This window comes from Ailuropoda melanoleuca, chromosome 7 (assembly GCF_002007445.2).
Source record: "Ailuropoda melanoleuca isolate Jingjing chromosome 7, ASM200744v2, whole genome shotgun sequence".
Taxonomy (NCBI): domain Eukaryota; kingdom Metazoa; phylum Chordata; class Mammalia; order Carnivora; family Ursidae; genus Ailuropoda; species Ailuropoda melanoleuca.
This window is the reverse complement of record NC_048224.1, coordinates 113218235-113322270: the sequence shown is the minus strand read 5'-3', so window position 1 is coordinate 113322270 and position 104036 is coordinate 113218235. Positions and strand designations below refer to the sequence as shown.

The 104036-nt window shown below is 37.4% G+C and overlaps 1 protein-coding gene and 1 long non-coding RNA gene across 2 annotated transcripts; one reads left to right on the top strand and one right to left on the bottom strand.

Moving 5' to 3' along the window:
• Positions 1 to 26349: 26349 nt before the first annotated feature.
• On the bottom strand, positions 26350 to 92502 carry NDFIP2 (Nedd4 family interacting protein 2). Its single transcript, XM_002919980.4, has 8 exons — positions 92167 to 92502; positions 58582 to 58747; positions 52359 to 52492; positions 45779 to 45872; positions 36093 to 36217; positions 34904 to 34970; positions 32126 to 32231; positions 26350 to 29652 (listed from the first exon to the last, which is right to left on the bottom strand). Exons 1-7 carry the CDS (start codon positions 92485 to 92487, stop codon positions 32128 to 32130), a joined length of 1011 nt encoding a protein of 336 aa, XP_002920026.1. The 5' UTR covers positions 92488 to 92502; the 3' UTR covers positions 26350 to 29652; positions 32126 to 32127.
• LOC109489747 lies at positions 92503 to 99088 on the top strand. Its single transcript, XR_002142845.2, has 3 exons — positions 92503 to 92843; positions 95751 to 95847; positions 97689 to 99088. It is a non-coding gene; the product is annotated as an uncharacterized LOC109489747 (long non-coding RNA).
• The last annotated feature ends 4948 nt before the right edge of the window (positions 99089 to 104036 follow it).

Sequence of the window (104036 nt, the reverse complement as noted above, 5' to 3'; positions counted from 1 at the left end):
AAAAAAAATAAGTGTCTTCTTATAACCTGGATAGATTTAAAATTAGAATGTTCAGCCATCTGGTCGACATGGCCTATAAGAAAGAAGGGTGGCCCTCAGGAAAATCTTTTATATCCTTGTCAATCTATAATTCTATTATCTGACCAGGTCTTCATTCTGCACAAAAATGAAATGATGGCTACAATGTAGTCTTCCTGCACCAACCAGACCACAACCTTTGTATGTGCGAAAACAATATCTGTTTTGTTCATGTCTCTTCTCAGCACTTAACTTTAGTGCCTAGCAGCTAGTGCTCAATAAATATTAGCCAAGCAAACAAGTTAATAAGTAAATCAGCCTTGCACCATGAAAAAGATGATCTATTATATTCTGCATTTTAGACTTAAGAGAATATGGAGTAGAAGAAGAACAGAAGAATGCTGCTATCGTGGACCTCTATTTAAGCCTCTGAAAGAACTTAGGTATTCTAAAGAAAAGCCTAAAGAAAGGCATCAACACAGTGCCTGACACATTATAGGCTCTGTGGCAAATGGATTTTCCAAAGATGGCCATGTTTGACAAGATCCATCCCACACGTTCTTCTTACCAAGTAAGACTGACACGCCTCCACTGGGGTCTGTTTCCTTTTCTTGAATCTAGGCATACCTTGTGACCGTCCCAAAAGTTGCAAAAATTGTGCTCTGTAACTTCTGAGGTTGTCATACAAGGAAATATACGGCTCCTGCCCACTTCCTCTCTCTCTCGTAGGATGCCTACCCTCGAAGCCCAGCCACCATACTGGGAGGAAGCCCAGGCCACCTGAAGAAGCCAGGCGTGGTAACAGCCCAACATCAAGCACTAGACATGTGAATGAATGAGGCTTCAGATGATTCCAGTCCCCAGCCTTCGAGTCATCTGCCTGTGGTCCAAGTCAGCATGAAGGCCTATTTCCTGTGCTAAGCCTGAATTTCTGATCCAGCAAAATTGTAAACGGTAATAAATGATTAGTATTGTTTTAAAACACTAAGTCTGAGGTAATTTACTACACAGCAATAGATAATTAATACAAGCACTTACTTACTAAATGTTAGCTTAATTGGTTTGATATGAATATCCCCGGTTCAGCCTGCACCAATTTCCTCAATACCTACTCCTATATGTCTGGCACAGTGTTAGACCCTAGGAACATACACAGTTAATGGCCCCTCCCTTCCACTAGCTTCCTGTAAGGGGATTAAACACAAAGTAAAAAGTTCATTTCAGAGTAATATGATCTATCTTATTTATTATACTAGTAGGTCCTTTCCAGCGGAAACTGGTGTCCTAAATCAGGAAGCAACTCCCCTGTGCCCACAGGTGCCTATTTACTTGAACTGCTTGGCATGTAGTCTCCAGGCTTTTCTAGTGAGGTGGGGGGGAGGGACAGGACATGTGGGTAAGAAGAAAGCAGAGGTTACATTTTCAGGGCTCTGAGGCTCCCGAGAAGAAAGGGAGAGACCAAATGGAGGCTGGTATCTGTTACACAGCCCAGGCCGGATTCTGAGTCCCTCTGAGGGAGGAGGAAACAGAAGTGGACAGACTTAGGTAACTGGAAGATCTTTCAAGACCCTCAGCACAGGCAGGGCTGTTTCAGGGGCCCAGGGGTAAATGCACAGTCTACAAGACTTTAGGTATCATGTTATCACGTTGATGATTTGTCTTAAATTAATACAAAGTCTAGGGTGGTGATTTTTTTAATTGTGGTAAGACATAACATAAAATTTAGCATTTTAGGGGCACCTGGATGGCTCTTTTGGTTAAGCATCTGACTCTTGATCTCAGCTCAGGTCTTATCTCTGGGTCTTGAGTTCAAGCCCCACGTTGGGCTTCAGGCAGGGTGTGAAATGTACTTTAAAAAAAAAAATTTTTTTGTTTTTACCATTTCAGCCATTTTTAAATGTACAGCTCAATGGCATTAAGTACATTCACAATTATGTGCATTGATCGCCACCATCCATCTCCAGAATGGCAACTGTACCCATTACACAGTAACTGCCCATTCCCACTGCGTCAGCAGCCCCCCCACCCCCTACCCCCCCCCAACTCTGTACCTGCTATTCTACTTTCTGCATCTACAAACGGGACTAGGTGTTGGTTTTTCACACTCGGAAGCTTCCAGGTGAAATCTGAAACTGGCCTGGTACAGGAACGGGAAGGAGCGATCGAAGAAAGAGGCAGACCCTTGTGGACTGCTAGGCGGCAGTTTCCAATAAGCGAGGGAGTTTGCTTAGAAGTCTTGCCTTCAGCTGCGGGAAGACCAGCCCGGCTCCGCACCCGCCTACCAGAATCTTAAAGGTTTATAGAGGCCTTAATGGGGTTCAGCTTGCACCCCATCTAGATGTGCTCTCAAGGCTGCACCCTCGAAAACCGCCCCCACTGTGGGACTGTGGGCCAAAGGTACATTCCAAGGACAGGGGCGGAGTGGGCAACATCTAATTGCCCAATCCAGCTAGGGGGCAACCAGCGGTCACGTCCTCTCCGTGACCTCCTCCTGGGGCAACACTGCGGCCTCACCGCTGCTCCCACCCCTCCCCACCCGCTCTTCCCGCTCTTCCGATCTTACGCGCCCCTCCCACCCGGGAAACGTTCTGAGCGGTGGGCAAGGGGCTGTCTGTCTGGGGGTGGCTCCTTTGGTGGCTATTTGGCTGCACTGGAGGCAGATACCCCAGTAACAATTTAGGACATGCAAGAGGAGACACAGACCAAGATCATGATTCTTAAAGTAAGTAATCATTTTTTCCATGGAGGGTCCCCTGATCTGAACTTTGATTTATAAAGTCCCCTAGGCGGGGGGTTGGATCCCTCAGGACATTTACTTGTGTCCTCGTGTAATGTATGTGTGAACACGGGATATTCTGTTTGGATAATGGCATAGGTTCCTCCAAGCGAGGCAGAATGTAATCATGTCCAAGTTCATCTTACTGTGGAGGACCGTTTTTCTCATTAGAGACGTTTCAGTGTTCAGTAAAGACCGGTTTTGTCTACGATCATTTAAGGCTAGTTGGGTGAATTTAAGGGCTTCTGTGTGTGGTATAATGTCCTACACGAAGGGCACAAAGACAGTGGGCAAATGCTCAGACCAGTGGCAAACTGAACGTGCCCGTCTGGCCTTGAGAAGAGGGAGGTTGGCGATTTTTGTCACCAGGGACGCGCCAGGGTGCAGCGGCTCAATCAGCCAGGGTCAAATATCTACTCGCTACAATCACTGGGTCCCCCCTGGGGCACCGCGATAAATACCTGGATGGTACAAGCAGTCCACGCTGACCCAGTCACTATCCTTCAACGTGACAGAATGACTACACAGTTTTAGTGGTGTTCATCCCAAATTTCTGGTACAATTAGGTTGGTTCTGTTTTGAGTGATATTTCTGTTCCCAGCATAGGGGTGCCTGGGTGCTCAAATGTCCAGGGTGAGCCCCAAGAACTCAAATCTGAGTATAGCCACCCATGGCTCTGATGGCGGTATTTTTCAGACCCTTCCAATCAGCCATTCACTAGGCTGCCTGTATAGCTTGATTGACAGGAAAAGGATACCCATGCCCAGTGTTATTGATAGTGGGTGCCGCAGGCCAGTTTCCTGGATCAATATCGCAAATATATCCCAAAGTGGGATTGCACTAGATGTTTGCTCACTCGGATCATTTTTCAGAGGTTCCCTCAATTCCCCTCCATCTCCAACCTTTGTTCAAGGTCTCCCAGCAAAACCCCATCCTGGGATCCATGCTGCAGGGTCAGTCCTTGCTGTAGGTGGCTGGGCTGCTGGGACGGATCTCACAACCACAAAGATTGGCCGAAGTATCAATGTCATACATCTCCAGCATCAGCTGGGCCCATAACACTATTAATTCTTTCATTGTCCTAGAACTCCATTGCCCACCGTTTCAGTGGCTACTTTAAACCTTCACCACACCCTTCAGGCCCCCAAACCTTCCTGAGCTCTCTCCTCTCACTTCACCTCTTATATCCAGGCTCCCCAGCCTCCATCATTCACATGGCACTTTCATGACTCCTGCCCTAAACATTTACTCTGGGACTATCACGGAATGTTTTTCTTTAAGTCATTAAAATGTTTAATCTATGTATGCGCAGTAACATCCAGAAGGTCTCAGCTGTGCTGTATGAGATCTTTTTTTCTATAACACAACTATTAAAAATGTTCACCCACATATCACTTAAGATGATTACCATATGGAAGTATACTGTAATTGCGGACACTGTGCTCTGTAAATGAGACGATTAAAGGCACCTGCTCGATCTCGCCAAGCTCTCTGGCAACCATGCCCCGGAGATTCCACCACCTGGAATCCGAACTCTATCACCGTTGTCCCACTAGGAAACTCGATCCAGCAGGAATCTCCTCTCTCCCCTATCTTGACCTCTTCCAGCTCTTTGGGCTCCCCCGCCTTCATCGCCGGCCCGGCTGGAGTCTCTAGGCTCTTCCATTACACGCCACCTCGGACTCTGTGCTCAGCAACGCTCACCTGCTTGTGCTTTCACATGTATTATCTTCTCTCCCCTTCTTACCATTGCTCGGGATCTTTTCTCCATCTAGAATTCTTTTTCTCTACCTCCAATCTCCATTAAAAAAAAAAAAGAGCTTATGGACCTTAGAGAGAGGAGATTTTATTTCTCTTTATGATCTCCATTTTTAAATGGACACCGCATATGTAATTTTGCTCAGTTTTACCACAATCCCTCATTCCCAGCTACTGCTCTTTTATAAAACTCTATTATAAATTTGTTTGTATTATTTCCATTCTGGCATCAAAATGCCTTGTCGATTTATAAAATTGGCAATAACACTATTAAGTCCAAAAGCTAGATTCTGAGCAAAAGGTAAAAGAAATGTGTAAAAAATGTCTTTTGCCACAATATAAAGACACTCTCGGCAGATATAACTTATATATTTGTAGGTAACACAAATTAAGTATTTAAATCATATCTTGCTGCTAAATGAAGTTCTAGCTTCATCAAAAGATGGAAAACAATATAAATATTCAGAAAGCTTGTTATACTTAATGTAATCTTTTGATTATTGATTAAATAATTATAGAATTACTGCATCTAATATGATACTTTTAATTTGCTCAAATTGTATGGCCAGTGTAATCTGTCCTAGAAGACTTCAAAAGTTCTTGTTCGAGACCATCTTTGCCAAAAAAAAAAGTTAAATCAAAACTCAAAGCTGATTTTTAAAATAATTTGACAATGTTTATAAGGAAAGATACTCCTTTATAAAAACCTAAGCGTCTTAAATGTCTTATGAAATCCTTTCCTAAGTTTTCTTTTTCCTAAGTCACAAAGAACAGGAAATTCAGTCTACCACCTCAGCACATCTAATAGAATGCCAGCAACTTTCTATTACGACTGTAAAGCCCCAGAAATTATAGGGTCTTTCTTTCCTCTCCTAGGCTCTAGATTCCACTGCATCGTAGAGCGTGGTTGTTGAAATCAGGCACATTTCAAATACTGTTCTTTCAGAACGTGCCTATACAAATATTAATTTTAGTGTTGTTCATAGTTATTCTTGAAAACTGCTAAGCTAGTAGTTTGTTAGGAAATAACATTTTACGCTTTAAGATTCTCAATCTAATAATACCTTCTATTTTTTCTTTTTTCTTACATCATTTGTTTATCTTTGGCTTCTCTTACATCATTTCATCTGCACCATAATCCTATGAGGTAAGTAGGGTTGTGTGGCAAATGCCCCTTTCCTCTTGTTCCACTTTTTTCTGAGAGAGTGTTGCCTTAGCCTGCGTTTTGGGAGGCCGTATGCTTCAGGGGAACCTGGATAGTTCCCCATCTTGTTAGCCGCAGCTGCGATAATTATATTGCTCTCGCTAGCGATTGGTTTAAGAATGGCAGAGATGTAAAGGAAGTCTCTAAGGGGCCTCTGGAGAGATTTTAAAACACACCTGGGGGGGAATCTTTCTCTTTTCCTGCGTCTGAATGTTGTAGTCACAGAGGAAGAAAGTGAGCCTATGAGAGGTTGTTGGGCCTGAGACCCATGTGTTAGGGGGAGTGAATGGAAAGGAGTAAACAGAAGGGAAGAATACTTATGACCAGTGGACAATATATATAAAATACATATATATAAAACATACATGAAAGTGTACAGTAATAACAGGCTGACAGAGATCCTTAATGACTCAACCAAAACTACAAAGCAATGACACACCCTAACAAAAGAGAAACTAATGCCAAAAAAAAAAAAAGAAGAGCTGAAGTGTAACCACGTACATTACCATGGATGAATCTCAGATGGATATAAGCCATGGACAAAAGAATCCACATAGGTTGGTCGCATTTACATAATATTCAAAACCATGCAAAATTAAAAAACAGCTCTTTGTCATGAAGATGAAGAAAAGCTATAAAGAAAAGCAAGAGAATGGTAAATACAAGTTCAGGAGCAGTTCCCTTGTGGTGCAGGTAGAAGGCCAGGATCAAGGAGCATCCCCAAGGCCGTCAAGAGCACTAGGATTACCCTGTCCTCAAGCCGGGAGTTGGGAGATGTGTGTTCATGTGTTCATGTTATGTTGCTCTTTATGCATTGCAGCTTAGAGGGACTCCTGCACAGCATTCAATAGGTAATTTTTAAAAAAACTACCAAGAAAAGGGAATATTGTCAAGTAACCAGTTAGGACACTTGCCAATACTGGAATATTTTTATTTAGAGAACAGAGTTACTTTGACTCTATGAGAAGGGTAAGGGCTCCTTCTTTAATCTGAGGTTGTGGGATCAGATCCTGGGTCAAGGCAATGCAGAGTTTTTTTTGTCTGGACGTGTGAGGTGAATAGGCTTCTGTGTGAGGTTCTGTGTTTGCGTAGAAGTCAGACTGTGTTTATGGTTGTAGCTGCAGGTGTCAGAGGCTAAAATTCCTTCGACCATCATTGTATTTGTCTCCCCTGTTGTCTTTGGGTTTCCCTAGACACTCCTTCTTACATAGGACCTGAGGCTTACAGTCTTTCTGTTGTAATCCCTGGTTACCATACAGGAGCACAGTTGATGTGGCAGTAACGTGTGGGGAGAGGGGAAGTGTCCTTCTAGTCTTGTGATTGGGTCTCAATCTGCTAGTAAGCCTGTGTGACTGGGATGTAATCTTCACAGGTGCTTCTCAACTTCTTTCCTGCCTAGTGAAACAGGAAGGCTGGGGAGGCAGGAGGTGGGTATTTTTCTTCTCCCACATGAAAGCCTAGAGGAAGGTACGTCCAGTTGTGTGTTTCCTTGCCCCTGAGTCAGATGGGCTCTGGTAAATAATTTCTCTAGAATGCTCCAGGCACATTTCAAAATGACCCCACCACTCCCTGCCATTAGATACACAGGATTTTTCTCTGATCTTCACCCTAAGAACTTGGCGGGGACACTGGGAGGTAAAACTAGCAAAAGCAGGGCAGACCCCCTACGACGGAGCCCCCTGGAGATTTTAACTCTCTAGCTCACCTACAGTGAGCCTGCAGCAACTCATCGATGAGTTGAAGCTTTTCTGCCCTGGTCCTGCCTTCTGCTCCCATTAAACTACGATTTTCTCTTCACCTGCGTCTTCAGTGCCTGAGGCAACATCTTACCCGGTGACCTCCATCAGCTGAGTTCCAGTTTGTTCAGCTTTTTCTTGTTGTGAGGACAAGAGGGACATGTAAGTTCTTTCCATGTCTGATGGGAAATGGGCAGCTCACAATTCACTCTGCAGACTTTTGAGTGTTATAAATAAAACTTCATAAGTAAGACATTTACAGTTTCTTCCCTTCTACCTAAAGAGTACACTTACAGTCGAAGGGAGGCAACATCAAAAGTAATGGGACCACCTGGGATGAGAGGTTTCCTCCAAAGGGCAAGGCATTGGGCCTCTGGTCCCAGATGGGTCACTCCGTGGGACAGAGCAGGGAACCAAAGAGCAGACCTGTGCAAAAGGATGTGCTGGGCCGTACGTGCTCTCCAATACTCGGTATTACTTTTTTAAATAGCATTTTACAGAATTGACAGAAGTAAGCCATAAAAGAGTACTTAATTTTACTTTCAAGCAGCCCTAATACTTTCATATAAGGAAGCACTTTAACAGATAGAAATATTCTCTAGAACAGGTTTAAAATGCTGTCAAGAACAGTTTCTCTAAAACACAAAGACAGGTTTGGGAAATCCTCTTATCCAACAATGTACACTTTAAGGCAAGAAATATTTTTAGAGACAGATTTTTCCTAATGATAAAGTGTTGCATCCGCTCTGAGCGCCATAACAATTATAATACTGTACGTCCAGTGACCTAGCTTCAAAATGTATACAAACAAAAAATTGGCAGAATTACTGCAGCCAAGCCACAATGGGGACACAGGCTGTTTAAATTTTTGAGAGAAATACAGAACCACGTATCAGACAATGCACAAACGACTCATTCAAATTAGTTCCACAACTTCAACATGAGATCACACTCTATTTGTTTCCATAACACCATATCTTGGGAAGCTGAGTTGTCAGTGATTGCTGTGATAAAAAAAATAAAAAAATAAGCAAGCATGACTTGAAAACATCAGTTTGGAACAGGAAACAAGGATGGTGGTGTCTAATCTGATTCCAAGGTTCGAGAAGTTCTGTAGTACCCAGCAGGTGCATACATGCCATTGGTAGGTGATTGTGGTAATCTAAGAATTAAATTAGATGAAAACACAAAATTATTTTTTCTCTTTTAAAAAAAACCTCCAGGGACCAGAGCTAAGTTTTACCAGGGTGGCTCAACCACCTTTGTGAGCTGATTTCAGAAAGAACATTTTGTATAGTGTGTATGCGTGTTTTACATGTTTAAAGGAAGATGTATATTCAGCCCGGGAAAGAGAGGCCAGCGTCCCAGGCAAGACCTTCTGAGTTCACCCAGGACATTGTAGTAGGGCCTTGCCTAAATAGTTTCCAGTAAATTTATAAGTAGGTAGGAGTTAAGACTCTTTTCGTTTTATAGACCAGAAACCGATCTAGTTAACTTAGGCAAAACTGATGGATTTTAGAAAAACTGATGAGATCCACGATTTGCTGAAAACCAAACTTTCAGGACTCACTTGGGGATGCTCTGGAAACCCACCACATGAGTTTACAGTGTCTCAGTTACCGTAAACTCCTTGCCCCTATTTTTAAGTTCTGAATGTTCTGGAACAGAAAATCTGATTGGGCCAGCCCAGTCAGTTGTGCACCTTTGGACAAATTAGCTATGTCCACGGGAGTTAGAAACACAATAGCTAGCATAGCACCTCCACGATCAAAGGGGAAAGCTCTTCCCAAGGAACCAGATGCAGAATCAGCTTAATAGGGACCCAGTATTGGGGATACACATTTTTTCCGTGAAGGGAGAAAAAGCACCGTTCTAACCTATTGGCTCCTCTGAATCAAAGTCCTCATTTAAACTTAGTTTTATGTTACAATATTTTTTTTTCTCCACAAAGGAAACTACTGTAACAGCACTGACATTTATGTCATAAGAACGCAATGGAAACTGAGTGGGATCCCCTTCCAAAGGCATTAAATCTTGACGGAATGAATTTGTAAAGTGAAATCTCCCTCCAAGGGTTGATATTTAACCTTTTATATGTGAGTATTTTAAGATCCTTCATTTTATTTGGATGTGTAAGGTTCTGATATAAATTTTTGACTGGGTCTTTATACTAATGACCATGCATTAAATCTCACAGCCTGCAAGTTCAGGTAGGCAAAAAATACTGATTTTTCTATAACTCAACTTATTTTCTTTCTCGAGCCCTCATTTCAAAGATGACATAAAATGAATGCTCGTCAAGCAGAATTTCCTTGACCAATTCAGAATGCTTTTCCCTGGGGCGCCTGGGTGGCACAGCGGTTAAGCGTCTGCCTTCGGCTCAGGGCGTGATCCCAGTGTTATGGGGTCGAGCCCCACATCAGGCTCCTCCGCTATGAGCCTGCTTCTTCCTCTCCCACTCCCCCTGCTTGTGTTCCCTCTCTCGCTGGCTGTCTCTATCTCTGTCGAATAAATAAATAAAANTGAATGCTCGTCAAGCAGAATTTCCTTGACCAATTCAGAATGCTTTTCCCATCCCCTTTCTATTTCTCCACGATTGCGTCAAAGATACAGAAAGATCTATAATGTCCAGGCATAGGCAGCAGGGGCCAGAGGGCCTCTGGGCCCTGTCGTCCTCTGCCCAAGCTGGCACTTCCTGCTGCTCCTCATGCTCACTGGTCTCTACTGTGGGGCATCTGTAGTCCACAGTCCCGTGGCCGTAGTCCCTTCTGGCCCATGGTCTACACCCCTTGGCAGTTCCTCTGCATCACTTTTGTCCTAACTGTGGGGTCACAGAGGTACAATCGCCACGCTGCCTGTTTCTGCACCATCTTAGGGATGGGAAGGCTGTAGATGCTCTCCTTGCCACTTGCCTAGACGTCATGACCCGCACCACAACGTAGGAGAAATCTGGAACCCCACCCCTCTCCTAGTTCCCACCAAGGAAACAAAGCAGAGTTGCAACGCACTCCTGGATCCTCAAGCATGTGCGTGGAGTCCCCCCTTCACTCATATCATCCCCTAGTCGTGGCTCTCCTCGTCTGCTCTCTTCTTCCCCCAGACGGCGATAACTTCGTCTAGTCTTGGTAGGTGGGCTACCTGGGTCTGTGGAAGAGCCTTCTATGCCTCTTGTCTGGGGCATGTATTATAATTTTCTTACAACACATTATACTTTTCTTACAACTCAAAAAACTTATTCTTTTCAACTGCTATTTCTGCCATGAATGTCAAAGGTGTATTTGGGAACATGAAACTGAACATTGAGGTTTTTTTAGTCAAGCCCCTTACTTGTCAGGTCCTTGCATTGCTGTTCTATGAACCATACACTGAGAAGTGTTAGCATTACCTCCCCTGCTGCCTGACTGACGAGCACATGGTAGGGGTCACAGGAGAGACCCAGAAAAGAAGCATAGATTAATATTTTACGCTATTATCTCATTGCACTAAAATATTTTACAATTATTTTTGACACTTCATTTAAAAATAAGTAAGACATTAAAAATGTAAGACATTTGGGGCACCTGGGTGGCTCAGTTGATTAAGCATCTCACTCTTGGTTTCGGCTCACATCATGATCTCAGAGTCATGAGATCGGGCCCCACATTGGTCTCCATACTGGGTGTGGAACCTGCTTGGGATTCTCTCTCTCTCCTCTCCCTCTGCCCTCCCCACCTCCAAAAAAAAAAAAAAAAAAGAAGAAAAAGAAAAGTAAGACATTTTCTTCTAACTTACCATGAATAAGTGAAATAGAACTTATCATTTATGAATGATGTATCAATAAACAGCAATCCTATTCATGAAAACCCTGATCCATTTTTTAGTTTAATTTTTACATGTATTGGGGGTGCTTTTTTAAAGATAATGACATTAAATTAAAATGTTTCTTAAATGTATTTCCAGTGGATTAACTATACCCAAGGAAAACCCAAAGTCCCAATTTGACCGGTCCAACTTGTCCTGCCTGTATGGATATACAGAATGGCAGGGATACCGTGAGCATTGGCCATGACCTTGGCTCTTTCCACTGAAGGAGCAGTTGCAGTCTGCTCTGGGAGCTGAACATTCTGACTTGTGTGGGACCAGCCCCACGCGGGCCGCCTGCCTCCAGCGCTTCGCTGAAGTCTGATCCGTCCCTCCACACCATTTCTTTGCCTACCAGGCTCCCTTCCTTTATTCTGGTTTCCCAAGCCAGGTGACCTAAGTCAGCCCAGCACGTTAGTCCCTCCTATAAAAACCTGAGGGGATAGACTAACATTTATAACTTGTCAACTCATCTCTGCTTATGTCCCTGCCAAATTTGGGGATGTATTTCACTTTTGTTCTAAGTGCCAACTAATGGTTGAGCCATCCTCGGGCCTCCCTTACTCGTTAGTCTCCTCCTCACATTCGGTCTGTCAAGACATTTTGCTGGAACCACAACACAGAAGACAGCACAGAAATATGACCCAACCTACTGTGACAGTCATCGTGAACATTAGAGTCCCTGGAGCTGACCAAGAGCCATGAGTGCTCATCCTCTTGGCCACTATTGAAAGCACTGACGTCATATTCCATAGAGTCTATAGGCCATGATTTACCATTGCTGGACAGTGATCGTATTCGTTATTTTACTATTATATTATTCACTAATATAATATTTTTAGATGATCATTATTTTATGTATTAGTTCATTACATCTAAGGGTGTCATGAACATCTTTATAAAGTATTTTTTCTTTGCTGAAGTCTTTCTGTGTGAGAAATTCCCATAAATGAGATTATTAAAACTATCACAAACATTAATTATATGATTGTGTTATAATAGACATCAGGGTAAAACATTGTGAAGAAAAAAGAGAACACAGTTTGCCTGAAAAATAGTTAACAACTGCATAGGGTCAAGACCTGGAAAAAATGAGCCAGAATGAAAACTGTATCAAGATAATGAGATTAGAAGTGATTTTTCTTTTCAAAAATTTACAGTGTTAACTTTTGCTGGAATTTTTTAAAAAACACCACTGAAATCTGATTTTAGGACACATGAGTTTTTTATTGAACAAGTATTTATTCTTATTCTTTAAAGGGTACATGAAAAAAGAAGGTGGTTTCTTCAAAGCATTATAGTTTTTCAAGGACACAATCAAACTCGTATTGTTTGCTGGCATTTCAGTGTTTGAAACAAGCATGCACATTTGAGGGCTTGTAATAATGGCTGACCTACTAATTAAACATAACTGAATAAAAATGTTTTCGTATCTTAGTCATCATTCATTCAGGTTTAAATTTAATTCATATTTTGTATGTACTTTCCAGAGGAAAGACAGAATAAACAATAAGAAGGAAATAATACTGAGGGTTAATTTGTTTGGACAGGTAAATAAAATATTTTCTCTATCTGTAAAATTGTCTTAAAAGATGGCTAATAGCATTAATGCATTCTAGTTGCTTACTTTATTTTTTTTTAAAGATTTTATTTGAGAGAGAGAGAGAGAGCATGAGTTGGGGGTGGGGGAGGGAGAGGAGACTCCCCACGGAGCAGGGAGCCCAATGCAGAGCTCCATCCCAGGACCCTGGGATCATGACAGATGGTTACCCCACTGAGACACCCAGGTGCCCCTCTAGTTGCTTACTTTAAGTTAAAATATAAAAGATTCCAATCCTCTCTTCCTCTTGTTTCCAGCTATCATTATATGTCACTTTATCCTTCAACAATGAGGTAGGTTCTAGCATTGAATAAGAAGCTTTTGTTTTATGTCTAAAAACTCCCACATAGGCTAAAGCAGATACTTTTTTTTTATCAAAGTGCCTAACACGTCACCCCTTTTTAAATCCTCTTTTTTTTTTTTCCAGCTTTAGTGCGATGTCATTGACAAATAACGTCGTATTAGCTGTCGGTGTACAACAGAGGAGCTGACGTCATCTCACTCTGAAATCACAGCACAAAAATGCTGTAGACTACTGTTGCAAATGTTGCTTGTTTGTCTTTCCCCACCTTTGGCTGCTAAGTGCACTCTGTGTGATGTGTGTGATTCCTGCCTTGGTAAGGCTCAGCCGGGGAAATTCAAGGAAAGGGAGGTTACAAGAAAAAAAGCGTAGAGTCCCCTACCAACTTGCGTTTGCCAATCTGGAAGGGAGTTTTGCAAATAGGGCACGCATTCAAAGTTTATATGGTAAATTCAGGGAGGCTGAAGCTGAGGAGAGCAAGACTGAAGGTTTTATAGAGAGAGCATTCTGGATGGGCAGAAGCATTGGGCAGAACCCAAAGTTTACATAAACCATTTCTCTGATACTCATCTAGCCACTCAATAAGCATTCAGTTATTTCTCACCCTTAAGTCAACCCGTCTGATCTTTTTTTCCCCTTCTTCTCAGGCATTAAAAGAAGACAAACTTGGTTATACAATTAAACAGGTCATTCATTCCTCATACCCTTTTTATAGATATGTGAGGGCTAGAGACTGCCAGACCTGGGAAATGGGAGTGGTGCAAAATGAATTATTTAAAGAATTAGCAGTATTTTTCTTCACTTAAGAATGTCATCTTTTCCATTTTTTGAAAAATGTTCCAAATCTGGGGAATAATCAGCAACAATATATACAAGAGATGGAAATTTTTAAGATTTTTTAAAGCATTTTTTATCTTTACTAACTTGGGCAACTAAATAGACAATCTACTTACTTAGGAAAACAGAAACACTTCTCCAGTAAAAGCCAAACCATATTCCTACCTCCAAGAATATTCCTAACTTTATTTTCCACATATTTCCAGAAAAAGTTTCCAGTACATAGATTTCATTGTGTATCTTGATGCTTTAGTCTTATAATTCAAGACCACTGCTTTATGTTTCTCTAGATAATCTTGTTCCTTTCATTCCATTCTCCTTTCAAGCTCTCATCCCAAGGGCTCTAGCTTGCATATGTGCAGCCAGCCTCAAGCTCAGGGCTTCCTGGTGAGAAGGTTTTACCTGCTTCTGTCCATTAGCATTCTTGAAAACTCATTGAAATAAACAATCGAGGACTGCAGTCACTTGGATTTCTCTTCAATCTAAGTGACTCGTAAACTTAAATACTTACTTTAACAGTCACATGAGCATTTCTTGACATTTTCCCCCTGGTTTAGATTTTAGTTAAGTGTACAATTGAAATCCTTGTTGTGATGAATGATTTTCAAATGAAACCTGGCCAGTTTGTGTCATGTTATGAGACTCCAGATCGTACTGAAAGCTCTGCTGTGGCTGACTTTCTCCAGTAGGAGAAGAGAGTTGCTGCTTCATTGCTTCCACGCAGAAGAGAAGTCCAGGTCCCTGCTCGGCCCACACTGACACCCAAGGAGGGGCCTCCCCCTCCTTACTGCTGAGGAGGGAAGGTTCCAGCTGCGCACATGGCCACGCTGAGGTGTTCTTGCTGCGACTAGACGAAAAGTCCAGCCTCCCACTAGGCTTCCTCTGACCCCCAGCTGCCAGCTCCTTCCTTGGCCTTCTCAGCGCAGCGGAGGGTGGAGTGCCCTGTTTCAGCCTGCTGAGTGTGGAAGTCTAGACTCCCCGCTTTGTGGGTCGAGGTTGGATGAGAGCTCGGTTTTTTTCATGGTGTCGGCTGCCGCAGAGTGGCTGTTTTCCAAAAGCTTCCTGTCTTTTAGGTTGTCCCTTTCCTGGTCCTGTGGGTAGAGAGACCAGAGTCCTGCTGGGGCCTTTTTAAGTCTGCACCCATTAGTATTTCCAGGTTGCTGACGTCTTCAGCTCTGTGTCTGGGATATACGAGGCAAAAGAAAACTCTGGGAACTCACCCCAGTGTGGTTTCCGAGGTCCTGAGGTCCCTAGAAGAAAGGTCTCGCCGCCTTTTTTCTTAGGTCTGTTTTATGTAATGTTTGGTGGTTTTAGTCGTACTCAATGGGAGGAAGAGATGAAGTATGTCTACTCCCTCTTCCTAAAAACAGGGGTCCTCAGATAAAGTCCTTTCACCAGGGGCGCCTGGGAGGCTCAGTCGATTAAGCGTCTGCCTTCGGCTCAGGTGATGGTCCCAGGGTCCTGGGATGGACCCGCACTGGGCACCCTGCTCAGCAGGGGAGCCAGCTTCTCCCTCTCCCTCTCCTCTGCCCCTGCTCGTGTGCTCTCTTGCTCTGTCTCTCAAATAAATCAATAAAATCTTAAAAAAAAAAAAAAAATCCTTTCACCAGTCTTACTTTACCTAGAACAAAATCTGGAAAAGCTGTACCATTGACAGGACCACAGTTTTTACTCAAACTCTATTTAAGTTTAAGCCTGAAAATTTAGCTTTCAAATCAGTTCTGACCAAATATATGAAAGTTCATTCTAGGTTGGGGGATCCTCCACCTTGGTCATATTTCCAGAGTGGTGCAGTGTACTAAAGATGCCAATAATTGTCTTCCCATTTCTGTGCAAGAATCTGCTTTAGCTGAAAGCAAGGATGACCCTGCCCTTCCCCAGTGCCAGATGGTGCTATGGGCGCGTACCGCAGAAGGACGGAGTCCAGGGTGCCTGGGAGAGAGGCACATGAAGTTTTCTCACCTAGGAGTTTGAGGTTGGGACACAGAGAGACTTCATAAACTAGCTTCTGTGAAGTTCCAGGTCAGGTCAAGTCAAAGGCCAAGGCAGACATTTAGAGATGACTGTTACGCACTAGGCACAAGAAGATAACAATAAGGCAGACACAGAGGGAGAAGGAGACAAGAAGCCAAAGGGTCCCAGAAAAGACTTGTGTGACTGTGATTCTGACTTGGCTCCTGCTCGCTATTCAGTGCCTGGTTCCGGGTCCTCTGCATTTCCTGCCCTCAGTTTCCTGAGTCCCCATATCCCTCTATCCTAATAGCTTTCTTGAGTAGGTTTCTGAGCTTGGCAACTCGCGGGTTCGCATGTGGAGTTTGGGTGAGCTGGTGCCTTGGGTCCGGCTGCTGCAACTGTCCGTATGGAGCATGTTTCCTACCACAGCTCCGGAGAGTCACTCCGCAGCCTAATTATCAGCACAACACAGGTTCCCTTCCTGTGCATTTGCCTTCTTGTCTACGGCCATGCCACCCAGAAGGCCCCCAGTCTCGTCTACATGTTTGCCTTCTTTCCTTCCACTCTTCGTCCTAGCTTTCCTTCCGTGTTCCTTTGCTCACTTTCTCTTCTGTTCTTCAACATAATTACTGAAATTTCAGAAATAGGACACAGTTGGTGGGAACACAAAGCACAAAAGGAGCTGCAGCTGGCCAAGAGTGGCCAACAGGCCATCAAAGAAGACAGGTTAAAGCCAGAAATAACCAAAGCGCATGGGGAAAAAAAAATAGAGCATTTTCTAAAAGAAGGTCCATCAGCTAAGGAAGTTCAAACGAGATAGATACTAACTCAGATTTCCTTTTGCTACATCACGTGACTGCCCACAAGAAGGACGGTTAGAACATGTTTGGCATCTGTAACAAACTGAAAATGGGCACTGTGGCAGATATGGACTATTGGGAACCCTAAATCCAAGTGACTGTGCAAAAATCAGACAACCCAGAAAATAGTTAACTTAGTGGAGGGGACAATAGCTTATTTTTAAGAGGATAAATCTACTATTTTCTGAGCTTTCTATATACAATCCTGGTGATGTCTGTTCAATCTCGCAAAAGCAAAATCCTCTTTTTTTGCACTGAATATGTCTGATACTATAGCTTACATATTCATTCACCTACTGAAGTACATCTTGGTTACTTTCAAGTTTCAGCAATTAGGACTGAAGCTGCTATAAACACCCGTGTGCAGGTTACTGTGTGGACATAAGTTTCGAGCTCCTTTAGGTAAATACCAAGGAGTGCCATTGCTGGATATTGGAGTAAGAGGATGTTTAGCTTTGTAAGAAACTGCCACACTGTCTTCCAAGGTGACTGTACCATTTTGCATTCTAACCAGCAATGAATGAGAATTTCTGTTCCTCCACAGCCTTATCAGAATTTGATATTGTCAGTGTTCCAGATTTTGACCATACTAATAGGTTTGTAGAGGTCTTTCATTGTGGTTTTAATTTGAATTTCCCTGATGACATAGGATGTGGAATACCTTTTCATATGCTTATTTGCCATCTGTATATCTTCCCTGGTAAGATGTCAAGGTCTTTGGCCCTTTATTTATTTAGCCCATTTTTTTATTCAGGTTGTTTGCTTTCTTATTGTTGAATTTTAAGAGTTCTTTATATATTTTGGATTATAGTCCTTTATCAGATATGTCTCTTGCAAATATGTTATCCCACGCTATGACTTGTCTTCTCATTCTCTGGTCTTTCACAGAGAAGAAGTTTTTAGTTTCCACAAAGTTCAGCTCATCAATTATTTCTTTTTTTTTTAATAATAATTTGTTATTATGTTATTTTAGTCACCATAAGGTATATCCTTAGTTTTTGATGTAGTGTTCCATGATTCATTATTTGTTTGTAACACCCAGTGCACCATGCAATATGTGCCCTCCTTAATACCCATCACCGGCCTATCCCAGTCCCCCACCCCCACCCCTCTGAAGCCTTCAGTTTGTTTCCCAGAGTCCATAGTCTCTCATAGCTCATCAAGTACTTCTTTCATGGATTTGGTGTTGTATCTTAAAAGAGTCATTACAATACCCAAGGTCATCCAGGTTTTCTGCTGCATTACCTTCTAAGATTTTTACAGTTCTGCATTTTACAATTAGGTCTATCATCCATTTTGTGTTAATTTTTGTTAAGGGTGTAAGGTCTGTGTCTAGATTCTTTTCTTTCTTTTTTTCTTTTTTTGCATGTGGTTGGCTGGTGGTTCCAACACCACTTGTTGAAAGGACTACCTTGGCTCCATTGTATTTCCAGTGCTCCTTTGTCAGAGATTAGTTGGCAGTATTTATTTAGGTCTATTCCTGGGCTATCTGTTCTGTTCTGTTGATCTATTTGTTTCTTCTTTCACCAAAACCACCCTGATTTGATTTCTGTAGCTTTGTAGTAAGTCATGAAGTCAGGTCATGTCAGTTCTCCAACTTTGTTCTTCTCCTTCAATATTGTGTTGGTTATTCTGGCTCTTTTGCCTCCCCATATAAACTTTAGAATCAGATTGTTGACATCCACAAAATAACTTGCTGGAATTTTAATTGGGATTGCATTGAATCTATAGATCAAATTGGGAAGAACTGACATCTAGACAATATTGAGTCTTCCTATCCATGAATATAGACTGTCTCTCCATTTATTTAGTTCTTTAGTTTTATTCATCAGTTTTGTAATTTTCTTCATAGATCTTGTATGTATTTTGTTCAATTTAATACCTATTTCATTTTGGGGAGGTGCTAATGTAAATGATATTGTGTTTTTAATTTCAAATTTCACTTGTTCATTGCTGATATAAGGGAAAGCAATTGATTTTTTTATATTAACCTTGTATCTTTTAACCTTGCTGTAATTGCTTATTAGTTCCAGGAATTTCTTTGTTCATCTCAACTGTGAAAAAAAAGAGTTTTATTTCTTCCTTCCCAATTGATATACCTTTTATTTCCTTTTCTTTCATGATTACATTAGCATGGACTTTGTTGAAAAGAGGTGGTGAAAGGGGAAATCCTTGCTTTGTACCTGGTCTTAGTGGGAAAATTTGGAGTTCCTCACCATTAAGGATGATGCTAACTCTAGGCTTTTGGAGACAGTCTTTATCAGGTTGAGGAAGTTCCCCTCTATTTCTAGTTTACTGAGGAATGAATGATGAATTTTGTCAAATGTTTTGTCTGCATCTATTTATATGTGATTCTTTGTTTTTAGTTTGTTGATGTAATGAATTACATTAAGTGATTTTTGAATGTTGAACCACCTTGGCATAACTGGTGATAAATCCACTTTTTATGCTCCATTGGATTTGACTTGCTAATATTTTATTGAGGATTTTTGTGTCTATGGTCACAGAAGATACTGGTCTATGGTTTTCTTTTCTTGTAATGTCTTTGGTATTAGGGTAATGCTGGCCTCATAAAATGAGTTAGGAAGCATTCCTTCTGCTTCTATTTTCTGAAAGAAATTGTAGAGAATTGGTGTAATTTCTTCCTTAAATGTTTGGTAGAATTCACTAGTGAACCCACCTGGCTTGGTGCTTTCTGTTTTGGTAAGTTATTGATTATTGAATTATTTAATAGACATAGGCCTATTCATATCATGTATTCCTTGTGTGTGTTTTTGCATATTGTATTTTTCAAGGAATTGGTCCATTCTATGTAGGTTATCAAATTTGGGGCTAAAGATCTATTCATTTATTAATTTATTATCTTTTTAATGTCCTTGGGATTTGTAATGATGCCTCTCCTTTCTGATATTAGTAATTTGTGTCCTCTTTTTTTTCTTAGCCTGGCTATAGGCTTATCAATTTTATTAATCTTTTCAAAGAACTAGCTTTTGGTTTCATTGATTCTCTCAGTTGATATTCTTTTTCCAATATCACTGATTTCTACTGTAACTCTTATTATTTCTTCTATTTACTTTGGGCTTAATTCACTCTTCTTTTTTAGTTTCATAAGGTGGAAACTTAAATTATTGATTTTAGGTCTTTCTTCTTTTCTATTATGTGTATTGTTATAAATTTCCCTCTAAGCACTGCTTTCACTACAAATTTTGATAAGTGGTGTTTTCATTTTCATTTAGTTCTAAATATTTTAAAATTTCTCTTGAGATTTCTTATCTGACCCATGTCTTTAGAAGTATGTTGTTTAAATCTTCACAAATTTTGGGACTTTCCAGTTATCTTTCTGTTAATGATACCTATTTAGTTCCATTGTGATCTGAGAGCAGACATGATGTGATTTCTGTTCTTTCACATTTGTTAAGGTATACCTTGTGGCCCAGAATGTGGTCTATCTTGGTGAATGGTCCATGTGAGCTTGAGAATAATGTGTATTTTGTTGTTGTTGGATGAAGTGGTCTATAGATGTCAGTTATATCCAGTTGATCAGTGGTGTTGAGTTCGGTATGTCCTTACAGATTTTGTCTGCTGGATCTGTCCAAAAATCCTCCTCTAAAAGACTTCACAAGGAGGGCACTTCTTATGGTAAGCACTGGGTGTTATATGTAAGTGATGAGTCACTAAATTCTACTCCAGAAACCAATATTACACTATATGTTAACTAACTAGAATTTAAATAAAAATTTGAAAAATAAAATAGGCAGCAAATAAATATATGGCTTCAAATATAAGAATTTGGATAGTCTTGCATTTGAGTCTTGTATATTAAAGATGGCTAATGAGATATCTAGTCAACAGCTAGTCTAGTGGGATGTATATTGTGAGTTTCTGATGATCCCAGTAAAGCATTTCTCGTTCCCACCTGGGTTATATATGTAAGCTATAAAACAGAAGAGTGGCACATGGAGAATTAAAATATCAACTCTGTTGCTGATAAAACTAGATTGGAGGGCACAGTTTAGTTAAACGAACTCCAGAATTGGGCAGATGTACCCTACCCAGGTCATGTTAGACTTCCTTCCCTGGGCAGGGGCAGAGCAGAGCTTGCCCCTAAGAACAGAGCACAACTGGAACTCCTGTGAGCTGCTAGCTCCCCAGAAGAAGAAGAGAAGCAGAGCAGAACATACCGAAGTATTTACATTTCACATTTACCCATCAAATAAATTACTCCCCCGAGGAAGAGCCAATAAAGAGGGAGGTCAGGAGTTACACTAATTACATTTCATCCAAATGGAAGAAACATCAAAAGTGGTGGAGGAATGTCCCTCCATCTTCCAACAGTACATTAAACTAAAAAAAAAAAAATCAACTCTAGTTCACAAATTGTAAAATATTAGCTTATTTGAAACATTTTCCTAGAATTTGAGGACCCAGAGATTTGCCAAATATAAACAAATGGCTGAAGTTAAATCACAGAATGGAGTTCACATTACAAGTAATTTCTCCTTCAGAATTTTTATATTTGGCCTTTACTCTTGACTTCAGACAATGATAAACTAGGTTTATGTTAGCAAAGAAATGGCAAATGGGGGAGGAGGGGAAAAGGGGAGAAAGGGCAGGAAGTAAGGGGGGGTAGGAACAAAGAGGAGAGAGGGGAAGATGTAATCACTGTTAACAAGTAGGTGTAAACAGTCCCAGACTTTTTTCTCTACATCTTTTCTGTGTTCTGCTACACGGAGTTGAGAGAGCAATCAATTTCAGAATCTGGAACCTTAAGCCTTATTTCTATAAGACTTCATTACATATTCTTTCTTTAACTCTTCTCTGAGAAAATTTTTTTTTGAGGAAAAAATTTGGAGTGAGAAAATATGTATTTCCAACTAACACTAAGGGGAAGGGCAAAGCAATGCTCAAAGCTGTTAAGTAATAGTTGCAGACACATTATCGGGGAAGCGTCTGTGCACACTTTCCTGGTGTGGACAGCCAGTGACTCTCAGAGTCATTTATCGTGTACTAGACCGGAGGGCAGAGCTCAGGGCAGGTGAGAGACAGTGAGTGTTTTGGAGCGTATTAAGCAGCAGGCCTTCTACCTAGAAACCACCTTGGTTCCAAAGCATCAGACTTTGTTTCATTTCTGAAAATACAAACCAGTATCATACATTTGGTAGCCGGATCGCTGCAGAAGCGAGTGAGTGCCCTTTTGCACCTGGGCCCTTCTCATTTATTGTTTTACCAAAAGCAGTAATTTGAAAGTGGCATCTGCTTCCCCTGGCAAAGTTTAGTATGGGTAGCATCGAATGATCTTGGGGATAGTGGTTGAATTGTGGCTGCTGATATCTTCACTAAGGCCATTTCTGGAAGCAGTCGTTGGGAAGTTAGTCACTCCATGGGACGCCCAGTTGGAGAAAAAGAGAATGAAGTCATGAGTGAAGCAGGTGTGAACCCACTGCTTACATGCAGCCACTGCCCTGTGTTGACTGACAGTCAGCAAACCAAGTGCAAGGAGCCTGGATGGTCAGTGGCTCCTGTGGGCCGATAAGTCTTGTGACTCCTTTTTCATGTTGGTGGCTGCTGATGACCTGAGCAGCTCTTCTGGGGAAATGGATGGTCATACCTGTATCAGTTTGAATTGTTCTTAAATATCAGTGACAAAAACCTGACTAACAATAACTAAGCGCTTATTTTTCTTACTGAGCGAGTTAGAAGGTAGGCAGGTCCAAGACTCATGCAGTGCTCCATGATGTCAGCAAAATCAAGGCTCCTCCTTCCTTCCTGCTCTCGTACTTAGTCTACCAACTGTTGCCTCAATGGCACAAGACAGTTGCTTCAGCTATGGATGTCACACTTGAGTTCAAGAAAGGAAGACTTGGGGAAGAGAGAAGGAGGGGTTGTAAATGTCTGTTGGTTTAGCCAGAGAACGGAGACTGCCACATCCTGGAACATAATTTTGGTCCTGAAACAAGGGAAATTAATTTTAAACCTAGAATCATTTTGGTCTTCCCTAAGCATACCCTACCTGGATATTCTTGTCAACCCTTACCCCTTTTCTTCTCATAACCTGGTTCCAGAGAACTTCTTGCCAAAAATAGACCTATCAGAAGATCAGAGAGGAGGGCACCTACATACTGCAAATACCAGATCCTGCAATAGCCCAGCTCCCACAGGCCCAGAAGCCACAAGCCATCCCTCACCTGGAGATGGAAGAACCAAGAAAATAAGCTTTGGTTTCTCAGAAAAAACAAAGTGTATTTCAGGAAGAAGCAGTCATCTCCTCTGAGCGCTGCCTCCTGAAATACAGAGAAAAAGGCACATTGTCTCAGACATTGTACCTGGGATCAGCTCACCTTTATATGAAACCAGAAGTTCTGCGGACATCACAGGAGACAGGTCCATCCTAGTAAAAAAAAAAATATGTGGAAAAAGTCTGTAAGAGTATATAATAAATAGGTAACGGTGGTTACTTCTGGAAAGGGAGAAGAAGATGGAAGATACGTGAAAAAGGGCTATCACAATGTATTCTACATACTTTTTGTTCCGTGTGTTTAGAGAAGAGGGTGTCGGCACATTTGTTAACTTCTGAGGTCAGCAGTATGTGCAGTGGCAAAGTGAGTGGTTCCCGATGACACGCGGAAAAGCTCGGGCTTGATTTTCCAAGTGCCAGGCACCTGGAAGCTGTGGAGTTACACCAGGCGCGGAGCCTGGCCTCAAGCAGAAGTGACGAGGCATGAAAGCTCATGACTGTGCCACACAGTAGAACGTGGCTGGATAATATCAAGAGCCTCGGGTGAAGTGCCATGAGAATTGGAAAAACGAGAGGGATCGAGAACAGCAGAGCCTCATGCAAGAGATGGCAAAATACATACCTGCACACCTCTTTTCTCTAGATCTAGTTCCGGTGTCACCTCTGTAGTGAGGGGTGCCCTGGTTTTCCTTTAGAGAGCAACTGTTCAGATCCATGACTTTTGTCCCTACCTCACAGTAGCACATTTTTCTGTGTATAACTCCCTCCATTTGACTCTGTGATAAAGGGCAGAAAGCATTTTACGTATCCTGATGCGCACACAGCCTGGCCCTAGTGGCCGTCCCATCCATCCTTCCAATTTACTGATCTGTACTGGGTGCTGTGGAGGCGTACAGAGTAGAGTAAGATTCAACAACTACAGCTGACGGCAGTAACACCGAAGTCAGTAATGATCACGCAGAGTCAGATGTGCCTTGACGGAAAGAATCCACAGGGCGATGAAAACCAAGAGGACCGCGTCAGACTGAGAGGATGAGAGAGAATGGACCTTCCCAGAAGAGATGGTATTTCAGCTCTTTTTGAAGAAGGGGCAAAAATGAATAGGGCAGATGCATGTCCTGTGAAGGCAACAGCACCATCTCTTCAGCAAAAATTTTTAATTGACCCCAATTATGATCAGGGTAGAGTCTAGGAGACCTAATTCCCATCTAAGTATTTCCCTTCCAAGGTAATAGACATTTTTGAAAATAAATCCAAGATTAAGAACCCATGGTTGTAAAAGAAAGCGGATGAGTCCTCGAATTCCTAGGAACAGAAACAACCTGCCCGCAAACTATTTCACTTCTCAACCAGGATTTCAGGGCATTGGCTCCCTGAGTAACAACGGTACGGCACCAATTACAGGTTTCTCCCGCTCTCCGAAAGCAGAGCGGCCTATGAAACCTTTCGTAAGCCAATGCATAAAGTGAAGAAGCAATTACCATTGGTCTCTATGAAAGCGATTATTGTTAAATTTATTACCATTTATTTCTGAACATTCCTAGACCCCCAAAATCATCTCTCTTAGGCTTTTCTGACACCTTAGGACACATCTTGCTAACAAATACACAAGCCAAATCAGGTTAAGACACATGCTCAAAGACACAGCTCAGAGCTCTGGTGGCTTGATGCTGAGATACTTAAGGGCAGGTCAGGGGAAAAAGCTTGGGGTGCGCACTGCCCCCATAACAGCTTGCTGCAAAACGAATGCTGAATGCTTTTGTTTTTTACCTTTCTTCATTAAAGCAAAAATCTTCTTTGGATTTCTTTCAGTTAGGGAAAACAAGAACCAATGTAGGTTTTTCATAAAAGTGAAGTGGCCCACTGTGAACTTTCAAAAAGTGGGGGATACCTGTAAAAAGTAACATCATCCCAATTCAACAGTGACGCTCTGAGGGCCTGGTTTGAGGGCCTCCACACTTTGGCCTGGAAAGATCTGTGTGAGCTACCATGCTCCCCACTGACTGGAGTGCTTTATTGCTTGTCAAACAGGTACTCCCTTCCCCTTTGCATGATTGTGTCCCTTAAAATCAGTTGTCACTAAGAAACTTTTGCTTTGATTCCACTTGCTGCAGAGAAAATATAAGAAACCAACATTAGGTCAGCACGATGCTATTATAATCACCCTTTTCGGCAGGTGCAAGGCCCACATCAGGCAAGGGCTTATTTCATATCCTTGAGGCATCTACCTGCTGGTGTCGGCACACTGAGCAAGGATAATTCTCACCAAATCTCCGGGTACATATTGTGCTTCCCAACAAACGGGTGAGGAAACGGAGGCTTTGGTTAAGCAAGGTGCCTGTGCTTGCATGGAAGTTGGTATTTGAATTCAGGGTTAGTTAATCTGGCTCCAAAACCCAGTCTTTCTGTTACATAAAGCTGCTTCTCTTAATAATCCAGAGGCTCCTCAAGGATAAAGGGAGGTGCTAGTGGAAAGAAGTTACAATTCTTGAGGCAGGAAAAATCAACTATGTGAAAATTAATCCAATTCTGCTCACTTTACAGTGAGCAGAACGCTTCTATTCGGTCCCAACACTCCCACACCACCCTGTGATACAGCCGTGCCCAGCCAGGTTATGCGCCAGGTTATGCGTATAAAGTCCTGAAAACCAGAAAGGCTCTCATTCAGAGACATCCTAAAGAACTCAAGAAATGCTCATTAACTCTTTAAGATCTGTTTTATGTGCCTTTCCCTCTCTGGGCAAGAAGTCTGATACATTGAGCCTAACATTGTAACTGTGCATCACCTGTGGACACACAATGATGAAAAAGGCATCAGCAGATTTCCACTAGACCAAAATCCCAGAACCTCAAACCAAGGGAAGGCAATGTGCTGCCATAGGGCAGGGGTATTGCATTGAGTCCTCTGGTAATGGAGGCTAGAATGTTAATTTCCCCCAAATTTCCAGTTGATTATAATGCACCACTTTGAATAACAATCCCAGCTCTAAAGAGAGGTCTTAAGAATCATTCAGTCAAGAGTTCATCCCTGGAGGGGGTGCCTGGGTGGCTCAGCCAGTTAAGCATCTAACATTCAAATTACTGTGACGAGTTTAATATTGTTTCACACCCTAACCTAATTCCATGCCAGTTGTTCTCATCTAAGGTCTACCATATAAACATTTTGTGAGGCTAAGATGACGATATGTTGTGAATCTTAAACTGATTTTCAAAAGGATGCACAGGTTCACATTTCCACATCTACAGAACTTTATTAATAAGCAAAACACATGTCAGCACGTTTTATATATGGGCAAGGACATTCCTATAATAATAATTGGCACATTATCATCTAACAGTTGAACTTTATCAAAAATGAGATTTTTAAAAATAATACACTAACATTTCATATGACTATTTGAAGAATAAACAATTAAAATAACATTGAACAGCAGTTTTAAAATATAAAAGCTCTTTGTTTACTATTTACCATAAGCTGGAATCATTCCAATACAACTTCTATTTAAAAAAAGAAAAAAAGGTAACTGCGTATTCTACAGGCCAGACAAATGGGTTGGCGAGGAAAGGCTGTGACAGTAATTAGCTCCTGACCTAATACTCCAGTTCCTCCTCTCAAAGGGCAGTGGGTTTAGGCAGTCACTTCTCAGTAAAAGGTACAGTTACATATAGGGGTGATCATGTAATTTATTCTCCAAATTAGGACACTTTTGAGAGAGGAGGCACTATTTAAGCTGAGAAAACAGAAATAGGACTGTTTCTGAGCAAACTCAGGACGTCTGTCACTCCAGTTAAATACAGTATCAGATGCACTCTCGTTACTATTGTGCTTTGGGGGACTATAGACCAGTTGAAAAGAAAAATTTTAAATTAAGAAACCCTGATTTTTTCCCCAGGTAGACTTTTTGGATTTCACTTTTCCTGTTGTGGATGGTTTTGCTGGAAATATTAGTGATTATTGTCTTTAACAGGTTAAAATTTCTAAACCACCTCAAAGGCATGGGAGATACCTCACAGACTCAAAAGGCTAGAGATTAGTATTTTTTCAATTAAAAAGAGATTTTTATTTTAGCTGAGTATAAGACTTGTCTTTTAATTTTAAATTTCTAATTTCAATCCTGAGCACACTATACAGAAAAATGTATTTTTACCTTAAATTCAGTTGATTTCATAAATACATAAAAATGATTATCCTAGCCCTAACTAGCTTATTCAAATATAACAGAAATAATTTAATATTTGCATTAACTTCCAAAACCCAGTTCACATTCATTCTAAAATTATTTAGACAACAAAGATTCTGATTTTCAAACTTTAAGACAGAGTGCAAAGGTGGTTAAGCATCCCCAAAACACAACAGCAGCTGTTCTATCCACGCTCCTAAGAAATGAAGGAAGTATGTAGAATTTGATAGATCTGGAAGAGAATGTTAAGATTTTAAAAATAATGTTCTATGCCACTGACTGGATGATGAGATTTAAGGCTACCACTGAATTGTACGAATTATAGGGGATCAGGTAACATGCACACTCGAAACTTACAGATTTGAGGGAGGGAAAAAATCAAAACAAACAGTGAAGTTTTTGATGTTGGATCAAAAGTGACACATCCATATTCAGAAACCAAGGATAAATACCACAAAAACTAAAATACTACATTTTAATACAGTGATGTGATAGCTCATCTAGGAATCTACAATTACCACGTATGACAGCTTAATTTCATTTAAAAATTACCACAAAAAACAAAGTACAGGTCGACAGAAACTTAATATGAGATAAAGAAGAGATCTGGCATGAGATTCCATTTTTTATAAGAACATTCTAATTTAATTTTAACTTCCAAATCAGGCAACTAGGTTAAATAATTTGTTTTCTTTACCCCATGCTAGTTTGACTTCATGGGGTATAACACAGGTACTTCAAGCAACAATAAAAATTCTATGTAGGGAAGGAGAATGAATGAGAGAAAACAAAAAATAGGAGGCTCAATTAGCAAAACAAAACTGCATGTTTTATTTATCAAAGACAATGAAATAAATCAGAAAATACAGAGAAATACAAAAGAAGTTATAAAGCATAATTTATTTTTTTCAGAAATGGAAAAATGTCCCTGAATAGTTTTAGATGTATCTTTTAGTAGTAGTCAGTGTCTAATAATAAACAAGCAACCAATTTTATATGTTCTCTATAGCTGTATTAAATGATTTTTAAGTTTAAAAGATGGTATAATTCCCATCATTTTTAATATTGGCATTCAAAAACAAAAATATAACTGAAAAGCAAACAGATGAGACATAAAATGACTTGCAAAATGTAGTAGCTTATGAATGGAGATTCCAGTTGTAATGATGGTCACACACACACGCACACACACCACACCACACCCCCACATTCCACAGACACATTTCTGTAACTTGAAAACACATTATTTTGCATATCTCAATTCAAGATATGATTTTTATAGGTCAATCCTACAATCATAAAGGCAAGAAGCTATTAGTACAAGTTTTGATTTGTTTCATTTAACAAACTAAACATCTAAAGAAAAAAATTATTACAATGATAATTGAAAGATACTTTTATTGGCTTCTTAAAAGACAAATGCAAATGAGAATATCTTATTCAGAAAATTAATTTTCAAAAGTGTCTTAAATGAAATAAATACAATACCTAATACAATCTCTTCCTGCAAGACTCTCTAAGATGGCAATGCTAAAAACCAAGCTTCTCTACTGAGAATCCCGAAACCTGGCATGTTCCTTAAAAAGAAAACAACAAAAAGATGTTCTAATAAAGGACATGTGGAATACCCACATCTCCTTAAAATCTACCCTAAAACAAACTATCTTTAACACCCAAATTTTCTCTATATATTAAGTTCACTTAATTTTAAATTAATTGAAAAGATATCCAGACACAGTTTCTAAGAAAACAATGCAGAAAGTAATTTATGCGTGGTTATTTACAGAGTTTGCTAAATAATAATGTAAATATCATGTTCAAAAATCTGACAAAGCTTTTCTATAATCAGCACTGCAGGTTTCAAAAAACTATATATAACAAAGGATGTTTCATGTGTAGCGTTACTAGATGAATCTAGGAGCCAGAAACTAAAGCATTTGACATGGTTAATAATTTCATTTTTATTATACTAAATGTCAGGTCAGAAGTCAATGGCATTTACATGCTGGAAGACTGTTTCTCACTCACCTCTTTCAATTATATCAAACACTGATTAACCAAATATGACTGGACTTTACTGCTACAGCTTTATGGTTTCTTTCAAGTATATGCAAATCTTTTACATGGGCACGTATGCAAATGTGCAAAACAAACGAAATATAAATATTTAAGAGAATGAACAGAAATGGCTTTTAAGCATAAACCATCCTGCCATTCAATTTTGAAGATCTATCTTTTCTTCACTAATTTGTCTTCTGCTTTTAGTAGTCTTCTATCCTATTAAAGTTGTAGGTTTACAGATGATCTGGAAATTTCACATTGGTATAAGAAAAGAATGTCTGGTCGATGCAGTCTAGGGACAAAGAAAGAATTAGTCTTAAAATAATATATTAAGTTGCAACTGTCTATATGAGAGGACAATAAAAACCCATTTTATAGCACTATTACATCAAGTATATAATGTTCTTCTGGTAAAGATGATATAAAAAAGCATATATCAGAATATATTTCAAAGTTTAAGCTTCTACAGAAAACCATCTAGAAAATATTCATAGAAAATATTTACATTAAATTTTAGGCTCTTGAAAATGCAAACAAGATAATTATACCAAATACAGAATATCATTCGAATTAGTAAAATTACTTTGCCTTTTATCTCACATACTGATACACTCTGTTACTGCCCGCAAAGACATTTTAGCGGTTAAAAGAGAAAATGTGACACCTTCTAGGTAGAGCTAAAAGAACATTTAAAAGGATACTTTAATATTTTCTAGAAATACAACTGTAGTCACTGTACTCTTCAGTAGAAATAAGTAAATTATATTAGATTATGTAAAACTCCTATGTTATAAAGTTTAAGCAATCAAATCACAAACCATACTATTTATTTATAAAAAGAATAGTTATAGTAACTTTGAAACATTTTGTACTTATAGATACATCTAGAAGTGTTTTAGCAGACACTTTGCTTATGCAGTTCAAATACTTTAAAAGTTCAAATCATTTATAGACATGAAGTATATGGCACTTGCTTTAAAAACAGTATAGAGGGAGGAGGTATTTGTAAGTCATATATCCAGTAAGGAGTTACTACCCAAAACAGTTAAAGAACGCATACAACTCAATAACTAAAAAAACCCCAAACAATCCAATTAAAAACTGAACAGAGGATCTGAACAGTTTTCCAAAAACATACAGATGGCCATCACGCACATGAAAAGACTTGGTTCAACATCCCTAAACATGAGGGAAATGCATACGAAAAACACAATGAGATTATCACCTCACACCTGTCAGAATGGCTGTAAGTACAAGTGTTAGTGAGGACATGAAGAAAAGGGAAACCTTGTGAACTGTTGCTGGGAAAGGAAACTGAGGCAACCACTCTGGAAAACCGTATGGAGGTTCCTCAAAAAACTAAAAACAGAACTACCCTATGATCCAGCAATTCCACTTCTAGCTATCTATCTGAAGAAAGTGAAAACACTAATTCAAGAAGATAAATGCACCCCTGTTAACTGCAGCATTATTTACGATAGTCAACATATGGAAAACAACCTAAGTGCCCATCAAGAGATGAATAGATAAAGATGTGTGTGTGTGTGTGTGTGTATGCATGTGTTCCATATATATATATCTCCCATATAATACAGCTATATATATGGATATATATATATATGTGATGGAATACTACTCAGACATAAAAAAGGATCTTGCCGTTTGTGACAACATGGATGGACCTTGAGGGTATTATGCTAAGTGAAGTAAGTCAGAGAAAGACAAATTTTGCAAGATTTCACTTACAAGTGCAACGAAAAAAAAATAACATAAAACAACACCTATTCTCATAGATACTAAGAACAGGTGGCTATCAAAGGGGAAGGAGTTTAGGGATGGAGGGGCAAAATGGGTGAAGAGGATCGAGAGGTATAAATTTCTAGTTACAAAACAAGTAAGTCATGGGACGTAAATTACAGCACAGGGAATACAGTCAATAATATTGTGTTTGTATTAACTTTGTATGGTGACAGATGGTAACTAGACTTATTGTGGTGAGCAGTTCACAAAATATACAAATGTCATATCACTGTGTTGTACACATGAAACTAATATAATATTGTGTGTTAACTGTATTTCAATAACAAAAAGAGTCTATTATAGAAAATAGAAATATGAGGTCTCCTCATGTGAAGAAACTACTAGCTAGCTGTATACAGCCTCCAGAAACTCACTGGATAACTAGCAAGGCAACCTCTGCTCATTTCTTTATTCCCACTTATTCATGTTGAAGCCTTCATTGTTGATACAAACTGACAGACATTAAGGAAACTACCAGAGCTCCTATTTTCTTCACACAACTTTTATTCTTTGGTCTAGTTTGTTAAGATCACTGCATGGAAAATTTCTTTTCAACCACAAATTTGGTTTTGTTTTTTTTTTAGCACATGTCTGTGGATTTCACATCGTTTTAAACAAAATGCCCATCCCTTCTGTGTAAGTGCTTTGTCGTATTTTGTTTTTCAAGCCTTTAAATTGTGTGCTAATTACTTACATCCTGTGGTTAATCTTTTAAAAAGAAGTTTAAAAAGTCTGACTTAGTTTTTTTATTCATTATATATTTAAAAAATTAAAATTTATGAACTTCAATTTTTAAAAATCTTAAAAAGTTCACAACTTACTAAATCTTAAATTAGTTGACTGTTAACAGTATAACAATATATTAAATAAGCTAAGTTTAAGTAAGCAACATGAGTACACAAAATATGCATCTGGTGAATATGAATACATGAAGGGAATAGAGTTAATATATTAATATTTCTTACCTCTATAATAAGAAGAAATATCTTGTTCTATGAGCAGCTGCCATACTTTCAGACATGTTTCTGACTTTTAGATAATTAACAAATCCTCTGAAGAAAAGAAGCAGGCCTGAAACAGTTAAAATAATACAGATCCATTATCTTCTTATACAGAAAGGACATCAATTTAAAATAGACAATTATAAACAAGATCCTCTTGGCTTAAGGAATTTAATCTGTAAAATTCCATTCATTCCATAATATATTTTACACTATAATAATAATACCATCATGAAGAAACATAATAAAAGTTTACTGCCTCCCCAAATTCTTTCAATTTAAGTCCAGATATATCTAAATTAAAGTAAAATTTAAAATAAAGCAAATCCAGCCATGAAAAATGCAGAATTACATAAAAATATACCTTTATTCCATGATTTCTTTAAATAGCAAAGTTACCTAATGCATTTAAGCTGATTCAACTCAGAGAAATCCCATTTTTGTATGAAACTTTTCAATTAATACAACTACTAAACAAACTAAGACATATTTACTGATATAAAGTATTCAAGAAAAAATATATGCAAGTAATTTGCTAACAATTGTGGGATAAAACCAATAAGCCTGTCTAGCAGTATTCAAGTGCCTGTCATCTGTGAAATCTGTATTTGAAGAGATGTTATGTAAATAATTTTAATTATTAGTTCTTATTTTCAAGTATTAATAAAAGACTAATTTATAATACAAATTTAGATAAGAATCAGGAAAGAACTGGGAAGCAACCACTCTAGTGATTTCTTAAATGATTTGGGACAGATCTTATATCTCTCTCAGTATTCTCTGTAACAGGACTTTTAAATAACAATCATTTACGTAACAGGTATCCTTAGTAATTAATAAAACAACACCTGTGAAATGCTTCAAAGTTTCAGATGAAAAATATTAGCTAAATATAAAAAGCATTAGCATTATTAGTAAATTCTCTTTGATAAACTTATTAAGCATAAAATTCTAAGGGAAACATTAACTTCAGTAAATTTTTAACTAGTAAATGGGTTGAGACAAAAGAAAAACAGAAGATACACATGCATGTAACCTTCCTCATCGAGTGGAGGAGTCTGTCGATTCAAAATGCAAAGTCCCAAACTAAATTTGTACCCCAACTGCAAGACAGTAACCGAAACACTAAAAAAAGAAGCACGGTTATAATAAAGAGAAAAGATAGAAGGTATACAAATAATGACTTCAGCAAGTGGTATGAATTTCAGCTAAATCTGAGCCCATCTGCTTCCCATATCCTAACCCCTTCCATTTGTGACTCCACCCTGAATTCCACCCTCATGTCCTTCCAGATGCTGTTCAAAGATAACGGTATTGTGATCCAAATGTAAAAGTATTATTAAAAAATGTAAACCAAAATTATTTGTGAAATCCCTACTTTTGTCTATGAAAACTGCTGTTTCTAAGACTATTTTGTCCTGCTCAGGCATTTTCTAAAATAAGCCAGTTCATATCTAGAAACCAATCATTCAGCAGCTACTGTTTCTCAGTGTTCTACAATGTACTCAACATTCTTGAGTGTATGTGAGAGCAACATTTTTATCATGGATTAAATTTTCACAATTCCCTAAATGCTAGATTGTGGTTCTGATGTGGAAATGGGGTGGTCCTCTGCATTCCATTGGGCACTATAGTTGTCTTCCTAACATTCGATCCTTAATAATATATTTAGAAGCAAATATACTCATTTAATATGCTTAAATACCTAAAAGACTTTATGTATTTTTTCACTTTTAAGTAAGAAACTCAGTAACGAGCACAGAATTCAGGCAGTCAGAACACAATTAACAATATAAAAAACTGCCTAAATCCTTGTAAGAGTCTGGCTCCCTAACAAAATCACAACACTAGAATAATTTCACTATAATTGTTAAGAGAAAGAATACAGGATCTTTAGTGACCTTAACTGACCACTAAGAATTTGTTTCCCAAAAGATCCTGAAGATCCAATACCAGGACTGAACAAAAACTCAATGAGAACACTGCCACCTACTGAAATGCTATTATTTTCTGGTACAATTATGTTACAGAGAAATGCGGGCTTTAAACTAAGCAGAGAGGATATTATTCTTCATGACAGTAAATAAATCTGAAATGTGGATTAAAGGCATTATGTGATTTTGAGATTAATTTATCATACATCTAAGGAGAAAATCACCAGGGAACAAAAATTGGAAATCCATAAAATTCACCGATACTAATAAAAAGACATGCCCTGTAAAAAGAAAACTCAGGAGAAGTACTGTGATTGTTGGGCATGAAGCCTTTCCTTATGACTGCCTGATTAATGATTAATGCAGAGTACATTTCAAAAGTATAAAGAACGTTTCAATGTTCCAAAAATAAGAAAATGCATAGAACGTCCAACTATCCTACTCTCAACATATCCTAGGATCGTTAAGAGAATTATGCGTGTATATTTTCCAAAGTAAATGCTAAAGACAATTTTTTTTAATCATTTTAGGATTTTCAAGTTTTGCGATATTCAATCATCACCCAACCACTGATTTTTTTTTAAATTGACAGGCTCTGGATTTTCAATCAGAAATCTAGAGTGCAATGTATAATTAATTATCCAAATAGCTGAGATGATATTAAGTATTTGGATATGAGAATTTTACAGTAGAAAAATTATTTCCACATAAGTTTCAACACAATGTATTTACAGCTTACAATTTGGGGAAATATCAAAGTTAAATTAAATGCAAATTAAAAACTGAAATGCATTAGAAATAAACTTACCAAGTACAAGAAATATCCACCAAAGCCAATACTGTCCATTGAAATATCCAGTAAAATAATCAGAAAACTATGGAGTAAACATAAATATATTAACCATATTTATGTACCTAAATTTGAAAATCATAGATTAGCCTCAGTTCAGAACAATTTACCTCAAATAATCTGTGGCACTTAAAACAACACAAAGAGAAAAAAAATGCTTAATGACATAATTATTTGAGGAAACAACTCTTTAAAATCTTGTATACGATAGCTAGCAAATTTATACAAAATATTTTAGAAACAAAAATCAGTTTCAAAATTGTAAGAAAGGTAAATTCTATATATCTGAATCCAACTTTCTCATTAAAGAGTTCACATGTCAGTTCTTTTTTCATAATCTCTCAAAGCCACAACTACCATCCCAAACACACTACAGCAACCCGCTGCTTTAGATATTAACACCAAAAGCCACATTAGTTTAATCTTATCAGATGGGGATGTTTGGCTGACCTCTAAAAAGAAGAGCTTTTGACCTTCTGTACACCCCCTACTGTTAATCACTGCCAAGAATACTAGGCACATAAAGACCCCCAACTCATTAGAGTCTTTTTATTTTCAGACTAGATGCTCCAGTATTCAGTTCCCAACAGTGAGCTGAGAACAGCTAAATGAACCTTGAAGTGGCATTTCAACAGTTCCTATTAGTGACCACGGTAGACAGTTTTATACTCTCTGTGAAGTGACAGTATGAACAGGCAGATGGAAGGCAGAATTTGAGGATACTGAACACAGGTATCTTTTCCTTGATTAGCCTCTGGATGTCATGATTTATTATTTAAAAAAAAAATTTTAAAGTCATAATTTTCTTCAGTTACTTCAGATAATTCTTCTCTATTACCCTTTAGCACCTAAACAATGTTCCAAATAGTTATTTTTTGAAAGTGTTAAAATAACATAGTCTAAAACTACCAAAAATTACTTTATTTACTGTTTCCATTCATTGGCCTCCAAACTGAATCTGATTTAACTAAAAATGATTTTGTCAAACAGAGATTTGCCCGCAAATCTGAAATTAAAAGTATCTCCAACTTCATAAGTCTCAAATAATTGATTCATATATGTAAAATGAACATTTATGAACGACATAAGAAATTCCATATATTTTAATTTTAGAGATAAAAGTGATAGAGGCTATTAAAACACTCACCCTAACAATAAGAATCCATTTGATCAATGAAAGTCCAAATCCACAGATGGCACCATACCTTCCAGCTATGGTATTGGTGATACAGAAGGATAAACAAAATCCAAGCCAGTTGAAAATAAATGCCACTAAAAGCAAGAGAAATAGTTCTTTCAATGACCACACTTTGGAACAAATTAACAGAGACATATTAACAATACTTCATTGCACAATGGAAATAACAATTCTCTTTCTTTTGACTTTACCAATTAAGTCTTCTGATTAAAGACTATAGTTTACCTTTTGCAAATATATTAGTTATTAACTATACATTAACAAACAGGTTGGTTTCTTGTCAGTTTGGTTAAAAGGAATCAATTCCTTAAAACCAATAGGTGAAACTGCATTTTTAAACTACCTAAAAAACCAAGTCACAAGGTAGCTCCCATGTGATCCCACCCAAGAATTCCAGCCTCAGCAATCAACTAACCAAACTGGGTATTTTTTAAAAGCAATATTAAAGATGAACCTAATAAATTATAAAATATTTCCAGAGAAGGTATTTTTCATTGCCTCTTCCCCCTACCTAACAAAACCTGCTTTTCCCCCTTTTCAGGAACCCACCCACCTACAGAGTATTTTAAGGAAGGCTGAACCCCATACTTAACCCCAAAAGGTGGGTCCTGAGTAGTCTGGGAAAATCACAGGAGGCTAAAACTACCTGCCATTTTTTTTTTTTTTTTTTTGAAATAGGACTTCTGAAAAGCACTTTGGTTCTTAAAAACACATCAAGGAGACAGCAGATGGAATATAATTGTTAAATAACAGTGGCTCTGAGTTGATCATTGTTGAAACTGAGTGATAAATACATAGAGGTTATAACAGTCTTGCCTAGTTTGAGAATTTCTGCAATAAATGTTAAAACACACATACACACACACCAAACTCCTTATCCACCGGATGTCTAGTTTGGATATAACATTTGGAACTGCTGCAGGGATTTTGCTATCAGCCTGAGGATTAAAGCATAACTCCACATGGGCTAGGAAGTGAAGAAAATCAAAGAAAAGCAGAGCCCCAGAACTGATACTTGCTGTGGCTGAGGTTGGCTTGTCTATCTGCTTGTCTACGGATTTTCTGTTTTGTGAGATAATCTCCTAACTATTTAAAACACCCGAGTAAGGGGTTTCTATTACTTGTAGCAGAAACCATTCTCTCACAGGTCCTTGAGATATAATCAGAGTGCCCTGTGTTCAAGATTTTAACATTATCAAAATAATAATAATAACGATAATAAAACTGAAGATCTATTTGAGCACAACTTTGGTCCTGTTCAGTGCCCATCCTCTTCCCCTCAATATCTCTAACCAACCCTCAGGGAAAACAAAGTAAATTGCCTAGAGAAATGCTGATTTTTCAGAATTCTGAAGACAAAGAGGAAACATTTTAGGGTAAGTTTAAATGAAACAGCTATTTCTTCAAAGCAATTCCCCTACTCTTATAATTTCTTTCTTCCTAATGCCTTCCAGGCACAGCTTTCCTGATCATTTATGGTAAGCTATGTTATATGGTACAACAGTTAGGAGAATGAATTTTGAAATAAGAGATTTGTGTTTGAGTCACAGTGACATATATCACTCATTAGACGCACTGCTGACTTCTGTGAGCCACAGTTCTCTGATCTGCAGGACCTACTTCACAAGGCTGGTAAGGGTGATAAGTGAGATAATGAAGTTAAGGATCTTAGCACAGTACAGAAACTGGCACAGGGTGCCTGCTGAGAAATGTTAGCCATTATTACTAGTCATACAAAATTATATTTTTACAGAGTAGGTTGTATCTTTTCCACACGAAAAAAATTCAGGAGACACTACTGGAAATAAAACTTGCTTACACTCCACATTTTCTTTTTTGTAAACCTAGATACTGAGCAGTATTGGGCTATCCTCTAGATCTGTGCTGTGTGATGCCACCAGCCACACTGCCTTTTCCACTTGCTCCAGGAACCCACCCTACTCTACAAAGGGGGCTATTTAAATTTCAATTAATTAAAACTAAATGAAATTTAAAATTTAGTCCCTCAGTTGCACTAGCCACATTTCAAGTGCTCAATGGTCACATTTAACTTGTAGCTATCATTCTGGACAATGGAGAGAGAGAATATTTCCGTGGTCATAGCATATACTATTAGATACAGGTGCTCCACATCTAATTGGTTAATATTTGTGTTATCTGTGGAGAAAAACATGCAAACAAAAAAAATTCAATCAAAAAACAATCCGCTATTTAAAATAAGTAATGTACATTAACGAACAGCAGTTCAGATTCCCAAACCGCTGTGCCATATTTGTGCTGAGAGAGTTACTCTCTTCCTCCTCAGCAGGCAGGTGGGATCTGGGGCAGAGGACAGACGGCCACCAGCCCTGAGCACCTTATTCCTGTACCCCAGTGTGTTATAAACATTCTATCATTTCGTAAGCACGTCATGAAGTTAAAACATAAGAAGCGCTAATGGAGAAAATATAAAATGGCAAAGTATTCCAGAAGTGCATTTTTACCTCTGAGTGTGTGTATGTTTAGTTTCGGGGAAAATTAATTCAAACACTGTTTTCCTCAAAACAGTTTACCGATATCTACTATACATATAATTATACTCACATCAGAAATAAAATACAAAAGAACAAAAAAGTACCTACTGAATCATCATGTTTTCTTTTTGCTCTCTGCCAGCAGTATGGATTCCTAGAAGCTGTGCTCATGCAATATAATGTGTTATGGACTAAACTGTGTCTCCTCAAAATTCACAGACTGAAGCTCTAACCCCCAGCGTGACTGTATTTACAGAGACAGGGCCTTTAGGAAGATAATTAAAGTTATAAAGGTAGAGCCCTAATCCACTAGGATTGGTGTCCTTATAGAAAGAGAAGAGACACCAGAGAGCTCTCTCCACCCACATGTACAAAAGAGACCATGTGAGGACATGGCAAGAAGACAGCTGACCACAAGCCAGGAAGAACCCGCACCAGAAACCAAATTTTCAAGCACTGTGATCTTGGACTTCTAGTCTCCAGAACTGTGAGAAAATAAATTTCCACTGTTTAAGCCATCCAGTTGGTGGTATTTTGTCATGGCAGCTCTAAGAGACTAATATATACCTTTATCCATCTGTAACTGGTTTAAACACTGGGAAAACAGTGAAGCTGGTGACTACTTAAGCATAGATAGATCCACTTTTTATGCCCCTTGGCCTAGATGATAGCAAATAAAGCTGAATGGGTCTTTAAAATACAGAAAGGGCTGTAGCACTCAATTCTAAATGTATGTAAAGTGTGTGTACATTTGTAAAATCATAAAAGGAACAACATGAAGAAGAGGCAGGCAAATATATACATGCCCAGAAAAAAAGACGAGAGCACTTTTCTCTGAGCTCTACTTCATTCATGCCATGCTTCCCTGGACACCTGACAAAACAGGAAGCTTAAAAGGTGTAGGGTACCTATTACCCACACAGCAAGGACCAACATGGAATCCAAAGAAACAAAAGGCTTATATAACCTATATTCCTTAGAAAAGTAAGATTTGGATAGCAAGCAGCAGGAAGCAGGGCAATTAACTCAGAAAAGTTGGTTAAAAGAATGCATAGTGTTCCTCCAATACATTTTCCACATTCACCTTCCCAGTGTGCTTCTTTATAAGACAGTGAGGCAGACAGGTTAATGACATTTGAAAGAAGGCTACCAATAACTTTAAATCACAGGCTCAGGTAAGGATGTGGAAGGAGAACATTACTACTACCCTCACCTAACAGCACTCTAGAATTTATGACACTTCACATATTTTAACTTAATTCATCCTCACATTAGCCTTTTAAGAAGGGCAAGGTCAGAATTAATTCCACCTACAGAAGGACAAATTGAGACTTAGAACAATAAAGTGCCACATAAAGTCACAAAGAGGTATGGGTAAGACAGGAGCATCCCAGTCTTTCACCTCTCATATCCAGTGATCTTTTCATTATAACACCCATCTACATAAAGAGGGAGCAGGATAACCTAGAAAGCAGTATTGTACAACACTACAGTTTACCCTTTAATTAATGAGACTTTACTTTTAAATTTCCAAAAGCCACAAGATACCTATTAATTACAAAGCAGAAAACTTTATAGTGAAAAAAGCTGGCAGACACCACCTTAACCTGATGAGAGTTGACAACACCAGCATTAAGACATAACTAGACCACTGCTTCCTGATATGATGCACTGAGAAGGGCATTTCCATGGTATTCTTACCAAAAAAAAAAAAAAAAAAAGAGGAAAGAAAAAATGCATAACCTGAATCTAATCATGAGGAAACATTAGCTAAATCCAAACTGAGAGACATTCTACAAAACAACTGGCCCATATTCTTCAAAAGAATCAAGTCATAAGAAACAAAGAAAGACTAACAAACTGTTCTTCGATTAAGAACAGACTAAGGCCAGACTAAAGCAAAATGGCAACGAAATGTAATATATAATCCTGGACCATAAAAAGGACATCAGGGGGGCAAATTTGAATAAGGTCTGTAAACTAGCTAGTACTATTTCATAATGTTAATTTCCTAATGTTGATCATTGGACTGATGTTACATAAAATGATAACACCTGAGAAAGGCAGACGAAAGTTACATGGCAAGTGTATTCTTTTTGCAAATTTTTCCTAAGTTTTAAATTACTTAAAGATGAAAAGTTTTAAAAGTTTTAAATTTTTAGGGGCGCCTGGGTGGCGCAGTCATTAAGCGTCTGCCTTCGGCTCAGGGCGTGATCCCAGCGTTCTGGGATCGAGCCCCACATCAGGCTCCTCCGCTGGGAGCCTGCTTCTTCCTCTCCCACTCCCCCTGCTTGTGTTCCCTTTCGCTGTCTGTCTCTCTCTGTGTCATTAAATAAATAAAATCTTAAAAAAAAATATTTGAGGGGCGCCTGGGTGGCACAGCGGTTAAGCGTCTGCCTTCGGCTCAGGGCGTGATCCCGGCATTGTGGGATCGAGCCCCACATCGGGCTCCTCTGCTAGGAGCCTGCTTCTTCCTCTTCCACTCCCCCCGCTTGTGTTCCCTCTGTCGCTGGCTATCTCTGTCAAATAAATAAATAAAATCTTTTAAAAATAAATAAATAAAAATAAAAGTTTTAAATTTTTAAAAATCTGATACTTGTTTTGAAAATAAACAAATGAAAATCATAAATGATAACAATGCACACTTATTTCTACAATCACAGAATAATTCTCAATACATATATATGTACCAGGTTTCAAAGACATCAAGCTCCTAGACAAGGAATCGATCTCACTAAACTTAATTCTGAACTGCATACAGGTAAATTTCTCTCTTATCCTCAAGCAATTCTCCTCATTTAAACAATTTGCCGTTAAGATAGACATGATGCTAACAATTTATTAGTTTTAAGACATTTCAGCTAAATTATAAGCAATGAGATGACCAAAACGAATTTTTTCTTGTAACCAAAATAAGTTTAATATTTCACAAATACTCCAAGTTTCTTAAGGTATAGTTATAATTCTTTTTTTTCTTTTTTAAGATTTTTATTTATTTGAGATAGAGCAAGCAAGCGAGAGTGCACAAGCAGGGGGAGGGGGAGAGGGAGAAACAGACTCCCTGCTGAGCAGGGAGCCTGATGTTGGGTTTGATCCCAGGACCCTGGGATCATGAGCTGAGCCAAAGGCAGATGCTTAACTGACTGAACCACCCAGGTGCCCTCTAGTTAAATTCTTAAGTGTTCCCTTTCTGGATTCACTTACCATATACAACATCACCTAAAAGCTATATAATTATAAACACAGCTTTATCTGGGCGGAACAAGTCATCAATGTATTGTTTCTCAATATGTGTGATGCCCAGACAACCTGTTTAAGATCTGTAACTTTTATGACCTATCCATGGTAGGTGCTCAAAACTGGTTATTGGTGAATACTGATGCTCAGTATCATCAGTCCTTGGGGAAATGCAAATTAAACCACAATGAGATACTACCACACATCCATTAGAACAGCTAAAATTTTAAAAATTATCAATACCACATGCTAATGAGGATCAGAGCAACAGAAACTCACCGCTGGTGGGAATGCAGAGAAGAACAGCCACTTTGGTAAGACAGTCTGGCAATTTCTTACAATTCAGAATTCACATTTCAAAACAATATTCTAATTCCTTTTAAAATTACAACAATTTAATATGTTTTTAATTATGCTTCCCTCAAGTCTAAAATGGGAATAATGTGGGCACCTGGGAGGCTCAGTCGGTTAAACACCCGACTTGTGATTTCGGCTCAGGTCATAATCTTTGGAGTTGTGGGATCTAGCCCCACATCAAGCTTCAAGCTCTGTGCTCAGGAGGGAGTCTGCTTGAGATTCTCTCTGTCCCTCTCCCTCTGCCCCCTCCCCCACTTACACTGTCTCAAATAAATCAATACATCTTTAAAAAATAAAAAATAAAATGGGAATAATATGGGTGATTAATTTTTACTATAGAATGCATAAGTGAAGATTCACACATGGTTACAAAAGGCTAAGCCTTAGGAAAAAAGTTCTCTAAAGAGAGTCCATTACATTTTTTAAGCATTATAGTTCAAGGTCATTTCCACAGACTATCAATTATCCAGTGGACTAAATCTTAATTTCTACCTTTTAACTAATAAATAATTGACTTCCATTCCATTCTCTTAAAAGTAAGATCAGATACAAGCAGATTGGCATGTATGAAGCATTCTGCTGTGACACTTCAAGGGATTATGAGAAGCAAACATTATCAAGGGATACAATATATTTCTTTCTTTACATTTTTTGAACATGAATATGCAATTATTTTACCAAATTTATGTGTAAACTTTTTTAGAATTACATGTGGTAAGAGACTGAAATGTGGATGCTATAAGAGAGAAGAATTAAACCATCAAAAAGTTCTAATTTAAAATATTTTTATTGATATTCACTGTAGTTTTATTCATACAACTTATATTACCTGAAATGTTTAAGTTATAAACCATGTTGAAGAAAATCTGACAAGAGGTGTTGGTGAGGATGTGGAGAAAAAGGAACCCTCATGCACTGTCGGTGGGAAAGCCAACTGGTGCAGTCACTGTGGAAAACAGTATGGAGGTTCCTCAAAAAATTAAAAATAGAACTATCCTATGACCCAATAATCACACTACTGGGTATTTACCCGAAGCATAAGAAAACACTACCCCAATATTTACTGCAGAATTATTTACAATAACCAAATTATGGAAGCAGCCCAAGTATCCATCAATAGATGAATCAGTAAAGAAGAGGTGGTATAGATATATAATGGAATATTAGTCAGCCATGAAAAAGAATGAAATCTTGCCATCTGCAACAACATGGATGGAGCTAGAAAGTATAATGCTATGTGAAATAAGTCAGAGAAAGACAAATATACCATATGATTTCACTCATATGTGGAATTTAAGAAACAAAACAAGTAAGCAAAGTAAAAAAAAAAAGAGGGGGGGAGAGATAAACCAAGAAATAGACTATAGAGAACACACTGATGGTTACCAGAAGGGAGATAGGTGGGGGGATGGGTGAGATAGGTGAAAGGTATTAAGAATACACTTATCATGATGAGCAATGTATAGAACTGCTGAATCACTATATTGTACAATCGAAACTAATATAACACCATATATTAACTATACTGAAATTGAATATAAAACCTTAATAAAATTTAAAAAATAAAATCTATTTCTGAACCACAGAAACAGAAAATAGAATAGAAGCTGGATAATAGCTCCTAGATAGTCAAAGCATGAAAAATATAGCAAGCTGCAATCTAAAGAACAGCCACTAGATGGTAGTGATTACAAATAAATCTATGCTTATCAAAGCAAATAAGCTCAAACACCAGCCTATAACCTACCAAAAAAAAAAGTATCAGGAAATGAAGTCTGAAAATAATTTATAATTTTACTCTTATAATATCGGTGCAGTATTTGTAGAATAGGGAGCATAAAAAAAATAAGTTGTAGAGACATCATTTAGTAAAAATGTAGTAAAAGCAGATAATTTACACCAAATATATGAAATATAAATATGTATTTATATTAATATACCACATAGGCCAAAAAATAAAGGCAACTAAGCGTGTAGGTTACCAAACATTTGCAACACTGTTTTATCAGCAAAATGTTTTCAAATCTAAAAAAAAAAAAAAAAAAAGGTTAAAAAGAAATAGAAGGATTGTAGGATAAAGCAAAATATAGAAATGGAGAAATAATCACTAAGCTCTGAGTCATATAGATGATATCAAATTACATTTTTATACCTAAGAAACAGGTATTTATACTACATATAGTACAATAAACTTAAATTTCCTTTTCCGATTAAGATTTTTAAGACATAACCATTGAAGAATTAATACTGACACTACTCTTTCTATATACAAAATATGTGGAAAGACTGTTATTAATAATAAAGGATTACCTGTTGAACTAAAACTAAGAAAAAAACTAACATTTACCAGACTAACAGTACAAAACAGTAGTTAGTTGTAGTCAAAGTGTTCATTTGCTTTCCACGGTACCTACCATCATGTCTAACTACAAATTTTAACTAAAGCCACAAGATTTAAATACTGCATATATATTAGCTGGTTGCCAAGCAGAACATAATTTAAATTTGAAGAGAAAAATGTAACTGCTTTCCCACTCACCGACCCACTTCTGAGTGGTTATCTACTTCTATTCTCCAGCAGATGAAACGAAAGAAGGAAAAGAAGCAAGAAACCATTTCAAAATGGAGGACTAGTGATTTCCCAGACTCAAAAGTAACTCAACTCAAGCTATGTCTTTTCTGTATTTTCTATTTTTAAAGTTGAACGTAGTACTTTAAATAAGTAAACTATTCCTCATTTTATTATCAAAATGAATTTTATACTTAAAATGAATTAAATCAGCATTCTATGAGAGCAGTTTGAGGGCAGAAATCTACCATGTCTAGTCTAATACATGTACTTACATGAATATTGGGTTTTGAAAACTTAATTTTATCAATTAAACAATTCAAATGTCATAATATCATACTATCTGCCAATCTCTGTTTCAGGAACTGAAATAATAGGCCACAACACAGTCTTCCCTCAAAGTATGAAGTCCACTGTATAAATTCAGGTATTTAAGAATCTGCAACATGTTAAAAAATCATACTTAGGTTTCTGGTCTTCTAATTCCTTACCTTTCCCTCCAAACAAGGTATATTTGCATTCTTCTGTGTCTCAAATCACTTGTTCCAGTTGCCCAGAATATTTCCTTTTCCAACCCTTCTCTTCCTGCTTAAAGACACTCAAATGGAAGTCCTTTGCCCCAAAAGCAGAATTTAGTTACATTCTGCATGCTCCTACATCACTGCATGGACATGCAACATTTCTCATGCAAAAACTTATTTAGCTTAAATAAGCTTATATACCTCTTTATAGTCAGCATTTAGCATAATGACTGCAATACACAGTTATAAGTATACTAAATACTAGGATTTTTATTGCATCATATGATCATAGTTCAATAGTTCAATAGCAGGAAAAATTTACATTTTAAACAAAGTAGACACATATTAACAATATTTGCCTTTCCTCACTATGTTACTTTAAATACACACACAACCAGGATATGCAAAAAAATAATGTGGAAATGAAAAATCACTTACTGAAAAACGCCAGCATGAAAATCCCATCATTACCCACTCTGAGCTGGTCTGCATCACTAAAGTCATCTCTTGGTTGGCACTCTTCCTCCTGAATCTATAAAACACATAACATTAGACCAGTTCACTAAAAAAGTAATTACAACTTTATTATCTTAAGTATAAAGATAATAATTTAAATAAAATCAGACATTCTCAACTTGTTGTATAGACAAAATGGTAAAATGAGTACAATGTGTGGCACACAGTAAGTATTCAAAAACATTAGCAAGTATTAATTTTTCATGGGCACCCCTGAAAAGAGTAACTTTACAAGAAAACAAAAAAAAAGATCAAAACTGAACATTAACGAAAATTGTATCAAGAAAGATGTGACTGACATATTTGCACTGAACGGGAAAGAGGAATTTTCATAATCCGTGGTGGAATCTAAACAGGTATGATCTCTATGGCTGGCAATTTGGCAATATTAATCAAAAATAAAAATGTCCAACCCACAACTACATGGTCAGTTAATCTTCGATAAAACAGGAAAGAATATCCAGTGGGAAAAAGAACCTCTTCAACAAATGGTGTTGAGAAAATTGGACAGCAACAGGCAAAAGAATGAAACTGGACCACTTTCTTATACCATACGCAAAATAAATTCAATGGATTAAAGACCTAAAACACTGTGTGACAGGAAACCATTAAAATCCTAGAGGAGAACACAGCAAGTAACCTCCTTAAATCAACTGTAGCAACTTTTCACTACATGTGTCTCCTGAGGCAAGGAAAACAAAAGCAAAAATAAATTATTGGGGTTTCATCAAAATAAAAAGCTTCTGCACAGTGAAAGGCAACCAATGGAATGGGAAAAGATATTTGCAAATGACATATCTGATAAAGGGTTAGTATCCAAAACATAGAAAGAACTTACAAAACTCAACACCCCAAAAATGAATAATGCAATTAAAAAATGGGCAGAGGACATGAATAGACATTTTTTCAAAGAAGACATCCAGATGGCTAACAGACACATGAAAAGATGCCCAACATCACTCATCACCAGGGAAATGCAAATGAAAACTACAATAAAATATCACCTTACACCTGTCAAAATGGCTAAAATCAACAACACAAGAAACAACAGGTGCTGGCAAGGAACCCTCTTGCAACGTTCGTGGGAATGGAAACTGGTGCAGCCACTCTGGAAAACAGTATGGAGGAAGGTTCCTCAAAATGTTAGAATAAAACTACCCTACAACCCAGCAACTGCATTACTAGGTATTTACCCAAAGGATACAACACTACTAATTCAAAAGGGATAATGCACTTCGATGTTTATAGCAGCATTATCTACAATTGCCAAATTATGGAATAGCCCAAGTGTCCATCGATCGATGTATGGATAAAGAAGATGTGTTGTATATATACGGTGAAGTATTACTCAGCCATAAAAAAGAATGAAATCTTGACATTTGCAATGACGTGGATGGAGATAGAGAGTATCATGCTAAGTGAAGTAAGTCAAAGAAAGACAAATGCCATATGATTTTACTCGTGTGGAATTTAAGAAACAAAACAAAAAATCATAGAGGAAAAAGAGAGGCAAACCAAGAAACAGACTCTTAACTACAGAGAACAAACTGATGGTTACTAGAGTGGAAGGGGGTTAAAAAGGTGATGGGGATTAAGGAGTGCACTTGTGAAGAGCACCAAGTTTTGTATATAAATGTTAAATCACTAAATAGTATACTATTTAGTGAAACTAATATCACAGTGTATGTTAACTGGAATTTAAATAAAAACTTTCAAAAAAAGGAAAAAAAAGTACACACCCAACAGTTCCAGCTCTTGAAATATATTGTACAAACATACAGTATATTCCCACGTACAAGAAATGATGTATTAAAGATGATTCATTGCAGCAATGTTTTTTGGGGTATTTTGTTTGCTTTTTTAGAGAGAGGGAGAGGAAGAGGAAGAGAATCTTAAGCAGGCTCCATGCCTACCACAGAGACCGACACAGGGCTTGATATCATGACCGTGAGTTCACAACCTGAGCCGAAATCAAGAGTCAGACACTTAACTAAGCCACCCAGGCGTCCTGCAGCAATAATTATAATAACAAAAAATTAGACACAATCTAAATGCCCATCAATAGTGGGCTCTAGTCAGGAGATAATTCTCCATGAGTCCTTCATGTTTCTACACATCTTCTACGAAGAAGCACTCGCTGCCCTTCCTCTACACTATCTTTTCAAGGATGTTTATATTGCAGACAGCTTTGGAAGAGAGAAATAGTGTCTCTCCCCAGAGCAGAGATGTGGGCATGTTTAGTGACCATTAGAAAATACTGGGTTTGGGGCACCTAGGTGGCTCGGTCCATTAAGCATCTGCCTTCGGCTCAGGTCATGATCCCAGGGTCCTGGGATCAAGCCTTGCATGCCCGCTTCTTGCTCAGTGGGGAGCCTGCTTCTCCCTCTCCCTCTGCCCCTACTCTGTTCCTGCATGCGCACATGCGTGCGTGCTCCATCTCAAATAAATAAAATCTTAAAAAAAGAAAAAAAAGAAAATACTGGGCTCACTAAATTCAGGGTTCCAAACTGTGTGTGGAAACATTACTTCGCCCTGTGTTTCTCCGTGAGAACTGTGGCTCAGGAGAATAGTTAAGAAAATGTTAATACATTCATGATAGTCTCACTATGGACACTGCCAAAAGAAAAAGACTTTCAAAACCATATTGCACATTTGGGCAAAAAGATCCCTAAAACTCTGCAATCATATATCGTAGGCAGCCTTCTTACAAAAATACAGTGGTTGGCACTGACTAAATTTGTATTAAAATTTTGTATAATTTCAAGTTAATTCAAGAAATAAACACTAAAGCCCAATGTGAGCCCCTCACATTCGAGGACAAGAATATAAATATTTCATACTCTTTTGTAAACATAACTCCAGAGATTTTATCATATGACATCATTTTTAAGACGATAGAAAACACATGCACAAAGATGTCCTTTACAACACCAACAATGGAAAACATGGACACATAATCACATCTGAAAATAATCTAACTTCACTAGACAGGAATAGTCACTAAATTATAGTATATTGACTCCATGGAATTTCACTAAACCACTGAAATAAAAGAGAAACATTTATATAAAATGCTTAAAAATAAAAGACAGTAGCTCTATAATAATTCCAACTACATTAACTTATAAATCCTGAAAGTGGTAAAAGACACCAAAACATTTTAAAATGAAAAGCTGTAAGAAAACAAGTGTGGTGGGGCGCCTGGGTGGCACAGTCGTTAAGCATCTGCCTTCGGCTCAGGGCGTGATCCCGGCGTTGCAGGATCGAGTCCCACACCGGGCTCCTTGGCTGGGAGCCTGCTTCTTCCTCTCCCTCTCCCCTGCTCTGTTCCCTCTCTTGCTGGCTATCTCTATCTCTGTCAAATAAATAAAATCTTTAAAAAAAAAAAAAAAAGAAAGAAAAGAAAACAAGTGTGGTATTTTCTTCTTCCTAATTTCTTACATTGCTAATTTTTAAAAAGCTTTCATCAACTTAATAAACTGTAATTTATTAAATACCAAGTATGTACCAGGTAATAGGTGCTAGAAATGCAAACACAAAGTCCTTATCTTGAAGTTGCTCACAATTTACAAAGTGCTAGTTTTTATGTCAAAAGACAAATTACTAACAAACTTTAAAGCAAGGTACAGGGGCACCTGAGTGGCTCAGTCAGTTGGGTGACTGACTCTTTGATTTCAGCTCAGGTCATGATCTCAGGGCCCTCGAACTGGGCCCTGCGACTGCCTCCACACTCAGTGGGGCGTCCGCTTGAGGATTCTCTCTCTCCCTCCCCACCTTCTGCTCATGCTTCCTCTCTAAAATAAATAAATCTTTAAAAAATAAATAAAACAAGGTACAAAAAAAAGGATACTACTCACTATTAGATTATAAGATAAGACAACCTGGTGAACAAGCATGTTCTAAAAGGTAAGTGAATTATTTGAATTCAAATACTTTTCATAAAAATATTTAAAAATAAGTAGAGTTCAGGGGCACCTGGGTGGGTCAATCTGTTAAGCATCAGACTCTTGGTTTCGGCTCAGAACATGATCTCAGGGTCCTGGGATTAAGCCCCAGGTGGTGGGTTCTGCACTCAGAGGGGAGTCCGCTTGAAGATTCTCTCCCTCTGCCACTCCCCCCACTCTAGCATAAATTCGCACTAGCGCAGGCTCTCTCTCTAATAAATAAATCTTTTTAAAAAAGGAGTTCATTTCTATAAATCTATTTAATCATCCCATAATTTACATGCAATCCTGCACATCAGAAATAGGAAATAGTAGAAAGCAGTATTGTTTCCAAGTCTCCTGGCTACTACCTATATTCTCCCAATGAGAAAGTTTATTTAAGAAATAAGCTTTCACTTCACCCAGGTGAGATTCATTTACAACTGAATGCATACTCAAATGCTAATCAGACCAGTTTTCTATCTGAATCAGGTATAGAAACCCAAACTCAATCACCTTTTGCAGAAAAGAGGGTGGTGGAGCACTGGGTTAGAAACTGATGAATTTAAAAGAATCTTTACAAGGACCTAAGTCTCTTCTGTTCACTTATATTTTGCTTTCCATGAAATTTTCCACAATCTTCACAAGCTGGAGTTACAATGGTATCAGAAGCAGCTGAAAAAGGAAAACTTTTCCTTATGGACATGTTCCAATTCAGACATATTACTTTCTAAAAACAATACTCTGGAAATGATGACAATGAAAGGTTGGAAGAGAAACACTTCAGAGTTTTCTCTTCAAAAGGTAAAATCACCTTTATGCTTTTCCCAAAGCCGAGAGCAAGACAATGCTTGCTTTTTTCTCCTCGGAGTTCTACAGTGTGGAAGCTAGGGCAGTTGAGGTCCCAAGGTTGAGTAACATCCTTTAAGGACCTTTGCCCTTTCCAAGGTCTCTAGGGAGATACTCCCTGAGAAAAGGAGCTACGCCCCACTCATTCATGCAGGGTGCACGCCTGTATATAATGCATGTACAACCACGTACGTGCTAAGCAACCTAGCACTGATTTTGACAGAAACTCCACACAACAGGTCTATGCTCCTTCTCAAAAATCCTTATTGACTGAGCTATATTTTATGCCACTGTCTTAATAAAGACTTACTTTCACCCTTCAAGGAAAATGGCATAAATAATAAATTTGAGGCTTACTGTCTTTACTTATGTGCCCAAAGCTATTTATGCTGACATTTAACTGTGTGTGTGTTGGAGTATGGGAGTGGGAACAGGCTTAGAAAGGGATGTACTGATGAAAAAAACCATCCAGGAAAAAACACTCACCTATCAGATAATTTACTTGCTGGGCTCTGGCCAGATGGCAGCAGCAGAATGCTGTACATAGAATCACCTTTCTCTCCCTTTGTCCCTCATCTAATTCTAGCTTTCTACGTAAAGTGATTTTTGGTTGCCTTTTCTTGAACAACATGGGATGAACCTAGGAATCTGAAATGGTATCTCTAAAGTCTGAAGTAAGAAAAAAAGGCAACAAACTCTAGCCCTGCTTGCAGCCACACTAAAATGTAAGTAACGGGGTACTTGGGTGGCTCAATCAGGTTAGTGTCTGCCTTCGGCTGAGGTATGATCTCAGGGTCCTGGGATCAAGACCCTCACCGGGGTCACTGCTCAGCGGGGCGTCTGCTTCTCCCTCTCTTCCTCTATGGTCTCTCACTCTCACTCTCTCTCAAGTAAATAAATAAAATCTTTTAAAATAAATAAAATGTAAATAACTTCCACCTTTTATCTGACTGTAGAATAGCATACATGCATCTCGTTGATTCTCCTGAGACAGTCACTCCTACCAGAACAAGATGTAATATACATGTATATCCCTGACTCTATTACTGAGACAGGAAGAGAAGACAGAAAGGACAGGTGGAATACTTGACCATCATTCTAAAATCTAGGTTGGAATGTGTTAAAAGGACACACACACACAAAGTGAATTGACAAACATAATTTGAAAACTTGTAACTTACTTCTCTGTGCTTTTTAACCTACACTGAGTTTATTCATGGAGTCACTAGACAGGCTCTGCTAATATACACAAATGAGCAAGGAAAAAAGATAATTTATGATCATAGTTACAGATCACGAATCTAAACTATACGAGGGAAATAAGGATATCAACAGAGAAGAGGTCGATGGGGTAAAGTATCTAGAGTGAGGAAGTCAGAGGATGGGGGATGAAAGTCAGCACTTGAAAGGAGAGAAATCAAGACTTAGGAAATGTACTGGTAAAGACAAGGACCAGGAGTCCCACAAGTTAAGATGGGCTACACAGAAAGATCAGTAGAAACAGAAATAAATAGAAACAGAAACAGAAATGAGGAGATAAAGGAATGGACAGGAGAGTGCCAATTTCACCAAAAAATGATGACACACATAAGTAGTAGCAGAGAAGATACTACAAAACAATCTACGTGCACAAACATTCTGAAACTCAGAGAACTATTGTTGACATTACTGAATGTACTGAGAATCACTAAAAACGGTATTCTCAAAAGGGAGCAATCAGATTGCCTTACTCTCTGAGCTGTCTCTGCTGCTGCGGCTGCCATGGCAGCAGCTTTGGCCTTCTCAGCTTCATCGTATGTAGGAAGGGAGGTAGCGACACTGTAAGGAGGTGGCACAGGATAAAACTCACTGTAAACTTCTGTATCTGAAGAAAGGGATTAAAAAAGGATAACCATTAAAACAAGCTATTTAATAAAATTTTTAGAGCCAAAAACATAATTTAATAATTTACAACAGGCCACTAAAGACCATTACTGCTTTTTGTAGTCCTATTTTATAAGCTACGTAACATATAAAGTATTACTATACAACTGTATATGTTAGTTTAGCCCCATATTTATTATACTGATAAATACGACCTACAGGCTGATATACAATACATAACAAAAATATCAAGAATGAAATTCTAAAAATCTGTGTACAAGGGAAGTGAGAAACCCACCACATACGAGCATCCTCTGTACCTACTGCTATGCTCAAAGAATTTACTTGCTCATAATCTCACAGCCAAAAAAGTAGAAATATCAGGAATAACAATACATATATAGTACTAAACATTTAATACAGCACTTCTATATACATTACTCCTAGCAACTCAGGTTCAGAGAAGTTAAGTAATTTGCCCAGTATTGCACAACCAATAAGTAGCCAGAACCTAGGGATTTCCTCATTTCCAATATCTGCTCTGATAACACGTGAGGTTTATTTTTCTACACGTCAGTTTTAGAAACTGCCCAAATCTTTTCAGCAAACTCAGTATTTCTCGTTGCTAAAAAAAAAAAAATGACAATTTTTAGTTCTTTTTCACTCTTGTCCCTCTCTTCTCATTTTTTCCCATATCTACCTACTCTTTTAGATTTTCTTTTTATGAAGAATTTCTCCCTCCCCAGTTTTTAAACTATTTTTGAAATATGATCTCCAGAAATATAACAGAATAGTAAGCGCAGAATGCTAATTAAAGGGGCGCCTGGGTGGCACAGCGGTTAAGCGTCTGCCTTCGGCTCAGGGCGTGATCCCGGCATTAGGGCATCGAGCCCCACCTCAGGCTCCTCTGCTGTGAGCCTGCTTCTTCCTCTCCCACTCCCCTGCTGTGTTCCCTCTCTCGCTGGCTGTCTCTATCTCTGTCAAATAAATTAAAAAAAAAAAAATCGTTGGGAAAAAAAAAAAAAGAATGCTAATTAAAAAAAAAACCTGTATCACTTATTACCAACTTGAGTGATAAAAGTAAAATGATACATACAGGTCAATAAACTGTTTAGACTTATGCTAGAATCATTGCCATGAAAAACAGGTAGGTTCTCACAGTAGTCCATACTATAATGTCTGATATCACATCTGTGATTTCCTCATTGTAACTACAGTATTTGTACATTTTCTCCAACAGAATTCCTTGCATTTCCAACATGAAAACACATTTTATTCTAGCAATACTTTTCCTATTGTAATTTAATAGATATTGACTTTAAAATGAGTTTGTTTAATGCTATCAATAAGAGCTAAGGATCTGAAGCTGGGCAATTTTTAATCCAATGCTAGTAGCAGTGTAATACTGAATGTTATCCACCAAAAAGGCACAAGAGTCATAAATTCTTAGAAATGACTTATTATTCAGATGTAAAAACATGACACACGTCAAGTAAATACATTTCTTTAGGTCTGAAGACTAGAAGAAAAAATTAAATGAAAGCAATGGTTATGAATTTTAAGCACTAACATTAAAATTAGAAATTTAAAAACTGGAACAATGACATACATTATCCAAGAAGAGAGATATTTTACATTAACAACAGATATGTGAGTTCTCGAAAAGTTCTAACTCCCACGATAGACAAAAATATCCTAACCAGTAACAGATGAAAGTTGGGAATGAGAACTATTTTGCTACCGCTTTAATTTTCACTGGTTAATTTTACATATTTTCTGTCTACCCTTTAAGGCAGCGGTTCTCAACCAGAAAATTTAACATCCAAGGAGCTACAGTCCCAGCTCCTTAAGTTGTGTGACCTCAAACAAACCACTTAAGCACTTTATGAAGCTCTACTTTCTCATCCATAAAACTGACTCAGCAAGGCTACTACTTGTTATTATATAGCAGAATTTAAGAGTAATCAAGGGGACTCTGTAAACTGTAAAGCATTACACAAATATCAACTATTACTATTGATGCTGTTCAGATCTCTACAACCAGTCAGAAAGTGACCTACTGAAGCATATAATCACAGAAAACTGATACTGCCAATGCTTAAAATACAACATTAAGAAGCTGAAGAAAGATAATATCAATGGTTTGCATTAAAGAGACACAAACTTCTAGAACTACTCAGTTCTTGTGCTCAATTACAGTCATTTTAGTACAGATGTAAAAATTAAAAAAAATAAAATTCTGAGCCCAGGAGTCAGACAGATTATAAGAAGAACTGAACACCTAGGTGGCAGGCTCCACTGTCTTACAACTGAAAATGATCTAACCTTTAAAACTGGCATGCTCCATTATCAAAACTATTCTAGACCATAGAAAAATGAGAAGCTTCTCAATTAATGCTATGTCACTTCCACAATAGTAATACTAAAACCGTAAGGACAGTACGTAAGGATCCCACTAATAAAACTACAAAACTTCTTAAAAAAATTAACAAATCTAAATCCAGAAGAGATTAGAACACAGTGACAAACAATTTATTCTAGCTAGAATAAAGAGGTTGATTGGCTTAAAAAGAAATCTATTAACATATTTCATTACATCAAAAATTACAGGAGAAAAAAAATACAATTTTGTGATAAGGTCCCAAAAAGATGACTTCAAAGTTTCTGACCTACTGGAGCCATTTACTGAAATGAAGACGAGTGACAAAGGAAAAGGTCTGGTAATGGGGGAAGAGGCAGTAGACAGTTGTGACGGTGCTGAAACTTGAATCTATTCTTTAAAACTCTTCCCACCAAGAGGTGGAAACTAATTCCTCAACTGTCTTGAATAAAGACTAAACTTAGTGACACCCTTCTAACAAACCAAATGTGGCAGATGTGACACTGTGTGGCTTCTGAAGCCATGCCATAACAAGTGATACAGCTTCTATCTGGCTTTTGGAATGCTTGTTCTTGGAACCCAGCCTCCATTCAGGGAGGAAGCACAGCCCACAAGAAGAGGCACAAATAGGTATTCTGGACAGCAGTCCCAGGTGAGGCCCTAGCTGAAGCCTGCACCAGATATGTTACTAAGGAAGCCATCAATGTGACTCGAGCTACACGTCACTGAAAGACAATAATCACATGAGACCCTGAGAGAAAAATGCATAACTGAGCCCAGCCCACTGCAAAACCCATAAGAACTAATCACAATGGTTGCTATCTTACCCCATTTGGCTTATCACACAGCAGTGGCAATGGCAGTGAACAAAAAATTACCATTTCAATCTTAGCATCTTCCATCATTCAAACACAGATAAGCATCAGCAAAACAAGTAATTTTCTTTCTTCAAGACTACCAACGATTAGATTTTTTTTTTTTTAAATCTAGGGTAGCAAATTCACTGAACTATATTCTGGAAAATTACAGAATAATGAAGAAAATTAGCCCACAATAAATTTTAGCAAGCACCAATCTAGCTATTAAATACTAAGACAAATAAAACTGCTATAAATCAATATAAAAACTCTCCGTCAAACCGGGCACTAAACAAGCACATTGATCAAATAAACATTATACACAAATAAAAGGAGTAAGCATTTACTAATTTATTAGTGAGAATACCTTCATAAAGAAGATACTTTTCGGGGAGCAAATAAAAAGGAGTAAGCATTTACTAATTTATTAGTGAGAATACCTTCATAAAGAAGATACTTTTCAGTAACTGCATAATATTATAAATGAAAAAGGTAAATGGTTTGGTCTTTTTACACAACCCATATGGTCTAGATAAAATCTGTAGAAGCAGAAATGGTAACCAGAGAAAGCTAGCAAGAGTTTAAGAGAAATAATGATACTAATTACAGAATAACAAATAAGAAAGATGAAATACTCTAGTGAAGGGTTTTTTAATATTAAAATGTTTTTTTATAACAGATTTTAAAAATGTTTCATAATGAATATATAAAATATTTAGAGGTTATTTATAACAGTACACGAAAACATATTTTAAATGTTTTTTAATTATATAATGATTAACTTCAAGAAACAAGAGTTGGTGAGGATGTGGAAAAAAAGAAACCCTCATGCACTGCTTGGTAGGAATGCAAACTAGTGCAGCCACTGCAGGAAACAATACCGAGGTTAAAAAAAATTAAGAAATAGGGCTCAGTCGTTGAGTGTCTGCCTTCGGCTCAGGTCATGATCCCAGGTCCTGGGATCCAGCCTCTCATCCGGCTCCCTGCTCAGCGGGGAACCTGCTTCTCCCTCTCCCTCTGCCTGCTGCTCCCCCTGCCTGTGTTCGCTTACTCTCCGTCAAATAAATAAAAATAAAAAATAGATTAAAAAATAGAACTACCCTGGGGCACCTGGGTGGCTCAGTCGGTTAACGCCTGCCTTCGGCTCAGGTCACGATCCCGGGTTTCTGGGATTGAGTTCCGCATCACGCTCCCTGTTCAGTGGGGAGCCTGCTTGTCCCTCTCCCTCTGCTGCTTCCCCTATTTGTGCTCTCTCCCTCTCTTTCAAATAAAGAAATAAAATCTTAATAAAAAAAAAGAAGAAGAAAAGAAAAAAGAACCACCCGATCCAGTAATCACACTACTGGGTATTTACCCAAAGAATACGAAAACATTAATTCAAAAGGATATATACACCCCTGTATTTACTATAGCATTATTTACAATAGCCAAATTATGGAAGCAGTCCTAGTATCCATCGACAGATGAGTGGATGAAGCAGATACGATATGTATACACACACACACACACACAAAGGAATATTACTCAGCTTTTTAAAAAAGAATGAAATATTGCCATTTGCAACAACATGGATGGTGCTAGACTGTATAATGCTAAGTGAGTACGTCAGTCAGAGAAAGACAAAATACCAGAGAATTTCACTCATATGTGGAATTTAAGAAACAAAACAGAACACAGAGACAAATCAAAAAACAGACTATTGGGGCGCCTGGGTGGCACAGCAGTTAAGCGCCTGCCTTCGGCTCAGGGCGTGATCCCGGCGTTATGGGATCGAGCCCCACATCAGGCTCCTCTGCTGTGAGCCTGCTTCTTCCTCTCCCACTCCCCCTGCTTGTGTTCCCTCTCTCGCTGGCTGTCTCTATCTCTGTCGAATAAATAAAAAATCTTTAAAAAAAAAAAAAAAAAAAAAAAAACAGACTATTAACCACAGAGAACAGATGGTTAACAGGTGGATGTGAGTAGAGGAATAAGTAAAATAGGAAGAGGATGAAGAGTACACTTATTATGATGAGCACTGAGTAAAATATAGAACTGTTAAATCAATATATTGTGTACCTGAAACTAATATAACACTGTATATTAACATACTGGAATAAAAGTAAAAAATAAAAAATAAATTAGATGATGATTAACTTAGCATTACTGGGAAAATATAAACTGTGGCCAGAGAAATAGATAAGGGTAGCTCTTTAGAATGTCCTGCATGGAAAAAATGAACAGTAGGAAGCAGGAACAACTGCCTTGTGTCCAGGAATTATCCTGTGTATATCATTACACTATGTACACCCTTCACCTCCATTCACAAATACCACATTCTCGCTCACACTCAGCATCAATAACACCTTGTTTTATAACTGTGTAGGTAGATGTACACAAACACAAATATAAATGTATATATAGATACACACACACGTGCATACATGCAAATGCATGTATCTATATACCTTTAGATATATGTATATCTATATATACATATAAATTCATATACATATATACACACACGTGTATGTATATAAACATATGTGTATATATGTATATGAATTATATGTGTATATACAATTTATTTCTTTCTTCCAAAAGGAATATGCCACTCTGTTGGAAACAGATTCTAATAAGCATAAGAAAGTTTACACTTTTAATTTTTTTGAAAACAACAATATGAAACAAGTAATATATGAGTAAATATTTTATAAACTATCCTTTGGAAAACACTTTTGTAAAAAAATCATAAAACCAGGAAGCCTCTTTAACAGATTCTATAATTAAATAAAACCATACTGGTTTAAAAAAAAAAAAAAAAACAAAGCTGAGTTACTAAAAATATTACTAGTTGTTTCATACTAAAAATAATACCTGAAGTTGTAGGTACTTCCACAGTAATACTACTATAAGGTGGAGGAGAAGAGTCCGTTTCAAGTCCCGATACTGAGGGAGCAGTCTGAACGATCTGCGGTGTTGGGTTTGAAGTTGATGGTTGCTCTACGGCAGATGACTCTGAATTATCCTCTTCATTGTGAAGCTAAGAGAACAAAGAAAAAGAAACATTAATGTCATTCTGATTACTATTATTTTTTTAAATTTTAAGCAAATTTTTAAAGATTATTTCAGGCAAAGGATCACCTTTTAGCTAAAAACAAAGTAAAATAACATTTAAAAAGATGAACAAAATTTGTAAGAGGCTGAAGCAGTCATTAAGAAATTTAGATTTTGGTAGTTTCTTTACAATAAAAAATGAAGTTCAAATTAAGAATTCATAGAAAAAAATCATGATTATAAATAGATTCAAATTCATTCAATCCTACAATATTGACTACCATGTATTAGTCACTGTGTACTATAAAGAAAAGTAAAGCACCTAATAATTAAACCACAATTCCATTTCTATTACACTAGTATCTAGAATAATTGAAAATGTAACCTGAATTAATAAAAAGAAATAATGATAAACGTTCCACAAATGTAGAATACTCTAAGGAGGTTTTCTCAAGTACCAAAAGAGTTACTTATAAAGCAAGATGAATCAATGTGTATATAAAACCCTGGAAGATGTTCTTCAACACAACAAATTCATTGAAAGCTCAGGAAGTGCAAGATAATATGTTGGATCTGCGATCACTTAACTCACCTAATCCTCACAACAAATCTATGAAATAGAGAATGTTATCCCCATTTGACAGATTAAAATGGGGGGAGGGGATGGAAAAAACCTTGAAAGTGTAGACACCTAAAGTAACTTGCCAGACATCACAACAGTTAAGAAGGGTAAGGCCAAGAACCAAAACTAAGCGGTAGGGCTACAGACTTCTTACTTCATTTATAAGTAATCTTTTAAGTGCTCATTTGTTAGGAGGTGATAATAACTGCATGTAGGCAAGCTAACCGTAGGTCAACCAAAAGCATCAATACTCTACAAAGTGACTCATCAAAAAGGTACTATAATTGATCCTTAGATATATTTGGAGAAGAGCTCTTATTAAATTTTTTAAAGACATTTTAAAATCCACTAAAATCTTGGTTTGAAGAAAAACTACAGGCCTTCAACATTATTCAATTTTCATATCTTAATTTATTCTTGTACTTTTAAGAAATTCAATGTTAAAAATAATCCCCCAAATAAATTTGGTCACAGAGCAAATCTGTACACACACAAATCTGAGTTTTGTGATGTAGTGGAAAAAAAAACAAAAAGCATGCAAATTCTTGCTCCACCTTTTAGGACCTTTGATAAACCTCTGTGCCTCAGTGTTTCCAAGTGTAAGTTCTAAATGCAGCCAAAATCCTCACAGAATTGTAAAATAATATTTGGAAAGCATCTAGCATTAACACCTAACAACAGAAGGCATTTAATAAGTACTAGTTTCCTCTTTCTTCCCCTTTAAAATATACTTTATTTTGTGGCCTGAAATAATTTGATGCTATCAGTCCATTAAATATTCATTCATTTGCCTCTAAAAACATGAAAAGTAAAATTTACTTCACTGCTGTTGGCATGTGTCTTGGTAAGTGATCACAAAGCACAATTTCTGTGAGTTCATAAATTTTAACAGAACTGCCATAAACATACCTAAAATCATTTCTCAAGTTCATAAGACAGTTTTTTTTCCCATAGCACCAAGGTTTAGGTAATAAAATTCACTCACAGAAACTGAATTGTAAGGTCAAATAGTCATAAAGTGAATTTTCTATGAGCTTTGTATTTACTTGCAGCAGTTTTCTAAGTTGGCACTACATGACCACCCTCCTGACTAGCTACACTCTGCCTCAGGGTCACCAAGCATCTTCCACGGTTCCTATTACAAGGTAAGGAGAACTCTTAACTTAGTCATCTTTGATCACACTTCGAAGAGCAAAAATGTTAGATAAGCAAGTTAAGGCAAATAAAAGTAATATATCTATATCTATATCTATATATCTATATATATCTAGCATTATCAACTAAACAATTAATAGGGTGTCAAAAAAAGAAAACCACTGTTCCATCTCTACCCTTAATGCTGCAAATGTGGATGAACTGTACTAAAGGAAAAGATCCTGTACGAAAAAATAGCTCTCCTCTGGTTCCTCACCAGAAATACTCCCTACCATATCAAATATATAAATGTGCTCCCCAGAATGACCAACTCATTTTTAAAACCTATCAAAATGTTTTCTGGGGCGTCTGGGTGGCTCAGTCGGTTAAGAGGCTGACTCTTAATTTCATCTCAAGTCATGATCTTGGGGTCCTGGGATTGAGCTCCACCCCCCCCCCACTGGGCTCAGTAAGGAGTCTGCTTGAGGATTTTCTCTCTCTCCCTCTCACTGTTCCTCTCCCTGCTTGCATGCTCTCTTTCTCTCTAAAATAAATAAATCTTAAAAAAAAAAAAAAAAGGGGGAGGATGCCTGGGTGGCTCAGTCAGTTAAGCATCTGCTTCAGCTCAGGTCCTGACCCCAGGGGTCCTGAGATCAAGTCCCGCATCCGGCTCCCTGCTCAGCAGGGAGTCTGCTTCTCCCTCTACCTCTGCCCTCGCTCCTGCTCTCTCTCTCTAATAAATTAAAAAAGTCTTTAAAAACAAACAAACAAAAAAGAGTAACTACAGATACTTTTACATAAGATCTCAGAAGTAAAGCTTTGGAACTTGTAAAACACACCTTCAATTATTTCAACAGCCCAACATCACACTTCACAGTTTTATTTTTACAAAATTATAATGTACAGTGAACATTTGCCATGTATCAACAGAACCCAATATCTCAGTCAATAATCTCTACCCACTGTAACAACTTCCAAAATTCAACTTTTTAATTTTGATATCTTTGATGCCTCTATAAATTAACCAACTTTGCCTTTTAACTAAATTCATTCAAAAGTTCAAATCAAACTACATGTTCACCAAATTAAACAATGCCATTTGTGGAAATTTTTCCTTAATCATGCTGTTAAATGGTTCTATTTTACATTCTTCAAGGATTATCACAAACAGAAAAAAAAATGCGCGGACATAAATGGGGTGGGAACTACATATATAAAATAATGAGCCAGGCTCTGTGTCCAATCCATACATTACCTCAAAAGTTATCTTCCTAGCTTGTTCTAATTTTGAGCTTCCTGGAAAAAAACATGGGCAAGACCACACGAAAACTAAAATATGTCTTTAATATAGTGACCAGGGTGATGAAAAGTTGCATATAGAGCTACTGTTTTTTAGCTTGAAGGATCAAAGGATGACAAGAGGGCTGGCTGTCTTAAATGTATCTGTACTTAGTCCTTACTTGATGTATATCGATTATCTTTAATGATAAGAGAACCATAAGCATTATGATTAACTCTGGCTGAAGTCCAGCCTTCCCATCTGTAAACTACTGTTTCGTTTCCTTTAATTGGCAGCTCTCCTTTGCTGTAGCACTTCATTCTATCTTGAGATGATAAAAGATTAATGTAATAATTGTAAGCTTTGCTTTTGAGAAGCTAGAGACCTCACTGAACGTTTTCTAAACACATCAAAATGAGAATGTATGGATGTACTATAAAATGTGGTTCAGCAAGCACTGTTTGAAAAAAAAAGTTGTAAGTTGTTAAAAAAAAAAAAAAGTATGTGAAGAGCTAATGTATTTTGTATACTGCCATATTCTGACTACATTTATACCAGAAGACAAAACCGGGAAGAAGAGTTTGTAGTTGCAAGGCGTTAAATTTTAACTCAGTAAAAGATCTTTAAGATTTTAATTAGATCTTTTAAATTATTAGAACACTAGCTTTTCTGTAGGACAACAAATACCTTCAGGCAGATTTTGGATGACTCTCTGGCAAGGCTGCTGTGTAACTAGGATGACCACACAGCTGTTTTTCCCAGGACAGTCCTACTTTACATCTATTGTTTCAGGGTTACACTCAATTTAGCATTTTCTCCACTCCTTTCATTCTCAAGAAAACTGAATGGTCACCCTACATATAATGGGATTTTTGCCATTTGTATGATATTAATAGATGACAATGACAACTTTGAACTCTAAGATGATAAGGCTCTGGCGAACACCTATGGTTGTCCCTATCACTCTACGTTGCCTTATTTAACACCCGAATTAGAGGAAAAAACAGACAGAGTTGCAATAAAATCAACTGGTAGAATCAAGCTACACATTTTAATCACCAGAGAAGAAAGTGAGCTACCTTATCTATGCTAGGGATAAGGTAATAGCAAGGAGCTAGGGATAAGGTAATAGCAGGAGCTAAGAAATCCCTGCAGATAGCCCAAGTCATCTACATCAATAGCTCAGAAGATAAGTTCCCACAAAGCACTGCTCTTAGCAAATGAAGCTAGATTTTCTACCAATAAAACTAAATTACAGCAGTGTTCCTAATGTACATAAACATACTATTAAGTAAATTAACAGAATTGTCTTAATTTTAGGGATTTTTCCACTAAAACTCTGCTATCTCTGGACATTTTTCCACTAATGAGAGCTAGCATATGATAAAGCAAAAGTATAAACAATTAGGGAAGAATGTATAAGCAACAAATAAATATTAATTTTAAAAAGACTGAATTGGCAATCATGCCTAGTTTCCAGTTTATTCTCTTGAAAGTACAGAATTCTGATTGTGATTTTTCATATTACAAGCATACTTCTGCTAGTAAAACCTTTCTTCTTAGTATGAAAGAATATCATTATTTCATGGTGCTCCACAAGAAGTACCATGAGCTCCAGATACTCCATCACCTGAACAAGTCTGGAAAACAACTGTTTAAAACCAGGTGTCATCAGATTTATTATCAAGGCACAATTAAACTGCCTTTTAAATAAATATGGGTTGTTTCATTTTAAAATTGCTATTGTCTGGCCAACAGATACATGAAAAAATGTTCAAAATCATTAGCCATCTGGGAAATTCAAATCAAAACCACACTAAGATACCACCTTACGCCAGTCAGAATGGCAAAAATTAACAAGGCAGGAAACAGCAATTGCTGGAGAGGATGTGAAGGGGATCCCTCCTACATTGTTGGTGGGAATGCAGGTTGGTGCAGCCACTCTGGAAAACAGTGTGGAGGTCCCTTAAAAAGTTAAAAATTGAGTTACCCTATGACCCAGCCATTGCAATACTGGGTATTTACCCCAAAGATACAGACGTAGTGAAGAGAAGGGCCATATGTGCCCTAATGTTCATAGCAGCATTGTCCACAATAGCCAAATCGTGGAAGGAACTGAGATGCCCTTCAACAGATGACTGGATTAAGAAGCTGTGGTCCATATATACAATGGAATATTACTCAGCTATCAGAAAGAACAGTTCTCAACATTTGCTGCAACATGGACGGCACTGGAGGAGATAATGCTAAGTGAAATAAGTCAAGCAGAGAAAGACAATTATCATATGATTTCTCTCATCTATGGAACATAAGAACTAGGGATCGGTAGGGGAAGAAAGGGATAAAGAAAGGGGGGGGGTAATCAGAAGGGGGAATGAAGCATGAGAGACTATGTATGGACTCTGGGAAACTGAGGGCTTCAGAGGGGGGGGTTGGGGGAATGGGATAGACTGGTGATGGGTAGTAAGGAGGGCACATATTGCATGGTGCACTGGGTGTTATACGCAACTAATGAATCATCGAACTTTGTATCAGAAACCAGGAATGTACTGTATGGCGACTAACATAATATAATAAAAAAAAATTTTTAAAATTGCTATTGTCTGCTCACAACATGTTAACTGAGAAAATAAAAACACGCAAAAGAGTATATACAGTGTAACCGAATGTTTAAAATAACGAGATGTTACTTTTATAATAGATAGGTGCAATCACAATTTCTGTAAAGATTAGCAAGAAATAGCAAGAACTGCAGGAAAGGAGAGAGACTTCATCATTCTCTACTATTTGAATTTTTCACACTAAACATAAGTTAATTTGAAATTTTTAAAATTTTAATAAACCCAAAATGCAGTAAAATGAAACCTCTAGTTTCTGGCTTGGTATATCTCAGAAGCAATGAAGTAATAATGGTAAGCACTGTATTCTACGATAAAAAGCGTTCTCCAACATGAAATATTACATAATATCATTAAAATAGTTCCCGTAGGTTCATGTGTATGCAATTTTCTATTAAAAATAACACAACCTGGAATTGTAGTCAAAAAAATATACATTTGAAGAATGTAATACAGAATCTGTATTTTTTTTAAGGAAAAATGAGAGGGATAATTAATGGGACAACAGAACGATAAAAAAACAGAAGACAAAATTTATACTGCCAGACTAGACTGTTTCTCTGAGTTTTAGACCTGTATATCCACTTATTAACATTCATTTCTTTTTTTTTTTAAAGATTTTATTTATTTATTCGACAGAGATAGAGACAGCCAGCGAGAGAGGGAACACAAGCAGGGGGAGTGGGAGAGGAAGAAGCAGGCTCATAGTGGAGGAGCCTGATGTGGGGCTCGATCCCATAATGCCGGGATCACGCCCTGAGCCGAAGGCAGACGCTTAACTGCTGTGCCACCCAGGCGCCCCTAACATTCATTTCTTGAAATGAACATTAAACATAATCACATACAAAAAAAAAAAGAAAAGAATTCTAGGCTATATATGTTCAATTCTTTCCCTTCCATACCACACATTCTATGCCTACCTAACTTGTATACATCATTCAGATCTCAGCTTAAAATCAAGTTGTCACAAAAGCCTTTCGTATCTCCCAAAAGTTGATTAGGACTCTGATGTAATCTTAAAGCACCCTATTCTTCAGAGTACCTATCACAAAAACTATTATTTATGTAATCATTCATTTACAATCTGTTTTCCCAGCTGCAGTAAGAATTTTACAAAAGTGGAGGTTATATCTATCTTGTCGAACACTATCAAAATAAAAGCTCCGAAGTATTTGCAGTCAGACTGCGTTAAAATTAAAAAGAAATGCAAGATAGGTCATCAAATAGTTTAAAATGGAAGCCTTGAGAGAGAACTACCTTGCTAGTCTATGTACTCTGAAGTCTTTAAGAGCTAGTTACTAAATAAGTAAGTGAAAGGACAAAAAGTTGGAGCCTATTTACATCCCAAAGACCAGCAAAGAACAAAGAAGATAAACAAATGGGGTAAAGATTTTATAAAATTTCTTTTTTCAAAAGCACTCACCCTCTGGTTAAATTCCTTTTTATATGCTAAAGTTGCAATGTAAATATACCAGACCCTAAGGTTTCCTCTTTAAATATGAAGAGGTTGTTTCTTGGGGTTTTTTTGTTTTTGTTTTTTAATATTTTATTTGCTTATTTGACTGAGAGAGAGCACAAGTAGGCAGAGCGGCAGGCAGAGGGAGAGTGAGAAGCAGGCTCGCCCGCTAAGTAGAGAGCCTGATGCAGGTCTCAATGACCCACCAAAGGCAGACACTTAACCTCCTGAGCCACCCATGTGCCCCAATTTGAAGGGTTCTACAGGGCACCCTCATTAGTTGCATTCATAGCTAATTAATGACAAATGTGTGACCTAATTCTTAAATTGTTATATAAATAGTAAGATTTTTTTTTTCAAAATTCTATTTAGCTTACACAGATCTTACCTAATATGTATTTATTACAAATGTGCCCTACAATTCTATCTCCTTACGGATAGGTCATTATGATCTTAACACAGACTATTAACAACTTGCTTGATTTCATAGTCCTCAAAAAAAGGGGGGGCAGGAGGAGAAAAAAATATTTGAGTGTGCTGGATTGGTGCCTTCTCATTACTTTCTTTCATCTAAGGATGTCTGTCTTCAGGGCGCTGCTTGTCAGCCTTCACATGCTTTCTCAAAGTCTCCCATCTAACAATCTAGCTCACATCAATTTAGTATGAAAAGACCGTAACACATGCCATAAACGTCTATACAGTTCATCAGAGGAAGACGTTCAGCCTCATATTTGCAGTTTTATACCAAAATATGTTACATGTAACAATATTTCAGGTTTGCTTTATAAAGGTTACTTTTTTCAATGTCTGGCCATTAACTTGGGTTTCTGTCTCTAAAATATCTTGACTTCATCGATGCAAGTAGCTTTTTGAGATCTGTTAGTGCCTATACTGTGGTCTTAAGCATTTCGGGTATCTGTGGTAGACATGTGATTGTCTTTTTAAACACCCTTCCATCCCTCTTTCATTAAAGATTCACAGTAATTTAGGTAGGACTGAACCCACCCCACGCAAGGGCCAGACCCTGGCTAACTACATCAGTCAGGATGATTCTCTTCTCCGGCACAGCAACTGGTTCCCAAAGAGCATGGACTTCCTGATGGGCAGGGTGCCTGCGTGCAGGGTGGGCAATAAGGTAACCTAAGATGATCCACTTAAAGGATACCCAAAGCTGTTATAAGTGGTGGGGGGAGAATTGATAACTAGGAAAAAAAAAAAAAAAAAAACAGTTACAGCTGGGAGAGAGATGGGACCCTCCTCTCCTTCCTTAACACAGCTGAGCAAACACCCATACTACTTCTTATTATTTTTCTAGAGTAACACAGATAATAATTTCTGAGACAAACCCACCTTCCATTAAATTATGCGTTCTTAGAAACAAAGATGCAGAGCAATTCCAGCATTTAAGATTTCCTTAAGTGTCTTAGGGATCATAATTTAGAAAACCCAATGGAGGTGCTCCTATGCATTTTTAAAAAACAGAAAAAAACATTAATGTTTGAATTGATAAAACTATTCAAATTCTCAGTTTTCAAAATATTCCAGTGGTCTGATTTTTACAAGCTAACATACTAATATTCTAACACAGGCAATGATAATATGTTGCCATTGATAACATAATGGCAACTTGTACTGAAATATTTTATTCCTGTTTCCTTAATCAAATTAAATAAGAACACACTGATAGATTTTCTGAATTGCATGCACCAAAATAAGTGAGCAAATGTGGTATCTGATAAAGTTTAAAAAGCAAAACTGTCTAAGGAGTATGCTTCATAATAAAGAACTGAGATCTCAGACATTAAAAGAGAGTAAAAACATCAAGATACACGTCATCAGACATAAGCCCCTTTCAGCAATCAGAATCTGAACATCAAGAGCTTTTAAAAGCAAAACTATTTGTACACAAGAATGAAAAACAAGAGGTAGTAAATTCTAATTGCAACAATTTCCTTCCAGGAAACTACCTCTTTCAAGTTTGTACTATGCTTCATGATGCCCTGGGGACTTAGGGACCCTTGGCAACTTCTCATTAGATTTGGGACTGTTTGTACCTGCCCAATCATATCATAACCTTCTGAAATTCAGGAAGTATGCTTTAATCATCCTGGTATCTCCTTTTTTTTTTTTTTTAAGATTTTATTTATTTATTTGACAGAGAGAGACAGCCAGCGAGAGAGGGAACACAAGCAGGGGGAGTGGGAGAGGAAGAAGCAGGCTCCCAGCAGAGGAGCCTGATGTAGGGCTCGATCCCATAATGTTGTCGGGATCACGCCCTGAGCTGAAGGCAGACGCTTAGAGACTGAGCCACCCAGGCGCCCCTCATCTTGGTATCTCCTAAAACAGGTAGCCGAGTTTATAGCTTCCAGTGGACTTCACATAATACACACTGTCTTCTAAGCCTCCCAAAGTTTTTCTTTTGCCAAAATGGGGGAGGGACCCTAGTCAAGTAATGGATGTACTGAATATCTCAAGATCAAGAATCATCCTCATTTATTTCTATAATTTCCTCAGTGCTTTATACATAGTAGCAACCTGAAATATTTATTTAATCATTCAAATTTATGGGCACTCACCATAACTCAATAAACAAATGTTGGGCCCAAAAGCTTACTAAATCAAACCGTTTTCCAAAAAAAATCACTGAATTTTAAATCCTAAACAAGAAATAAATTCCAACCCCACATCACCCAAGTCTTTATAACAACTACACAAGAGACAGCCCTTCTTACCACAGCTAGACAAGATAGCCAAAAAGAAAGTCACAAAAATCACCAGCAGCTAACCTCTCCCACAACAAAATCAATGAGTTAGCAAAGCTAAGGTCACTGAGGTCACTGAATTTAACTACCTGAGACCCTGCATACACTGACAGAAGAAGCATCAGCGACTTAGAGCACAGAGCAGTAACAAATGGTCATACACAGGATTTTTATTCATCAAAAAAATAATTTACTACAAAAGAATATAGGTACAAAACCAAAAATACGTCATAAAGGGGGTGATCTTTTGACAAAAGTTAGTAGAAATGAAAACAAAACAAACTTCATTGGACAAAAGAAATAAAGCAGTATTACATAAAGAATATAAATTATTAATTAAAAAAAAAGAAAATATTCCTAATAATGAAGAACAAAAACTACCTGTTAGGAAGGATGGAGTTGGGACTCAAACTACTAAGAGTATAAATTCACTCAACTGCCTAAAGAGCAATTTGGCAATTCCTAGTAAGGCTGAACGTGTATAGGATGCAATAATTCTACCACCAGACATCAACACTAGAAAATTCTCACACTTGGACATTAAGATACATGTACAAGAATGCTCACAGCAGTACTATTTGTAATAGTGAAATACTGAAAACAACTGTATGCCAGTAGGAAATGAGTATTATCCCATGATTTTATAACACAATTCAATATTATAAATTGATAAATCAGATCTATATGAATCATCATAGACCAATCTTTAAAACGTGCTAGATGAATAAAACAAGCAAGCTGGAAAAGTATAGAACAGCAAAATACTGTAATAAATACATTTTCACAAAATCTAAAGGAAGAAGGGCGAGGCATGAATGTAAGGCTTTAAAATTATCTTTCTTTAAAAAAAAAAGCATAGGAAAAAATGTTCAAAACCTGGAACACATATGGCAAAATGCTATTATCCCCATTTGCCATTATCTCCACAGTGGATATAAAACTATTTTTTATATTATTTTCTGTACTTTTCTTTATATTTGAAATGTTTCATAATTTTAATGTTTACATTTTTTTAAAAAGTTGAGCTAGCAAAGTCGTCTTCCATGCATAAAGTACTTACAACACCCATGAATCCTTGAAAAAAAAAAAATTACTCCATAATGAAAACCAGGCAATCAGAAAATGAATCAAAGAAAAAGAAAAGACATAGTGGCTAGCAATGAATCCTCTTAAACATGGAACTAATGTTAAATGCTAAATATAGAGCTAAAGACTAAATAGCAGCTGGCAAACAGAAAGGAAACATACACCCTGAAAAAAAGTAAAAATATACACAACATAAAAATAAGGAAATGGGGAAAAGAGATGAGAGAAAGTATTAGTATCACTCACCTCATCTATCACAGCAGGGATTTACTCTCTAATATCTAAAATCAAAACATACCATTTTTTAAATTACCCCAAGTTCTTACTGGTTTTTGTATTTTTTCTTAATTTTAGTGAAATCTTACATAACCTAATAGCTCTATGTTAAAGAAACCTTTACCTAGAATTTATCAGTTCTTTAAGACGTTTTTCCTTGGTATTAATTTCAAATGAAATCATATTTCATGTTTTCATTTTTTAAAACAGCACAAATAGCATTATCCTGTTTTTATAACATTGTTCCTTTCTATAAGCACCAATGAAATTATGCTCACCAAATGCTAACCTAAGTTATTCCTGGTTGATAAGGTATGGATCCTTAAATTGCTTCTTTCTTTGTACTTATACTGCCTGTATTTTAAAAAATAAGTATACATCACTTTTTATAAAAATTTAAAAGGTCATTACAAAAACACATTTTAAGATTACACCCAAACAAAATAATCAGAAACTTAAAACAGGATTCTTTATAAAGCTAGTCATCACAGTTTTATGGTAATGCAAAACCGGAAACAATCTAGTCATCCAAAATAGTATAAACACACAGTATCAATATAATGGAACACTATGCAGCCATTTAAGATGGTGTTTTTAAAAGGACACTTAATGACATAAGGAAATGATCATGATATTGTTATTAAGTAACAAAACTGTGTGTGTGCTAAATCACACATCATTCTATTTTTAAATAAAAAGTTTCAAAATGACACCTTACAAAATGGGCAGCATGAGTGCTTGCAAATTGATTTTTTGCTTGTTTTTTACTTTTTCATTTTTTCTAAGTTCTCTAGCACTGAGATGAAAGTAAGAAACATTCTTTTTTATTCTTAATGTAAGACGCAATGTAATACGTTAAAAAGATTTCCATCTATGCCTAAAGGAGTAAGTTTCTGTAAGTTAGAAAACTGACACTGCAAAATTTCTCAATGATACTGAAAGAAAAAATCACTACAGACTCTACATTCACTCAATAACCTTTTATAACCATTATCTTTACAAGAAAAGAAAGTCAAGTATATAAACCCTGATATGATCATGTTTGTTATTTTCCATCAATCAATTAACACTACTAAATAAATACCAACATGTACCCATTTTAGTGTGATGATTTTCTAATGAAATCCATTTTAAAGGTCAAAATGACTCATAAGGGCTTTTTCTTTGTCTCTTCTCCATCTGTAACAGTTTTCTTCATGGTGTCCTTTTGCCTTTGCTAATCACATTACATATTCATCTACATAATCTACAAAGGCATTCTGTTTTCACGGTAATACTATCTATTCCTTAGTACTCCAACCGTAAGGATGGCACACTAACATTGTCAGCAATACGCCACCAATGTTCCAACTGTTTCATTCAAAAACCCAGCTGATAAAGGACTCGGAAAACTTTCCACAAACAACTCCATGAGAAAATGCTCATTAAGCATCCACTACAGCAGTAGTAAGCTACTGTAACAATAACTTTTGTGTTGGTCAGTTTGCTTCCACTACAGCCCTATGTGTAAGTGCAAACAGTATTTCCTCAATCCAAACCAAACTCTAGAAATCAGATACTTCACATGATCTAGATGCTATATGGTAGAAAAGTACAAACATGATTGGGACATATCACAGGACATAGAAGGTGATGCAAGAGGCGCCCACTGGTCAAACCTGGGATGAGCTGAGCCTCATAATAAATGATAACAGCATCGAATTGTAACCAGTAGAATAAAATAAAAATTGAATCCCATTAATTCATACTGATATAAATGAATAAATAAATAGGAGGAAAGGAAAATGTTTCCTTACAGAATTCTAAATAAATGTAACAGAAATGACAGAATGAGGAAATCACTACTTGACAACCACCATAGTTATGACTATTTTTCAGGCAATAATAACCAATGAATTCTAAAGCCAATGGGTGAAAAGTATAATTTGAAAAAAATGGACATTTGTGGGGTATACCACAAAATAGCCAATGTGAATCTTTCTGAAACACTGTCATGAAAGACTCAAAAGATTAAGGAACCATTCCAGATTAAAAGAGACTAACAGACACAATAACTAAGCACAATATTTAATCAAGGACTAAATTCTGATATTGTAAAAATGTATTTTCTTTTGCTCTTAAAAGATCTTCAGGAAACTGGTGAACTTTGTTTACAGGTTATATTATTATACCACTATTACTGATTTCAATAATTTGCACTACAGTTTATACAAGAATGACTTTGTTTTTAGAAAATATACACTGAGATGTTAAGACGTAAAGGGATAGCATGTCTGCTATTTACTTTCAAATGTTTCAGAAAAAATATAGTATATGTTTGTATGTGTACATACATATAAAGAGAATATCACAAAGCAAATATAATAAAATGTCAACATTTGAGGAAACTGGGTAGATGGTATACAGGAATTCTTTGGAATATTTTCCCACACTTTTCTGTAAACCTAAAATTATTTTAAAAGTTAAAAAAACAGGGGCGCCTGGGTGGCACAGCGGTTAAGCGTCTGCCTTCGGCTCAGGGAGTGATCCTGGTGCTCCGGGATGGAGCCCCACATCAGGCTCCTCCGCTAGGAGCCTGCTTCTTCCTCTCCCACTCCCCCTGCTTGTGTTCCCTCTCTCACTGGCTGTCTCTGTCAAATAAATAAATAAAATCTTAAAAAAAAAAAAAGTTAAAAAAACAAAATGCTATATGATAAGAAAATAGAATATATTATATAAAAACCAAAAGATTAACTTAAACTCTACAATCCAGCTTCTAACAATTTCCAATCCAGTATTAGAAATCCTGTAGATCATGAAAAACCTCTACACCTTCAGTCACTTTACAAAATGATTTCTCTACATTTAATCAAAATCCAACTTTCCCTGGATGGCATTATATCCCTCAAAGACCTCTCAAACACAAGTGTTAATCCTCCCACAGGTCCCCCTTATTTGGGAACAAGAAGACAAGGAGAGTTTTCTTAGATATTATCAATTCTAGATCAAGAGGCTCCCTTAAAATTAAAATTGTCTGTACAGCTTGTGAGACCCACTCACATAACCTGTTATTACTAGTTACAAGGGTCAAAAATCATTCCCCAGTCAGTAAGACTTACAAGCCAGCTCTCTAGCCCCAATATCATCCCCCCTGCCCTAAATCCTACTATATTACAGGATCACTAAGCCAACTTAACACATCAACTATAAAACAGGAAGTAATAATATTCAGAGTTGAGTGGTCCAGAGACTACCTCAATTCACTACTTTTCTGACCTGATGATATTCATCTATTTCCGCTTCTACTAAAAAAGATAGATTTCTACATCTTAGTACTTGCTCAGAACCTCCTGGCCTTTACCTTTCTCACTCCCTTAACTTCCACTATATCTATTCTTCGGGCCCTCCATTCACTATCACCTGGTTTCACTTTCTATCGTACATAGCTAGGATTATAAAGTGAAAAACTTATTTGATACTTACACTCAATTTCTTAGTTCCTATATCCTCTGCTACATCTACCCTATTGAGATCCAATTTGGAATGAGTCTAACTGCTATTCTCCTGGTAGAGAGAGGAAAACAAATCACACAATTGTTCCACTACAAATTTAGTTTCTAATCCCAGCAGAGCCATCAGAACTAGTCCCCCCCCATGGCAGGTGTTTTAGCTCTGCCAATCTCCTATTCCCCCACTTCCAACCTTGGAGCTCTCCGTCAAAATCTTTGCTTCCTACTTCACGGAGGAAAACAGGTTTTCAAGCAAAAATTCCTTCAACTTCTCTCTCCTGCATCTCTAAATTTAGCATTATGGCATCCATCCTAACTTATACTCTTTGCTCCTAAATGCCAGACAACTGTACAGAGAAGATCCTGAGTCTCAAAGGATCGTTTTTGCTTTAAATTATGTCTCTCCTTCCTTTCTCCACTAATCTTTTTTTCTACCCACATGTATATTCTATTCATGTCATACTTAAACAGAGAAAAACTGCCATCAGCTAAAAATAAAAGGTTTTTTCCCCCTTGTGCTTTTTGAACTATTTCCATCTCTCCTTTCTTTCCTTCAGTGACAAACATCCTAAAAAAGAGAGACAGAGTGAGAGAGAGGGATCTATTCTTATTCTGTGCACTTTTAATTCTCATTTCCTCCCAATCTATTACCAACTGGCTTTCACTCAAAGAGCTCTTGCTAAGAACACCTACATCCTAATTGTTAAATCCAAAAGTCTTTTTTTTCAGTCCTCATTATAAGAAAATCTTTAATACATTCAACACGACTGAGTGTACTTCTAATTGGTTTTTCTTTAGCCTCCAGAGAACTATTTCCTTCTGGTTTTCCTCCTAACTCTGACTATTCATTTTGTTTCTTTTGTAGGGGTCCTTATTTTACTCTGCCAACTTTAAAGTCTTAGCTAAAACTGAATCAAGAGCTGTGGAAACTTCCTCTAACACATTTGAAGCTGGAGTGTGTGTAATAGGTACGATTTAGTTTCATTTGCAAGGGCATAAGGCAACTAACCCCCTGTAATAGTGTTAAAGTTACTATTACAAGCATTCATTTGTCATTCAAAAAATTAGCATGGTGTACTGTCTTTCTGATTTTACATTCTCTTAGATGGCTGGGTAGTTGCTAAATGAATAAACTAGAAAAGAAGATAATCTGATGCCAGAGTATATAAAGTCAAGATAACTACCACCTCCTAGCTGCATAATCCTGACTGGGTTTTGAGCCTCATCTTCTTTCTGTGAATCATTAATTTCCATTCAGTAGTTAGTTACCCAACAGTTGCTCAATCAACATTTACTAAGTGCCTAGTATGTTCTAGGTACTGCACTGGGTGCAAGAAATGTGTATAAATCTCAACCCATCAACCCCTAGAACTTCTAGCTTCTAACAACTAGGAGCTCTGAGGCAAGGCCATGATACAGTACGACGAGGGCTGCAACAGAGGGAATAAAGGAAAATAAAAGTCTGCATATTCTATCACAGGTAAGCCAGAAAGCCAAGACCAGCAAGGACCAGGCCTGAAACATCAATTTTCCCTCAATAAACACAGAGAAGCTACAAACAAAATCCTCAAGCAAAACTAAGTATAGTAATATCAATTACCGAGACAAGCTGTTAATGATTCATCCAGGAAGCACAGCAAATGCCAAGATGCTATTGCAGGCAAAAGTTGAAGGACTCATCCATCAGTGTTATATGCCAAAGGAAACCCTCAAAAGTTGGCTGATCAATCTAAATACATAATCTCAGGGGCGCCTGGGTGGCTCAGTCGTTGAGCGTCTGCCTTTGGCTCAGGGCGTGATCCTGGGGTTCTGGGATCGAGCCCCACGTTGGGCTCTTCCACTGGGAGCCTGCTTCTTCCTCTCCCACTCCCCCTGCTTGTGTTCCCTCTCTCTCTCTGGCTGTCTCTCTCTCTCTGCCAAATAAATAAATAAAATCTTTTTTAAAAAATAAATAAATACATACATACATACATAATTTCAGTAACTTCATAATATCAGAAGCCAAAAACACACATGTTCTCTCTCTGTTCCTTTCAAAAAAGTTAGCCATCATGTACTCCTATATTGATTTACCCCGTATATTTCCTTATTTCTGTATAAACAATAATATCCTCATATTACAAGGATCACTATAATGTCACAATTCTAAATACTGGTCAATATAGAAACAATTACACTGAGGTTTTTCCACACAACTTGACATGACTGGCATTTTCTAATAAAAGTTTACATACATGAATTCCATGACTATATTGATTTGCACTAGGAGCAAAGATGTACAAGACAAAAACATGTTATAACTTGAGCAAAAGTACTTTCCCGAGAGAAAAAAAACAGAGCAAAATTACTTTCCAGAGAGAAACTGAGTAGGTGGTTCTCTATAATACTCAAATTCCAATTGTCAGCAAACCTCACCACACATAATAAAACAAATTTACCAAATGGTTTTGGAGAGGGGAAAAACCCAGTAATCTAAACGTTTTACTTTCTGAAAGACTCCATTTTGCTTTAAAGAAAAATCTTTAGTTAACATAACTAAAACACTGATAAAGACTTAAAAGTATTTCATTATGCACTAATTTTGCTTTTAACTAGGTCAATGAAAAGCACTGTGTAGGCATATATTATATACAGATAAATGAAATAAAATACTAGCACAAATAGTTCTGAGCCTATCCTCAATCACCTGCATTGGGCTAAGAATACGAAGGATACTGGGTTTAAATAATGAGGGCTGGAATCAATTTTTCTAGATTCAAATCTAGGCTTCAGCACTTACCAACTCTGTAACCTGTCCAGGCTTCAGTTTTATCATCTAAAACAGGAAATACTTACTCATAGGGTTTTTGTAAGGATTACAAAAATTAACACCGGTAAGTACTTAGAATAATGCCTGACATAGTAAAATCCCGCTAATGTTGGTTTAAACAACAAAACAAAGGCTCTTTACATATATCATCAACTTTAGTCTCTACCATAACCCTCTGAGTATCATTGAGTATGAGGAGTATGTGGAACAAATTTTAAGTAACTGAATTGACACACCTAGTTAGAAGCAAAGTCAAGATTCAAATACAGGTTGTACTGTCTCCAAACTCAGGCTCTATTTCAAGATGCCTCCAATAAAAAAAAAATCACAGGTAGTAATCTACTCTGCCACAAAATGACCTTTATGAGTACTTCTAATGCTGACTGGAGTACACACACACACTACACACATCTTTGAATTCACCTGTCTACCTCCCTTCAATGCCACGACTCTAATCCAAGCCACCACTCTCTCTTAGCTCAACTACTGCCACAGCTTCCTAACTAAATTGCAGACGCTGACCTTCATTATTTCTTGGTTGGTTAACCAAGAATTAACACAAAACTGAAGCCCAACAATTAATAAGTCAAGAACACATAAAGACAACTTATAAAATACAAATAGGCAGAGAAGCAGCACCCAAATTTAGAGAAAACTTCCAATGTAAAAGAAAAACAAAACAAAAATATTAGGAAGAAAGTTAACGTAGGAAGTAGAAACACAAAAATCTCAAAAATCTACAGTGGGATCTAGTTCCAGCATGGTAGTACAGGCCCTCTACGGTCCAAGCTTCCCACGGACCACAACTATAAACTTGGGACAACATACAAAACAACCCAACTGTCTGAACAATCTGAACATTAAAAAAAAATAGGAAGCAACCGGCAGAAATTCCCCCCACCCCCCACCTTCCTTTTTGCGGCTTGGCTCTGAGGCAGAACCACAGTTGTGGAAAAGCACCATGGCTTGAGCTACAAAAACCCAATAGAAATCCTGCTATTTCTAGCAAGGGAAGCATGAAATGGTGCCCAAACAGCCAGAAAGTTAGGAGAAATCACTAACTCTGGAATCACGAATGTGTAAGACTGACCCAAAATAGATTAGTAAAGGCCTAAGGAATTAATATTATATTTGAATATAATTCAAATGCACTGCACACAGAGTGTGAAATGGTACTTAAAATCTAAAGCTGAAGTGACTGCCTCTAAAACAAAACATCTATATTCTCCAGAGGACCACAGCAAAACTCAGAAGATCCAGGATAAAATCCAAAATTCTAGAAATAAAAAATACTAGAAAATAAAAAAATTCTCTGGGGAAAAGGCAAAATCAAGAGATGCCAATTCCAAGATGACTCGGATTATAGTTCCCATACAGGGATTTTAAAGCAGCTATTATAACTACGTTCCAGGAAGTAAAGCAAAATTACCTTGAAATCAATGAAAATGACAGAGAAAGAATCTTAGTGGGTAAACAAACAGAAAACAAAACAACAACAAAATTTTTGAGTGAATTTTACCTCTAGGCATCTCTTCTTAGGAACCTACTAGAAAACATGTGCCCCTAAGAGAGTAAACCAAAATCAGAGTAAGACTTAGAATTCAAGAAATAGAAGATCCAACATAGTAAAGTATTGAAGAAAAAAAGTCTCATTACGATAGCTCTGTACCAGGCCTAGAGAACAAACAGTACAGATGGAAATGGGAGGAGAAGGGCTAAGAACATCTTCAGAGAACAAAATAAAGGAAAAATTAATTTTTGACCATACAAAGAATATAGTTGAAAAACAAATTTTGAAAAATCACCACAGGATATGCAAAGAATTAACAAGGATACAGAGAAAAATAAAGAAATAAAAATTAGGCAACTCCTTTAAAAATTCTAAAAGTTATAGAAATTACACAACCTGACAGTAGTGAACAATATTTTCATGTCATAAAATGTAAATACTAATTACTGATTTAGCCAAAGATTAGGTGCCTTTCATACATTTAATCCTCACAATAACTCTACAAAGTAGGTTCTACATCTGTACTATCCTTACTTTACAGATGAGGAAGCAATGGCATAGAGAGGTGAAGTAATTGGCCTAAGGTTACAGTGCTTTAAGTGAGGAGCCAAGATTTGAACCCCAGAGGTGAGACTACGAAGATCACGATCTGGGAGGGGAGAGGGGGACATATAAGAAAACAAGGTATAGCTGACCCTTGAACAACATGGGTTTGAACTGTGTGGGTTCACTTACACGTGGATTTCTTTCTGATACCGTACAGTACTGTAACTGTATTTGCACTATAGTTTTCTTAATAAGATTTCCTTTTCTCTAGCTTACTTAATACATACACAAAATATGTGTTAATCAACAGTTTGTTATCAGTAAGGCTTCTAGTCAGCAGTAGGCTAAGTCTTGGGGGAGTCAAGTTATACTCGGATTTTGGACTGGCGGGGGTGGGGGAAGCAGGCAGCACCCCTAACCCTCACGTTGTCCAAGGGTCAACTGTAAGATTAATAAATCAACAAATAAATATACATATATGTTAAAAACAGAGTTAAAGCAGCTAAAAGAGATTGTTTTCTTTCGAGGAGAAAGGCTTGGAGGACAAAAGGAGACTCGTGTTTCTCATTATTTTATATTAATATTACTATATTATATATAATAACATCTAATGTGTAACATTTTAACTTAACTGATATGTTTGCCAGTAATAAAGTGAAATTTGTCCTCTAAGCTTTGCTGCATAACCTTGACCAGACCCTCCTTCAGTCAATCTTCTCTAAAATAAGAAGGTTGAAGAAAATGATCATTAACTTACACACCTAGAGACAGTTTATTTTCCTTCTTTCCATAGGTAGACCAAATAAACTAATCATAGTTAACTATCTTGCAAATACAAGCCATCAGTCAAATGAGGAATTGTGTAAAAACAGCAGAATTCATCTAAATGATCCCTCAGCACTATTCTAAAAAGAAAATATCTACCCTAACTATGGACATCAAGAATATCATTGTATAGGCTAGGCAATACATTGTTATTGTTGTTTTAACGTAACTCTGCAAAACTGTTCACTTTATAAATAAAAGATAATACACCAGTAACCTCATGCATACACTTGAAGTCATTCAGAAAGACTTTCATCTATTTCTTCAATAAGTATGTACTATGCACCTATAATCGGCCCAGAACTATGCTATATACTATTATAAACAAGAGAAATCTAAGCTCTACTTCCCAATGAGTTTACAAAATACGTACCATGGAATAAGAACTATGATAGGGTTAAGTGCAGGGTGCCTGGGTGGCTCAGTCGGTTAAGTGTCTACCTTTGGCTCAGGTTATGATCCCAGAGTCCCAGGATCCAGGCTCCCTACTCAGCGGGGAGTCTGCTTCTCCCTCTGCTCCTCTCCCTCCCTCTCTAGTGCTCTCTCCCTCTCAAACAAATAAATAAAATCTTTAAAAAAAAAATGATAGGGGTAAGTTCACAGTGTTAAAGAACACACAGAACTTGGTGATAAAGGGCAGGAAATGAAGCAGGGGGAAGCAAAGGGTGAAGGAAGATTTTCTGGAGGAAAGAACATCTAAATAGATCTGAATAAAGAACAAATTAATCCTGGAGGAAGGAGGGAGAAAAGAAAACGGAAATATGTTCAAACGCCAAAAGACCAGAAGGCATGGTTTAGAGTGGTGGTTAGAGAGGGGCAGGGCAAGAGAACAAAAGTAATATAGTTCAAAATTTGGCTGTGTGCAGGGCAACAACAAACCAAGCCAGGGGGGAGGGGAGGGGGGAGCAGAGGCTCTTGTTGTTCTCTAAAGGTTACAAACAAAAACTTAAAAAGTCAAGATTTATTTCAAAACCCTTCCTCTTTTGGGGAAATCACGCAAAAAGTTACGTTGATAAATGAAAGCTCTAAGTGAGAACAAATGTTCTATAAAAACTGTCACTACTGGATTTCTTCAATCCAACATCTAAAGTCTACAAGTTGTAAGCACCTCAAAATTAGTAAAGAGGTAAAACCATCCAGTTTAGTTCCTGATTCTCAAAGCCTATGCCAAACAGCACAATGTCTTTACATAATGTAATAAGTAATTCTGGAGAAACATCATAGACAAACTAAACAACAGCACATTCCTAAACTTCGAAAATATTAAATTGTTCATGTTCAAACAAATCTTTAAGCAAGTCAAACCTTTAAGATAATCTGTTAGTAAATATTAGACCATTGCAGCATTTCCCAACTTGCATTTGGCATGTCTTTAACAAGAATTTTATCCACTCCTTAATTCCAGCTAAGTAATCAAATTCTGGAAGAAACCATAACAACATGGTTATTAAAACACAGATACAGGATGATTTATAATCACATACTAGGTTGGCTAGTTTTAATTACAAGGATCTTGTCAGTAAATTTACATTTAATAAATGTCAGCAGAATCTATTCCATAGTTATTCAAACTTAAGACAGGCCTACATTCATAAAAGACATGAAATTCTAAAACATTATTAACAGACATACAATCAGACAATGTTTTAGAATGTAGGCTGACATTAAGGAAAGAATAAAAAGAAAACAGTGGCTAAGTAATCAATATAAAACAGACGTGAAAATCAAAGGAGTACCCACAACTCCACAATTAAGGAAGATACTAAGCTGCTGCATGTGACTAAACAGGTTACTTACTGAACAACTCTAGGGGGCGCCAATACACAGAGAGAGAAAGCCTAAGCAATATACATTAAACTGGAAGGTAATGCAGATACACAACCACCACCATCAGACAGTCCAAGTCTTAGCAGCAATGAAAGAAACATACAAAAACGGGGTAAAATAAGCCAGATTTTGAGTGTACAAAACTGGTCTTGAGCTAGCCAACATTCATTCATTCATTCACTTTTAACAAATACTCCCTAAATGCCTACCATATGCCAGGTACTAAAAGATACATCAGTGAACTAAACAGACGAAAATCCCTGTACTCGTGAAGTTTACACCTGGGGTGAAGGGAGAAGGTAAGAATTAAAAACACAAAATATTTAGAATATGAGTTGGTGATCAGTACTACAGAAAAAAAAAATGAAACAGAGAGTGGGGTTAGGGAGTACTGTGAAGAGGGTATAGTTATTTTAAGTAAAATGGCCAAGAATGGCCTCAATGAAGTGGCCACTTCAACAGAACGAAGATTCTACTAGACATGAGAAGCTTGTATTTGCCATTCTCACAGAAAAAATTTATACTCTATTCCACCCCATTCATCTCTACCCCAATTCTAGTGACAGACTAGGTGAGGTGGCTGACTGATTACCAGGTAGATGTAAGTGATGCAAAACAACCTTACCACATTCCTAAGGGTTTGTTTCTAGACTGGGTGAAATAAAAAATTTGTGAGAAGCATCTGGCAACAGGCCCAAGCTTCAGGACTGTTTGAGGTACATTCCCATAACATCTATATCAGGGGCGGGAAAATTACAGCCAGCAAGCCAAATCTAGCCCACTGTTTTTGAGCCACATTAATTTGTTTACATATTAAGTATGAAATCTTTTGCACTACAACAGCAGATTTGAGAAGTTATGACACAGACCACATGGCCTGGGAGGCCTAAATATTTCCTATCTGGCCCTTTACTGAAGAATTTGTTCTAGAACATCATCACCACCATCACCATCACCATCATCATCCCCATCCCCATCCCCGCCACCACCACCACCACCACCACCACCACCCCCCCCACAGTAAGACCACTTTCAGGGACATCTTCATGAGCACATGACCAGTGTAATCACTAAGAACCCTGCCTCAGGAAGTCCCCACACTTGGGGTTTAATGCTCTATAGTCACCATCTTAAAATTTTTAGAAATTTTATCTCTGAATCTGAGTTTTATAAGTAAACCCCAATGGGACAACAGAGCTTGTGCCAGGGCTCATAAGAAGTCTGCCTCCCCAGGAAGGATTCTCAGTCAGCTGAATCCTGTCTCTGCCTGACCTCCCCACCCTTGCCCCATAGTTAGGGATGTAACAAGGCATCGGCCAACCATCCCAGGCTGGCATCACCATGACACATTCACTGGCAAACCAGCAAGGTCTCCTCCTGTGACTGATTCAGGTATGGAGCAAGTCCTGGCATGAAGTATGCAATCCCTTGAGAGTTGCCCATCTGCTGTGCGTTGAGACAGTAAACCTATAGGAAGGGGAGATGGGCTTCCCTGCCCCAGGCCAGGACCCTATATTTTCATTTGGCACCGGGACCTGCATATTATGTAGCTAGACTTCACTGCTTTCATAAAGCAAAAATTATAAACCAAAGTTATAAATGAAAGTTCCATTCTTCTATCAAATTCATAAAATTTCTATGGTTTGTCCCAATTCACCCTGAGCCAACCCCCTTCATCTTGTTCTAGCAACAAAGTTTTCTTCATATTCTTAAACCAACAAACTAATTTCCACCATAGACCACTATCACACTTGAAATACTCATCGACTAGAACAGTTCAATCAAGCCTCACGCTGACTGTCATACCCTTCAGAATGGATGACTTGAAGTTCTCTGATTACCCTGATTCCAATCAACTCAGGGGTCAAACCAACTGGTGTGACACCTCCAAAGATGGTCACCACCAATTTCTGACTACATGTACATACATGCCTCTCCTTCACTTAGAGATGGAGTTTATTTCCTCTCCCTTTGAATAAGGCTGAACCTATGACTGCTTTAAACTTTAACACAGAGGAGAACTGAAATGATCCAGTCAACAGTGCCAGTTGAGCTCCCAATTAATAGTCAGCATCAACTGCTAGCCAAGTGAATGAGTTATCTTGGACGTTCCAACCCAATCAAGCCCCAAAACAGCTGCAGCCCCAGCTATCATCACATGGAGCAGAAGAACCTCTTTATTGATCAGAGACAACCCACAGAATCTTGGAACATAATAAAATGCTTACTATGGAGTAGTCTGTTATAAAACAATATAAAACTAAACGACAAAATCTGAATACCAGATCCATCCATCACAGCTAAGCCTATTATTTAACCTCTTTACGTCTCATTTTTTCTCATCTGCAAAGTGAGGATCAGGGTATTATCTATTTCACAGAAGTGGTCTAAGGATTAAATGTGTTCATATGTGTAAAGCACTTGGCAGAGTTCTCAGCATATTCCTGACATAATGCAAAGTCATTACTATTCTATTATTGCTATTTTAGTATTGATAAAATACATTACTTACTCCACAATTTGTTTCATTTTTTTAAAAAACTACCTAGTACTATCTGAAATCATGCTTACTTATTTATCTGCACCCCCTCCTCCACCAAAGTATGAGCCATACGACATTTAGCTATTTGTCTTATTCACCAGCACCTAAAACAGAATTTGGCAGAGATACCTCATAAATCATTGTATATTGAATAAATGAGTTTCAGGACCTCTGCTTCATAGTTAACAATGATATCCAAAAACTGTTCCCATACTTTACTTAAGCATAAATCTGACAAGAGGCACTCAAAACATAAAACAAGCATATAAACTATAATGTGGTATTTTCATGACATTATTCCAACACACTTGTTACTGCACAAATCTTTTACCTTTACTAGATCCTGTACTGCTTAAATATGCCTAAGTGATGGCTAGCATTTGATTCAGCATCAGTTAGGCGTGCTAATGTAGTATACTCATCTGTACATTTTTAATTAAGTTTTTTTAAGCTTTTTATTTTAATTCCTGCATAGTTAACATACAGTGTTATATTACTTTCAGGTGGTATACAATACAGTGATTCAACAATTCTATACATTACTCAGTGCTCATTATGATATGTGTACTCTTAATTCCCTTCACCCATTTCACCCAACCCCCCTCCCACTTCCCTTCTGGGTAAATATCAGTTTGTTCTCTATAGCTAAGAATCCGCTTCTTCTTCTGCACAGCCAAGGAAACAGTCAAAAAAACTAAGAGGCAGCCCATGGAATGGGAGAATATATTTGCAAAGGACACTACAGATAAAAGACTGGTATCCAAGATCTACAAAGAACTTCTCAAACTCAATACACGAGAAACAAATGAACAAATCAAAAAATGGGCAGAAGATATGAACAGACACTTTTCCAATGAAGACATACAAATGGCTAACAGACACATGAAAAAATGTTCAAAATCATTAGCCATCAGGGAAATTCAAATCAAAACCACACTGAGATACCACCTTACGCCAGTTAGAATGGCAAAAATAGACAAGGCAAGAAACAATTGTTGGACAGGATGTGGAGAAAGGGGATCCCTCCTACATTGTTGGTGGGAATGCAAGTTGGTGCAGCCACTCTGGAAAACAGTGTGGAGGTCCCTTAAAAAGTTAAAAATTGAGCTACCCTGTGACCCAGCCATTGCAATACTGGGTATTTACCCCAAAGATACAGACGTAGTAAAGAGAAGGGCCATATGCACCCCAATGTTCACAGCAGCATTGTCCACAGTAGCTAAATCGTGGAAGGAGCCGAGATGCCCTTCAACAGATGACTGGATTAAGAAGCTGTGGTCCATATATACAATGGAATATTACTCAGCTATCAGAAAGAACGAATTCTCAACATTTGCTGCAACATGGACGGCACTGGAGGAGATAATGCTAAGTGAAATAAGTCAAGCAGAGAAAGACAATTATCATATGATTTCTCTCATCTATGGAACATAAGAACTAGGATGATCGGTAGGGGAAGAAAGGGATAAAGAAAAGGGGGGTAATCAGAAGGGGGAATGAAACATGAGAGACTATGGACTATGAGAAACAAACTGAAGACTTCAGAGGGGAGGGGGTGGGGGAATGGGATAGACTGGTGATGGGTAGTAAGGAGGGCACGTATTGCATGGTGCTGGGTGTTATACGCAACTAATGAATCATCGAACTTTACATCGGAAACCGGGGATGTACTGTACGGTGACTAACATAATATAATAAAAAATTATTAAAAAAAAAAAAGGGAATCAGCTTCTTGATTTGTCTCTCTTTTTTGTTTCTTAAATTCCACATATGAGTGTGAAATCACACGATATTTATCTTTCTCTGACTTATCTGGCTTAGCATTATATTCTCTAGTTCCATCCATGTTATTACAAATAGTAATATTTCATTCTTTTTATGACTGTTCCATTTTACATATATGTATATATATACATACACACAAGCATGCACGTGCGTGTGCACATATACATGCACAGACACACACCCACCCACCCCATATCTTCTGTATCCATTTATCTATGGATGGACACTTGAGCTGTTCCATAATTTGGCTATTATAAATAATGCTGCAATAAGCATAGGGGTGCATGTATCTCTCTAAACTAGTGTTCTTGTATTTTGGGGGTAAATACCCGGTAGTGCAATTACTGAACTGTAGAGTAGTTCTATTTTTAACTTTCTGAGGAACCTCCATACTGCTTTCCACAGTGGCTGCGCCAGTTAGCATTACAACCAACAGTGCTCAAGGGTTTCTATTTCTCCACATCCTCACCAACACTTTTTGTTTCTTGTTCACTTGTATAATTAAAAAAAAAAAAAAAAAGTGAGCTGTTCTCAATCAATCAAATCAGTGCCACACAGTTAATATCACTACAAGTACAGAAATAGCCAGAGAAATTTTAATATGGGCTGTGTTCAAACACAAATTAATCTGACAACACACAATAACATAACACTAGTCTTCAAGCTGTGGAAACTTGGTATAAAACACATTCGAGTGTGAATTTCCTCAATTACAGTTTTTATAAGTTTCAAACCTATTTTAAAGTTGAGATAAAAATCAGACATTCACAGGAACCCTGAACCCTGAAACACCTCTGAAATACACCAGGTCCAGAAGGTAGAAAGACATACAAAAACATAATTCAGTGTAACAACTTCTCTAATACTGTGATTTTCAACTTTTCTCCACCTTGACCCAGATGAGATACAAGTAACTCGCTCTCTCTCCCTCTTCCAATCATAGTTCTGTAGGAGTTTTTACATTTAAGAACAGGTAAACAAACTAGAAGGGTGTGGTACAGAACTGCAGATGAGAAATAAACATGTAAAATCAAAGAAGAGAGAATACATCATGGCTGAAGAACTAATGAGTAGGTCCTGATAGACTAGAGCAGTTAGTGCATAAAAATTAAGAGGAGGAACTGCTAAGTTACTGTGCTGTACAGTTATGGAAAGGTCCACTCAAGGAACTTGTATGTTAAAAACAGAAATTAAGATTTCAAAATTCCAATAAGCCCACCAGAATGGCTAAAATTAAAAAGACTGACAACACCACCAAAATTTAGCAAGTTGGTGCAGCAACCAAAATCTCATACATCGTTGGTAGAAGTGTAAAATAAAATGTTACAACTTGGAAAAAAGTCTGGTGGTTTCTTATGAAAGTAAACATACACCTATCCTATTTACCCAGGAATTCCATCCAAGACAAATGAAAATACATGTTTATAAAAAGCTTCGTACAAAAATATTCCTACCAGCTTTATCCCTAATAGCCAAAAACTGGAAACAATCCAAATGTCCATCCACAGAGCAATGGATGAATAAACTGTATTCATTCAATTTATACAATGAAATACTATTCAGCCATAAAAAGGATGATATATACACAATAACATGGATCAATCTCCAAAACTTCATGCAGAGTGAAAGAAGTTTTGCTGACCATATGCTGTATAATTCTAGAATAAGCAAAACTAATTTAAGTGAACAACAACAACAACAACAACAGAATAGTGATCAACCAGAGGATAGGTATCAACAGGGAAGAATCACAAGGGAACTTTATAGGGTGATAATAAAGTTTTACATCAGGGGGTTGGTAAATGTTTTCTGTAAATGGCAGGATAGTTAATATTTTAGTACTTGTGAGCCCTGCTTCAAATGTTCAACTCTGCCATTGTAAATGAATGGGCATAGCTGTGTTACAATAAAACGTTACAAAAAGAGTAGTTGAAACATAGTTTGCTGATCCCTGTTCTATATTTTGAAAGTGATTTGAGTTACACAAGTCTCTGCATTTGTCAAAACTCATCAAATAAGCCACATAAGATTTGTGCATTTCACCATGTCAATTTTACCCCAAAGAAAGAGAACCATGAAGAAAGACTGAACTCTAGGCTAACGATAAGCATGTAGTTTACAGTGAGTTACACTTGTATCTGCAACTTTGAAAGCATCAAAAAAAAAAAAAAAAAAAAGATAGATTGACAGGTGTACAACACAGATATAACAAATTTTTGGCCACTGTAGACCCTACAATTGGCATATGGTATATGGGGGTTTAACTGCATAATTTTTCAACATTTCTATATATGCACTTCAAAGTTTTAATATTAAATGTGGGAGAGAGGGAATTCAACAATAGACCACTGAAGATTTTTAAACAATGTAATGAAAATCAAATGTATGCTCTACAAATATGACTCACACAGTGCAAAAGACACACTGAAGGAGAGTCAGATGAAGGAAAAAAGTAGTAAGTGGGCTATTACAATAGTCAGTGTCATAGAAAGTATTAACATTTAAGTAGTAAGTACAAAATGAGTTCACAAAGAGAAGTCAGAGAAGAGTAGAAAGCTTCTTCCTATCAGGAATAAGGAGTTTCAAGAAGAAAGTAAGTTCCCAGGGTCAATGTAACAGAAATCAAGCAAGATGAACACAGAAAAATACCTATTAGATTTAAGCAATGGGCAACTCTGATGGTGTAAAAGTGGTGTGGTTAAGAATATAAACCAGATAAAGAATACTGATAAATTCAAAGGAAACAAACAAGTGAGGATCAAAGAAACATAGGTGGGCCAAGAAGGCAAAAACTAGAGAGCAACATAAGATAAAAAACTGCAATATTTCTTTAACATGGAAAGCAAAAGTAAATGACCACACCTAAAAATCCCCATCTATTATCTCATCCAGAACATGTACTATTGAGTAAGGCAGTCTGCCATGGGCCTGACTGTCCCTACATATTCTTGCTGAGTGTGAAAGTCTGCAAAACTTATCTACTTCCTGATATTGAGTGGATTCTTTTAATTAGTCACCTAGGCAACAAAGAAGGTCAAGGTTACCACAGCACATAGCTATACTTGAGGGAGAGGCGAACAACCTTGTTTGTTGCTCCCTACAATGTTTGCTGCTTGCTAAAAAAGTGTTGGAGCATTGGTCCTGAGTTCCTCCATTGTGATCCACTACATGCATCCCTCTAGACTTTACCTTCATAGGACCTGGGTCGAAGGAAAATCTACACAAATATGCTGACGTTCATGCAGCTTGCTGTGCTATGAGTAATAATGCTAGTGTTTCTGACCTGGAGACTCCTGTTTTCTGCTAGCAACAATTAAACATTAATAAAACTAACTTATTAGCCTATAAATATGGTAAAATCAAATTGTAAGACTTTTCACAGTACTTGACATGAACAACAAAGAACTAGTTGATATTCATGTTGCTATATAAGAGAGACACAAAAGTGGTCACAAAAACTGAAATACATATAATACTTTATAGTTTGTACACCTTAAGTTATTCATAATATTATATCATTGTTCATGTAACAGCCTCCGTATTACATGTTTTACGTATATTACAACATATAATTCTCATAATAATCCTCATGAGGTAGGTATTAATATGATGAAACTGAAGCTTCAAAAAGGTAAATAAGCTAAGGGCTCACAAAGTGTAAACAGCACAACCTAAATATAAGCCCAGATGACTTTAAACCGTGCTTTGTTTTGTTATGTTAACCAACAAAAGTCGATCTCCTTTCCAGCTGATTTATCGAGGACAACTCTAATTTTCCATTTATAAGACCAAAGTACTTAGAGCTCTGCAGTATGAATACTTCATTGTTCACAGAATAACTAACATTTTGGAAATGTTAATATCATCTTAAAATTTTCTCCAAAATTCTAGGATCAAATTTTAGGAAGAGCTAGGTCAAACAAATCCAAACCACTGTCTCTACTGCAGAATTTCTCATGATTTTAATATGCAAATATATGTTTTAACATGCTAATATAGGTCATAAATCTTCTAAGACCATCTATTATCATCGTTCTGGAAAACTGTTTGGGAAACTACTGCTACAATCAACAGCGCCAACTTTACTTGTATTCAGAATTATCTTTGAAACCTTAGTAGTCAGCTTGGTTCAGGTACATAATCCTTTAAAAGAGAGAACATCAAAGTTAGAATGTGGCCTAACAGCTTCGAGCCAAATCAACTACTACATACTTTGGCAACATTGCTCATTTTCTACCAAACAAGATTTAATTCCCCATAACACAAGGAAACTATGTAGCATACTTAGCTTTTTCTGAAATTAGAAGGATAATAATGAAGGCTTTTTGTAGCTCTACATTGTTACCTACTGCTTTACTTAACAAAATTCAGACCCCCTGTAACAATGGAAGGGAAGAAAAGACCACAGAAAAACCAGTTCCACATAAAACCTGTGCATTGGTTAATGGTAGTGAGTCATTCGAATGGTTCTGTGCATCACTGCCAGCTCTCCAATATGGGAAGCTAAATTTTAACTCCATCAATAAGTGATAAATTAGCATTACATACTATTTCACCCCTAACTATATGTATATTTGCCTGTCACCTACTTAGTCATCTCTTAACATTCAACAACTGAAACTGTTTACTGCTCAATGATCTATTAATCATTCCAGAGTTTTCAACAAAACTGAGCTAAAGACAGCCACACAGCAGTCGTGTTGATCATATAAACCAGAACTGCAGTTTTGTCCCTAGCCATATAATCTGCTAGATGCCAATTCAGCTGCTTCTTTGGAATAACTACATATAGTTATTCATCAGGCCATTCTCAACAAAACCAAGAGTTATAGTAGACAAATGAAATAACTACGTAATTACAAAGCAACAGGAATTACAATCCAAATTTAAACTATGCTAAGATTCTCACTTTACCTTACAAAGAAAACACACTGATATCATACCTACTTAGAGTGGACAGTAACTTTAAAAGAACAAATTTTGGACCTCGGCTCCAAAGGAATGCTTCCTCTCAATCAAAGTCTATTTCAAAGTCTACGGAAGACACATCTCCAGTTGAGGGGGGAAAAAACGCAATAAAATATGATACTGTCCACTTGTTGTGAAAAAAGTTGTAGAGAAAAGGAAAAAAAAATCTTAAAACTGGGAGAGTAAATTTCAAAATATTGGTGTTAGGAATTTTTTTTAAAGTAATAATTAAGTCAAGCCTTAACTAGTCATAACTACTGAAAACAAATGTGACAGTATAACAAATTATTTTAAGGCGCAGCTATATCAGTTAAAAATGTTTTGAGTAGTGATTTGTGAATGAGAACATAGCTGATTCTGATAAGCAAAATCCCCAAAGAGAAAAAATTTAAATCAGCTAATGCCATTAAGGGAACAAACGGTAAGAAGAAAGAAAAGAGATTAGAAAAGACACTGGAAATACTATCCAATATTAACTACTGAATTTTATTTCAGCTAACATCTGCAAAAAATAAGAATGCCTTTAAAAATAAAATATAAACTACCAAAAGTGTATACACTTAACAACTTGAAAAATGTCTCCTATACTGGCAGCAATATTTTCCAAACCATTCTGAAAATACGGACAAATTATCACAAAATTCAACATAGATCATTTTAAGATTTACAGGATGTAAAGCAGATGAAATGAAAGCATCATGAGCTTTTACCTTAGAAAAATGCAAAGTTGCAAACATTGGGATTTCATCTTTCAGTAGCCTTCATACTTGTCAAAATGCAATTATTAACAGAAATTCTTCATAACTAAGGCTCACGTGTGCAAATACATATTTGCAAGGTGAAATCTGCTTCACTACATCTACATTTGTAAAATTTCCACAAACAGTACTATTAACTGCACCATCAATGCTACATATTAACGTTTTCCTCCTCTTCCTCAGTAAAAAGGTTTTACTTAATTACCGTCTGAAAGTTTATATTGTAACATGCTACCTAGTTACAACAAAAGAGTCAACTATTGCTGAGTCCATTTTTTAAAGAGGGTTTACAATAGAAACCTCCAATGCCAGGACCATAATTAATGCTACAGGAAAAACTACGTTAGAAAAATTGACACTGAAAATAGAGAGGTCCACTTTTCACTCATTTTAACATACAAAGGCTTATGTGGTTGAACTGGAAAACCCTTTATTTAATGAAAAATAAGTCAAACAAGATTTGCATTTTTGTTCTAGTAAAACTTGTTTCCTCTCCTACCCCCCACCCCAAAAAGTCGGAATAGGAAAAAAGAATAGTCACTTTTACTACTAACAAAATGGAAAAGGACAAAATGACAAGGTTAACTAGAGCTGAGACACAAGATCAGCACCACTATTCTCTATAGTTGCACAATTTTTCAACCCACATTTTTCACCGAATCCACATCCCACCCTACATCGCGCTTACATCTCCCCCCCCCCTCCATTTATGACGGCGATCATCTTCCCAGCAGGTATGTGAACTCAACACCATTTCCAGCAGACAATCCACCGGAAATGTCTCAGAAGTGACTGGCTCAGGGAATAAGGAAATGATCGACAAAGTGAGAAGTAAAATAAATATAAGTTTTAAGAAGGGGGGGACCAAGGGTGTCCCTACAGCGGGGTGTAGGGTGAGGGTGAGGGGTGGGGAGGTAGGAGGAGCCTTGGGTCGAGAGGAAAGGGTCTCGAAGGAGTCAGAGGCAAGCTCCACAAGGAGAGGTGTAAAAAGAAAAAAAAAAAAAAAGAATTAGGCAGTTTTTAGCCCGAAGAAGGGGACTCCCTGGTCGACAGAGGGAAGCAGTCCGGGGTCCCTGGCCGCGCAGGAGGCCGGGGCGGGGGCGCAGGAACTCACCACCTGGTAGCGGCCAGTCCCCGGCTGGTGATGATCCATCCTGCCCGGCTCGGGATCCGGCTTCCGAGCCGGCGAGTCCTCTCGGCGCTCGGCCCCCTCGTCCACCCCCGTCGCCGACGACGTCGTTGCCGCAGCGCCCCTTCCGCCTCTGTTTCTGCCGCCGCGGTCGCCCGGCCGAGCCGCTTCACTTCCTGTCGCTCCCGCAGCAGCCACGGAAACCTCCGCGTCGGCCACCGCGCTGAGAAGCCCCAGAGCGCCGCGCGCGCTACTGAGCATGCTCGGAATGGTTGCGCATGCTCGTTGGGTTCTCAGGCGTCCCATTCGCGTCGCGAGGGAGGGGGGTTGGGCTGGGTGGGAAGAGATGGAAAAGTAAGACAAGTCCGGGGAACTGTCTAGGTTGTCGGGAGTGGGCGGTGGCAAAGGGAACGGAAAAAAAATATCACCGTCCTTGATAGGTCTTTTCTATTGGACGGGTTTCGCGCAAGCACAGGCGGCTACACAGTCGCACCACGCAGAGACAAGAGTCGAGGAGAAAGGGAACGCATACCTAGAACACCTGAGAACGGGTCACCCATTTACCGAACACGTCCTCTTCTTACTCACCCAGCATAGGACAATGCAGGGAGATCCGTCTAGGACGTTGCTATAACTATAGCGCATTCAAAATCATTAGTAAGGTAAGGGATATTTTTTTAAATATTGTTTTGTCGCCCTCTTGGTAGTATGAGATTTAAGAATCTAACAGGGACTCTTCAACAATACTCCTAATACCTCGCCAAGGAAGGAGGCCTCTAGTGACCCCTAGGTTACTGGAAGGATACAAGAAAATAATGAAATAAGATAGGACTGTTTTGCCATCATACTCCAATGGTTCCGAAGGATTTAACAGTAAGAAATCACTTTGTGTGCAACATTGTAAGACTATCCCAGTGTCAGGTTAAGCACACGTAACCTATTATGTGTGAGTATCTCCCAAAGGCCACAAAACGTGTTTTTCTAGGGAGTAAAAAAGTATGATGGGACAAAGTAAAGTACCTTTTAACCCAAAGACCTGCTTTCTATGCCCAGAAAACTATGATCCCACATAATCTGGCCCAGCTATCTCTTTATGTTTACTTCCTTCCTCAATCTCCAAAGGAGATTCCTGGAATGAAAAAGGCCACTGAATGAGCCTAATCAGCTAGTTAAAATAGCAAAAATACAATAAAGACAGAAACTCATTGAGATCATCATCAAAAAAAGTTAAGCCTTCTCGACAATTTTATTCAAAGCATCGACCAGTTCTTACTATTTTTACCGTCCTGACACATCTAGTGGTAGAGAGCATGAATAGGCTAACAGTAAAAAGAGGCAATAATATCATACTTAAATGTCTTTCAACTTTTCTTTTGATCTAAGTTCATATATTTTAGATTAGAAGACGATGAATAGGACATTTTATTGTATTATTGTACAAGAGGTCACCCTCACAATTTCACCCCAAATGGTATCATCTTTCATGGTCAAAACAACAGTGTCAGCAAAATGAAATTAGATTCCTACATCACTTATGGTCTATACTATTCCTTTAGAACTTAATTTTATATGTGCTTGTGTTTTCATTAATCATTTATATGTCCATTGGTTGTTTCTCAAATACACTACTGCTCAGGGCAGAGGCCATTTTTTACACCTAACACACCTAGAACACTACTGAGAACTGAGAACATAATGGTGAAAGCTAAAGACCTGACCAAGGGGCGCCTGGGTAACGCAGTTGTTAAGCGTCTGCCTTCAGCTCAGGGTGTGATCCTGGCGTTCTGGGATCGAGCCCCACATCGGTCTCCTCCACTGGGAGCCTGCTTTATCCTCTCCCACTCCCCTGCTGTGTTCCCTCTCTTGCTGGCTGTCTCTCTGTCACATAAATAAATAAAATTAAAAAAAAAAAAGACCTGAAAAATAGACATCCTGAATCCTGTTAGGGTAACAGATTCTTTTCATTTTACCTTCCTCCCAAGTTCTGTGAACATTTTGCTAATCTAGAGAGCAAATGACAAAATTCAATGGGAAAGCACTTTTCCAGTGAAGAAGAGGAAGAGAAAGAGGGGAAAGAAGAATAGTAACTAATGGATATCGAAAACTTCCCAAGCCAGGGAGTGCATGTGTTATATCATTTTACCCTCACAACATCTCCATGATGTAGGCATGACTATAATCCCTGTTTAACAAATCAGGTAAGTAAGGCATCAAGAGGTTTAGGAACTTGTCCAAAGCCAAATCACTAGCAAGTGGTCACAGACTCCACAGTCTCCTCTATGTTAAGCACTGTGCTATAATATATCCTAAAAAAAAAAAAACAAAAATAGTGATGCAGAGCCAATCTGACTGCTTTAAATCCACCTTCTTGATCCATATGAAATAAATGATTCTTTCTCATCATCCCCAAAAGAGCCACACTGATCTCCTTTTGTCCATTTCACAACTAAGCCAGTGTGACCTGTAATAGGCCACCACAAGTGGAGACCCTGAGTTGTCCCACTAAGAGCAACTTATTTGGGATGAAATGGGAATAACAATATTCTTATTATTTCAGAGGCTTTAAGCAACGTCCTATATATTCAATCCCTAACTTTTCCGTGGTGACAACTCTAGTTACCTAAGGAACTGCTGGTAGTGTACCTTTATAAACTACTTCAAGTGGAATTTTAGAATTTTAATGCACTTCACTAACAACTCTTGTTCTGGCCTAATCAATTTTCATCTCCAAAATACACAGCCACCCATAATTTCACGAGGGCCACATTGCAGTCCTGGGGCAGATGTGAAGATAAACTGCCAGGATTCCCCATCCAGAAGCACTCTGACCAGTTGCAAGAAGTGTGATTAACCAACCACCTCCAGCTGTTAGCCATGTCAGGCTTTCCTTCAGTTTTCAACCTGATGTGGTGTTATTTTTAGCATGGCATCTGGTCGTTGACGGTGGTGGTACAGATTGAGCCACTTTTTTTTTTTTTTAAAGATTTTTTATTTATTTGACAGAGATAGAGACAGCCAGCGAGAGAGGGAACACAAGCAGGGGGAGTGGGAGAGGAAGAAGCAGGCTCACAGCAGAGGAGCCCGATGTGGGGCTCGATCCCATAACGCCGGGATCACACCCTGAGCCGAAGGCAGATGCTTAACCACTGTGCCACCCAGGCGCCCCGAGATTGAGCCACTTTTGCCTGATACTGACCCTTTGAAGGGGCAATCTTTGCTTCAGAACTCCCTGCTACACTGGCAGAGACTTTGCTAGCTCTGCAGTATATTGTAATGAGTCTCCCTGCCCAATCCTTTTTCCTTCCACAGGTGTGAACTCCCTAATAAATGTCTTGCACTCATAACTTCATATCAACATCTGCTTCCTGGAGAACCCAAACTAGACAAGTGCCAAAATGTAAAGTGATAAAACATTGTTAATATCAAAATTCTGTGAAAGGACTACAAAGGTCCTTTCACATAATTGATGTTTCACCTGCAGAATAGCTCCCAGTACCCTCCATTGTTAACATTTTCTCATGTGGACGTAATGTCTTCCCACTAAGAATGAGTTTGATGTTGTTCCATAGAGTGATGCTATCGAGTCACAGGGACCCCTTTTCCTGGGCCGTACTTCCCACTGAAATCCCTCCTACCTTCTCTGAAGCAGAGTCCTTCCCACCAGAGGTAAACTGATTTCTTATCACCCTCCATAGTCTCTTCTCAGTTCAAATTGGGTATGCATATACATGGGCCAAGACTGTTTGTTGATATCCCCACCAATAAGAGAGCAGCAGACAGACATGCCATTGCCTGCAGATGGCTTTCTACACAGGCCTACATCACAGGTAGGCAGATGCTCCAAATTTCCCCTACTTCTTCAGTGATTTTTAGTGTCTTATCACTTCCCCTGCAATGGACAACATACAACATAGAACACGCAACATAGAACTACTCCTCGAGTAGCTGCTGATGGTCAGTGTGACCAGAGATCCTGATTGTTAATTCCCTGTAGAATATGTATGATTTTGCATAATTACCTAGGGAATGATTAAAAGAGGTAAAATTGTATTCTATGAAGATTTCTATCTTTACATAATAAAAATTCACTAGCCATTATTTTTTGTACACTAAATTCTAAACTAGGTTTTAGAAAACAAGAAATTACTGCCACTTTGGTAAATGAAAATAAGCATAATTATTACTCCAACGTTTTATCTCTGTTACCATGTATATGGATCTTTTAAGCAGTCTGGAGGCTTGGACCTCAATTTGGCTTCACATAGTGTTCCTTATTTAACTGTTTCTGAAATTCTTGTCATCTGTTCAGCTCTGTAATTTTAGAGAGAAAATCTAAATGAGCAATTTGACAATCAGGTATCTACTTCCTTTTCCTCTCTTTAGTCTCATACACTATGTTGGAAGAACCTAAAACACAGCTAATGTTTTTTATCAATTAGGGTTCAACCCAAGAAAAAGAACAAATAGAAGATACATATTAAGAGATGTATTGCAAGGCATTGGCTTACACTGTAGTGAGGGCTGACTAGGCCTCCAAAATCCATAGTACAGGTCACTGAACTCTAGAAGAGTTCTAGGAGCTGCTGTCTACAGGCAGAATTTCTTCTTCCTCAGGGAAGCCTCAGTTCTACTCTTGACCTTTCAACAGATTAAATCAAGTCCACCCAGATTATACAAGATAACCTCCTTTACTTAAAGTCAACTATTTTGGACTTTGATCATATCTAGAAGATACCTTCACAGCAACGCCTAGATTAGTGTTTGAGTGAATAATTGGAGCTATAGCCTAACCAAGTCGACACAGAAAACTATCAGTTTATTTAATGTTTAGACATTTATTTAAATACTACAAGGTGAAATTGTCTCCATACAATAAAGGATAAAGAGAGAGAGAGAAACTGAAGAGAGAGAAAAAAGTATCAGAGAGTTAGCTTAGAGATTAAAATAAATTTCCATATTAAGTATTTCCTATCAGCCTCATTTTGTTTATGTATTATTATATATGGAGGCATCACCAGGCAGCAGTTAGAAAATATCTGAATTCCGATAAGCTGTCCTAACACTATTTCTATTTAGCATTTTCATTTTTTGTTTAGTCGTGAGCAACGAATATGAGCAAATCAACAGCCGTTTTGCCTTAGGGGATTACTTATTTTAAATTGGGCTAAGTCATAAATTATTAAAATGTTCTTTGCTTTACCTTGAGTACAGAGGCTGTTCTTTGACCATATTAAAGCAGGACTTTATGTGTTTTTTTGTCTCCTGTTTTCTCTGCAAGCCTGATAATCACTTTCATCATAAAAGAGCAGGGCTGGATTGAGTATATGGCCTATTATGACAGGTTTCTCTTGACTAACTAATGCAAGATTATTGTGTAAGAAGACAAATACTATTTGTACATGTGGGTGTGGGTGTGTGTATAAAATACTAGGAGAGGAAAATGTCTTCTATATATCAAGATGTTCTTAACATGTTAAACATTGTCTGCTCTCTTTCTTCCATAACAGGAACCAGGCCTCATTTGTTAAATCATCTGAAGTCAGAATGCTCCTTCACAATTAGCAACATTGGTACAACATCAGCAATAAGGTTTCCATATGATACAGTTGCCTGGTTTTGGTAATGAGGATAATGGGCATTCAATATCTGAAGGGACAAAATGATGACAGTATTCCAATGGAGTGACTCACAAGATGCTGCCTTTCCAGAACTAAGAAGAAATTCACACCCATTCCCTGGCCTTAAGATTCAAATAGGGGGAAGAAAAAAATGAATGGCCTGGCAGAGCCAAATTAAGCCAAGATAGTGGAAAAAAAGGGAGTTCCTTTTATATCTGCTAGATATCATAGAAAAAAATAAAATATGTATACTATCCCACTTCACCTGTCAATAGTATGTAAAGTTCCCATGAAATGTCTATAAATTCTGCTTATGCAAAATGCTCATTGAGAAATCTGGCATGATTTCCCCCATAAAGGTAGAGACCTCAAGCTCAAATCTTCTTCTTCTTTAACCAGTATTTTAGTCTGTTTGGACTGCTATAACAAAATAGCATAGCTTATAAACAGAAATTTATTTCTCACAGCTCTCAAGGCTGTAAGGCCAAAATCAGGATGCCAGCATGTTTGGGTTCTAGTGAGGGCCCCCTTGCGGGTTTCAGACTGCCAACTTTTCATTGGATCCTCACATGGCAGAAGGGGCCATGAGGGATCTATTTGGGAACTCATTTCATAATAGCATGATTCCCATGCCTCTGGATCTAATCACCTCCCAAAGATCCACCACTTAACACCATCAAATTGGGCATTAGATTTTCAATATTTGAATTTGGGGGGAGGGGAACACAAACAACCAGATCATAGCATTCAGATACTGACTTAAAAACAAAAGCATAAATGCTACAGAAACACATGTGTCCAAATATAGCACATAGAGAAGAAAATCAAATTTAATTTTTTTGGTTTGAAGGAAGGCTCACTTACAGGCCACTGAAATTTCTTTAGAACTCAGATATTTGGAAAAGAGAGAAATGTGTGTTTTCATGGATTCATAAAACTTTAGCATTTCAGCAGACCTTCCTAGTCACTTATTCCAGAAACTTCATTTTGAATATATGGAAACTGAGGCTCAGAGAGGTAAATGCAGCCTTACAATGATTATCTATAAAACTACCACCCCACTTCCAGCTTGGTTCAAATGTGGTAATTCATAAAACAATAAAAAATACTCCATTGACTGTTCCTACCACATCCAACAAGAAACAGCCCTCCGAAACAGTACTAATAAAAATAAATATAGAACTTCAACACATCATGAACTCAACATGTTCATATTTCTTTTGGAAGAATCTTATAGTCAAATGTATTGCCACCAAACAGGATAAAGGCTAAGATCATTGCTAATTCTCTCAGGGGTTGCTGCTTCAGAAAAAGTAAAACAACTACTTTTGGGCTTTTAAAAAAATTTTTTTTATTTTATAACCATATATTAAATATTGTTTTTTCTCTTTTCTTTTGTTTCTTCTAATTTTTTTCCAAACCCTTGTGTTGAGGGCTGACTTTCAATAGATCACAGCTAGGAGCTGCTTTGCTAAGTACAAAACCCTGACCCAGAAGCAGGTCATCTAAAAATTGGTTTAGCACTAGGTTCCCTATGAATGTCTTTTTAAAATGCAATAAATGAGCCCTCCCAAAAGATAATCTTTAAAAATACAATAGATATCTAACATTAGTTGTATACATGCAAGCTTAAAAACCAAACAATCCCAACCCCATACATGCATGTCCATTCAGATAAGGTTGGGATATAAAATGACCTAAACACGTAAAGTGAACAAGATACCGGCTCTCAGCGCAGCCCTAACCCTTTGATCATGATTCCTGGAAATGATACAGTTGCACATACGTACGATAGTTACATATGACAGTTTACATTTAAATTAATATTAAAAATGTGGCTCCTCAGTGACACTAGCCAAAAGTGTGTAGTAGCTACTGTGTTGGAAAGAGCAAATAAAGAACATTGGCATCATCACAGAAAGTTCCATCGGCCATCATTGCTCAAGTGAAAATTCTCTTACTATTCACCTTAAATTATCCTCCTTCTTTTACTTCCGAATCATCCACGTAGTTTTCTAATAGCTTTGGTCCCAACTCTGCATATCTTAGCAATGCGGCTCCTGACCAAGTCATTTCACCTGCTGACCTGGTTTGCTCATCTTAAATGTCAGAGTCCTAATTCCTCCCCTATCTGTCTCACTGGCTGTTGTGAAGTTCAAATGAAATGTAACCATACAAATATCAAATAATATTAATCCTGGAGGTTCTTTTCCTTTCTAGTGACTGCAGGAAAAAAAAGTGATGTTTAACAGCTTTTATAATTAAAATGTGGAATAAATATAACTTAGAGACGACGGAGATTAGCTCAAAGAACCCAGAAGCTGGTTAGGCCTCCTAACTTGGCCATATCATATTTTTTCTAGGCTAAGTGTCTGGGCTTATGCTCGGCATGAGTCATCATAAAATAAATAAAAGACTCGAATGTATGTAACCATAAAAATATGTTAGTTGTTTATCTAGAAGTAAAACTATTCCATAGGATATTTATCAATCATTATAATTATGGTAATGATAGCTAACATATAGTAAATGCTGCCAACCATTTTGCTAAGTGCATCATATATATTATCTCCCTATATTTCATAACATATGGAATAAGTACTATTGTTGCGACCATTTTATATATCAGAAAACTGACATCTAGAGTCTTAAGAAGTCTACCAAAGGTCACAAAGGATTAAGGGAAAGGGGATTTTCTGGGTTTTTTTTTTTTTTTCTACTTTAACAACTTTTTATTGAAATACACATCTCAGAAGTCCAGGCTAATGTACTTAATGTACCCCTGGAATCCCCTGCTTTATGAAAAAGGCATCTTCAGTCGTATACAAATGGCATATCCAAAAGGTATTTTTGGCTTCTAAAATATTCAAATCACCAAAGAAAAACAAGAACCATTTGCCAAACATGTGTTTTTTTATTCTACCCACAATCTATTTGGCAAGAGGTTAAAATGGCACTTTGAAGAGTTCAGTTTAAAGGAGTATCGATGATTTGTCTCTTCAGAGAATAAACAATGTTTCATTTTGTTTTTCTGACAAATAAAATCACATCTTCAAGGAATATGGAATTAATAACTTATTAGTAATAAAAACATCTTCAACTAAGATTAATTCTCAGAGTGAGCATCTGGGAAAATAAACAGCCGAACTATTCAGACAAATTTTTATGAACTTTTATAACAATCTAGTTTTAGATTGTCTCTCATATAAAACATTAATTTAAGCCCTAAAGAAGTTTTAAGTATGCTTTATAATTATAATAGCCAAAGTTTTATAATAAACATTTTTCTTATTTTAGAAATTTTGAAAATACAAAAAAGGTACAGAAAAGATTTATTTCTGGTCTCTTTTCCTGAACACAGTTTTTTTAAGGGGTAGGGGAGAGTAAACATAGTAAATGATTCTCTATATTCAATTTTATATTCTTTTTAACTAGACCTTACAATATAATGCCTTACATAGGATTTTTCCAAAGTGAGGAGAAACTAAATTTATTAACACATTTTTTTCAAACATTTCTTTTTTTGTTGTTGTTTTTAAGACATTATTTATTTAATTGACAGAGATAGAGGCAGCGAGAGAGGGAACACAAGCTGGGGGAGTGGGAGAGGGAGAAGCAGGCTTCCTGCTGATCATGACCTGACTTGAAGGCAGACGCTTAACTGAGCCACCCAGGCATATTAACACATTTTTAACAACTGATTAATCATTCTTTCTTAATCCTTTTCCAGGCAAATTACTTCAAAAGAGGAAATATACAAAGCACCTAAGCACCTAAGCCAAATTTGTGGGTTTGAATCCCAGTCCCACCAGTTGCTAGCATTAACGTGAGAAAGTTATTTCCTCTCTGTGTCTCGGTTTCTCGAAAAATGGGAATATTAATAGTGCATCTACCTGATAGGGTTGGTATAAATATTAAGTATGTTAACCTGTAACACATTAAATACACATGAAATTATTAAGGGCATATTTAGTATGTTAAATGCTGAAATCTTAAAACAAGATGATATAATAATTAACTACATTTAAAATCTGCAATATTGTTTATAGATAACTTATTTATAATGCGTTCTGTTTAAATTTTAACATCTGTAAAGTTTTTCAGGTCAGGTAGTAGGGCTTCTAATCCCCGAGTTTTAATACCTGGAGAGCTTAATTTGTGATTTTATTTTTCACTTGTCAGAGGGATATACATCTTCACTGAAAAACATCATTTCTCAGATCTAAGGAAAAGTGCTTAAAAATACAAATGAAAATCAATAAAATCTAAATTTCCATTTCCCGGTCCCACTAGCCGCTTGGTTGTACCAGCCAGCTCAATAGCCATATGGGGCAGGTGACTACAATATTGGACAGAGCTGATATAGAACATTTCCATCACTGCAGAAAGTTCTGTTGCACAGAGCTGTACTATGGCATTAGGCAGAAAGAGGCATGTTTGGATTATGCATCAATTCATGAGTAATGTGCTTTTGCCTCCATTTTATTTAAATAAATTATTCAATTTTTAGTAATTAGAAATTTGTTTTAACATAATACAAGCTTAATATCATTTCAGAACTGGATCAATCATCTATGGTAAGGATCAAATACAAGAAAAGCATTATGTGAGTGTCATACAAATGTTTTATTTCACATATTTTTCTGCATTAAGTGAAAACCTACTCACACCGTACTTAATAAATGTTACCTTTTTAAATACTTAATAGATTAAACTCTGCTTAAAACAATCTTTTTAATGAAAAACTACGATTTGCTCAGAAGTAGAAAGACTAATGTAATAAATCTCCCTGGATTCATCACCTAGTTTCAACAATTATCAATGACCAATCTTTATCTATAACCTACCTTCTCTCGCCCCCAGCCTCCACCGGATTATTTTGAAGCAAATATCAGATATTATTTAATTTTGTCTATAAACATTTTAGTATGTATCTCTAAAAGATAAGAATTCTTTTTGTTTGTTTTGGGTTTTTTTTAAGTTTTATTGAGATATAATGATATCCAGCACTGTATAAGTTTAAGATGTATAGCATAACGCCTTGACTTACACATACTGTGAAATGATTACCACAGTAAGTAAGAGCTCTTTTTTTAAAACAAAATCAAAATATCCTTTGTCATAGCTAAAACAAACAAAACCCCCTAATAATAATTCTTAATATTATCAAGTAGAGTCATTAAACAACCCCCCCCCCGACACACACAAAAAAAGCCAGCTGCCTTTTTGGGCTTTAACACCAAATTTCAAGGTTGGGAAGCATACGTGATATTGTCATCAATTCAAGGTGACCGATTATCTGGTGTCAGAAACATTAGAGATCAATATTCAGGAAATGAGAGCAGTATGTTTTATCTCTTATTTGCTAACAACAACTAAAAAAGCTTCACAAACATACTTAAAAATAACTGCAGACTATCCAATTATTTAAAATCGGCCAAATAAACCTAATAATAAAAAAAGTTACTGCCTCACACCCCATTAGGATGGCTATTATCAAAAACAAAACAACAACGACACAGGAAATAAGTGTTGGGAAAGAACTTAGAACCCTTCTGCACTACTGGTGGGAATATAAAATGATACAGCCACTGTGGAAAAGCAACGTGACAATTCTTTAAAAAATAAAAAATAGAATTACTGTATGACCCGGCAATTCCATTTCTGGCTATTCACACAAAAGAATCAAAAGCAGAATCTTAAAGAGATATTTGTATGCCCATGTTCAGAGCAGCATTATTCAAAATAGCTAAAATACGGAAGCAACCCAAATGTCCATGGACAGATGGACGGTTAAGCAAAATGCAGTATATACATATAATGACATATTACTCAGCCTTAAAAAGAAAGGAAATTCTGACACCTGCTACAACACAATGAACATTGATCATATTGCGCTAAGTGAAGTAGGCCAGCCACAAAAAGACACACACCATATGATTCCATTTATATAAGGTACTTAAAGTAGTCAAAATCGGACAGACAGAAAGTAGAATGGTGGTTGCCAGGGGCTGAGGGAAGGGTATAGTGGGCAGTTGTGGTTCAATGGAATAGAGCTTCAGTTTTGCAAGATGAAAAGAGTTCTGGAGATGGGTGGTGGTGATGATTGCACAACAATATGAATGGACTTAATACCATTGAGCTGTGCATTTAAAAATGGTAAGACACTTGGAATTAACTTAACCAGAGACGTAAAGGACCTATATCCTAGAAACTATAGATCACTTTTGAAAGATA

Excerpts from the sequence above, each read along its gene's own strand:
- NDFIP2 (XM_002919980.4), bottom strand. The coding sequence starts at position 92,487 with ATGGGACGCCTGAGAACCCAACGAGCATGCGCAACCATTCCGAGCATG. Across the intron at positions 52,493-58,581 it reads GGAAGTACCTACAACTTCAG|ATACAGAAGTTTACAGTGAG; the intron begins GTATTATTTTTA and ends CCCTTTCTTCAG. Across the intron at positions 45,873-52,358 it reads CAGCAGAGACAGCTCAGAGA|ATTCAGGAGGAAGAGTGCCA; the intron begins GTAAGGCAATCT and ends TGTGTTTTATAG.